Raw genomic sequence first — 133,307 nt, forward strand, 5'->3', positions numbered from 1 at the left:
GCAGCAGAATTGTATTCCACACAATCTGTAACCCCTCCCCCCCCATCACAGATGCCATTCTTCAGCCAATTCAATTCAATCCGCATGATATCAAGAGAGAGCTGCGCACACTGGATCAGCAAAGGCTACGGACCCTTACAACATTCCAGTTGCAGAACTGAAGGCTTGTATTCCACCACCTGGCCAAGCTGTTCCAGTACAGTTACAACACTAGCATCTACCCGGCAATGTGGAAAATTGCCCAGGTATGTCCTATGCACAAAACGTAGGACACATGCTATCAGGCCAATTACTGCCCCATCAGCCTACTCTCAGTCATCAGCATAGTGATGCAAGTGTAACCGACAGTGCTATCAAGCATCGCTTAACTCACAAATAACCTGCTTACAAATGCTCAGTTTAGGTTCTGCCAGGACCACTCAGCTCCAGGCCCCATTACAGCCTTGGTCCAAAATGGACAAAAGAGCTGATTTCCAGAATGAGGTGAGAGTAATTGCCCATGACATCAGGCAGCATCAGGCTGAATGTGGCATCAAGGAGCCTAGGAAAATTGAAGTCAGTGGGAATCAGCGGGAAAACTTTTCACTGGCTGGAGTCATACCAGCATAAAGGAAGATGGTTGTGGTTGTTGGAGGCCAATTATTTCAGCCCCAGAACATCACTGCAGAAGTTCCTTCAGGGTTGCATCCTACACCCAACCATCTTCAGCCATCAATGACCTTCCCCCCATCATAAGGTCAGAAGTAGGGATTTTTGCTGATAATTGCATAGAGTTCAATTCAAGTTCACCACTCCCCAGATACTGAAGCATTCTGTGCTCGCTTGCAGCAAGGCATGGACAACATTGAGGCTTGAGCTGACGGATGGCAAGTAACATTTGCACAACAAGTGCCATGCAATGACCATCTCCAAAAAGTGAGCATCTAACTGCCTTCCCTTGACATTCAATGGCATTCCCATCACTGAATCATCAACATCATCAACATCTTGGGAGTTACCACTGACCAGAAACTTAATTGGACCAGACATGTAAATAATGTGACTACAAGAGCAGGTCAGAGGCTGTGAATTCTGCAGCAAGTAACTCACCTCCTGACTCACCAAAATCTGTCCACTATCTATGCGGCACAAGTCAGGAGTGTGGTGGAATACTCTCCACTTGTCTGGATGAGCGCAGCTCCAGCAACACTTAAGAAGCTCAATAGCACCCAGCAGAAAGCTGCCCGCTTGATTAGCCTTAAACAAGCAATTCCGAGTTGCAGAAAGAATGAAAGGGGTTGTGAGATCCCCTTCCTCCGAGATTGTGCCACACACCAGCACCAAGACCCAGGAAGCACCTGGCCCTGCCCTTGCTCTAGTCTCTCAGTCTCAGGATTATTTTTCTTCTTCTCAAGACATTTAAAAATGACCACATTGCAGGTTGGGCTGTCTGAGCTGCTGGCCCATCTCACTGGCTGCCAACAGCTGTGTGTGGAGCAGGGGGCAGGGGTGCGGGGGCAGGGTTGGAAGAGAGCTGATTACAGCATGTGTAAGTGGTGGAAGAGGGGCTGATTGTAGTGTGTATGGGGTGGGGGAGAGGGGCTGACTACAGTGTGTTGGGCAGTAGAGGGGCTGATTAGTGTATGTTCGCAGTTTAGCGGGCTGATTGCAGTGTGTGTGCGAAGGGGAGAAGGGCAGATTGTGTGTGTATGTGTGTGTCTGTGTGTGTGTATGTATTTGTGTGGTGGGAGTAGAGAGGCTTCACTAAGCCTTCTGTTACCAGGGAATATGGAGAGCTTGGCTGAAACTTCAGTGGCCAGTAACTGTTGTACAACATGTTCTATGCCTGTTCAGAAGCTCTCCACATTCCCCATAAAGCTCAGCCTCAGGTTGGGGGGAGCGTGGCTCCATGTTATTTACCTTGTGAATTAAATCCATTTTATTTTAAAGCTGCATTACGTGTAGTAGAATCCACAGTGAAACTGCAGCCTCTGGGACTGTATCATTTTGTCATTGAAAATCCGTAGTAGAAAATTAAACGTTTATTTGACTCATCTCACATTAAAATCAATTATATCAATATGGCCTTCAGAGAACCTTGGTGGGTTGTTGTTATGGATCAGTAATGCTGAATGCAAATGTGAACATCAATAGTATCCACTGCTTCCTGGCCAAGATCCATGAACTGGAGCGGCTCAGATGAAGTAAAGGGCTGGTGAGCACATAAAATAAAATTTTTACAAAGTACTTAAAAAACACAGATTTTTATATTTATATGATCTCTTCTTATATGTTGATCTATAATACGCAACCTTTAGGATTATATACTGAATTTTACTATGCTGCTTTATTGCTGATTTGTTTTTGTTTGGGATCTGGGGTCACATTCACCAGACCATCAGCAAGCACGCAATTGGGCTTCTTAATATGCGCTTCCACTGATTTGACTTGTCTGGAGGGGCTCTGCAATGCACACCCCTGAGGGTGTTATGAATAGTAATGGTCTGCTGTGCACTATACAACCTGGAGCTGCAACTTGGACAGATATTGCAGGGGAAAGAGTGCAAGGTATATCATCCCTCCTCAGATGATGAGGATTTGTTGGAGCATGAGCAGGAGGCCATAAATCCAAATGAGACTTTCATGGATGCCAGGACCATGGAGAGATTTGCAAGGGACACTAGGGACAACCTCATCTACACAAGCTTTACACAACAATAACGCATCTGCATGACCATCGCTTCATTGCCAGACCTCCATTGCCTTCCTGGGGTGTAGGCCTAGACCTGCCATCCTCCTTTGTCAAGTAAACTATAAACCTGCGTCCTCTACCACCTAGAATAGAATGGGGAGCAGACCTTTGTCACACACACTCACTAGTGAGTGCTGATATGAAGGACAACTTAGGGGTACATGGACCTTCATGTAACAGCCTTGCCCAATTATTCTGATCCAACACCATCCCTCAAGAGTTTTGAATGAAACTGCACCTGTCTCATTTATACCCGCTGAGAGTGAAGTGGCCCAATATCCTCTAGGATGCTTAGATGGGGGGCCAGCTGTACCTGTTTTTAAGCCATGTTCCACAGAATGATCATCACAGAAGTAACAATTCACATGAACACTCAATAAAGAATACACAAAAACACAACCCATCGCACTCAGGAATAACGCCTGTGTCCCTATCTCTTCTCTAGCCATCATATTGTGAGAAACAAGAGGAGGGGGGCATGACTGTTACATATGATACAATGACAGGCCCCAACAAGTCTCAATAATTATGAACGATTACAGAAAACAAATTATATTGTGTGTATTTCAACAAGTGAAACAGACATGGAAAAATTACTGTGTATCTTAGTGTTCATTTTTAAAAAATTTTCTTTTTCTACCACTATTTTTAGGTGCAACCCTGACATCACCAGCTGAGGTGGAGGCAGTCTGCTCAGTGTCATGCCCCATTGCCATGGATGACTGTGGCGGGCATTCTCTGAAGGCATGGGGCCTGAGGGCTCCAGCCTACTCGGGGTCTCCTGCACTGGTGCAGGGGCATCCTTCCTTGGTGCTGCCTGCTGAAGTTTTTGGGGTCAGTGATGGAGGGGATGAGGAGATGCCACTAACCCTGGCGATGGCTTGAGCCCAAGGCCCTGGGGCAGCTGGCACATACTCCTCTTCTCTCTGTTGTGCAAAGGCTCCTGTCTCCCTGAGAGAAGAGGTTCCTGGAGGGAGGTCAAGGGACTTTGTCCCTCTCTTGCCTAGCCACTGCTGCACTGAGCCCAGACTGGAGCGATGGAATGCAGGTCAGAGCGTATATTGATTGAATGCTCGACCTGGTTCTCCATAGTAGTCACCACCCTCCCCATGGATGAAGCCATGCACTCAAATGCCTGAAGCATGGCAGATCTCATGATGCATGGGCGCCTCCATACCTTACGCAAGCTGTGCACGATTCCTGGCATCTTACCATATTTTCACCCATCCTCTCCTGCATGTCCAGCAGGCTTCTTGTTGCTGTGACCAGAGGCCTGTTAACAACATGGGCCCCAGCGGGGTCCTGAGCAGACCTCCGATCATCAGGAGACCCAGCTGTCACATCCCCCCTTAGCCACTGGGACATGTCTGTGGTGTGCTCACCAGATTGTGCTGCCGAATCGATACGTGACCCCTCCACAGACCGTGTGGGTGTAACTGTGCTGGTGGAAGTTGATTGTGAAGCAGATGACAGTGCATACTCTGGGGCACTGGCTTCTTCCCTCCCAGAGGTGGTGTCTTCAGGTTGCTGACTTGCCATCTGTTCCTTGGATGGTGATGATCTATAGTGGAGAACAAAAAGAATCACATTAAGAATCATCACAATTTGAGCACTTCACATCTCATCACATAAATCCTGTGTACCCATATGCCACCACCAAGATGGTTGCCTCTTCCTCCCTATGCCTGGCCTGTCCAGTCTTGCTGTCTGTCCCCGATCATGCTCCCTCCTTGACACTGATCTTGATGGCTGCCTCCTTAGCTGCTGTGAGGAGCCTTAGGTCAGGAATTCCTCCTCCTGTACGTCTCTTCTCCCTGACACTGTGGGTCTGCTGGTCCTGCATCACAAAGTGCAGAGTTAGTAGCATGTCAAATGACACCTAACCCCCTTGTCTGCATGCATCCCCATCACACATGCGTCCTGTCATTCAAATGTTGCATCTAAGCACGCACACAAGTCAAACTTCTACATGCCTTGGCATCAATTGTCATGCAATACTAAGGCTGATCACACATTCACTTTTCTGGCATTGCTGCCCACACACATATACATTATTAATGATCATATGGGAGAGTCCTGTTGAAGATGCGATACTGGCACTTACCCTTGTTTATTGGAGTAGGTCATTGACCCCTGCTCTGAACCCAAGTTTTGCACATGACCCCACGGTTGCTCACCTCGTCTGCCTCCTCTGTCCAGGCTGCCTGGGTCTGTTGGGAAGACTTTCTTTTTTCCTCTTCAGGAAATAGCACCTTCCGCCTTTCTCTGACGGCCAGGAGGAGATTATAAAGGGAGGCATCACTGAACTGTGGGGCTGGCCTGCTTTGGTGGTCAGACATTTCTTCATATAGCATGGTACTCTCAATCAGCGGAGCATCCTGGCAGTGATGCACAGCCTCCCTATTTGAATGGGAGGCTCTTTAATAGGCCAAACATAGATGCAGCACTGTCAGCTGATGGAGGGTTTCACCATTGAAAAGCTTCCCCTGTCACTAAATTGCACTTAGGATTTTAATTATAAGCGTGTGGGGATAGGGCTAACAGAGAGAAAGTGGAAGTGGCACACGGTTCTGGTTACGATGTCAGTAATAACACGTTGTTGACAAAATCCCGGCCATAGTTTGGGTGCACTGCCTTAAACATTCACTCCCTCCACCAATGATGCACTGTGTCTGCAGTGTGTACCATCTCCAAGATGCACTAGAGAAACTCGCTAATGCTCCTACAACAGCACCTTCCAAACCCAGGATCTCTACCACCAAGAAGAACAAGGACAGCAGACACATGGGAACACCGCCACCTGCATGTTCCTCTCCAAGTTCCACACTATCCTAACTTGGAAATATTTATCTATTCCTTCATTATTACTGGGTCAACATCCTAGAAATCCCTCCCTAACAGCACTGTGGGTGTACCTAGACCACACGTTTGCAGTGGTTCAAGAAGGCAGCTCACCAGCAGCTTCTCAATGGAAATTCGGAATGGACAATAAATGTTGGTGTTGCCAACAATGTCCACATCCCATGAACAAATATAAAAAAATGTCTACTATACTTAATGATATTATAATTATTTGCATACACTGTAAGCTATTTTATATTCAAGACCTATTTTTTAAAACCCTGTGCTCTGCATGGAGGGGATAATTTTGTTTGTGATGATTAAAGAATTGCATCAACATGCATTTTTATTCACAATATAATTTCCTGATCTATGAAAAGTACAAAGCTGGCATAAATATTGTAACCTTCATGCATTTTTTAAAAATTTGAATTCATTTCAACATTGTCTCAGAAAGTTTTATAACTTCTATAGTTCAATCTGTCTGTTCCACTATTTTTAAGTTTAACTAGGAAGGTCTTTCTGTGAAACCAGGATAAAACTATTATAATATTTTCTTACTGTTTTTATGAAGTTTTATTGGTTTATTCTTATCGTACATGACAAACTTGTTTCCTGGAACAAACTCTTGATTTGATGTGGTTTTCCAAGTATCCAGGAACTATGCTTCAATTTGCAAATGAATGGTTTCAGCAGAATCTAAATCTCTCAGTGCGTTAACCATTCCTCTCAGATGCCAGAAACAGTTTCCTCTCAGGGATTTTACTTCCTTTCTGGAAATGATTTTAGTCTACAACCATTTTGGAACTTTCTACTTCAGGCGGAGTTTCCATCTGCTGTTTGGACAGCCATCTGACTGGTTCCAGAGCACTTCTTCTCATCGCAGGTAATTCCATCCAAGTTTCATTCTTGCCTTTTGTTTACTTGTTAATTACTCAGTTTAAGTCTGTGGGGGACAGAAAGCTTGTGTCCACTATTATATTAATTAAGGGCCTTAGTGCAGACTGACGTGGCATGAAAGGCTGTGATAAAGTGGAGCTCTATGTGTGCAGCATAAATGGTTGTAGCTAACTTTTAACTCCATGCTGCATGCAGGGTTTGTGCTTCAAGTGCAGAAAAAAAAAACGCAAATGAGTGACATATGGCTTTAAAAGCATATGTAGAGGAACAGTTCTGCTGTTTTTGTGAGTTCAGGGGCCCAGTTTCACTTTTAACTGACTTCAGGATTTATAGAGGCCAGAAGGCAAAACAGAAATTATAACTGCCCTTTGTTGAAATCACAGTCACAAAACTCATGAGTAGCTCTTGAATCTGACTATTTGCAGATTCTGCCATGGGTTGTGGGCTACGAAAGCTGGAAGAGCCTGATGATAGTAGCCCTGGCAAAATATTTTCCACTCTGAAGAGACCACAAGTGGAAACAAAGACTGACATTTCATATGAATACCTTTTGTTGGATTTTACTTTGGACATTGGTGAGTCTCTTTTGCTTCACTGCTGCTTCTGCTTGAAACTTTATTGTTGTTTAACGTACGGAGTTAAAAGGTCTTAATATTCACTTTGATCAAAAAGCAGGCAGTTGTTTAAACAATTGTTTATACACATCACAGCCAATAGTCTTCAAATTAATCAATTGTATAGTTGTTCCATAGCACAAACATCTGACACCTCCAACAGAAATATGAGAAACGCAATTGTGATTGAAGTTTTTTTACTTAAACAAAGAAACTTCAAAAATAGTTCCACATTCAACTATTTGTTTCAATTTCATGAAGTGAACAGACTTCACACATATCATAAATTTAATGTTTGTGCTGTGTGCCATTACTTTTCTTTTTTCAATGCAGCAGCCTTCTCCCCAATGTGCAAGCCTCTCAAAGTTAGCACCCTCATCTTAAACTGGGTTATTTGCTGTTCCCAAGGCAAATAAACACCCCCAGCTGGCAGCATTCTGGAAACAGAGCATCCAGTGTTCATTTGAGGTTCAAATTCTGATAACAAGCTAAAATAGTTAACTCACAATTCTTTGAAAACTTTTCAGCCACTCAATAATAAAGCCAATTCAATCTATTTAATCAGGTTGTTGTTATATTTGTTAAAATTATATGTTGTTGAATTTAATGAATGCTATATGATTGAAGTTAGTAGAATGAAAGTTAATGCTGCGGGGTTTTTTTCCCCGACTTTGATAGATTTTCACTGCCCTCTCCTCCCCTACTGAGTCTTTCTGAAGGTGTTCGCTCCTGTGCTGGTCTATGGTTTCATAGAAACCAGGTGCTACACTGACTATTTTTCACAGGTGAACTTATGCAGTGACTGTCAGCATTCTTTTCAGCTGTGGTGTCCATTACCACTGAATTGATTCCACAAGGCATCCATATGTAAAGGCACTTTGTAGCACGGAGTCACTGTAGTAATTAGGAGTGGAAATCCTGACTGGCTTTCCCTTGACCACCTGAAGAACACTGAAAGCAATTGTTCCAATCCCACTGAACCCCTGGCAATTGACATTGGAACCAGTTAACAAGGACAAACCAGAAATTGGATTTAGAGCCATGATGGCTCAGAAAAGGAGATTTTATTCCTGAGCCCTCAAGGGAGCGAAGTTCCTGTTATTTATCTTCCTCAGTCTTAAATAGTTCTTTTCTTTTAAGGCCTGGATAGAAACTGAATCTATCAATGTGTTTGACCGCCATATAAAAATCCAGAATTACTCTTAGGGAGGAATTTTCCGTGCCCGCTGGCGTTGGGCATCATGGTGGGCGTGAGTGGACAATATGGCGGGAAGGCCAAAAATTAGTTTCACAATGTTGTGAAGCCAGTTTGTAATCACCCGCTCCGCCCATCAATGGCAGGCCGCGTTTCCCGCTGCTGTGCATCGGTAACTTCGTCATAATACATCTGCATATCATTATAGGCCCAGCTCGCTGGGATCATCTCTTCACACTGGATCATCCGGGCACGTCGGTGTGATTGCATGCTGACATGTTTCACAACTGAACATAAGCAACATGCACCTGGCAAGCTGCACTTCACTCGGGACTTTGAGGCTTGTTTGCCTACCTTGCTTCAGGCAGCACTTGCTGCCATCAGTGCCAGGCTTCGTAGGCAGCACCACATCACTTTTAGGGGGGTGCAGGGGCAGGTCTCTACTTATGAGACCAGCCATAAGTCAGGGGTAGCTTTTCAATGGCTGCAGGGCGATATAGCTTTCTTGGGGAAGGGAGAGAAGTGGCGTCAGGCAAGGGAAGAGGCTGCAGGGCTAGGGCATTACTGCGGAAGGGAGGTATCCCAGGGTGTATTTGGGGACACATGTTGGTCTGTGCAAGTGGCCTCAAGAGGGTGAGGGCTGAGGAGGCAGTCTCCAGAGGAGATGAGTCCAGATGCTGGACCTCCTGCAGCCAGAGCGGAGGTAGAGAACATCACAGCGGGATTCCACAGCTTCCAAAAGGCATTCCAGGGACACGTCACTGAATTGGAGGGCTGTAGTCTTCTTGCCTTTCGGTGCCATGTCTTTTGTGCAGCAGTCCAGGGCTGGAAGCACTGAGAGTTGTGTGTTCGGCTGCACTTTAAATATGGCACCCGCATGAGGAAGTGGTGAGATGACGGCATGGCGGGCAAATGAGATCCTGCCTGCTATTGGAACAGCATGTTTCCCAGGAATGCATGATTAATGAGATGGGATTGAGATGATACAGCATGAAAAGCTGCCATTGCAATCGGTGGGTAAAACGTTCTTTCTCCTGCCCGCTACCGCACTTAGTGCAAATTTGGGACAATTCCGTCCAAAGTCTTCAGTTTCAGAGTGTTTTCTTAATGTCCTTTGAACAAGAAAAATTTATTAAAGAAAACAGAAAATGCCAGAAGTAGGCAGCATCTCCAGCAGAATCTGTGAAGAGAAAAACAATGAACGTTTCAGATGTAGACCTTTCAATCAGAACTGCAGACTGGGTGATAATAAAGTTCTTTAATAGGTCTGAACAAAACAAAGGGAAGGTTGAAAAGAACAGTTTGATTTCTATCATATAGAAGAGTTAATGGACTGGAATTTTCTTTGTATGCCACCCAAGATCGCAGGAAAAATGGAAATCAAGTGTCGTGTCCCATTGCTACATCCCCACTTCTACAAGTGTAACAATAAATTTCTCCCACTGCAGGAACATCAGCCTCGCAATGCTTGCCCGCACTGGCCCATTTAACTGATAGCAGAGATGAAGAGTGCCTCATACTGGACTCCCCTCTACTGCTTAGCTATTCTCTTTCCTCTTTTTGTAAGTTGATCAGCTCATGAAAAGCCTCATAAAAGGTTTCAAATTTTTATCTGAAGCTATTTTGTCCTTTGCCTGTAACTCCTACACCTTTTGCTCCTGTCCTGGATATTCCACTGCAGCACCATTGACATTTTGCAAAAGGCTCCTTCTTGGTACCTGCCCTAGTGATCTTGGTACCAGTCTAGTGATCTTCGCACTTCCTCAAAGGCAAGTATATCCTTTCTGAGGTAAGGGGGTCAAAACTTTACAAAATACTCCAGGCATGTTCTTCCCAAAATCCTATACAATTGCAGCAAGACCACTTCATTCTTAGCCTTTGTAACAGACGGATTAGTGTATAACATACCTTCTACTTTCTTAATTGCTTGCTGTACCTGCTTGTTAAATTTCTGTGATTCAGGTACAAGTTCACTCAGATCCCTTTGGATACCAACATTTTCCAGTATCTCATCATTTCAAGAATATCCTGCCTAACAAAGTGGATAATATCACATTTCTTCACATTATATTTCATCTGCCACCTCGTTGCCCAATCACTTAACCCATCCAAATCTCTTTGCAGCCTCTTTGCACCCTTCTCACAACTTACTTTCCCACTTAACTGTATCAAACTTGGATATGTTAGACTCAACATCTAAGTCATTGATATAGATTGCAAATAGCTGGAGCCCAAGCACTGATCCTTGCAGTACCCTATTTATAGCCTGCCAATCCTAAAATGACCCATTTATTCCCACTTACTCCCTGTTTCTGTCATTAATCAATCCATGCTAATATATTACTTCACATCCCATAAGCCATAACTTTGAGCAATAACCTCTTCACAACACCTTGTTGAATGCTTTTGAAAATCCAAATACACTACATGCCCCCATATCTACCCTGCTAGTAAATCCTCAAAAAAAGCTAAAAGACCTGTCAAATACAATTTCCATAATTCCTTGTAGCTCTACCAAATCAAATTATGATTTTCTAAGGGCTCTGTTATCACTTCTCCAATATATAGTCAAGCATTTTCCTTACTACTGATGTCATGCTAACTGGTCCATTGTTCCCAGCTTTCCCATTCTTACCTTTCTTGAAAAGTAGGGTCACTCAAGTTCAATATATTGAATTTTTATATTGATTATAATTAATACAGAAAGGGAGTGGAAAAAGCTAAAGTATGACATTGAAGTTCATTCATGGAATGTGACTTCACTGACAAAGTCAACAATTATTGCCCAACCCTAAATGTCCTCTAGAAGGTGAGCTGACTTTTTAAATCATTGCAGTCCATGTCATCCAGATACACCTACAGTGCTGTTAGGTAGGGAGTTCAGGATTTTGACCCAGCAATGAAGGAACAATGATATAGTTTAAAGTCAGAATGGTGTGTGACTTGGGAGGAATCTTGGAGGTAGTGATTTTTCCATACGTCTGCTGCCCTTGTTCTTGTAGATCAAGCTTGCCCAATCCATGGCCCGCGGGCCACAACCCAGCCCCCAAAGCCTCTGTAGCTGGCCCACAGACTCACTGTTCAAACTACGGGTAAGTTTAATGAAAAATCTGCAAGGATCTGCTCCTCCAATCACAGGCCGTTTCTCTCCCACATTTGCTGCTGATACGCTCGCTGGCAAGCCTATCAGCAGCAAATTCGGTAGAGAATTAGTCCCTGATTGGACGAGCAGTGAATAGTGTAAAGGTGTATGGCTGCTCCTTTGTTTTCAGAGTACGTACTCTTTCTCAGCCTCCTGCACAGGCGCCAGCTTAAGGAGCACAGAGCCAAGATGGCAGAGCAGGTGAGGGGGCCATGAGGAAAGGCAGAGAAATGAAGCAAGGGCTTGGGAAAGGAACAGTAAGCAGGGTGGCAAGCAGAATGCAACAAATGCTCAACAATCGGGAGGAGGTCAGGGAAAGTCCACGGAGCGGATAGAAGTTGGGAAGGCCCGGGAGCGGGTGGAGGTCAGGAAGGTCCAGAGCCGTGGAAGTTAGGACGACCTGGCAGTGAATGGAGGCCAGGAAGGCCCAGGAATAGGTGGAGATCGGGAAAGTCTGGAGCGGTTGGAGGTTGGGAAGGCATCGGAGCGGGTGCAAGTCAGGAAGATCCAGAGTGGGTGAAAGCCCAGAAGGCCTGGAAGTGGGTAGGGGTTGGGAAGGCCTGAGAATGGTTGGAGGTCGGGAAGGTCCACCAAATGGGAAGAAAGCCCAGCTGCCACCTCCTGATTGAGTCCTCCTGAAGTAGTGTCTAAGCTTTATGGGGAGTGATTCTTTGTGTGTGTGAGAGAGAGTGTGTGTGAGAGAGAGAGAGAGATTGTGTGTGAGAAAGAGTGTGTGTATGTGAAAGAAAGAGCATGTGTGTGTGTGTGAGAGTGACAGTGAGAGAGAGAGAGAGAATGTGTGTGTGTGAGAGAGAGTGTGTATGTGAAAGAAAGTGTGTGTGTGTGTGAGTGACAGTGTGAGAGCAAGAAAGTGTGTGTAAGAGAGAGAGAATGTGTGTGTGAGAGAGAGAGTGTGTGTGAGAGAGAGTGTGTGTGAGAGAGAGTGTGTGTGTTTGACAGCGTGTGTGTGTGAGAGATTGTGTGTGTGAGAGAGAGAGATTGTGTGTGAGAGAGAGAGATTGTGTGTGAGAGAGAGTGTGTGTTTGACAGCGTGTGTGTGTGAGAGATTGTGTGTGTGAGAGAGAGAGATTGTGTGTGAGAGAGAGAGATTGTGTGTGAGAGAGAGAGATTGTGTGTGAGAGAGAGATTGTGTGTGAGAGTGTGTGTGAGAGAGAGTGCGTGTGTGAGAGAGTGTACATGTGTGTGTGAAAGAGTGTGTATGTGTAAGAGAGAAAGAGTGTGTGAGAGAGAGAGAGAGAATTTGTGTGTATGAGATTGTGTGTGTGAGAGAGTGTGTGAGAGAGTGTGTGTGTGAGAGAGTGTGTGTCTGTGTGTGTGAGAGAGAGAGTGTGTGTGTGAGAGACAGTGTGTGTGAGAGAGAGAGAAGGTGTGTGTGTTTGTGTGTGTGAGAGAGAGAGAGTGTGTGTAAGAGAGAGTGTGTGTGAGAGAGGCAGAGTGTGTGTGTGTGAGAGAGGCAGAGTGTGTGTGTGAGAGAGAGAGTGTATGTGTGTGAGAGAGAGAAGATGTGTGTGTTTGTGTGTATGTGAGAGAGAGAGAGTGTGTGTGAGAGAGTGTGTGTGAGAGAGGCAGAGTGTGTGTGTGTGAGAGAGAGAGAGAGAGAGTGTGTGTGTGAGAGAGAGAAGGTGTGTGTGTTTGTGTATGTGTGAGAGAGAGAGAGAGAGAGTGTGTGTGTGAAAGAGGAGAGTCAGGAACAATATGGCAAGAAGGTTTCACACCAACGTGAAAGCACAACGAATCATCCGATGGTGTCCGCCATGACGGAACACCAATCCTGCTGGAGGCCAGCGTGAACCCGTGTTACATCCCGTTAATGGGATGCAAAGTAGGCCTGACTAGAATCATCCCCCAGGCCTGATTTACCGTTACATCAGTGGGAAAACACGCTGGCGCAGAATATGCTTAGACAAGCGTGACATGCAGAAGTCGGGTCTTACCATTAGGGCCTTGCTGAGATCACAGACATACGAGGAGCAGAAGATGCTGAAGTCCGACAGCTACTTGACCCTGGAGGAATGATGGGTAAATTCTCCATGACCATGAAGCAGTGAAGGAGCTCATGGAAGGTGGGAGATCTCCGTTGATGTCTCGAATCTGCTTCAGAACATTATGGTCTTGGCCATGGGCTGCTATGGATATTGGGGGAAGAGGAAGGGCCAGCTGTGAGGGGAGAGAAATATGTACCGGGGTCAGGGGCAGTGGTGTGGTGGTGAAGCTGGGAGGGGGGATGAAGATTTCAGGCATGCTGGGCTTGGGAGGGGGGAGGCAGGAGTACAGGGAGGAGGAGCGGCTTTTTTATTTATTTCATGGGATGTGGGCATCGCTGGCTAGCCCAGGGTTTATTGCCCATCCATAATTGCCCTCATCTAGAGGGCATTTTTAAGAGTCAGCCATATTGCTGTGGATCTGGAGTCATATGTTGGCCAGATCAGGTAAGGACAGCAGATTTCCTTCCCTAAAGGGCATTAGTGAACCAAATGGGATTTTACAACAATCGGCAACAGTTTCATGGTCACCATTTGACTTTTAATTTCAGATTTCTATTGAATTCAAATTTCACCATCTGCCATGGTGAGATTTGAACCTAGGCCCCCAGAGAATTACGCTGGGTCTCTGGAATACCAGTGACAATACCACTATGCCATTGCCTCTCCTTGTGTAAGTGTAATGGGGTAGAATGTGACAAGTGGGGAGGTAGGTGTAAGAGGGAGGAAAGTGCAAGGGAAGAAGTTCAGAGGCGGGTAGGAGTTCGGAGAGTGAAAGAGCTCAGAGAGGGGAAGGAGTTCAGAGAGGGGAAGGAATTCGGAAAAGGGAAGGAGTTCGGAGAGGGGAGAGGAGTTCGGAGAAGGGAAGGATTTAGGAGGGGGAAGGAGTCCATGAGGAAGAAGATGTCCAGGGGGAGGATGGAGTAAGGGGGGAGATGTCCGGGCAAATGTGCAAGGGAGGGGTCTGTGGAGTCAATGATTGCCTCCTGGGGAGCAAACTGAGGGTGGGCGGGGTAGAGGGGAATGGTGAGTATGAGAGGGGGCAGAGTGAGCCGGGACGGTGAGGGTGCGACAGTAGCAGTAGAAGGGACGGCGAGGGTGGTTGGTGGGGACTCAGAGGCAGACACAGTCCCTGGGGTGGGAAGGAGGAGGTCAGGGGGGTGAATGTGGAGGTCAATATGGATGGGAATGGGATTCTCAGGAAGATTCACGTTCACCAGGACATCCGGGAAAGAAAAGGGTTTGGGTTGGTAGGTGACAGTGGGAAGGTGGAAGGTGATGCTGCAGGGGTAACAGTGATGGGGGAAAGGACATGGGTGACTGGGGGAGGGGAAAGGACGGGAGACCTAATTAGAAACTTAACAACTACCATGGCTGTCGAAATGGAAAGTGAGTGGAACATTGTGTTGGACGGGCACAGGTGCTGATGGGAGTGTGGTCAGTGGGTGGGCGGAGATGCAGGTCAGCTCAGATGGACAACTGAAAGTGAACCCCAGCAGGACACCATTGACAATGTTCGGGACATCGAAGTGAGTGTGATGGATGAAGGCTCCGTGTGCATGGGAGAGTGCTTGCACAAGGCTCTGAAGGGCACTGCCATGCACACAAAATTCTCCCTCCAGAATCATTCATTGTCCACTGTGTGCAGCTGAACTACTAGTGGGGGGAGGGGGGGAAGGGGGTGGGTGGGGGGGTGGTGGTGGGTGGGTGGGGGGGATGCAGTGGGAGGATTCGCAAAGCCTGTAAATGAAGCTGAAAGACACCATTACACATTATTCAGTGAAAGTGAACATATTTTAAGATTATAAAGTGACAAAATGTGTTCACTTGTGCAACCACTTATGATCGGAATTTATTAACTTTTCTAGGCCTACCGCTTCTTCTGGGTGCTGCCCTGACATCCACAGAAGGGTTGGATACACCCTGTGCAATGGTTGGCCCTATTGCCTCTGATGACTTTGCCATGTGTCCTCTAGAGAGTCGAGGCCTTGAGGGCCCAGGTTTGCTTTGGCTGTCCTCCTGTGGGCTTGCTGCTCCCTCAAGGTTGAGGGGGTCACAGGCAAAGGGGACTTGGAGGGAGCGGACAGCCTCTGTGGTTTCTGAGTGGATGACCCAGGGGCGTCCAACTGCCGCTCCTCCTCCCTTCAGGTGCCAGAGTGCCCTGGCCTGACTCCTTGAGGGGAAGGAGCACATGGAGGGACATCGAGGTGCCTTGTTTCCCTCTTGTGTTGCCACTGCAGGAACTCACCTATGGCTACCGCGATGGAGTGTAGGTCTGCATGCATCTCTGCGTTCTGTTGAACCAGGGTCTCCACGGCGTCCACCATCCTTCCCATGGAGGCCTCCATACACACACATGTGGGCCCCACTTCATCAGAGAGAGGCAGAGTCACTCCTTCGACTCACGTGCCACTCTGTTGAGGGCTTCCAACAGCTCTGTGTGAAGTTCCTCCACCTTCTGCTGACTCTCCACGATGAGTTGAAAGGCAAAATCCAGATGCTTGTCATCTGATTCGGACTTCACCAATGGCTCTTCCCCAGCAGTCCTCCATGTGCCAGGGAGCTCGGCTGAACCTGCCCCCTCCTGCTGCAGACATGTATCTGTGCAGTGACCACCAGATCGTGAACCTGAGCCTGCTCTAGATCTAGGTCCCGCCGAGGTGTGTGTCTCTGTGCTGGCGGAGGGTGTGGGTAAGCGCTGTGACGGGTCTTCCAAGCTGCTTATTTCCAGTTCTTCAATGGAGGAGGTGCCCTCTTGGCTGGAGGTAAGGACCTGGATGGGGCTGAGGGACTGGCTGGCTGAGGGCATCAGTCATTTGGCAGAACTCCCAGTGAACCAAAGTAGAGGTAATTGGTGGCAGCAGAGTCAAAGGCAGGAGAGAGAGCACTCGTAGTTGTGTTGAGAGAGGGATGATGTGGGTGCTCGCCACTGACCTCACCATCGCCACAGGCACAGTCCACATCCTCACCAGTCAGTACGATGGCATGCTCCTCAAAGTGAGTGAGGGGCCTAATGTGGAGTACTGAGACATCCCCCTGCAGTTGTGAGCCAGCTTCTCCCGCATGAAAACAGGTGAAGAGAGTGTGAACAGGATGCATGGCACTGCGTGGAATGTTCGTGTGGTGAGCGAAGTCATGGATGGGATCAGGATGCGAGCTCAAGAGGATATGAGCCTGCTGGAGAAGTGAGGGTGCGTGTGAGAGTTAGTGGTGTTGTCCCTTGGGGTGTGAGATCCCTGTGGATATGTGATGGGCTTGGGAGTGTGAGTTGAGAGTGATGAGGTGGTTGACTTACCCTGGCGGAACAGATGACAGCGTTCATCCTCTCCTGCAATGAATGGCTACGTCTGTGCTTCAGTGGCGTTGACCACTGCTGCCATCGCCTCCAGGGCTGGATTGGGGACTCTGGTGGATCTCCTACGGCCAGAGCAGGGGTAGATGACATTGCGGCAACCTTCCACTGCAGGCACCCCAGAGAGTCATCCCAAAATGGGGGCTGCCATCTTCTTTGCTTTCGGGGCCAGTTGTCACCTGGAGCAGTCCTTGTCTGTGGACATGAAGTAGGCTGCACTCTGGTGTGCTTTAAATATGGCAGCTGGTGCAAGGAAGCACTGAGTTCATAGCATGGCAGGCAAAACCGAGCCCACCCGCCAGCGATCCAGCAAGTTTCCTGTGAATGGAATATTAATAGGGACATAGGAACAGGAGAAAGACATTCAGCCCATCAAGCCTGCACCACCATTCAATACGATCATAGCTGATCGAACACTTCAATGCCTTTTACCTACACTATCCCCATAACCCTTTATGTTATTGTTAATCAGAAATCTATCAATCTCTACCTTAAACATACTCAATGACTGAGCTTCCACAACCCTCTGGGGTACAGAATTCCAAAGATTCACAACCCTCTGAGTAAAGAAATTTCTCCTCATCTTGGTCCTAACTGGCTTCCCCCTTATTTTGAAATTATGTCCCCTGGTTCTAGACTCCCCAACCAAGGGAAACATCTTACCTGCATCTACCTGTCCATTCCTTTAATTATTTTGTAGGTTTCAATGAGATAACCTCTCATTCTTTGAAACTCTATAGAATACAGGCCCAGTTTCACCAATGTCTCTTCATAAGACAACACCGCCATCCCCGGAACAAGTCTGGTGAACCTTCGTTGAACTCCCTCGATGGCAATAATATCCTTTCTGAGGCAAGGGGACCAAAACTGCACCCAGTACTCCAGGTGCTGTCTAACCAAGCTTCTATACAATTGAAGCAAGACTTCACAATTCCTGTACTCAAATCCTCTTGTGATAAAACCTAATATTCCATTAGCTTCCTAATTGCTGCACCTGCATGTTAGCTTTCAGTGACTTATGGACAAGGGCACCTAGATCCTTTTGTACATCTACACTTTCTAATCTCTTATCATTTAGGAAATACTCTGCACATATGTTCCTTCTGTCAAGGTGGATAACCTCACATTTTTCCACATTATATTCCATCTGCCATGTTCTTGCCCACTCACTGAGTCTGTCCAAATCTGCCTGTAGCCGCTTTACGGCTTCCTCACAACACACATTCCCACCTAGCTTTGTATCATCCATGAACTTGATAATATTACATTTGGTCCCCACATCCAAATCATTGATGTATATTGTGAACAGCTGGGGCCCAAGTACTGATCCTTGAGGTGCCCCACTAGTCACAGCCTGCCAAAGCGAGAATGATCCATTTATTCCTGCTCTCTGTTTTCTGCCTGTTAGCCAATCCTTCATCTATGCCTCCTATCCTATGTGCTTTAATTTTGCTAATCAACCTCCTTTGGGGGACTTTATCAAAAGCCTTCTGAAAATCCAAGTGTACTACGTCCATCGACTCTCCTTTATCAATTTTGTTAGTAACATCCTCAAAAGATTCCAACAAGTTCATCAAACATGATTTTCCATTTACAAATCCGTGCTGACTATACCCAATCAGAGCATGATTAATCAAGTATCCATTTATCACATCCTTTATAATAGAATCATTGTCCCTACTACTGGTGTAAGGCTAACAGGTCTGTAGTTCCCTGTTTTCTCTTTCCCTCCCTTCTTAAATAGTGGGGTGACATTTGCTACCTTCCAATCTTCAGGAACCATTCCAGAATATATAGAAATTTGGAAAATGATCACCAATGCATCTACTATCTCTATAACAACATCTTTCAACATTCTGGGATGTAGAATATCAGGTCCCGGGGATTTATCAACCTTCAGTCCCATTAATTTCTCCAATACAACCTACTTCCTAATACTAGTTTCCTTCAACTCCTCATTCTCCCTAGCCCCTTGGGTGTCTAAATCTGGGAGATTTCCTGTACCTTCCTCAGTGACAACAGACAAGTTTTTTGTTTTTAACAAATTAATTCTTTATCTTCTCTGCCATTTCTCTATTCCCCATTATGAATTTTCCTGCCTGTAATGGATCCACATTTGTCTTAGCCAAACATTTCCATTTTCCATACCTATATAGAAACTTTTACAGTCCATTTTTATGTATTTTGCTAGATTGTATTCATATTCTAGTCTCCCCTTCTTTACCAGTTTCTTGGTCTTCCTTTGCTGTAATCTAAAAACCTCCCAATCCTCAGGTTTACTACTACTTCTGGCAACTTTACAAGCCTTTTCTTTTAATCTTATACAATCCTTAACTTCCTTTGTCAGCCACGGTTGACTGACTTTTTGTGGGGTTTTGCACTTGAAGGAATGTATAGGTGCTGTAAGCTATGTAATAGCTCTTTGAAAACTAGCGATTGCCTATGTACAGCCATATCCTTTAATCTATTTTCCCAATCCACCTCAGAATTTCTCCCTAATGCCATCAAAATTTCCTTTATTCAACTTTAACACCCTTGCTTCAGAATGAACTACCTCACTTTCAAACATAATGTAAAATTCTATCATATTGTGGTCACTCATCCCTAAAGGTTATTTTACAAGAAGATTATTAGTTAGCCCTTTTTCATTACATAATAATCTAATATTAGATCTAAATTAGCCTGTCCGCTAGTCGGCTCCTCAACATACTGCTCTAGAAAACCATCCCTAATACACTCCAGAAACTCGTCTTCCAAAGCATTAGTGCTCAATTGGTTTACCCAGTCTATTGAGGCAGGACATGCCAGGAATGGGACAACACGGCACAAAAACCCGCGCAACATCCTTTTTCCTGCTCGCTACCACACTTTGTGTAAATCTGAGATAATTCTGCCCAGTGTGTGTGTGTGTGAGAGTGTGTGTGTGAGAGAGAGTGTGTGTGAGAGTGTCTATGAGAGAGAGTATGTGTGTGTGTGAGAGAGTGTTTGCGTGAGAGTGTTTGTGTGTGAGAGAGAGTGTATGTGTGTGACAGAGAGTGTGTGTGAGAGAGACTGTATGTGTGTGACAGAGAGTGTGTGTGTGTGACAGGGAGTGTGTGTGACAGAGTGTGTATGTGTGTGACAGAGTGTGTATGTGTGTGACAGAGAGTGTGTGTGTGTGACAGAGAGTGTGTGTGACAGAGAGTGTGTGTGACAGAGAGTGTATGTGAGAGAGAGTGTATGTGTGTGAGAGAGACTGTATGTGTGTGACAGAGAGTGTGTGAGAGAGAGTGTATGTGTGTGACAGAGAGTGTGTGTGAGAGAGAGTGTATGTGTGTGACAGAGAGTGTATGTGTGTGACAGGGAGTGTGTGTGACAGAGTGTGTATGTGTGAGAGAGAGTGTATGTGTGTGAGAGAGAGTGTATGTGTGTGACAGAGAGTGTATGTGTGTGACAGAGAGTGTATGTGTGTGATAGAGAGTGTGTGTGAGAGAGAGTGTATGTGTGTGAGAGAGACTGTATGTGTGTGACAGAGAGTGTGTGTGAGAGAGAGTGTATGTGTGTGACAGAGAGTGTGTGTGAGAGAGAGTGTATGTGTGTGACAGAGAGTGTATGTGTGTGACAGAGAGTGTGTGTGAGAGAGAGTGTATGTGTGTGACAAAGAGTGTGTGTGAGAGAGAGTGTATGTGTGTGACAGAGTGTGTGTGAGAGCGGGCAGAATTTTCCCCTCATCGGGCGCGCTCGGTGAGGGCGGGTGGGAGCGGTTGGGAAGTCGACCTCCACCCGCGATCAGGGCCAGACCATGATTTCACGCTGGTGGGCTGATTAAGCCCCACCCAGCACGCAATGGCGCTCAGCGCTACCTGTGGGGGGGGGAGGAGGGCAAGCGTGAACTTTACGCATGCGTGCTGGAAAAGCTCCCTGAGGCACGGAGCTGCCTCAGGGAGGTGAACAATTTTAAAAATTAAAAATAAAGCATTGTAAGATGTTAAACAACGCCCCCTCATGTGACTCTGTTACATGAGCAGGGTCATGTTAGAAATTAGTATGAAAATTTTCTATTTTTTTTTAATCACGGATCGAAGCCTCATCCCGCCCGTGGATGAGGTTTTGCAAAAAATGCAAAGGCTACTTGGCCTTTTCGCTTGCCCACCAACTATGAGGTTGGATGGGCAGTGAAAAATTTAAATCAGTTGGATTATTAATGGCCTTAATGGGTCTTTTAATTGTCGGCGGGTGCACTGCCAATTCAGGACGCTCGCCCGACGTCATCACGTGTCATTTTATGCTCATTTGGGTCAGGCGTGTGCCCGCCCGACAAGTAAAAATTCTGCCATGTGTGTGAGAGAATCTGTGTGTATGTGAGAGAGTGTGTGTGTGTCTGTGTGTGTGTGTGTGTGTGTGTGTGTGAGAGAGAGAAAATTTGTGTGAGAGAGTATGTGTGAGAAAGAGAGAGAGAGAGAGTGTGTGTGTGTGTGTGTGTGTGTGTGTGTGAGAGAGAGAGTGACCCCTTGCTAATGGAGCCAAGATGAGTGGACACTTATTTAAAGCAACATTCTGCATGATGGCCTAAGGACTGTACACATTATCTAGATGACGTGGCATGTTCCCCAGCTGGATGGTGAAATATGCATCCTGGCACAAGCTCCCTGACCCCCAAGGCTGAAAATGTGGGCCAGAATCTTCAGGTCAGTGAGTGAGGGCGGGCCCTACCCGCCGACGTATAAAATGATGCGTGGTGACGTCGGGCGTGCATCCCAACGTCACTGCGCGTCATTCAGATCTTCAGTTCGGTGGGCACGCACTGGAGTCTGCTGCACGCCCGCCACACTGTCAAAGGCCTATTAAGGCCATTTTAGAACTAATTAAAGCAATTAATTGAACTGCTTGTCCAACCTTAAGGTTGGTGGGCAGGCGAAGAACCCAGGCGGCCTTCGCATTTATCATGGAACCTCATCCACGGGCGGGATGAGGTTTCATGAAGGATTTATAATTCAAATAAATTATTTTATTAAAATTCATTGACATGTCCCAGCATTGACACTGTCACGTGAGGGGAAATGTCTGAAAAAATTTTTTTCACTTTATTTAAATTTTTCAAAATGTAATTAAACTCCCTGAGGCAACTCTGTGCCTCAGCGAGATTTCTGCGCTTTTTTGCACACATGCACAGAGCCCTGACTCAGCTTCCTCCCATTGCCCGCACAGGGAGTGCTCAGCCCATGTAAAATGGCGATGCACAGCCGATCGCGGGCACCAATCGGCTGCGCGCCTGCTCACACCCGCCCCGCTCCCACTCAGCCCCCCTCAATGGGGAGAAAATTCTCCCCATTGAGTCAGCAAGATAGCCACCCCTACTTGCCACTACTGGAGACATGTAATCTTGCCTCCCAGAATGGTGTGAGGTTTCCTGCAGGAAGCACACCACATACTCCACAAGAGCATAATACTGCGGAATCTGGAAATCTGGAATAAGAACAAAAAATGCTGCAAATACTCAGCATGTCAGAGTAACAGAGTTAAGTTTCAGGTCGATGATCTTTCATCACAACTGAAGAAAGATATAAATAGAAGTTTTTAAGCCAGTGGAAGGGGGCAGCAGCAGGAAGAATTAAGTAGATATGGGCGGAGGCCAGGGGAGATTAATTAACAAAAGACTTCATGATGCAACAGCCAAAGAGAGTGGTAATGGATATAGTATAGAAACAAAGGGTGTGTCCAAATGGGGCATAAATGGCTACATAAAAACCATCTGAATGCAACATGAAGGGGTTAAAGAAAGAAACAAGACAGGACCAACCCAGCAAAACAAAAAAAGAAGAAAAAGACATACAGAACAAAATGCAGGAGGCAGAGATTATGACCTAAAGTTGTTGAACTCAATGTTGAATCCAGTAGGCTGCAGAGTGCTGAGTCGAAAGATAAGATGCTGTTCCTCAAGCTTGCACTAAGTGGAACACTGTAGCAGGCCGGCAAGGTGGAGAATTAAAATGGCAAGCAACATGAAGCTCTGGATCATGCTTGTGGACTTAATAGAGGTGTTCCACGAAGCGATCACCCAGTCTGCATTTGGCCTTCCCAATGTAAAGGAGACCGCATTGTGAGCATTTAATATAATAGGCTAAATTTAAAGAGGTACAAGTAAATCACTGTTTCACTTGAAAGGAGAATTTGGGGCCTTGGGCCGTCAGAAGGAGGAGGTGAAAAGACTGGTGTTGCATCTCCTACACTTGTATGAAAAGGTGCAGTCGAGATGGGAGGGGGTGACTGAGCAGTGGACTAGAGTTTCACAGAGGGAACGGTCCCTATAGGATACTGAAATGGGAGGGCAGGGAAAGATGTGTTTGGTGGTTGCATCACACCAGAGTGGTGGAAATGGCAGGGGATAGCCTGTTGAATATGGAGGTTGGTGGGATGGAAGGTGAGCACAAGGGGGAATATCATGGTTCTGAGAAGGAGGGGAAGGAGTGAGAGCAGAAGTGTGGGAAATGGATCAGATATATTGGAGGGCCCTGTCAACCACACTGGGTGGGAATCTTCATTTGAGGAAAAAATAAGACATGTCGAAAGCACTGGTGTGGAAGGTGGCATCATTAGAACAGATGCAACAGCGACAGAGAAACTGGGAGAATGGAATGGAGTCTCTCTCTCTTTGTCCTTCAAAGCATATGTTAATTCTTATTGTTGTTTTACATTCCTCTCCCTCCCCCTTCCAATATGGGAGTCAGCAGCAAAGCAAAGCAAAATACTTCCCTTCTCAGCTTCCTTTGTTCTACTCCAGAAAGCCAGTTGGTGAAGGATATAACTGGAACCAATATTTGCTTTTATAAGCATTTGTTTACGCACTTACAGATTACAAGCAAGAAACTCCTAATCCAACAACCACAATTTATGTCAGTGTCTATTTATACCTCTTTTGTAGCACCTGTGATCCAATTTGAATAGGGAGTGTCTATTTATACCCCATAACCAAGTACCCCACTTAAGGGGGGCACTATTACTGCACTGAACAAAAAACAAAAAACTTTCAAGGAAACTCATAAACTTAAATTAAAATGTGATGATGCACACCAGCACCACCTCTGCCCCACCACCCACCTGTTGCAGCAGGCCTCTAGCATACTGGTGGACACGGCGTGCTCCCTTTCCAGGGATACTCAGATGCAGACATAGCTTTAGCCATGAAAGAGAGGCAGACAGTCAGGATGAATGGCCCTCTCGGCTGTCCACTGCCTGGACCTGTTAATTACCACTTGGCCAGGCCCAGGAGCAGTGTAATGAGGAGGTCCTCTGATTTATCCAACCCCTCCACACCGGTTGGCCAACATTCAGGAGCATGTGGCTGAAGTGCAACCAGAAATTGAGGAACAGCCCCTTCAGATAATGGAGGAGGGGCTGCAACCTGTGGCACTGAACATAACTGTGAAACGTGGACTCCAGGTCGCAGAAATTACAGGAAGTCTGTGAAAAAACGTAACCATTTAATGCACAGGACTGCTGCGTGCAACACCCTCCACACCAAATGCCCAATGTAGTGTCCATTTATAAGGGGAAAGTAAATCCCCCCTAAATGCCTACCACTTATCTACTTAAAACACAATTAATATACAATTAACATGCTCACATCCTGCACAGCCACAGGGAGGCTATGCAATTTCTGCCAATGTATATTTTTAGAACCACTTATGTTTTGCTCATTAAGTCATTCATTGCTATGTTACCGCTCCTATGTGGGAGGCTGTAGTATTTAGACTGTGGAATTCAGTGTAACAACTATTAATGCTATTTTGTTGCTGGCTATCTGGAATACAAATAGAATACTACTGACAGAATACATAGGATTACATAGAAATTACAATACAGAAACAGATTGTGTTTCTGTTTATCCTCCACATATGTAGTAGATGTGCTCTACTCCCTTTACTTTTATCCCCCTTTCCTTCAACCATCCATCTAGCTTATTAAATGTGTCATGGGGCTGAATTTTGCAGAAGCGACAGAGGCCCTGCTGCCAAGGCCAAAACGGAGGTTGGTGACGTTGCTTCAGCAAGCAGTGGGATCTGGAGCCAAATTTTGCTGGTGGTAGCTAATTAAGTGGCTGCCATCCGATTACGTATGTGGGTTGCCCCCGAGAGCTGCCAACCCAATCAGAGGGACAGGAGTTCAGCGGCGCCACAACTAGTGGTGCAATGTAGCAAATCTTGAAGCAGGGCGGGCAGCAAATCTATGCCACTCCTGCTACCTCATAGGTTTGAAGGTCTGGGCGCAATATTATCTGGAATACGCAATCTGGGCGTATTCATTGTCTGCAACCAAAAAATGGCTGCTTCATCGAGTACCACCTTTAGAGGCTGACCCCCCTCCCCCTGCCCCCCACAGACATATGTCTGACACCAGACAGCATGTGGCCCCATGGGCCTGGCTGCAGATTCTCAACCAGGCAGTCCGGGAAAGGAGGGATGTTCCCTTTCCCAGAGTTGGCAGCAGGAGGCCATCCCGCCAGATCAAGGTGGGCAGCCTGGATGGAGGTAGCAGCACAGGTCAGCACTCATGGGGTCCACTGGAGAACCTGGCTCCAGTGCTGCAAGAGGGTGAATGATCTGCTGTGCGCCGCCAGAGTAAGTGCCACTGTCTGCTCAATGCAAAGTCACACTCATAGGGGCATGAAGCATTGTATGTTTGTGACTGCGGAGGGCTGTCACACAGGAGGTTGGTTGGCAGGCATCTCCATCAGATGCGTCATGTGGGCTGAATGTGTGTGAGTGAATTAATGCTACAAATGTTGCACAATATTCTTAGTGGCTCTCACACCTGTGCAGGGGTTTAAAATAAAACAGAAAATGCCGGAAAATACTCAGCAGGTTAGGCACCATCTGTGGAGAGAAACAGAGTTAGCGTTTCAGGTCTGTGACCTTTCATCAGGACTGGGAAAAGTTAGCGATGTAATAGTTTTGAGCAAAGTGTAGGTGGGACAAGGACAAAGGCAAAAGAGATGGCTTACTTATGAACAGGACAGAAATATCTCAATTACACAGCTGATATAATGCTTGCCATTTTTCCAATTTAACTCTTTGCCAAAACAAGAATAGCTTTTATTCAACAGCTTTAATTTTTCAAATGTCCCTATCAGATTCTTCCCACCAGTAAAGGAGACACAGAAATTGGCAGCTGCAGGGGCCTCAGGAGAATGTGTCGCCATTGCTCGTGTAACCATGTCCCCATGGCTCTCAGTGCTCCTCTCTGTCTGCAGGAGAAAGACCTGCACAATAAGTGCAAATGTGCACAGACAGGGGGAGGAATGCCTGACATCAGGATTCTAACCCCATTTGAGGATGAGGCTGTGGAGCTGGAAGGAGAAGAAGGTGACCGGGCCTGTGCCAAAGGGGTGATTGGACTTGTCCAACCATCCAGTGAGAATGTCTCCAGTCTGTTCCTCCCAGCTGGACATGAAGAGGCAATGCCTTATACATATCTTTGAAAAAGTTCATGGCTCACACCACGAATACTTCTTCAATGCTGCGTCCGGAGCCCAGTCCCAGGCATTAGAGGAGAAGATGCCTACCCCCAACGCCCGCCCCCACCTCCAGCTCCAGCTCCACCCCAGATCGGGAAGGGTCGGGACCCTCAGGGGATACACCATCAAGGCATTCCTCCACGCCCTCCACCAGTGCAGAGACAGTCACCTCTGAGGATGCACGTTCTAGTTTAGGCTTAGGGTCACAATCTGGTGAGCGCACCACAGATGTGGGTCCACAGCCGGCAGAGATGTGACAGCAAAGGTCTCTCACACTCAGAGGACTGCTGGAGACCAGGGTCCTGCTAAGCCCCATGTGGATAACGAGTCTCTGGACTCGGCCATGGGATACCTGTGGAGACCTCATTACAGCCTTCAAATATGAACAAAAGAGCTGAACTTCAGAGGTGAGATGAGAGTGACTGCCCTTGACATAAAGTGCAGCATCAAAGAGCCCTAGCAAAACTGGAGTCAACCGGAATCAGGGAAAACTCGCCGCTGGTTGGAGTCATAGCTAGCACAAAGATTGTGGTTGTTGGAGGTCAGTCATCTCAACTCCAGGACATCACTGCAGAAATTCCTTACAGTAGTGTCCTCGACCCAAGCACCTTCAGCTGCTTCAACAATGATCTTCCTTCCATCATAAGGTCAGAAGTGGTGGTCGCTGATGATTGCACAATATTCAACATCAACAGAGAATGAAGATGACAGAGGAGAGAGCGACGGAGGCTCCTGGCTGCACAGAGGCAGGAGCAGCAACCTCAGGAAGAAGGGGAGGCTGGGGCTCCTGCACACGCCGCCAAAGAGCCACAGTGAGCTGTCGCTGGTCGGCGCCTAGTGACACCCAGGGTCTATAGATGGCGCTTTTCATTCCTGCAGAATCAGTGTCGCCAAAGACTGCGCATGTCTAGGGAACTGGTCGGTCACCTCTGCCAGCTACTGCAGGATTTGGTGCCATGGAAACTTGGAGGGCATCCACTGCCAGTGGCCTTGAAAGTGACTGTAGCACTCAATTTCTATGTCAGTGGCTCCTTTCGAGGCTCCACAGGTGACCTCTATGGGATCTCACAAGCCTCCACCCACAAATGCATCGATGAGGTCATGGATGTCATCTTTGCGAGGGCACACAACTTTGTGCATTTCACCCAGGACCAGGACAGCCAGGATGGAAGAGCGATTGGATTCGCTCAGATCTCGGGTTTCCCATATGCAGTGTGTTGACCCCATAGATCCTCACACTGCATCCATGAATGATTGACTCCAATCTGGCTTATGGTAGAGCGAATATCCTTTGTGAGAATGCTCCTGTCATGGAGACGAAGTGGAGACTCTAACAATCGCTCGATTGCAGGAGGATGATGACGATATGCAATGAGGACACTCCATAGGTCTTCACATAGCCTCTGTGAATGTCTGACCCCTGTGTAGCTGAGGGCTGCTCACTTGTGCTCTGTGATCACGGTCATATCATAGAGACGCAGCAATGAAACTTTAGAAGCATCTGATCCTTTGACTGCCTTCAGCACCTGAGCCCTTCAGAAGTGTCACTGGTCATAGATGTTGAAGAGATGGGAGCCAGCCCCATTTAAAGATGCTGAGAGCACACAGAGAGAATGACGGAACTCTGTGGCGCCTGCCCACTACATTCTGGCAGCAATGACCAGCACCATCGAGGTGTAGGCATCAGTAATGTTCCAGGGAGTGTGGGGCCGGACCCTCACCTTGGCCTAAAAGCTGCTCAAAGCACAGGGAAGAGACACCTGCCTTTATCTTGTGCAGAAAGGTGCCACATCTGAGAGACAAGAACACTGCTCATCAGAACAAGGAGCCATAGGCAGGGAGACATTCTTAGGAGTTCATTGACAATAGTGAACAACATGTACAAGTGATTAACACCCGTGCCCAGGCTGTGCAACTAATTCTTCTTAACTTTCCTAACCCTGACTCTACGTCTTGGTGCTCCCCCGGCATCTACAGCGGAGGTGGAGGCAGCCTGCTGACTGCTACTCCCTATCTGTGATGACCTTTGTGGGTGTCCTCTGGAGGGCCGAGGCTTGGAGGGCCCTGCCCAGCTTTCAGGGTCCTGCTGTGTGGCAGTGGCACCCTCCTCGGCCTGTGGAGCTGGAGCTGATGAGGTCACAGAGGATTCGAATGGGCTGGACACTCTTGGAGTCACCTGGATGGATGGCCCCAGCCATGATCCTCCTCCCTTTGGGTGCCCGAGGGCCCCAGGCTATCTCCTTGAGGAGAAGGGGTAGCTGGAGTGAGATCGAGCTGCCCTGCATCCCTCTCACATACACACAGTTGGAGGCCGACTATGGGCATCCACAATGGAGTTGAGCCCGGGCAGCAGTGCAGGAGCGATGTCCTGGACAAAAGTCCCCCTGGCGGCCACCATCCTACCAGTGTTGACCTTGGAGTGTTGGCATGCGAGCGCTATCACCTCAGGGTGAAGACGGACAGACTCCTCCATCGTGCCTTGCAATCTGCAGAGTGCAGAGGACATCCCTTCCTGATGTTCCCGAGCTTGCCTTTGCAGCTCCAGCAACTGTGACATGACAGAGTCCAGAGGCTCATCATCTGACTCGGACTCAGCAACATTCTGGCCTCCAGCAGTCCTCCGCGTGCCGGACACCATGGAAGTCCCTGCTGCTACCTGCTGTGGATCAAACATTGCGATGTGCTCACCAGATTGTGATCCCGAGGCTACTCTAAAGCTAGGTCCCACCGAGGCATGTGTCTCTGTGCTGGTGGAGGGTATGGGTGAGCACTGTGACGGGACTTCAAGGAGGGTGCCTCCAGATTCCTCTTCAGAGGTTTCTTCAGGGCTTGATTGGAGGCCCTAGGTTATGGACTCTGTTGGCCGTTTGGCAGATGTGCCTGCGGAAGCAAGGGGAGATAATTAGTGCATGGCAGTGGCCTGTGAAAGAGGACACATCACTCATAGCACAGTTGTCTGATGGACGTTGCACTACTAGACACTGACTTGGTAGAACACCGCTGACATCATCGTCAGCACAGGAATGGTCCAGATCCTCGCCGGCCAGCTGGATGGCTCTGTTTTCAAAGTCCATGAGGACCTTGATTTCAGGTATTCCTCCACCGGTAAGTGACCTCTCCCCCTTGTTGTGTGCCAGCTTGTCCTGCATGAACAGAGATGGAGAAAGTGTAAGCAGGATACCTGCCAGGCCAGATGACATGCCTGGCATGTGTAGGTGGTGAGTGGTGCCATGGACAGAATGAGGACAATGACAGTATGTGTGAGAGAGTGAATGGTGATGTCCCTTGAACTGACAGTGAGTGAGATCCCTGTGGATGTGTGATGGGTTTTTGAGTGTGTGAGTTGAGAGTGATGAGAAGAGTGACTTATCCTGGCGGAACACATTCATCCTCTTGCGGCACTGGGTGGCTGTCCTCTTTTGAAGGACGTTGGCACTGACCACCGCTGCCATCGTCTCCCAAGCCTGGTTGGTCATGCCACTGCCCACCCTGCAGCCAGAACTGGGGTAGAGGACATTCCAGCGGGACTCCACAGCATCCAAAGGCACTCCAGTGACGTGTTGCTAAACCTGGGGGCTGCAGTCTTTTTGCCTTATGTGGACATCTTCCCTGCAGTAGTCCTGGGCTGGAAACACTGAGATGTGTGCATGCGGCTGGACTTTAAATATGGCGCCCGGCATGATGAAGCAACGAGACGATGGCTGGTGGGCGAATGAGAGCCCACCCACCATGGAAACTGTGTGTTTCCCAGGAATGCGTAAATAATGTGGCGGATTTGGGACGATACAGCATGAAATCCTGCCATCGGGGCTGCCATTAAAATGTCAGCTGAGGCGTCCAGAAATGGAGTCACCGTCTCAAGAGTAATAGGTTAGCCATCTAAGACTGAGATGTTAGGAATTTCTGTACTCAGAGGATGGTTAGTGTCTGGAAGTCTCCACCCCATAGGGCAGTGGAGGCTCTGCCATTGAGTATGCTCAACTATTGGATCAATAGATCTCTAACTGATAAAAATGTCAAGGAATATGGGGATATTGAGGGAAATCGGCAATCAGTTATAAGAATAGCCCTGATCAGTTTTCGTGGTGAAGGATTCTCGAGGAGCCAAATTGTCGAACCATGCTGCATCTTCCCAGGTTCCTCTGTCTCTGGGTCTGTCTGAAAGAGTTCTCTGCAAGGCATTGTCCCAACTTGGAGCAGGTGTCAGGGTGACATGAGTGCATCCCTGCCAAGATAAAGCTGCATGGGCTTCCAATGTGGCATGCACATGGGCTTGTTGCAGCCAAGGGACAGTTTCCTTTTTTCTTCCTGGTGCCTGAAGCTGCGGGAGTGTTGGGCGGGTACTGTTGCATACATTTGTTGCAAAGGGGATGTCTGTCCATACAGATTGGCGCATGCAAAGGCTCACACTACCAGCAGAGTTAAGTTGAAACAGTGCTTTTTATTTCAGCCCAGATAAAAGGTCAATGAAAGTAAACCATAATGTCTGCCCCAAATAGGGAGCCACAGCCTCCCAGCCAGCAGAAGATTAAAAACCAAAGTGTAAAAGATAAGTATCAGTAGCTTACTTAGCCTGGAATCTGTTAGCTATAAAATTGTCATGGGTCCATCTGCCTCATCACAACATTCTGCCTATCGATCCGCAACATCCTAGCCCCCATCCTCACCATCACCATCCCCTACTCACCATTGCCTTCCCCTTCCTCATCATCAGAGACATCTCGGCCCTCCATCTCTCCCTGTGCAAAGACACCCCCATCTTCATTGAATGAGGTTCTGCACGGTGCAACAGACCACGATGATCCAGGACACACTCTGTGGGGAATATTAAAGTGCGCCACCTGAGCAGTCCAAACACCTGAACTTCATTTTCAGCAGGCCTATTGTCTGTTCAATGTCGGCCTTGTGGAGACATATTCGGCTTTGTACTTCCTCTTGGCGGCACTTTGCGGATTCCGAACTGGCATCGTCAGCCAGGTCTTCTGGGGGTATCCCTTGTCTCCAATGAGCCAGCTCTGTAATCAGTGCAGTGGGTCAAAGACCTGTGGCACTTGCGAGTGGTAGAGAATATAGGTGTCGTGAGAGATCCCTGGGTAGCACACACAAACCTGAAGGAGTTGTTTGGTGTGATCACATTCCAGCTGAACATTCAAAGGGTGAAAACCTTTCCTGTTAATGAAAGTAACTGGCTGCTCCCAGAGAGCTTTCAACACCACATGTGTGCAGTCAATAGCTTCTTGCACTTGCAGGAAACCTGCGATTGCTGCAAAATCCAATGCTCTGGCTGCCTGGCTCTCAGGATCCAAACAGAATTTCAAAAATTCATGTGCTCTTCTGAAGAGGGTATCTGTCACCTCCTAGATGCACTTGTGCATCGCAGACTAGGATGTCCCACAGATGTCCCCAGTGGAGCCCCGGAAGGAGCTACAGGCAAAAACTTTTAGGGCCTCGGTGACCTTTAATGCCACTGGCATGGAATTGCCTCCCAGTCCTTGCAGATGCAGGTCTTCAGTGAGCAGCTGGGATATGTGACATCCTGAGACACTCTATGGTGCCTCCGATAATGCCTCTCAGTCAGATGGAGATAGCTACACTGCCTGCAATATATCTGATTTCGGGCCAATGCTTGCCATCGCAATGGCCCCTGGTTTCCAGAATCCTGTGCTTGAGATACTGTCACCACTGCCTCATGCTGCTATGGCCATTGCTTCTCCTGGACTTGGGCCAACCTACACTGGTTCCAGGCCAGTAGAAGGGCAGGGTTGTTTTGTACCATTGTTGTGCAGGCCTGAGCTGATCTGTGAAGAAATTGTAGTGATCTATGTAGCCAGCATATTAGTTGAACCTTCCCCGTCATCCCTGACCCTTTAAGCCAATGCTAAGTCCTGTCTGTACCTAGCATCGGCCTACCCTGGTCTCTCCCCACTGCACCATGGTGAAGCCCATCCTGGAGGACCACAGGCGAGTCCTCCTCTTGCTCATATATCCATGTGCATGGAAATGGCGGCATTGACCGGGGTAATGAAAGCACTCCTTCAGACACAATTGGGCTTCCCTCCATCACCCTCAAGACACATTCGAGAGACCTTGCCTTGCCACCATAGACGTAAACCGGCAAATTGTTGTCATTCACCCCCCACCAGACCTCGGGGAGCCAACCCTGCCCCCCTCCCTCTGTTCCAACCCCCTGCCCCTGCATGTTGCCTTGGTCAACTTGAGTTGCCCCTTAGCACAGAGTTTACTGTAGTTCCTGACCTTGCTGGGATCTCAATGTTATGAGGCCCATGAGTCAGGGAGTAAACCTCCTGCTGTGTGAACTTCGTCATAGAGAGGAGAACACAACTGATCCTGGTTCTCATTCAGTTGATTCATGATTATTAGGATGTACCTTTAGTCAGCCAATTATGCTCACCATTAACTCCATCTTCCTGAAAAGACCCTCCTCCCACTTCAAGGAATCGCACTTTTGGAGCTACTGTGTTTTCAGTATCAGCTGCAAGAAATGGTGCGAGTCTCTTTTGAAGCTCGATCCACCACCTTCTACACTCCCCCAGTCACCCACCAACTTCTCTCCATCACACCCTTTACCCACCAGATGTAAACATCCATCTCCCCTCTGTGACCCTTGAATCCCCCCACACCACCCCCATTACCCTCAGCCTATAACTATCACACTCCACAGCCTTCTTTCCTCTCTGAGCCTACACCTGTTACCATTCCCATGCCCACCATTTATCCATGCCACCTATTTTGTCCATTTCTGTAACCCCCTCCCATCATGAGACCATCTGCAGGGACCATTACCCCAGACCTCCCACCCTCCGGTATCCCAATTCCACTTTTCACCGTGATTGTTCCCTCCACTACCCAGTACCCTCAGCTCAGCCCTCAGGACCCCACTGTAGACAATACTGACCCTGCTCTTTAGGAACATCTCTCCACCACCATCATTGCACCAAAACCCATTCCCTCACCCAACCACAGGACCCCCACAATCAATAAGCAAGGCCCTTCCCTCCCTCCCTGCACCCTCACATTCCCTTGCTGCCTCTCTCACTGCCTTGAACACCCTGCCTCCCTCACTGCTTCCCTCTCTGCCCTAGACACCCTTCCTCCCTTGCTGCCTCCCTCACTGCCCCGGACACCCTGCCTCCCTCACTGCCCCAGACACCCTACCTCCCTCTCTGCCCTAGACACCCTGCCTCCCTTGCTGCCCTAGACATCCTTCCTCCCTCGCTGCCTCCCTCACTGCCCAGGACACCCTGCCTCCCTCACTGCCCCCGGACACCTTGCCTCCCTCGCTGTCCTGGACACCCTGCCTTCTTCTCTTCCCCAGACACACTGCCTCCTTCGCTGTCCTGGACACTCTGCCTCCCTCGCTTCCCCAGACACCCTGTCTCCCTTGCTGCCTCCCTCCTTGCCTCAGTCTGGCTTCCTTCCGCGGACACCCTCCCATGCTGACCCTTGCACCTTTGTCCGGCCCCAGTTCCACCCTTCCCTGCTGACCCTGCCTTTCTTGTCCAGCCTCCTTGACCCTTGTCCAGTAGAGTCCTTCCTCCCTCCCTTGGTCACCCTCTGAGCACCTTGGACAACTGACAACCAAACTCAATCATAGCCTAACATAAAAGAATGCTTCTGAAAGTGGGCAAGGCAGCAGCTACTCACTGCAAAATCCAGGAACATGACTACCTCATCTGGTACCCGCCACTTTTATGTATTTGGGTTTCTGAAGGCGCATATTTCTTGCTCATTACTGCCAACATTACAACTGTGAACATACCAGTGAGCTAGGATTTTAATGAGTATGCATGACATGCTAATGAGTGCAAAAGAGCTTCCCAACCATCAACATCAGGAAGGTCAACTCACCTGAAACATTCTTTTATTTTAATACTGAAAGTTTAACCTGTTGTTGATAATCTTAATTTTGGCCTCCAATTAAGTTCCCCCTCCCGCCTTTCTTCCTGCTCCAGGCTGGCCCTGAAATGCAAAAGGAAGGAAGCTATGATAAACCTGCATAAAACTCTGGTTTGGCTTCAACTGGAGTATTGTGCCCAATTCTGGGCAGCACACTTTAGAAAGGGTGTTGAGGCATTAGGGATGCTGCAGAAAAGATTCATGAGACTGATTCCAGTGATGAGGAACTACAGATATATGGATAGGCTGGAAAAGCTGGGGCTATTCTCCTTGGAGAAGAAAAGATTAAGACAAGATTTGATAGAGGTATTCGAAATTATGAGGCGCCTGGACAGAGGAGATAGGGAGAAACTGTTCCCATTAGTGGAAGGATTCAGAACCAGAGGCCACCAGCCTAAGGTGATTGGCAAAAGAAGCAACGGTGACAGGAGGGTAACATTTTTACACAATGAGCACTTAGGATCTGGAATGCACTGCCTGAGAGTGTGATGGAGGAATCCAGTCAAGGCATTCAAAAGAGAACTGGATAATTGCCCGAGGAGAAAAAATTTGCAGTGCTATGGGAAAAGGCAGATGAATGGAATGCAAAGAGCCAGCATGGACACGACAGGCTGAATGGCCTCCTGTTTATGTTTATTGGGCAGTTTACCCTGAAGTAAACAGTCTTATAACTTATAAACGTTCACAACATGAGATTGGCCAAGTTTGAATGTGAGTTTGAGAAGGACCCAATGTTTATTTTCTGATGGAACTGCCAAACTAAAAGCTTTTCAATACAATTTAATCTTTAAAAGAATCAAGTGCCTTAAGTGAATAAATTTTCTTCACTGTGGTGTATCACTGAGACAAATTAAATTTCAAACTACTTCATTCAGTGCATTGCCATTTATTTGTCTACTACTGTCTTCTCTAATCTTCTCCATCTTCTCTCATTCCCTTCCTCTTTTATTTTTGCGCTTCTAGCAATTTGGATTTTTACCTGAGCCTTAGTCAATTCTTTCAAGGCATTTGGAAGGAAGAATGAAGTGAAACAATATGAGTTAAATGGTTCAATTTTAAAGCGGGTTCAGGAACAGAGACCTGGTCTTTCACATACACAAATCTTGAAGGTGGCAGGGCAAGTTGATGAGACAGTTAATAATGCATACAATCTTTATAAATATAGGCAGGACTACAAAACAAGGAAGTTATGCTAAAACTTTATAAAGCACTGGTTAAGCCTAGATGGTATTGGGCCCTATTCTGGGCACCACATTTCAGGAAGGATTTCAAGGCATTGGAGAGAGTTGGAAGATTTGATCAAGGGTCACAAATTACTGAAAAGAGTCGAGGCATTACAGTGGTTTATTAAGAAGTGATAGTCCAAATAAAATACAAAGCATGATCAGAATAAAAAGAGAAAATGCTGAAATTTTTCAGTATGTTCAGTTGCCCTATCCTTAATTATAGACCTTAGTAACTTTCTGACAACAGATGTTTGGTTATTGGTTTCTAATTCCCTGGTTTCCCTCTCTCATCTTTCTGAAATAGCAGAGTAACATACATAATTCTCCACTCTAAAGGATTTTGATATGCCTTGCAAGCTTCTTTTCTGTTCTAAAATGTTCATAGTCCCTTTTTGTAGCTCTTACTATCTGTTTATTCACAGTTTATTCACTTTGTATTTTTCCCATTCACCAGGAACTGTATAATATTTTGCATTTTTGTATTCTTTTCTTTTACTTTTATGTTGCCTCATACTCACTTAGTTTTCCATGGCTGCCATTTTTGACAAATAGAACTCTTGTCCTTTAGGGATATAAACTGGTTCTGTATCACATAAAATTCTTTTTGAATACCTATCCACAGATTTTCCGTCAATGTTTGCCCTGGAGTTTACTGTGGAGAGTCTCTGGCCTGAATTTTCACCTCGGGAGGTGAAAAAAGCAGCCAACACTGTTTCTGGATCCTGAACCCGCCCCCACGTGGAAACTGCCACTGATCTAAAATTTTGGTGATCTTATTGCCCTTATTGGGCATGGAGACAGGTCTACTTAAGGGCAATGAGCAGGTTCTCAAAGCTGGAAGGTCAATCAGAGCCCTTCCAGTTTCAGAGGAACACCCAGCTGCAGTAGAAGATTAGTAACTAAGTGGGCACTTCAACAATAAGGTGCCCTCTCAGCCACTTTTTAAAGTTTGTAGTAAAAATATACAAAAAAAAACAGCCACCGCTGTTGGGGGACTGGAGAAAGGGTAGGGGGACCTCTACAGAGTGGCCTTTGGCTGCACCCACACCCAGGCAGGCAGAGAGGGCCTGTCGGCCTGCTTGAAGTGCTGGCATCCCAGCCTGCAGCTGTGTGCCCACCTCCAGGCAGTAAACCTGCCCCACGTCAAGTTGGGGAACTTGAGGTCAACTGGAAATTTCCAGTCAATCTCCCTAATCCCTGCTAACAAGGCCCTTAAAGAGCTTACTTGTCTGGCTGACATCGGCAATGGGGTTGGGAAACTGGCACACCAGTCGGCCTCGTAAGTTTCTGGTCCCGCCTGCCTCTATTCCTGACATTGGAGGGACCTGAAAATTCCCCTGTCTCAACCCATTGAAGTCAACCTTACCTAAATTTAGAATCTTCATAGTGATTTCATGTTTCTCCTTTTAAAGCACTACATTGAACTAAATCTTGTTAGGGTGTCTATAAGATAAATGTTTATGCACCAATAGCTGTTAACTAAAGCAGGCTCATTACTCATTACTACATCTAATATGACTCCTAGTTGGTGCTAGGACATGTTGCTGCTGAAAACCATTCGTGGTACACAAGAAATTCACTACTTTTTTCACATGCTAGTTTGCTTATCCCAAGTTTAAATCCTTCATTAAAACCACCCTGCCTTTGCTGCATACTTGTCTAATCTCTGTGTTTATATAATTTACCACTTCATAGCTAGTACCAGGAGCCAGTGCATAACTCCCACTACAGCCTGAAATCATTTTCTATTTCTTAATTCTACTCATAAAGTCTCCATTGCCTGCTTATCTCTCTTTATATCCTCTCTTATCATTGAAGTGATTTCATCCTTAAGCATTAAGGCTATTCCTCCCCTTCTATTATTTTCCCTAACTTTCTTGCAGTCGTTATAACCTGGTACATTTGGTTCCCAGACCTCACCGTCTAGTAACCATGTTTCAATCAGGGTGACTAAATCCCAGCAAAAAAATTTAAAAACAGTTTGGCATCGGCGTGAACCTATGAGAGTGAGGGGTGGTAGTAAGAGCGGTGGTGGTGGGGGGCTGGTGGTGTGCTGCCAAAGCTTTTCAGGCCATCAGAGAGAAGATGGTTTCGATAATGGCTACCATGTCATACCCTCCAAGTTGAATTTGCACCTGTAATTCATTCAATTTATTCCTTAAAGAATGCTTATTTAGGCCACACAACCCTCCCTTCCCTTCTGCTCTCATGTTTTTACTCACGTGTTTCTTATTTATCTCATCTGGTTTAATTACTTTATATCTTATAGTTTTCTCTTTAGCTAAAGCACAATTTCTAACTGTTGCTTCTTCACTTTCATTTGGTTTTGAACTATTATCTATTCTACCTTTTCCACCTGAGCCCTCCCCCTGCGAGTTACTAGTTTAAAATGCTTGTGACCGCTCTATTTATCCTTTCTGCTAGGACACTGGTCCCAGCCCAGTTCAAGTAGAGCCTGTCTCAACATACAGTTTCTTCCAGTTCCAATACTGGTGCCAATGTCTTTTATATATTAACTATTCCCTGCTATATAGATATCTAACCTATACCGAGTGTTTCATATGCACGCAGGGCAATTTATGGATCAACAACACTGGGATTCTGTATAGGTGCTGGAATATTAAAGGAAAATGTGCTTCAATTGCAGCAACTCTCATGTTCTCACAACATGAGATCCAGTTGAAGGAGTAATAACTTTTGTGGTGCTCCACCAGACATCATTTATTAGAGGACTGACTACCAATCAGTTCATCAAATTCACTAATCTGAAAGCCTTTAAACTTTACTGAGCTTAGGAGAAACTCATATTTACCATCTGTCTGACATGCAGTTGTCCAATAGCTCTTACTCAGGTTGTCCAATACAATCGAACAATTGTTGGTGCACAAAAGCCGTTTTCTTTTAAAGGGTAGGCTCCTTAAATTAGCACCTCTGACCTCTTCAGCAGAGCCAGGACCCAGCTTGCTCTCAGGTAAGCTGTCCTTTCCACTAGACTCCTGCTCCTGCTCACAAGCTCTGTGAATCACCATAACTTGCTATGTATACTGTTTGAGGTGCTAATTTCCATGCTGGTGTTTAAGACGGATTGCATGAGTGACAGCACTTCTTCTGGAAGATTGTTCCACTTGTTTTGTGGGGTTTGAATCATTGCATGGTTCCATAAAAAAGGGAGAGAAGGATCAGCACAGAATGGTTAGGCAGTAGCAGATGATTGATTGTGCCATGCAGCACCAGAATACCATGCTGCCTGGATGTGTGATTACTTGAGAGAAAAGTAATAGGCTAGTACACTGTGGAGCACAGCCTCCCACCTCACCATCAATTATGCAGCTCGAAATGCCTGCTGCAATTATCTGCATGGCATCCTCCTCCGTCTGGCTGAGGGCCTGGCTCTGGACTTCTCCTACATATTGTGAGCCAGCTTCTCCTGCAAAAAAAGTTGGAGTGAGTTAGTGTGTGGTTATTGTAAAGAATTGTGCAGATGCGTAGGACAATTTCATTTATGTGCATGCTGAGAAAGGTATTGAGTTACAATACAGAAAAGGAAGATGTTCACGTGCAAGAATATGACTCCAGTGTGAATGTGGAAGCAGTTAGGAGAGGAATGGAATGTTTTGGAGTTGTTGCCAGGTACGAGCAGAATGTTGTAGTGAGAATTGCAATACCAGGTGAGTGATTGGTACAAGAAGGAGAGATGGTGCAGTATCCTATTGTGATTAATGATATAGAATAGGGGAGGGATGTGTTTGGAGTTCTGGTGGGGGACAGTAGGAGAATTGCTATGCAAGTGTAATGTAGAGAAATAGAAATATTCTCACTGTTGTTGTTTGTTTCAGGTCACTGAAACCCATGCAGCACTGAACCCATATCCTGGGTGTGACAGTCCAGACACTGCACTGCCATTTCCAGTTACCATCACACCCCACTCCCACTGCTCCCCCCACCCCCACCGCCCCCCATCCTCCCTGCCCCCACCCCCAAGGCAAACCATTTAGTCTAGCTGGGCATCCTCCTGGAATAGAACCTGCCTGAATGTGGAAAATTGCTCAGGTATGTCCTGTTCACAAAAAGCAGGACAAATCCAACCTGGCTAATAACTACCCCATCAGTCTACTCTCAATCATTAGCAAAGCAATGGAAGGCATCATTGATATTGTAAGCAAGCAGCAATTACTCAGCAGTTACCTGCTCACCGATGTTCAGCTTGTATTCTGCTTGTACAACTGAGCACCTGACCTCATTACAGCCTTCATTACATGGATCGAAAGCTGAAATCAAGAGGTGAGGTGAGAGTGACTGCCTTTGATATCAAGGCAGCATTTGACCAAGTGTGACATCAAGGAGCTCCAGCAAAACTGAAGTCAATGGGAATCAGGGAAAACTCTCCACTAGTTGGAGTCATACCTAGCACAAAAGAAGATGATTGTGATTGTTGGAGACCAATCATCTCAGCCCCAGGACATTGCTGCAAGGGTTCCTCAGGGTAGTGTCCTAGGCTCAGCCATATTCAACTGCTTTATTGATGGCCTTTATTCCATCATGAGGGGCAGAATTTTCTGTCTGTCGGGCGGTTGGGCCCGACCCAATCTCCGGCGGGCGGGGAGCCGATCCCCGCTGGGGAAGCAGGCCCCGCCGCCATTTTACGTGGGCAGGCCAATGAAGGCCCACCCAGCGTGATGTCCGGCAGGAAGCGCTATGCGCTTCCTGTGCGGGCAGGGGGGATTCCCCAAAAGCGAGAGTGCGCTCTTTCGCGCATGCGCACGAAAGAGCACACATTTCCCTGAGGCTAAGTGCAGCCTCAGGGAGATCGCTTACACTCTGAAAACTGTTAAAAATAGAGAAAAAAAATTCCCTAACATGCCCCCCTCATGTGACAATGTCACATGAGATAGGACATGTTCATAATATACATACTAACTTTATTAAAATGTTTAAAATCCTGCATGAAACCTCATCCCGCTGGATGAGATTTCATGTTTTTTCTATTGCCCACCCGGGCACCTGGCCTGCCCACCAACCTTAAGGGCAGGTCCTTTAATTGTTTTAATGATCCTGTCAATGGCCTCAATTGGCCATTGACAGGTCAGCAGGCCCGCAGCTGATTTGGCTGTGCCCCCGCCTTCCTGAATATTTAAATGGGGCGGGGTGACGTCGGGGGTTCCGCCCGACGTCATCCCGTGTCATTTTACGCATCGACAAGGGGGCCCCCTGCTCGCTGACGGCAAAATTCTGCCCAAGGTCAGAAATAGAGTCATTCACTGATGATTGCACAATGTACAGTTCCATTTGCAACTAGTTGGATGATGAAGCAGCCCATTTCTGTCTGCCAAAAGACCTGGACACCATTCAGGCTTGGGCTGATAACTTTCAAGTAACATTTGTGCCACTTTTGCGAAGATGTTTAAGTTCATGATTCATATGTTTTAGGCATTGAATTTTTAAAAGTAAGATAAATGGAGAAAAAAAACTGGGTTTGAGAAACTGGTAAACACCCCTAAGATAATTACCATCCAAATGATGGCCATGTTTATGTAAGGAGGTTACAGTTAGAGGTGTGAAAACAATAAACATTAGGTTGTCCTCTCTTAGCTTCAGAATAGAGCCAGTAAATCTGGTAAATTAAACCATTAGAGGTTTAATTTATTCATGTAATTTCCCAGATCAAAGATAGGGTTTGACGGCAATAGATAAACAAGGGAAATCCCTAAAGTATCCATATACTTTTCAGATCAAAGGACAGGCTTCAAATTGAAGTTAATTAGTTGACATTTCTATCTGGGACGTCCCAGGTGTGCCACATTGCCATGGGGATAGATTGCAGGAAGATAATCTTTTGTTTTGGGTTTATCTGTGTGTTTTCTCACAGAAATTAGCTTGGAAGACTGTGAGAAGGCAGAGGTGTATCTGCTGGCAGCCAGAACAAGGAGCACAGAGGCCAGTAGGAACCAGGCATGTTCCTGATCTAGAGTCACTTAGCAGGAATTGTGAGTGGGGCCTATGCTTGGAATGAAAAGTCCAAATTCATGAGGAATTAAAATTGTCAGATCTGCCTAGTAAAACCAGTGGAAGGGATTGGCAGTGGAGCCCGCACAGAGATGGAGAGCTCTGGAAGTCTAAGTGCCAGATTGGGAAAATGAGAGTCAAAGTGAATTCCTAAGAACCGTGGCACATCTTCCTTTAGTACCAGGAGAAGTGAAAGAGTCCTCAAGACCCTGGAAAGTAAAGGGGAACTCTTGGTTGGAATTAAGAACAGAAGAGGAAGTGGTCTGTCAAGATTTTCAGGTTTAAGTAGTAAGGGTGTACAAAATATAGTGTTAATTTAATAGTACTTGCTTTGTTTTTGTAACTGTTTAAAAAGTGGCGTAGTTCTTTCAGGGAATAACTGAGAGTTTGAACGTCTTTTTACAAGTTAATGGTCTCCCTCAAGATCATAGCAAAACACGTGCCAGGAAATGGCCATCTCCAAGAAAAGAGAATCCAACCACTTCCAATTCACATTCAAGAACATTACCATCTCCGAATCCCCCACCATCAGGATCCTGGGGGTCACCATTGACCAGAAACTTAACTGGACCATAAATACCGTGGCAGCAAGAATTCTGCAGTGCTGCCCCTATCACTGGCATACCCCAGCTGCAGTATGGACCATCTACAAGATGAACTGCAGCAGTTTGCTAAGGGCCCTTCAACAGCACCTTCCAAATCCACAGCCTCCACCACCTAGAAGAACAAGAACAGCAGACAGATGGGAACACCACCAGTTGCAAGATTCCCTCCAAGATACACACCATCCTGACTTAGGAATATATCATCATTCCTTCACTGTCACAGGATCAAAGTCCAAGAGCTCCCTCCCTAACAGTACAGTGGATATACCTACACCACACACTGTGTAGCAGTTCAAGAAAGAGTCTCATCATCGCCATCTCAAGGGCAATTAATAATGGCAATGATTCCTATATTCCATGAACAAATAAAAATCATACCACCGCCTGCTCAACAAGGACTTCTATCACTGTGTCACTAAATCTAAGTGCTCCCTGTAGCAGCAAACGTTTTTAGAGAGTGAAAGGACACCCCGCTACAAATGGAGCTGGGCCCAGTGGAAATCTTGCCATCTGAGTGGATAGGCTACACATCATCACTAGAAATGTGTAGGCAGACCACCAATGAAATTCAATGAGACCCAGCCATCAAAATAGTTTGAGCCACTTGCTGATAATATCAGGTGGGTGTCCCAAACGCCCCAACTAATCTTTGCCCACAGTGAGATTTTGCCCCATATTATCAATAGATTAGCATGAATATTGCATCAATCAATTTGTAAAAATACTCTTAAATTCATTGCTATATACAGTATTCTATTCATTACAGTCACCAACCACTTCCTTTTATTTAAGAATTCTTCTATAATTGTCCATCACATGCACTGTGTCCTTTGTTCTGATCCCTGTGGAGATCAACAAACCAAAAGAATTGAATTTACTGAACAACCCTAACGATAAAAACCAATGGACAAGATTTCACTTTTATAACTTCTACTTTAACAATCAAACCAAAATCAACATAAATTAAACATGAATTAACAAGCAAATTGTGCTCAATATTAATTATAAAGTACACATTAAATAGCAGATACAACAAAGATAGATTGCACAAATATACTGGGCAGTCTACTCAACATACGTGGCACCAATTTCAGCCAAAAAGTCCTTCAAGACTCTAATCTCCCTTGGGTAGAATTCCAGCTCCTTTTCTTCAAAGATTTAGCTACTGATTCTCATCTGACAGCAGCTCCCAACCAACCTGAGTTCCATGGGCACAGTCTTCACCAAAATGGTACGCTTCTCCAGAACCTGAGTTTTGCTCACGACAGTCTTGATGGTGTAGATCCACCATATTACCTTTATCCCAACCCTCAACCCTGTGCACTGTATGGCCAAGTCTGGTCAGTAAATATCTTTGAGTAACCAAAACAGCTTCAGGAACATTGTGTTTCCCTGTTACCAGCTCCTGGATCCAGCCTTCATTTTCTTCAGCATACCTGCAGTGCACCACTGGGTGGTGGGTGCTCAGGTGGCTTTCTGTATTTTATCTGATTTCAACCAATTTCAGTTTCCCTTTCCATTAGGGTCTGACTCAAAAAAATACAACCTTGGAAACCAGGCTAGGTGCACCCAACAGGACATTCGACAAGTCATCTTCTTAGGCAACAGTTTGCACACGCTTCCCCATTGGTCCCTCAAACCACCAGATTCCTTCACAAATGTAACAGTAACTTTGTAGTGACATGTGTGTCATATTTTAAGTGAGTGTAGAGACATGCTTCTACCAAATGGAAAGTAATAATCCACGTTTCACATTTTAGGAATCATTTAGGAATGATTCAGGCAAGCTGAATCTAAACTGTGTTCACCTTTAATGAATGCTCACTTTTCTGTCTTTTGTTCCTAATATTATAGGTTCATCAAATCCAGATGTTATCAAGATCTCCTCTCTCCTGGACCTTAATTCTAAATTGGAAGGGTACTACAGGAAGGGATATGTTGTTGCCACCATCCACCCTACAATTCTTTCTGTGGGGCAAAGGAAACGATCTCCATTGAGTTACATCTATAGAGTTATATTGACTAAAATGAGATCAGGGTAAGTTAAATTCATTAGCTGTAAGTTTTTTTGTTAAACCATGAATTCAGAAGCATAATTAAGAGGTCTGTATCGAAAAATGTAAATGTATCTTCATGTTAGATAGTTGCAATAATTGTCATGTTGTTTGAAGCAGCTATTATTATAGTGAAACTAAAAAGTAGAAATCCAATTCTAATTCCAGGACAGCACTGAAGACATTTTAACAATTTGACTGCTGTGATTATTAGAACTTAATTGTGGTTAGCGATTTCTTTTAAAATTTGAGATTGCCAGTTAGGTTTATAATGTATTTTTTTAAAAATTTCTTTTACAGTATACTCTCCTTGATCATTTCAATTTGAAGAAGGTTGTTTTATAATTACTTACTCCACATTGGCCTGAATCTTATTCAAATTCCATGTGCTGTGCACATTGCTGCTGCCCGCAGAGAATTTCCTGGCCCGACACTACTGGCCATTTCTTTCAGGATCTTCCGATCACAGCTGAAGGAGAAATGTGCAGTGCAGCACCTCCCGGATATTTCATCGGATCACAGCAGAGTCGGCGGGGGTTGGGGTGGGTGGGGGGGGTGGTGGTGGTGGTGGGAAGGGAGGTAACGCCCCCTTAATATGTCACTAGTTGCCATATTTTGCTAAGTATTTAAAGGCCCAGTCTTTTAATGAATGAGTTTGGATGAGTGAATGGATGAGGTGGGTAGGCGGATGAGTGGGTAGTTGGGTTGGGGCTTTGTTGGGTGGTTGTGGCATGGATGGGACTGGTTGGTTGGTCAGGGGGTGTAGTCGGGTAGGAAATCTGGTGGTCAGGTGGAAAGTTGGATGGTTGATGGATTGTCAGGTCAGGATGGTTGTGGGTAGTCGGACGGTCAGGGGTAGTCAGGTCAGGTTGGGGGTGTGGTCGGATGGTCAGGGGTGTAGTCAGGCGGGGGGATAGCCGGGTCTGGTTGGCGATGTAGTCAGGTGTTTGGGGAATAGTCAGGTGATCAGGGGGTTGCTTGGGGTGATCAGTTGTGGAGTTACCCAGGTGCTAGACTGTGTTTAACTGCCTAACATTTCCTGGCTAACTATCAAGGTAAGTACCTCGGATCTGTCCCAAGTCTCCAACTCTCGCTCAGAGTCGGAGACATTCACACAAGGTCCTGGGCAGAAGGGGAATTGCTCATCGGAAGTTTAAACTTCCCAGGCAATCCCCACGTATGTCTGCGTGTCAGGATTTCCACAGGATCCTGACATGCATCTTCTGTCATATGTCCGTTTCCGACAATCTGGATACCAGAAGATTTGGGCAATAATTTTTTTTGAAAACTAATTGGTCAGGACATCTTTATACTGTGTTCCCTTGGTAATAGAATAAATATATCTTTACTTTTAATTAAGTTTGAGTTTAATAGGACAGTTTATAGTCACTTGTACTAAAACAACTGGACATAGCAAATCTACCTGTATTCACTAGTTGATGATCAATGGTGTTGCACAGGAAATCAATATCAAGTGTAATCTTCAGATAAAGTGGGTTTCAAGGGCAAGTGATGATTGGACTAGGGTATGCAGTTGTAATTAATTCCAATTTCTGAATCATACATTATATTCTTCTTCCAACATTTCCATTACAAATTCTTCAGTGCAAATTTATGCCATTGTAAATTTGTCGCAGTAATTACTGACTCCTGCCAGTGGTGGCACTGAATGCTCTCACTGCCACCCCTTCCCACACTTCATCCATCTGCTTCTCCTTCATTTCTGACCTTCTGCCTTGTCATTCATCCCTAAATCTCTTTTCCACCATCTACTTTCCTATTGTCATCTCATAATCCCTGTTCTCCTTCTTCCCCTTACCCTGGCTTCTTTCTACCCTCCTTTCTCAAACCAATTCCTGCCTCCCTAAGATCTTAATCACACTTCCAGTCCTACTGTGCCCTCTATGAGCCTTCCACGCTTGATAAACTTGGTAGAAGCTGGCCAAGTAGGCCAAAGCAGGATGCAAAGCTGTAAGTCAGTAGTTCGAGGTAGACAAAGATACAGATAAAGTTTGAAGTCATATCAGCAGGGTGAGGCAAACAGAGGATGTTTGTGTTGGAGGTTGGAGGGTGGGGGTGTGGTGGGGACAGGATCACCCTGCCTGTAAGAATTAGCTCTGTAAATGCTTTCCTAGTGAAGAGAGGGTCCAATTAGGCAGGTCACATCTGAGGTTAGGGTTTGAAGAATGGTGCATCAAACAAGAACACCTGTCAAACAGCACAAAAAAGCTGAAGCAGCACAAGATAAAGCTATTAGGCTGGATTAAAACAAGTCAGGGGCAGATGTAAAAGAATAAAACTGATTTATCTGACAAGAAAAGTCAGTTTCTTTCTCCAAAGACACTGCCTGGCCTGCTAAATGCTTCCATCATATGCTGTATTTTTTCAGATTTCCAGAATCCATGGTATTTTATTTTGTTTTTGTGTAAATAGTAAGGGCTGATGGACATATGGGCCAGAATTTTACGTTGGGCGTGTGGGCGAGTGCCTGACATGCCCGAGCATAATATGACGCGCGATGATGTCGGGCATGCGTCCTGACGTCACCGCACACCCTCGCGATATTTCACTAGGTGGGCACGCGATGAAAACGAAGCTGCACCCGCCATTAATTAACAGGCCAGTTAAGGCCCTTGAGACACCAATTATCTCGGAGTTTACGTAGCCCCTGCAATTTTCAGGCCATCGCACAGGTGCGATCAGCAGGCGGCTAGGCCACATTTTCAAAAACCTCATCCACGGGCAGGATAAGAGGGGCGAGTGGGTTTGCTAATGCGAGTTGTTTGTACTTTAGCTTATAAGTTGCTGCTGCTTGCTTGTGTGAACAGGACAACTTCATTTCACTTCAGAGCTGCTTTGACAGAAATAAGAGGCTTCAGTTCAGGACTCCGGAGGAGTCATACCACTTGGGTCCTTCCAGGTATCAAACAGCCTTCCCTTACCATGGGGATTGTGGTCTCCACTAGAGGCACCTCCTCTGAGGAGAAAGAGAGGGCCAGAAGAGGGAGGAGGCCAGGTGTCCCTATTCAGCCTCCAGGGGAGCCACCTGTGGGAGAACGGTTGCAGGCACAAGGGGCGCAGGGCCAACAGGAAGTCCAAGGTGGAAGGCACTGCAGAAGACACCACTATCCTGCTGCCAGGGTTTACAGGTGGCGAGGCAGCTACCTCAATATGTCTGAGGCACAATACTGAAGGAGGCTTCGCCTTTCAAGGGAGACAGTGACCTCCATCTGTCAGATAATTGGCCCTGAGCTCAGCTCCGACTGTGTGGGTGGACACCCCATGCCAGTGGCCCTCAACTTCTATGCCTCCAGCTCTTTCCAGGGGTCCGTGGGTGATCTTTGTGGAGTCTCCAAATCAGCTGTCCATAGTTGTGTCAAGCTGGTGAGAGATGCTCTGTTCAGGCATGCATTGACTTTCATTCACTACCGCACAGACAAGGCCAGCCAGGCAGAGCGAGCCAGAGGCTTTGCAGCGATTGCTGGCTTCCCCCGTGTCCAGGGTGCTATAGACTGCACACATGTGGCCATCAAGGCACCAGCAGGTGAGCCCGGTGCCTTCATCAACAGGAAGGGCTTCCACTCCATGAACGTACAGATAGTGTGTGATCACAGGATGCAGATTCTGCAAGACTGTGCAAGGTACCCAGGCAGCTCCCATGATGCTTACATCCTGAGACACTCCCAGGTGCTGGGGCTCTTCAGTGCTCCAGCCCGACTGGATGGATGGCTGCTGGGTGACAAGGGCTATCCCCTCAAAAGGTGGCTCATGACGCCTCTCCGACATCCAAGAACAGAGGCCGATCAGCGGTACAATAGGAGCTATGCCTCCACAAGGGCTGTGGTGGAGAGAGCCATAGGTTTTCTCAAGGTACGCTTCTGAAGCCTGGACCATTTGGGGGGGCATGGCAATACCCCCCCAGATCGTGTGTCACTGATAGTGGTTGCATGCTGCGCTCTCCACAATCTGGCACTGGAAAGTGGGGACACAGTGGAGGAAGAAGATGTTGACGCAGCTGTTCTGGCAACAGATGATGAGTCCAGTAGTGAGTCCGAGGACGAGCATGCTCAGGAGAACGCTGAGGGGATAGATGTTGACCTGGGCAGCCTCCAGGGAGGCAGGGACACCTGGGCCACTTTGATCCAACGCTCCTGCAGCTAGCCTACCAAATAATAACCACCACCACATGCCAGGGCTGCAGGCTCCATACTCGATACCTGACAGGAACATTTGCTTGGTGAACAACATGCACTATGTGCCATTTAGTAAAGTTCAATGACAAACAAGTCACTCAGAACATCATGGGTTACCCTGCACCTGGAGAACTAATGAAGCACCCAGCGGCTTGTTGTACAAAATCACATTTAATGATGTGGTGCCTGGCATACATAATACAAATGAAATTGAAAGGTATTATCCATCACACCAAATAACTTTTAAAGTAAAAGTGGGAGAAAAAGATATCACCAGAGATAAGCCTGTGTTGTGCTTAATGTGCTTTACGTTTTTGCTTGAGGGTGCTACGTCTAGGTGTTCCCCCATCGCTGGCACTGGCACTAGAGACAGCCTGCTTACTCTGCTGTCCTGTTGGCCTTGATGACCTTGGCAGGGGTCCTCTAGCTCGTGGAGCCTGTGCTGGCCCCATCTGGAAGGGAGCGGCCAGGTGCCACGGCTGGCATCCCCCGAGTTGCTGCGGCCTCATCGGATGCCACGCTCACTGGCTGTGGGGCGGACGAGCTGCTGCCATCATCCGGAGCGCTCTGAGAGGAGCCCACAGAGACAACAAGCAGCTCATGCGCCAACGTGAGGTTGCTTTGGACCTCCCTGCTCACCATTGATGGATGGGCACTAGCTGGGATACTGAGTACCCAATCCATCTCCCACACTTACAGTGACCACCTGAGGTCATTGCTGGTGTGAGGGCTTGCAGATCCAAGCGCATCCCCAGGAAGCCCTGAATCAGCTCCTGGAGGAGCCTCTCCATGAGAGTCGTCACTTTCTCCATGGAGGAGGCAGTGCACTTGGCCATGAGGGTCATTGCATTGCTCATGCTCTACAAGAACTCCTCCACAATGGAGACCATGGCACGCATTCCCTCATGTATCCCCGCCAGATCCTCCCGCACACCCTGCTGGACTTCCAGCATCTGCTGCCTCAGGGACAACTCCAGAGGCTCATCATCAGCCATCGACTGAGCATGTTTCTGGTCCCCAGCAGTCTTTCGACTCCCAGCGCCCTGGGCACTCTCCGTCTCCACCTGCACCTCAGGCAAGTGTGAAGTGCCCTCACCGATTTGCACCGAGATACTAGCCGCCAATGTAATGCCCACCAAGGTGCTGGTATCTGCGCTGGTGCCTGCCTCGCTGAGCAAGTGTGACACAGGTGCGTTTCCATGGTTGCTGTCCCCTGGGGTGAGCGACGGGCCTTCAGGCTCCTCACCCCGATGGGCTTCTGGTGAGCCTGAAAGGAAAAACAAGGACATGTCATTAGTTGAAGTCATTGCACTGTTACTGTGGCTGGCACCCGCATCAGGGTGCCCTGTCTCACCGTTATGAATGGGGATTCCATGTTCGAGGCTCACATCAATGCAGAGACTACCATGGAATGGTTGCTATTACAGACAATTTGACCTCAGTGCACTGCACTCTTACCTCCCTGTGGCACCCCAACCTCACCGCTGCCAGTTGACCTAAGTGCATGGCGCCTCTCCAGCTCCAGGGCCTCCTGCTCATATCAAGTTAGTGTGAGTAGGTGGGGTGGTCCTCTGCCAGTCCACAACCTCTCAGCATTATTATGGGATGTCTTCTCCTGAAAGGAGAGAGGAGCATTGATTAGTCTACCCTGTACCTGCATTGCCATTGCAGCCTGGCCAACCCCATCTGAGGGAGACCTCGCAGGACTCAGCTGATTCGTGACCCTGGAGCCACAAGGCACTCATTCCAAGCAGCCAGGGCTCAACCTCTAGGCCAGATGCTGCCTCATTGACATTTGCCACTCACACTCTAAGACCTCTGAGGTCCAAGGCAGGAGGGTGGTGGGTGGGCAGCTCCTAACTGCTGTGCTAAGTGACCCATGCCAACACGGTACTCACCTTACCCGATCTCAGGAGATCATTGAAGCTCTTCCGGCACTGCACCCATGTGCGCCTCGCCACACCATGGAAGCTCACCCTGGATGCCACCTCCTCCGGCATTTTTGGTGAGGTGGGGGGCCTCCTCCCTCCGTCCCTAGGGACAAGGATCTGTCTCCATGCTGCCACCTCCTCCAGGAGGGCAGCGAGACACTCATCAGGAAAACGCGGGGCCAATTGCCCCGCCGACCTGCCCTCCCGCCTGCCGTGTTTTGCACTTAGGTGCTCCATACCAAGGTTCCTCTGAGTCACTGGCAGCCTTCGCATGGCTGCCGCGGCCGCTTTTGAATCGGCTGCCGGGTTGCCATTGGACCCAACGGACATTGAGCTCCCACCCCTTCTCGCTGTTGCTACTGTTGCGTCTGACACTGGGCGGGCCTTAATTGGCCTGCCTGTGTAAAATTGAGGTGTGGTGTGGAGCCATTCGCGGGCAGCGGTCGGCTTCCCGACCTCCCCTACCCGCTCCCGCCGAGTCCACACGCCGAACATAAAATTCTGGCCATGGTTTTAATATATTATAGATAGATATTAAAAGAACACTATATGCACATATTTCTGGTTGGTGAACATTTACTTCCTTTGGCTGTTATGTATCCTGTCACAGTCACACTTTTGCGATACTATTCCCATTGTGCTGTCCATCACATTTTCTATTACTTTTCAATTAATTTACTTATCTCAAGTGCTGCAATACTTGGTCTCTAAATTTGGTGGTACTGTTGTTGACTTATCTTTGATACCTCCAATGTCTAACCTTGGTGGCAGTATTTCAGGAAATTCATGACTTCCAGGTTGTTCTTTATTCATTTACAGGATGTGGGCGTCATTGGCTTGGCCAGCAATTATTGTCCATCCCTAACTGCCCTTGAGAAGGTGGTGGTGAGCCATCTTCTTGAACCACTGCAGTCTCTGTGTTGTAGGTACGCCCACAGTGCTGTTAGGGAGGGAGTTCCAGGATTTTCACCCAGCAACAGTGAAGGAACGGCAATACATTTCCAAGTCAGGATGGAGAACTTCCAGGTGGTGGTGTTCCCATGTATCTGTTGCCCTTGTCCTTCTAGATGGTAGCGGTTGTGGGTTTGGAAGGAGCTGTCTAAGGAGCCTTGGTGAGTTTCTGCAGTGCATCTTGTAGATGGTACACACTGCTGCCACTGTTTGTCGGTGGCGGAGGGAGTGAATGTTTGTGGAAGGGATGCCAATCAAGCGGGCTACTTTGTCCTGGATGGTGTCAAGCTTCGAGTGTTGTTGGAGCTGCACTCATCCAGGCAAGTGGAAAGTATTCCATCACACTTTGTAGATATCATATTTATGTGGCTAGTCCAGTTCAGTTTCTGGTCAATGGTAACCCCCAGGATGCTGATAGCGGGGGATTCAGTGATGGTAATCCAACTGAATGTCAAAGAGTGATGCTTAGATTCTCTCTTGCTGGAGATGGTCATTGCCTGGCACTTGTGTGGCACAAATGTTACTTGCCATTTGTCAACCGAAGCCTGGATATTGTCTAGGTATTGCTGCATTTGGACATGGACTGCCTCAGTATCTGAGGAGTCGCAAATGGTGCTGAACATTGTGCAATCATCAGCAAACATCCCCACTTCTGACCTTATGATAGAAGGAAGGTCACTGATGAAGGAGCTGAAAATGCTTAAGCCTAGGATACTACCCTGAGGAACTCCTGCAGTGATGTCCTGGAACTGAGATGATTGAACTCCAATAGCCATAACCATCTTCCCTTGTGCTCGGTATGACTCAAACCAGCGGAGAGTTTTCCCCCTGATTCCCATTGACTCCAGTTTTGCTAGGGCTCCTTGATGCCACACTCAGTCAAATGTGGCCTTGCTGTCAAGGGCAGTCACTCTCACCTCGCCTCTGGGTTTCAGCTCTTTTGTTCATATTGAACCAAGGCTGTAATGAGGTCAGAAGCTGAGTGATCCTGGCGGAACCCAAACTGAGTGTCAGTGAGCAGATTTTTGCTAGGCAAGTGCCTCTTGATTGCATGGTTGAGGACCCCTTCCATCATTTACTGATGATCGAGAGTAGACTGTTGGGTGGTAATTGGCCGGGTTGGATTTGTCCTGCTTGTTGTGTACAGGAGATACCTGGGCAATTTTCCACATAGCCGGGTAGTTGCCAGTGTTATGGCTGTACTGGAACAGCTTGGCTAGGGGCACAGCAAGTTCTGGAGCACAAGTCTTCAGTACTATTGCCAGAATATTGTCAGGGCCCATAGCCTTAGCAGTACCCAGTGCCTTCAGCCATTTCTTGATGTCACGTGGAGTGAATCCAATTGGCTGAAGACTAGCATCTGTGATGCCGGGGTCCTCCGGAGGAAACCAAGATGGATCATCCACTCGACACTTCTGGCTGAAGATTGTTGTGAATGCTTCATCCTTATCTTTTGCACTGATGTGCTGGGCTCCTCCATCATTAAGTATGGGGATAATAGTGGAGGCTCCTCCTCCAGTGAGTTGTTTAATTGTCCACCACTCATCATTCTCATCAGGATGTGACAGGACTGCAGAGCTTAGATCTGATCCATTAGTTATGGAATCGCTTAGCTCTGTCTATCACTTGCTGGTTATGTTGTTTGACTCCTGTGTTGTAGCTTCACCAGGGTGGAGTACATCTTTAAAATCTATATTTTTTTAAAAGACTAGATTTAATTTGAATTTAACTACAATAGCTTTTTTTGTTGCAACTTTCTTCCACCCCACCACCATTCACTTCTACTGTTTGCCTGCTGTTCTTTGTCACTGCCCACCATTATGCCTGCTCCCATCACAAGCTGTTTCCTTATACCTATTTTCAGTTGCTCCTGTCTTTGGCTTTCAGGATTCATAGTTGTGATTCCACCCCGCTTCCCATCCCCATTTTGCTCCCTCTGCCAGTCTCTACCTGCTATATCATTTTCACTGCTCTGCCAGCTTAATGGAATTTATCTTGAAAATGGTTGTAATGCTGCAGCCTATTTATAGCACTAAGGAAACCAGCTAGTGGGAGGAATGAGGAGGTGGGGAAAAAAGGGATGGAGAGGGAAGGGGGCATGAAATGGAGGGTCGGCAACATGAATGCAAGAGAAGGGTGAAAACCTTGTTTTTTTAACATACAGTAAACATTTCAAAAACAGTTTCCTAATTTAGTGCAGTATTGTCCAATAGAAATTGCTGACTAGCCTCAGGTGTGACTACAGTGACCACAATTTAGCTGCTGGCACTAATTTCTGTAGAAAACATGTTATACATATTACAGGCCAATGGACCTTTTGTGAGCATGTATTTGTACAACAGATAATAAAATGTTGGCATTAAATTTAATTTAGTAGGCTTAACAGCACACAGAACAGCCAGAATCCATTTAAAAACATTGATGGTTCAGAATTTGCAGTTGTAATGACAACAGAAATATCAGCACTCACCATCATTGCTGTGTAAAACTGACAGCAGCTTCTGGTATCCACACATGGGGCATAATTTTATGCTGATCGGGCAGGCGCACACCCAACCCGATCCAGCGTGAAATTGTGCGAAATGACGTCAGGCGAGCGTCCCAATGTATCCCACGCTCGCATGATATTTCGGTAGGCAGGCACGTGCAAAAGTTGGTAGCGCGCCCACCAACAATCAAGAGGCCAATTAAGGTCATTAACGACGCAATTGTCTTTAATTTTACATTGCCCGTCCAACCTTACAGTTGGCAGACAGGTGAATTGGCCAGGCAGCCTTTACCTTTTTCATGAAACCTCAGCCAAGGGCGGGATGAGGTTTCCATGATGAAATTAAATAAAAATAAAAATCGGTGGACAGCATTTTCATCATGTATATTTTCAGGTGCTTGATTGGGATCCTTGGACAATATTTTTTCTGCTTTTCAAAATTTTATTTTTGATTTTTCAGGTCTTCAGTTCCCTGAGGCAGCACTCTGTCTTCAGGGAGCTTTCTGTCAGTGCTGGCCCGTGCCCGCATTGACGTCAGCGCCCACCCTCCTCATGCCCCCACCCCAGCAACGCTGAGCTTCTCAGCGCGTGTTTCACACTAGCTGGTCGTTGACTGCCAGCCAGCATGAATTCGCAGTTGGGGGGGGCCAATCGCGGTTGGCGATCTGTTCCCTGGGCGATCCCAAGCCCGCCAATCGTGCCCGCCCGCTGACCTAAAAATTCTGCCAATGCAATTAAATGTGGAGATCCGGAATTTGCTGTCAGTGATACCGATTCTTCCATAGGTTGTGCTATTACAGTCATTGCCGATGTGAAATCAACACAAATCAGTGATTTGACATGAGCTTCAACTTTTCACACATTATCCTTGCTGTAAAAATCATTCAAAATGTTAAACCTTGTTGAATGAAGTGTAACTGAATTTTTAGTGGTGTATTAAGTCATAATTACTCTTGAACAACTTCGCTGTCCTTGAAAAATTAATTTTATAAGTATGGAGTGTAATTCACTCATATCATTTTCAAATTGCATTAACTTTAAAATAATATTTTATTTTTTTAAGGTTCATGTACTATATTTCAGCTTCTGCCTTAACCTCCCTGTATATATCCTAATCTTTATTTTGCTTTCTGGAAAATGAAATGTAATTATAACTTGTGATTTTTACTTCCTGCTTCACTGTCTGAGAATTTTTCAATCTGATTGCTGATCAGTCTCCTTCATTACTTCACTGGTGCTGGATGCCATAAATCTTCAGGTGCCAGGTTCAAAGTCATGTTGGAATAGAGGAAATCAGCGCACTAGAGCCTGCTAAATCCTTGTGGGCAGCTTTCTCTAAGACAATGGCAAGTGCAGTCTCTCAACACCGACTGCAAATTCCGGGCCATATATTTGTGTAATCCTGCAGTACATTTCCACCAATAGGAGCTAAAATGCTGCAGTGGTTGCACCAGCCCACTGCAGGCGTTATGACAAGAGACTGGTGGAATTTCAACTCCCCTAAACTTATTTTGTTCTTAATTCCGCTTAAATATTTTATTATAACAGTGTAACTTTAAGGCTGAAGAGTCTGAGTTTACAATAGGTAACTAGGAAAAAGTAAACTATTTGTTTTGATACTTTGTATAGAGAAAAGCAAATTGATTTGATCCAAAACTAAAAAAAATGCTTAAACTGTTCTTCCATTTCATGGCACAATAACAATTCCTAAACAGAAACTAACTTGGATTGAAATATTTTATGGTTACATCAATTCTAACATGCACATTTAGTTGTTTCCTCCAAATATCTATAGGAAATCTTAATTCTTATGAAATTAAAAGCATTCACTATTCTTATATGGTTTCTGTTTATTTTACTTCAATACAGTATAAAGAAGTCAGAACAAGGAGATCAAAGACACTGCAAGCTAGTTGTTGAAGAATGGTCTGTAAGCAATCAAACACTCTCCAGTGATATTGTGAAAGGACTGTTAGACAAGGTACCCTCTCATAATGCTCACTTAGTGAATCCTGTTGAGTCACTGTCAGAGTTGAGTCCACAAAGTTCATGCGTAGCAAATAACAAACGCTGTTTCGGTGAATCAGTTGTATGTGTGCGTACACAATAGACAAGTAATAGATACATTTTGAGTCTGACCAATGAGATAATGGCCCAAAATTTCCGATCAGAGTCAGAAGCCCTGTGTCCGATGCTGATCAGACAGAAAACTACCCACTTACTTGCCACACACCCTTTTTACGGCACTAGCTGCCAGGCTCTGGTAAATTTTTAAAGGCCCAAGCTTCTCAGTTGTTAATGAATGGGCGGGTGAATGGGTGAGCATGTAGGTCTGGAAGTGGGTAGGTGGGTGAAATAAGTGGGTAAGTGGATAAGGTGGTAGGTGGGTAGGGTAGCAGCTGGGCATGGTGGGTGAGTCAGCTGGTGGGTCGGGTCAGAGGGTTTACCAGGACTGGGGCTAGTCCGGTCAGGTTGGGGGGGGGAGTCCGGGTGTCGTGGGGGAAGCCTGGGGGTTAGGAAGTAGAGTCGGGTGGTGGGGGTTAGTCAGGTCAGGGGTAGTCAAGGGGTTGAAGGGTGAGTCGGGGTGTCAGTTATATATTTACCTGTGATTTAGCCTAGGATTTTTCTGTCTAAAATTTCTTGGGTAACTATCCAAGTAAGTAAGTGGGAACTATCTAAAGTGTCCGATTCTAATACAATTCTACTCCAATTAGATGCTCCCAGGGAGCAGGGGAATTGCCCATCGGAAGTTCAAGCTTCCCGGGCAATTTCTACAGAGTCATTATGTTGGGACTTATGCAGAGTCCCGAAGCACATCTTGAGGGGTGGTCTCCTACGATCAGGAGACCAGAAGATCTGGGCCAATCTTTTCTTTTTGCTTGTTCTGGGTAACTTTAACATTTCAATCTTGGTGTTTACAATTGAGTCAATCTCACATATTATGGCCTATACGAAATGTATCCTCTGCATACATATCAGTAATAACTAACTACTGGCTAGACAGACGTATTTTTCACAGTTGTAACCAGATCAGCCGTGCTTCACTTATATGAACAAAGTGACAACATTTCCTGATTGTTTGGGAGGCAGAAGTATGTTATTCAGATATAGGACATTGTAAGTTTATTACATTTGTCAGGTTTACCAGAACAAACCCTTTCTAAAATGCACACTAAATTCCGATAGAAATGGCCACTGGCAAAAAGATGAGCCCACCCTTCCCCCCAACCCCTTCCTTGCATCCTGCCCACTTCTTTCCCACTCGACCTATCCCTCAGGAAATGAGAGAAACACAGAGAATAAGACTGCAGCAGAGGAAAAGACTAATTAGGAAATACCTTGTACCAGAATCTACAGACCACACAGTTTCTTCAGGGATGGATCAGAAAAGGTGTTCTTAAGCAGGCAGTGATTCAGTAAGGAGCCATGAAGAAACTCAGCCCCCTTCCTGGAGATGCACATCACGCAATTACCTTAGGGCACTGTTCAGTGCTGCACAACAACAGAGCACCGCCCTGAAATTCTTTGACAGTGACCTGTGATTTCTACCCATTGCCCTCCTCACAAAACCACAACCTGCTGCATATGCTCCTTATGCACACTGCTGCCCAACAAGTTTTTAAAAATACGAGAATTTTTTTTTTAATTTACAAAAATGCAATTTTTACTTCTGTGTTATTTAATTTTAGGTGAATGATTTAGCGAAGAAAGGAATGAAGTTTGTCGGATTTTTAAATCAACTCAGTTCCCAGTCAAAGGACTGCAATGGTACAAAATCATCAAGAGAACTAGATACAGATTTGGGACAGGATGTCTGCTTTAAATTGCCTGATCAAAGAAAGCATAATACTGATAATTATATAAAATGCAATGAGGGGACTTTGACCAGAAAGCCTGCTGAATTTGCAGTAGAAAAAGAACACTGGTGCAGTAAAGTCACTAATGTTTTAGAGAATGGGCCAGCCCAGGAGGAAGACCTTTTGCATGGGAGAGAAAAAAGGATTGGAAACGAAAGTTGTCCTCCTGTTCAACCAAAGGAAGGTTTGTCTTATTTATCATTTTTTTTAAAATCACTTTTCTTTCATAAGTATCTATTCTGTAGTTAAAAGTGGAGCTTATTTACAAGTTACATGTTCATGGTAATCGGATACTCAAATGTAGAAAGTCCTAAATTTACCCCAATGGTCCACAATGACTTTGCAACCCCCATGGCAGTCTCCTACCTGCATGCGTCAAGGTCACTGTTTATGCTCCCTGGTCACTCCAGGGATACAGACCTGGGTGACATCTCGCATTTGGCTCACCACATCATCAAGCAAATCACGGGTGCCCTATTCTGGAGTGCAGGGGGCTAAACCCATTTTGAGAGAGATAGGCCTGCACAGGCACAGAGGTCATGGGTCTTTGCTGCCATCAATGGATTCCCACAGGTCGAGGGGGTTACCAATTGTACATATGGAGCTATCGAGGCACCGACAGACTGGCCTGCTAGATTCCTGAGCAGAAAAGACTTCCACTAACAAAATGTTCAGCTGGCCTATGACCACAGGAAGTGCATCTTGCAGGCTGTGCTTGGTTCCTGGGCATCTGTCATGATTCCTCCACCCTCTGAGAGTCCCAGGTGTTGCAACTCTTCAGGCCAACATCCAGACTCCATGGGTGGCTGCTGGGAATTAAAGGTTACCTTCTGAGAAGGTGGTTTCCTGACATCCATCCAGTATCCAGTGTTATAATGACAGGAATTGTGACTGAGTGAGATCAGTCTGTAATTTCAGCACCTAACCAAACATATACTGAACTGTTTAAAAACAACTTTGTAAAGACAAGAAAAGATACTGGCTAAAGATGGCTGCCACCATCACCTGATGACTGGTATTGTAAGTTGACTACTTTTCTGGAAAGTTTCTATATGGATTGCACTATAAATATGCCCTGACATGTTGCTCATGAAATTTCACATCTGAAGGTGTCAAAGTCCACTTCAAAAGGAACTATTGAAAAGAATGGGACATAGCATTTACATCTTTATAAGACTACCTCTCCAGTGGAGACCAAAAGTCTACCAGGACAATAGCTACCTGGAAAAGGGTCATCAAAATGGATAATGACTTTTTCAGACGCTAATGACTCGGACATTATAAGACATAGAACAAGACCCAGGTTCAGACATCATATAAACAAATCCTTTCTGAAATCATTGTGGGGAAGGAAGGTCATGTGACTAGTAACCATGATTGAAATCTCTTTATCCAGCTATTAAACTCTGAAGCAAGGGTAGTCCAGAGTAACTGCCAATGAAGGAGTAAAATAATTCTCTTCTCTCTTTCTGCTCAAATTAAAGCCCTATCTCTTACAGTTTAAAAATCCAGCACAGAGATAGTGAATTTCCATCAAAAGCTACATCAGGAGCAAAACTCATTGAGTTCTGGAAAAAATGAATTATGGATTAAAAAGAAAATTGTCTCTGGCAATTGCAGTTTAACATGGGCTTCGACTCAACCCTTGGAATTTAAAGGAACCTGGAAAAATTGCAGCCAGTGTCCAGCAGAGAACTCATAAACGTGAATTCTCTTTTACCTTTTCAGTATTGATCTTTTAATTTGGCTAAGAAAGTAACTACCTCCAGTATAATTTGTAAAACTTTGCATGCTTGTGTATGTGTGAATGTGTGTTACGAAAGTTCAAGAAGCGTACGTTTACCATTTTAAAATATTTTGCTATCTTTACCTGGGTGGGTCTTTAACTCAATAAAAACTAACCCTTTTTGTTTAAAAGTCTCAAGAAAGCCTTTCAGACCTGTTACTTTGCAATCCGCACATAAATGGTTAACACAGACTTTGAGAAAATTCCTTCATTCTCCTAAATTCACAAACAAACCTGTTATGGCCAGTCCTGGAGTGGTAAATTGGGGGCATCAATTTTTATCCCTCCTTATGTGGCCATAACACTAGACATAGGTCCAGAGAGGTGCTACCACCAAAGCCATCTACTAACCTATTCCTGCATTGAACAGACCATTGACACCTTGATGATGTTGCCTTGACCAGGCAGGTGGTGCCCTCCATTATAAGCCAGCCAGGGTATGTTGTATTATGGCCGTTTGCTGCGCACTGCTGAACCTAACTATACAAAGAGATCCAAAGCTGAATGAAGAGGAGAATCTGGAATGCCACTCTTCCTCGGGGGAGGAGGGGGAGGCAATCAGCAGGCTGGCATGGCTGCAAGGCCACGCTAATTCAGAGCAGCTACTTCAGCACCATTTCACTTACATGCTTCTCAGGCCCATGACAAATCACTGTAACTCTTGCATCAAAGTGAGAAGTTCTCCAGTGAGTTCACACATCTGAATAATCTCATGGCCACACAAAGACATTGAGAATAGGGTCTCCGCCACTACCATTGCCCCATATCACAGAGCATACAAATGCACCAAACCTAGAACCACCCTCTAAAAACCTTCATTTCACTTTCACAACCTTTAAAAGCACACAAGTCTGATTGAGATCATCTAAAATTATTATAGCTAGATAAATTAATGGCAAAGCAAACAGCCACTTCATCCAGGTGACCCATCAAGTGCAACTGATGGCATGACACCTTGCACTCTCATACTCCTACAAGGTGCTCCCCCTGTGGCTGAACATAAGGTGGAGGCATCCTGCTCTGTTGGCTCTGCATTCCACCGAGATGCCCATGGCTTCTGTCCTCATCATGGAGCACCCATGGGCTTCTGCCAGAGTCCTGCAGCAGGATGGTTCCAGAGTCAGAAGGATCAAGGAGGTGAAGGATGAAGCTGGTGCCCCCTGAGGCGGGGGGGGGGGGGGGGGGGGGGTGTGGGGGGGGTGGTTGGGGGGGGGTCCCTCATCAGCCTCTTTGACACCCTCAGCCCTTTCATGGTGCTTTTCCATACTGGAAGAAGCCACTGGCTGGGATGCAGCTGGCATCCACTCCATGCATTTCTGCCCCAAGCAACACTGGGCAGTCCACTCTTTCTGTCCATGTCAGCATGCTGCTCCTGCACCCACTCAGTATGATGCTGCGTATGGCTCTCCAAGAGGGTGACCATTCTCTCAATGGAGTTGCTCCATCCCTGAGCCATGACAGAGCCATCTCCAACATTCAGGAATTTGTATGCCTCTGATGCTTCAGAAACACCCGCCTTGTCTGTGACACCTGAGGCCCAGCATCCACTGAACAGAGCTTGGCTGTGCTTCTCCTCCATCCTCCGAGGGCTGCCCAAAGCTGACACTGTCTCACTCTCCTCCTCCTGTTCACTCATGATGTGTAGTTCACCCTGTACTTCTCCTTCTGAGGTGAGTGTGTCTGTGCTAGGGGATGGTATGGAGGTATAATGTGATGGTACAACCTGCAGTGTGTCCCCCCCATTGAGGAGACTAGTGATGTCAGTGTAAGACCACTCTGCTCTGCCTCCACTGCAGGCCATGTGGGAGACACAGGAAGGTGGTGATGAGATCATGGGCAACTCAGCAGGTGTATCAGCACTGCCAAACCACTAGCTGACAGTGATCGAAAAACCACAGCTTCCATTGGGCAGGAGTCTTCTCCATGCCCTTCACCTGAAGGTAATGCAATCAACTAACCCTGCTCTTCACAGCTTCAGTCTCACCATCATCAATGGTCTGTTGCAGTGGCACCTGCGCATTGTCAAGCACCACCTCCTCCATTAGTGTCAGGTCGTGACAGCTCAGAACACCACCACCGTTCAAGCCAAAACATCCCTGTTGTGTGCTTGCTTTTTCTGTAGGATGAGAGAGAATGATGTATGAGTAGCCTGGCCTCCCTCACCTATTCCAGCTTGATACTGATATGAGCTGTTGCGCTCCTCTGATCCAACTGGTCACTTGCTCTAGCAGCATTAGGGAGAACTAATGACACTGTGTATGCTGCTGCAGAGTTAGAGATCTGTCAACCAGGTGTTGCTTGCCACTCACCTTCCTAGAGCTTAACAGGTGATTGAACTTCTTGTGACACTGGACCTACATCCTCCGTGTGTTGGGTCTACTGCTGACCTCTGTGGTGGCCCTTTTGGTCTCTTAATTAAGGCAGCTTTCTTCTGCTAGATGCCGGGAGGAGAATTTCTCACTTCTCAGAGGCTGCCTCACCAATGCCCCAAGAAGCATCAGAAAGTTTTGGAGCTGCCCATGCAGACCTGCCCCATGCCAGCACTGGCCTGTTCAGCACCCACCTGAGACATACCCTCAGTGAAAAGCAAACCCAGTCATGGCTTCTGCTCGTCTTTTCAAAGGGCCCTCCAGATCCATGTCCAGCCACCGGCGCTGCTGATTGGGCATCAAACTTGCTCCCAGGTTGGTTAGGTATTTTACATTTGAAAATAGCATTACATCATTGATGCTGACGTGGCGCAGTGACGTGGTGCGTCCAAAAGGCACTCGAGGGACGCGTCATTGAACCTGGGGGCTGCAGTCTTCTTGCCTTTTGGGGTTATGTCTTCCATGCAGCAGCCGTGGGCTGGAAGCACTGAGAGGTGTGCACGTGGCTGCATTTTAAATATGGCGCCCGGCGTGATGAAACTGCGAGATGATGGTGTGGCGTTGAATAAGAGCCCGCCCACCATGGAAACGGTGCGTTTCCCGGGAATGCATAATTAATATGGCAGGTTTGTGAAGATACGGCGTGAGAAGCTGCCATTGCAGCTAGTGGGTAAAACGTCTTTTTACCCGCCCGCTACCACACTTAGTGCAAATCTGGGATGATTCTGCCTATTGTTATCTGCAGATCCACCTCCAATTCTGAAAAAATTGTCCTTAACTCATTCAGTGGAAAACTGGCAAGACTGGATCAACTTCCCATTTTATAATCTTTTCCCCCACTGATGGATTGGATCAGTTGCTCTTTCCAATGTAAAGTACAGCCAGGCAGTTGGGTTGTAAAATCAGGTGTTATCCAATGTCATCAGTCTCTCAGTGTGAGTTAAGTCAAAGTTACCTACTATATTGCTAAATTACCTTTTAAACTGTAGTTCTCTAGAGAGAGTATATTTGATCTGTTGCCTTGCTATGTTCATTTTTTTGTGCTTTTTCTAATAATCTGACAGTATGTTAATTGCCATTCTAGATTTGAAACTGTTTGCTGTTTTCAATGCTTCTGATGAAGACTTCAGTGGGCGGTCCTACCATGAAGGCAATATATCTCTCAGAGTAACAAGGAAGGGCCAAACCATCTGTACCCTGGAAGCAGATTGGTTGGAAATCACAACATCTTATTATAAAAGTGGAATGTCATTGGTTGATTCATTCATAGCCTGGGAAACAATGAAGGGTAAATATATATTTTATCAAAATTTACAATGTGAAGCTTTTGCAAATACTGTGAAATCTGTGCTGGATACAATAATTTTATTAGTTTGAAGGTAATTGTCTAAAAGTTACTGCATTAGAAAATTGGTTTTAAAATCATCAATTATTGAAGATGATAACTGTGCATGTGTGTGGGGTGGCAGGTGATTTGATTAACAACGCATCCCCAAGCTCCCACACATTGAAACATTCCTACCTTGTAAGATCCTGTGGGCAGGCCAAGGATCAAGGTTGTGAAGTGATTGAATGTAATCTCTTGCAATAAAAGAACTTGGCAGGATGTTATAAAGTATTTCACTGATACCCTGAAAAAGGCATAGGAACAGGAATGACGAGCAGTGCAGCATACAAAGACCACTGAAGCTGTTTCGATGAGTTTCAAAGGTGTTTTCTAAGCACTGCTTAGAAGGAATTGGAGGTAATGATGCTGACTGGACCATTAGTGATTCTGGTAAGTGCTCTCAGGTATGGCTGGGATTCTGTTGGGCTGAAGGCGATCTTGTCCACCGGTCAGAAAATTGGCAGAGAACCCTTTTCAGTTCTGTGGGGGAGACCCTTCAAGGCACTTAAGTGGCCACCGTTGGGCCTTCCCTGGCATTAAGGTTACCAGCGAGCAGCCAGAGGCCTGAAGCTCCACATCCCACTAGCGCCAGTGGGAGCAGCTGGCGGCAAAACACCCACCAGAGGCCCAGGATCGCCGAGGGACCCAGGCCAAAGATGAGTGAAGGCAAGATGGGGATCACAGGGTGTGGGGTGTGGGAGGGGGGCCAAGGGGGTCGGAGGCAAGGACAGGGCAGTGATTTTCAGTGGCTACACTGCCCACCACCCCCCACTTCCCACTTCACGATGCTGGGCCCCTCGATCAGGGACTTTCCTGGGGGCCACTAGCAAACTTGACAGAGTTTAAATCCACCATTAAAACCAGCCTTGTATCTTTAAATATAACCATTTATAAGTCATGTTTTGCTTCTTCTGTCTCATTTTATTTTCACATATTAATAGGCTATTGTCCAAATTGTGTGAAATTTTAGATTACTGTTCTTTAAGACTTTGGTCCTTTGCATACACATAGGGCTGGATTTAGTGCATCCCAGTGTAGCAGGAACCATAAGATAAAAGCAAAATACTACGGATGCTGGAAATCTGAAACAAAAACAGAAAATGCTGGAAAAGCTCAGCATGTCTAACAGCACCTGTGGAGAGAGAAAAGAAACAGAGTTAACGTTTCAAGTCCATATGACTCTTCTTCAGAGCTAAAGAGAAATTTTTCAGCTCTGAAGAAGAGTCATATGGACTCGAAACGTTAACTCTGTTTCTTTTTTCTCTCCACAGGTGCTGTTAGACCTGCTGAGTTTTTCCAGCATTTTCTGTTTTTGTAGCAGGAACCATGGTGGCCGGGTCTACTTAATCATTGCAGAGGTCCCTCATCAGTCTCCCGGCAGCGGCAAAACCTCCCCGAATTAAGTCGGAGGGCAGAAGGGGCTGACATGGGATTCCCAGACACCGGTAGCAACGCGTCAATTAGGCTCCTTAATGAAGCAATTGACACCCATTTTCCCTGAGCCCACCATTATTTAGTGGTGGCTCAGGGATTTAATGGGGCCACATAGCTTTCCCGTGCCCTCAGAAGGCCATCCAGCAAACATTGTAGGGCTCCACCCCAGTAATTATCACAGCCTTTGTGTGTGACATGGGAAAAAGTGAAATTGTGCACTTGGCAGGAAGAATAGAAAAGCAGCATATTATTTAAATGGAGAGAGATTGTGGAACTCTGATGTACAGAGGGATTTGGGTGCCCTGGTACATGAATCACAAAAAGTTATAATGCAGGTAAAGCAAGTGATTAGGAAGGCAAATGGAATGTTGTTTATTGCAAGGGGAAGGGAATATATAAATAGGGAAATTTTGCTACAGTTGTACAGGGTGTTCGTAAAACCAAATCTGGAGTACTGTGTACAGTTTTGGTCTCTTTATTTAAGAAACAACATAATTGCATTGGAAGCAGTTCAGAGAAGGTTCACTCGACTATTCCTGGAATGAAGGGGTTGTCTTATTAGAAAAGATTGAACAAGTTGGGCCTATATTCATTGGAGTTAAGAAGAATAACAGGTGATCTTATTAAAACACACATCCTGAGGGGATTTGACAGCATGAATGCTGATAGGATGTTTGCCCTTATGGGAGAGACTAGAACTAGGGGACACAGTCTAATAATAAGGCATCACCCATTTAAGATGGCAATGAGAATTTTTTTCCTTTGAGGGTCATTAGCCTAGTCTGTGCAATTCTCTTCCCCTGAGAGCAGTGGAGGCAAGGTCATTGAGTACTTTTAAAGCTGAGTTAGATCATTCTTGACTGACAAGGGAGTCAAAGGGTATTGGGGTTGGACAGGAAAGTAAAGGCCATAATCAGAACAGCCTTGATCTTAACAAATGGCAGAAAAGACACAAGGGGCCAAATGGCCTACTCCTGCTCCTAATTCATCTGCTTGTATGTATGTTCGTATGACATTCACTGATTCTCTTTTACTTTTGATCCCTATTCTCTCAGGAGCTAACTACTAGTTTGATTAAATGGTTCATAAGGCAGACATTGCAACATAACAGTTGCTTCTACTGTAATGGGAAATGCAGCTGGAACACCAGAATTAGATTTGTTTAGCTTTATGAATCTTAAGTAGATCCATTTAACTACAGTTTACAAATCTTATGATTATGATTAGGTCATAGTCTAATGATTTCATTTTTAGTTCTGTATCAAATGACATTTGACACAATTCAATTAGCTATTCTCTCAGTCCTATGACCTTTAAATTAGTTTGGGGCTGTTTTCGGGTCCAGGTTGGGCACTGTGTTCAGCACGCATCAGAACTAGAGGCCCAAGGATTGATGGAAATTGGCCCTTGGCATGCTTGGGGCGTTACTGTCCCTGGCGAAATTGCTTGAGTGAAGAGCTTAGTGTCAGGCTAGTTGCCTCTCCGGCAGCTTCCCAAGGGGGAAGATTGGAGCAGTGGGTTGGGGTGGCAGCCAGGAACTGTGTGGGAGAAGCATTCCTGCTCCACCTGGGTCCACTGGGTGAGTTTTATCATAAGAATTTTTAAAATCAGCAACATGGAGCTGGGGCCTGGCTGGCACAGTTATCAGTGGGGTCCTTCAAAAGACATTAGGCCCAAATTTACATTCTTAAAGGGTGTAATACACTTAAAAATGTGCTCTAATCAATGCAGTAGCCAGACCAGTGGCTGCTCATTTTGTACCTGAGAAACAGGCACAACACTTACAATTTCTACCCTATAATTCTTCTGCCCTGTGACTTCAGTTGCCAGCTTGAGAATCAATTGGCAAACAAAGAGTAGAATACCACAGCAAAGCAACATTCTTTTGCAATTACGAACAGCTTTCCCCAGTTGGCTGGTTTCCCAGTGGATGTAATGCTGTTTAAAATCTTTCATTGACTGATTTCCTCATCATCTGAAAGCAATTAACAAGGCACCAGTTTGAACTATTTGAGTCAAATTTGTTAGAGCCTTGAAAGGAATGCTGCAAGAAGGGTTTTACATTTTGACTAGATTAATTGGGATGGCTTCAAGCAGGAACTCACAATCTATTCATTTTTACTGGAAGTTGATCTTTGTATAATCAATAAGAAATCCAACCCAAATTTAAGTAACAATATTAAACACGAGATGGGCCTGGGGTATAAACACCACCATATTGCTAAAGGCAGCTACTAGGTATTCATGGTCCCTTACTGAAACCAGTATTAGGGCTCTTCCAGATGCAAATCAAGGGGCTAATTCCTGTTTTAGGCTCCCCCCCTAGAAACTGGACAAAACTAGATTGACCATGTATCATGCGTGCTCCGATTTCTTTCCCCCCACCCCCAAGTCTTTCAAAGGGACCACTAGAGGCCATCAAAGACATTAGTTTATGCAGATAAAGAAAGGCAAGCATTGTTGCACCTCTATCAGCAAAGATCCTGCTCAACATATATAGACAGTATAATCTCTGCTTCAAAATGCCAGTGTTGTGTTCCACCAGAATTCAGATGGAGGTATAAGCCTCATTGTACTTTGATGTCAGCTTCTTTTCACGAATTCCTCCCTATTGTTAACTGCCAAAGCTCCAGGCCTGTTTCCTAAAAGCCATCTATCCAGTTTGCCTGCTTCTTGAAATAGTGCTTGCATTGTGGGCTTACATAAAACAAAGTCATTTTGTTCAGGTATGTAATCAGAGGCTGCTGAGCATTTTTAGCATTTTTTGTTTCTACTTCAGATTTGCAGCATCCACAGTCCATTTGCTTTTGTTGCACCTCAGATGTTTGGCATCTACAAGGAATCAACCAAGTAACAAAATTCTTACATCCAGTCACACCTTCTTAGCATTGTTTGAGGAGACTTGCCTTCATTGGTGCTGCTTGAGTTTTGTGTGGCAGGACTCCAACATGCATGTAGTGTAAGGATCAGGCACATATAGGGTTAATGTGGGACTGAGTCCAGTTCCGCCCATGCAGTGATGCTAGAGAGCACATGACCTGTACCCAGGCCAGCATGGAGACAGCTCCTAGTCCTTTAATGTATATTTGTAAATAGTTCTAAGAGTCAAAGAGTCAATAAAGACTTAGGCTGGAATTTTCCGTGCCCGCTGGCATTGGGCATGTTCAGTGACATGAGGAGACAATTTGGTGAGAAGGCCAAAAATTAGTTTCACGACGTCGTGAGACCAGTTTGTGATTGTCCGCTCAGCCTGTCAATGGCGGGCCGCATTCCCTGCCATCAGATGTCAGGAACCTCATTGTGATACATCAGCTTATCATTATAAGGCCAACCCACCGGACTCATCCGCCTCCACTGGATCGTCTGCCCACATCAGCGGGAAAACACACTAGTGCAAAACACGTCTTGACAAGTGTGACGTGCAAAATTTGGGACTTACTGTCAGGGCCTTGTTCACATCGCAGATATCCAAGGAGCTGGAGCCCAACAGCAACAGGATCCTGGAGGAACGTCCATAGCATGCTGTGTAGATTCTTATGGACATGGCTCTGCTGTGAAGCAGCTCACAGAAGTTGATGCCGATGCTCACAATGAATGATGGTCGAGGGTGTGGGAGAGGAATGTCTAGGATCGACTGAGAGAGGAAGAGGTGTGAGGTTAGGAGGGGGGGAATGAAAGTATCGGGGGATGAGGTTGGGGGGGGTAGGGAGTGCAAGGGGTGGAAGGGTAAGGGGGGAAGAAGGCAACTGGGGAGGTAGGCGTAAGGAGGGTGGAAGGCATAAGAGGAGTTTGGTGGGGGGGGCAAGGAGTAAAGCTGGAGGAAGAAGTGAGGAAGTCAGGAAGGGGGAAGAGGTGAGGCCGGAGGAAGAGGTGAGGAAGGAGTCGGGAAGGGCGAAGGACTAAGGGTGGCAGAAAAAGTAAGGGCGTCTGAGGGTGTCAGGAAGGGGGAGGGACCAAGCAGGGGGTTGGGGAGTACGGGGGTGTGGGACGACTAAGGGAGGGAGAAGAGGTTCCAGGAAGGAAGGGGTATGGAGGGAGGGAAGGAGTTCCAGGAGGGGAAGGAGTCCAGAGGGAGGAAGGTGTCCTGGGGGGGGGAAGGGGTCCGGAGTGGTGGAAGTCCAGTGAACATGCAGGGGGTCTGATGGGTCCATGACTGCCTCCTAGGGACCAAACTGATGGTGGGCGTGATATGAGGGAATGGTGAAAATTACCGAGGGCAGAGTGAGGTGATAGGGTGGGAGGGTGAGGGTTCAATGGTAGCAGTAGAAGGGACAGTGAGGGTGATTGGTGGGGACTCAGAGGCAGACACCGACCCTGGGTGTGGGAAGGAGGAGATCGGGGAGGTTAATGTGGATGGGGGTGGGATTTTCAGGAAGGAAGGGAATGTGCATATTCACCAGGACATCCCCGAAAGAAAAGGGTTGTGGCTGATAGGTCACGGAGGGGAGGTGGGAGGTGATGCAGGGGGTGTCAACTGTAATGGGAAAAGGAAATGGGTGACTGGGGGAGGGGAAAAGATGGAGGGAGCTGAGAAAAAGTGAATCCAGACCATGCTGTCTAAATAGAAAGTGAAACGAGAGTCATGCTGGGCAAGATCAGGTGCTGATGGGAGTGTAATCATTGGGTGGGCTGAGATGCAGGTCAGCTCAGACAGACAACTGAAAGTGAACCCCAGCAGGTAACATTGAAAATGCTCAGGATATTGAGGTGAGTATGAAATGTGAAGGATCCACGTGCTTGGGAGAGTGCTTGCACGAGGATCCAAAAGGCCCTGCCACATACTTCTTCCTCCAGAATCACTCATTGACCAGTTGCCCCCTCTGCGGTGACAGAGGACAATGTTAAGGGGGGTCACAGGCAAAACAGACACAGAGTGGGAGGAGAGCCTGTGAGATTCCTGAGTGGATGACCCTGGGGTGTCCAGCTGCCACTCCTCCTCCCTTTAAGGGCCCCGGCCTGACACCTTAAGGGGAAAGAGCACCTGTGGGGACATCGAGGTGCTCCGTTTCCCTCTTGCGTTGCCATTGCAGGAACTCACCATGGTTCCCGCAATGGAGTACAGGTCTACACACATCTCCGTGTTCTGCTGGACCAGGGTCTCCATGGCATCCGCCATCCTCCCCATGGAGACCTCCATACATGCACATGTGGGCACCGCTTCATCAGAGAGCAGGTGGACGCACTCCTCCGACTCATGTGCCACTCTGTTGAGGGCTTCCAACAGCTCTGCGTGATGTTCCCCCGCCTTCTGCTGACTCCCCAGGATGAGTTGGAAGGCCAAATCCAGAGGCTTGTCATCTGATCAGACATCACAGATGCCTCTTCCCCTGCAGTCCTCTGAGTGCTGCGGAGTTTGCACGAACCTGCTGCTGCGGACACATGCCCATGCAGTGACCACCAGATTGTGAATCCAAGCCTGCTTTAGATCTAGGCTCCACCAAGGTGTGTGTCTCTGCCCTGGTGGAGGGTGTGGGTAAGCGCTGTGACAGGTCTTCCAGGCTGCTTATTTCCAGCTCTTCAATGGAGGAGCTGTCCTCTTGGCTGTGGGCGTGGACCTGGATGGATCTGAGGGACTGGCTGCCAAGTGACCGACACCCTCAGCCAGAGCTCCCTGTGAACCAAAGTGAAGATAATTAGTGCATGGCAGCAGAGTCAAAAGCAGGAGAGAGAGCACTCACAGTTGTGTTGAGAGAGGGATGATGTGGTGCAGGATCCTCAACGTGGGTGTTTGCAGCCGACCTCACCGTCACCGCAGGCACAGTCCATGTCCTCACCAGTCAGTGTGATGGCCACTCCTCAAAGTGAGTGAGGGGCCTAATCTGGGCCACTCCATCCCTGGTCTTGGACCTCTTCCTGCTGATGTGAGCCAGCTTCTCCTGCATGAAAACAGATGGAGAGAGTGTGAGTAGCATGGCACTGCGTGGAATGTTTGTGTGGTGAGCAGAGTCATTGACAGGGTGAGGACGCAAGCTCGAGAGGGTATGAGCCTGATGGAGATGTGAGAGTGTGTGTGAGAGTTAGTGGTGTTGTCTCCTGAGATGTGAGATCCCTGGGGACGTGTGATGGATTTCAGTTTGTGTGAGTTGAGAGTGACGAAAGAGTGAATTACCTTGGTGGAACAGATGAGACCATCCATCCTGTAACGGCACTGGATGGTTGTCTTCATTTTTGCAGGACGCTGGCGCTGACCACCCCTGCCACTGCCTCCCCTGCCGGATTAGGGAGGTTGCTGCCCATCCTGCAGCCAGAGAGGGGGTTGAGGACTCATGGTGAGCCTCCACTGCACCCAAAAGGCACTGAAGGGACGTGTCATTGAACCTGGGAGCTGCAGTCTCCGTGCCTTTCACGGCCACATCTTCTTTGCAGCAGTCATGGGTTAGAAGCACTGAGAGGTGTGAACATGGCTGGACTTTAAATATGGCACCCAGTGTCATAAAGCGGTGAGGTGATGGTGTGGCGGGCGAATGAGAGCCCGCCCACCATGGAAACGCAGTGCTTCCCAGGAATGCATAATTAATACAGCGAGTGGGTTAGGGACGATACGGCGTGAAAAGCTGCCATTGCAGCCGGCGGGTAAAACGTCGTTACCCCACTTAGTGTAAATCTGCGATGATTCTGCCCTTAAAGTTAACCTACTATGACTATAAAGACTTCTTTAGACACCGAACTATAACCAACACCCTACAGCTAGGCTGACAATATCTAGTACAGGGATTGCCCCATTCTGTAGTTCTGTAGTCGCTATAGTATTGAACTTTTATGTCACTGGGTCCTTTCAAGCCATCAAAGCTGATAATCACCACATTTGTCAGACTTTGTTACATCGATTCAGCAAATATATGATAAACATGGCAATAATTTTGTTTATTTCCCCACAGAAGGTGCAGTATTTATGCCTTTTGGCAGTCTTGCTTAAAGTGGAGGATCTTAATTAAGATATACACACAGCCACTCAACAACCACCTAGAAACCCATATAAATAGGAAAAGCTGCCACCCCATCAATGTACAGATCTCAAAAGAATAATGCAGGTGATTACATACCTGAGTAGCTGACCAAATGACTTTGTTTTATGCAAGCGCACAATGCCAGCACTATTTCAAGGAGCAGCAAACTGGATGAATGGCTTTTAGGAAGCAAGGCCTGGAACTTTGGCAGTTAACAACAGGGAGGAATTCCCAAACAGATGTTCACATAAATGTATAATGAGGATTATATCTCCATCTGAATTCTGATTAAATACAAGTTCGGCATGTTGAAACAGAGACTCTGCTGTCTGAACAAATCCTATTGCATTTTTCTCTACAGCTTAGGTATCAAAATTTATTGAAAAATTATTTTGCTGTTTACTGCACAAATTTTGTAATCTACCTGCAACATTGGTAGAGGAGGAGAAACATTAGATTCCTCTCAAGTCCTTGAACAGGCTGTCACCTCCCAAACCCATGCCCATTTTCCCGGAAATCCATGTTTGAATCCCTCTAATCGGGTTTTTGCCCCTGCCACAGCACCAGAATTCCTCTTTCAAAGTCACAAATGACATCCTATGTGACTCTGACAAAGGTCAACTATCCCTCCTTGTCTTTCTTGATCTGTCTGCAGCCTTGACGTGATTGACTACACTATCCTCCTCTAACATTTCTCCACCTTCATCCAACTGGGTAGGACTGTATTCAGCTGTTTCCATTCTTATCTAACTAGGAATAGCCATACCATTGCCCCTGGTGACCCCTAAGCATCTATCCATGGTCCCCTCCTATTTTGCATCTACATAGCGCCCCTCGGCGGCATCATCCAAAAACACATCAAATTCCGCATGTATGCTTACAACACCCAGCTCCATCTCACCACTTGACCCCTCCACTATCACTTAATTATCAAATAACCTATCCAACATCCAATACTCATAAGAAGAAATTTCATCTAACTAAATATTGGAAAAACCAAAGCCATTGTCTTCAGTCCCCACCACAGTCCTCAACCACCAAATCCATCCCACTCCCTGGCAACAGCTTGAGGCTGAACCATACTGCTCACAGCCTTGGTATCATATTTGACCCCAAGACAAACTTCTGACCATATATTCAGACTCCTCCTGCTCCTGAAGCAGTCCATGTTCAAATGCAGCAAGACCTGGACAATATCCAGGCTTGGGCTGACAAGTGGCAAGTAACATTCACACCACACAAATGTCAGGCAATGACCATCTGCAACAAGAGAGAATCCAACCATCACCCCTTGACTTTCAATGGCATTACCATCACTGAATTCCCCCACTATCAACATCCTGAGAGTTACCATTCACCAGAAACTGAACAGGACTAGCCATATAAATACTGTGGCTACAACAGCAGGTCAGAGGCTAGGAATCATGTGACGAGTAACTCACCTCCTGACTCCCCAAAGCCTGTCCACCATCTACAAGGCACAAGTCAAGAGTGTAATGGAATACACCCCACTTGCCTGGATGAGTGCAGCTTCCACAACACTGAAGAAGCTGGACAGCGTCCAGGACAATGCAGCCCGCTTGATTGGCGCCACATCCACAAACATTCACCCCCTCCCCTGCCGACGCACAGTAGCAGCATCGTGTACCATCTACAAGATGCCCTGCAGGAATTCACCAAGGCTCCTTAGGCAGCACCCTCCAAACCCACGACCACTACCACCCAGAAAGACAAAGGCAGCAGATAGATGGGAACACCACCACCTGGAAGTTCCCCTCCAAGTCACTCACCATCCTGACTTGGAAATATATCGCCGTTCATTTACTGTCGCTGGGTCAAAATCCTGGAACTCCCTAACAGCACTGTGGGTGACCCTACACCACATGGATCACAGCGGTTCAAGAAGGCAGCTCACCACTACTTTCTCAAGAGCAAGTAGGGATGAGAAGTAAATGCTGACCCAGCCAGTGAAGCCCACATCCTGTGAATGAACAAAAATAAAAATCCCTGCCATCATTTGAGCACCTATTCCCATCTCTGTGACATCGCCCAATTCCATCCCCTGCCTCACTTCGCCTGTGCTGAAACACTCATCCATACCTTTTTTACCTCTAGACTTGACTATTTGAATGCACTCCTAGCCAGTCGCCCAATTTCTACCCTCCATAAATTTAAGGTCATCCAAAACTTTGCTTCCTGCTTCCTAACTTGCAGCAATTTCTGTTCACCCATTGCCTCTATGCTTGTACACTTACATTGGCTTCCAGTTAGGCCTTTATTTTAAAATTCTCATCCTTGCTTTCAAATCCCTCCATGGTCTCACCCCTCCCTATTTCTGTAATTTCCTCCAGCCCACAACCTTTTGAGATATATACCTTCTTCCAATTCAGGCCACTTGAGCATCCCCAGTTTTAATTACTGCACTAAGATAAAAGCAAAAAACTGCGGATGCTGGAAATCCAAAACAAAAACAAAAATACCTGGAAAAACTCAGCAGGTCTGGCAGCATCTGCGGAGAGGAGCACAGTTAACGTTTCGAGTCCGAATGACCCTTCAACAGAACTAAGTTAAGATTTTGTGAATGTATAAGCCTGTTGTCCCTTGGCCATCTAGGAGTGTATCCGTTGAGCACAAGCTTAACCTGGAAAAAAATATGGTTATGCTTGTCCATTTTATAAACAGGGAAGAAAACAATGCGACATGAATATCAATACATGAACAAGTAGAATCCTATGGCACAGAAGAGGTACATTCAGCTCACTGTACCACCGTCGCTCCTTGAAAGAATTATCCAATTAGACCCATTTCCTGCTCTTCCCCCGCAGCCGTGAATAATTTTACTTTTCAAGAATCTATCCAGTTCCCTTTGAAAATTACCATTGAATCTACTCCCACAAGCCTTTCAGGTAGTGAGTTCCAAATCATAACATTTTGCAGCTTTGGGATCACAGACACTGCAGAATTTGTCATTATTTTCAGTCTTCAGTAAAACATTTAGACATCATGGTACATCTAGCAAATGGAAGAAATCCCCAGGTCTTGTCTAAGGAGGCCAATGAAGCTGACAGAAATAAAGGGAGGTCAATGCCATTGGCAACGCAAAAGGCCAACCAAAATTCGAGGTCGTAATACAACCAATGGAATATAAAATAAAACAAAAAATGATGGAAATATTCAACAGGTCAGGCAGCATCTTTGGACAGAGAAAGAACTAACGTCGATGTCAGTGCACATTATTTCATCAGAAATAAAATACCAGAATTGGAAGACACCTCACATGCAAATTCAAACCAAGGTTCGCATCAAAAAAAGGTGACGTTTAGCACTACAAATGGAAAACAGGCATTGGCAGATGGAGATTAATCCATCACTCCTACCTCCAAATCTAGAGATAGCCAAGTACCACAAAAGCTCAGAGTACCAAAAATGCTTTTGAAACAGAGTTTGCCAGCTGCAGAATTGTACTACATCTTAGAATCGTTATAAGAAAGGTTGGCCAAAATTTAACTGAGCAAGTTGGTACTTTTGTTAGCTGATTAAATTCATGTGCCAGCTGCCACTCTGCTTTATACATCACAGAAATGTTGATAATAAGACCCCCTTGGAGTGCTTTGATACTCAGCCTGGAGGGATTGTTAAGTCAGCCTCAAGTGCACTCTGGTTGATCTGACCACATCTCTGACGCTGATCCTAGGGATGATTCTGATCGTGTTCCCTTTACCTAGAGATCACCTTCAAGTAGATATACTGAGCCTTTCTACATAAATAACTTAATAATGATATGCCATATTATCAATTTACCCCTTTAACTGAGAGGTTGTCAATTAAGAAAAATCACATTTGCAATTCAAAGTTGTTATTTCTTCCAGTGCAAAGTGAGTGATGACCAATCTGGAATAAATTTGAGAATAATTTGGAATTAGAATGCTAAAATTCTATATATTTTCACATATATATTCTATATTTTCACATTCTGGAGTGTTCTGGTAAATGGACCACAATATATCCTCTGGATCTGCAGTCCTTATGAGGAAGGTGACTTGCCTGATGCTTGATAATTCACCAAAATAGATAAAGTATAACTTCAAATGTCATGACTCTCACTGTTGTTTTTGCATAAACTGTAAATGTTACAGGTTATTTAAGGATTGAAATTTTTCTATGATTTCATCTTGGTCAATGATAGCGAATTTCAACATTTCCATTTGTCATAATTTAATCATATCGCATTCTGGGAGATTTGTAATTGACTGACTAACAGAGGAGTTTTATAAACCCTATTTCAAAGGTCCCAAAAGGGTGCTGCCAGTATTGTAAAGAGTTATTCCACTCTCTGCTCTGCCCATTCTGAGGATTAAGATAGCACAATATAATTAAGAAACTTAGAGCATGAATTTGGATCTTGTAGCACCACTGAAAATGGCGCTATGGAGATCTAGTGCCCTTTTGTTGAGGGTGCGCATTTCACTGCTAGCTGTTTCTGGCTCAAAGCACTTTTAAGATGGGAACTTGGGCGTGCATCAGAAGCAACTGAATTGGTGCTATCCTGACATCATATGACCCTACCAGTTGATGTGACTCTGGACTTCTTAATTTGGAACACACAGGTCCATTGAACAAATTTGTGCATCACTCAACAAAGATTAAGCACAGAGCTGCAGTATAAGCCCCGTATCATGATATTTAAAGGGCCAGGCACCCAACTTGCAGATAAGTTGATTTTGAAATTCCTTTGCTCTGGCAAAGTGCCCATAAGTACTCAGGCATTGTTTTGCAGATGCTGTGGTGAGTTCCTATATTTGACAGGCAGTGTTGCTGCATCCTTACAAGGAGGGCAGAGGGGTTGGTGACCTATTCACACAAAGGCATGAAGGCAACTGTGACAGTGCATCTGGGCCTGTAGCATGACAGGGAGTTGGAGCAGGGGCTGCAAAGAGAGGAAAAGCTGTGTTTGATGCCCTCTGCCATGTTGGAACTCGACTTCTCCATGCTCCTTGACAGTTGTCTAGCAGGCTAGTCAATGCATGCAAGAAATTGGTGTGCATCCATCAGCATTTTCCTATATGCTGCCTCATCAAGATCTGAATCCTCTGCAACAGAACTCACCTGCAACCTTGCCTTCTGGTAAGTTGGCAAATGAACCATCCTTTACCCCTGTTATGGACAGAGAGAGATGTGAAGTAATTTTTCCCCTTTTCTCGCCTCTCAGCTGACCACAACAAGATGTATTTTTGAGAAGTGTTTTTCCCCCTTTTTTAATGCTGTGCCCCTAAAGAACATGCACAAAACAGGTTTTCTTGTAAACTTAAATCAAAAGAAAGGATAAACATTTATTTTTCACAACACCTGACCTATAAATAAATACAACACATGCCCCTCAAATACACAGATACAGAAACATTAGGAAATTATGATTTCTAAAGATGCAACATGCACTTAAATTACATGAAGACTAAATAAAAAGGAAACAGGTCTCTTCTTTACACAGTCCTTTAATGATGGTTGAAACATTGCAGGCCTAAAGAATTTTCTCTTGGTTCACTGAAAACAAAGGAAGTTGGAAGTTTCTTGTTTTTCAGTCAAAGTTGTGATCAAGCATCTGTAGTGAAGGAATATAATCTTTCAGGTAAAACAAATAAGTCCCAATTCTCTGTCTAATGTGACTTTTGAGGCAGGGTCCTCCCTTGTGTCAGGACCCTTGATGACCTGCTGGGCTGTCCTTGTGGATTAATAAGGTATTGCCTATCTCTGGCCAGTTTCAGTCATGTGACGACAGTATCAATGTATTCTATTGTCCGTACAATGGATTGATAGCGGATGTAATTGACTCACACTGGGGAGTGAATGACACCCTATTAACATTCCAGCTATGCTTAGCCACCTGAAATGTCTTTATTTGAAATTCCAGCCAGTCTGGCAGCCATTGTCATTTTAAGTATTTTCCATTGTAATGGTGGGGGGTAGTTAATCAGCACCTAGGAATGCCATTTGCATTTTAAATAACTTACCAGAGATAGATTCAGGCACGCCTGTCTCTGCACAGAAACCACAAAAGAAGTCACCTGAATCTCTAGAGTCAGTTTTGTGAAGGTACAGTATCCATATCCCATGCTGCTTTTTAAAAGTGAAGCGTCTATCTCCCAATAAGCTCTACAGGCATATGACATGACTGTAACACCCCTGGCATGTTTGCAACCCATTTGTGCCCACCTGACTCACCATGTGCTGATCCTTGTTCTATACTACCCACCTGAGTACATGCAGTGCCAGTATCTTAGATTGTGGCTATGAGTGTAAGATCAAGTGATGGGGCCTCTTCACCAGTGCTGTGCTATTGCTGTCTGTCTTCACCCTTGAGCTGCTGTGGCTAGACAGGTGGCAATTCAGACATGATCTTATCAAATGGCGAAGCAGGCTCAAGAGGCCGAATGGCAGTTCTTGGGTGTCTGAAAGCATAAAATCAGGAGAAGGTTAGGGAGGGTGGTGTTGGGAAGAAGGGGTCCATGGCCTCTCCATCAGCAGCATGATCATCATGCCAGATAGCAAGACAAGAGTGTTCTGGAAGTTGAGAAGGAGCATGGACAGGAACATCATCCTCCATGTTCTCAGCAACACCAGATGTCATGGGGTTGATCACTGCTGGCCTCGAGATCTCCTTCCGTAGGGCTCAAGAAATGCTGGTGTTCTTATTCCCCACCAGTTCTGCTCTGCTCCTTGCTATTGTGTGTCACCTTGTCCTGCAAGAGATGGAGCAGTATGTCAGTTATTGCATTGCACTGTGTTTGGGTGATATGCCTGCTATAGCTGAATAACTGGAGTCATATGGGGCCAGTGAGAGGTGGGTCCGAGGCTGAAAGCAATAGTAGGTGTGTTAGGATGAAATGGAGGAATAACTGGATATTATGTGTGAGGCCTGAGTGCCAAGGAATGCAGCTGCGTGAGTGATAGGGTTGTGGTGCACTGAGCAGTGGGAGTGGATGGTAGTGTGGTGGGTTGGAGATGTCACTTGAAGATGCATTCACAGACCTTGACCACACACATGAGGTCATTAGACTTCTTGTGGCAATGCTGCCAAGTCTTAAGAGCCAAGTGCTGGGAATTTACCTCCCCGACCACCTGCCCTCTTTCCTTTCGTGGGTGGTCCATGAAGGCCTTCTGACTTTCTGCAGAAGGTTGGTGTCTCCCCTCCAACCTACCTCCACCACTAAGGCCTCCTGCATCACACCTGTGAACCTGGGAGCCCTCTCCCTGCTCTGGCATTTCGCTTTCCATGTTTTAAATACAGCAATATTATTCAATGCAGTTTTCCTTTGAGAGGCAGACTTCCTTTAAGAGCAGAAGGCAGGCTGCACCACATGCTATTAGCACAATACCAACTGGCCCCCTGCAGAGTACAGAGGCAGCCAGCAGCACAACAGACACTTGACCCTAAGATATAATTATGGTAAAGAGCTGGCAGCCAAATTTACATACTACCCACCTTCAATGAAAATCACAACCCTGTGTACAAAAATGGAGCAGACCAATTTTTAGCTTCTGATGTTGAAATTATGTAAGGTGCTGTTGCCTTTATTTCCACCATTATCTGATGTATTTGTTATGATCCCAGCTGATGTTACCACTGGACAAGCCAGATCCCAGAGTGGATCCCTGCTTGATAGATCCTAACTTTTATTTTTTGTTTAAAAACATGGAGAATGGCTACTAAACAGAGTTACCAGAGTCAGCTGATGAACTTTTAACAAAAGAATAAAATATTTAATAAACGAGAAGAGATTAACTCTATTACAATACTCCTTCACCCACAACTATACCTTTACATATATATACAATTTGTAAGGATAACGCGTGTTACAAAAACTATTTTATCCTCTGATGTTCACAGTCCATGTAAACCAATAGGCAACCTGTGGTTAGATACACCACACTCTGAAACAAAGTGACAGAGGCCACCCCAAACAGATGCCATTGGTCTCTCCTCAACTCCCCCCACACACTTGTCATACTGTGAGCCAATCGGTATCACTGAACTCCGTCTTTCTCAAGGGGTTTCCAATTTCCACTTTTGAAGAACTTGCTTTGGAATCATCTACTAAATGACACTTTCTCTCAGATGCCTTCCACAGGGGTCCACCTCCAGGGCTGTCTCCTTGGATCTCCTGGCTTCTCACAAGCCTAAACAAAAACAGAACTACCTGGAAAAACTCAGCAGGTCCGGCAGCATCGGCGGAGAAGAAAAGAGTCGACGCTTCGGGTCCACACGACCCTTCAACAGAACAGGGTTCTGTTGAAGGGTCGTGTGGACCCGAAGCGTCGACTCTTTTCTTCTCCGCCGATGCTGCCGGACCTGCTGAGTTTTTCCAGGTAGTTCTGTTTTTGTTTTGGATTTCCAGCATCCGCAGTAGTTTTTTGTTTTTATTCTCACAAGCCTATATTGCTTTAAATCTGCATCCTGCAGCTTTTCCCTCTTAAGCTTAGAGCCTTCCTCTGCTCCTCACTTTTAACTTCACTTTTCCAGGTCCCTGTCCTGTCCTTTGACTGAACTGTCCTCTTGGGATCTTTCCTGTTCCACTCCCTGGTTTTAGGGATTTTCTTCATTGGTTTTTGGAACCAGTTCCTTGCAGTTCCCTTTCCGGTCCAACCTTTTTGGAATCCTGGCTTCAACTGAACTAAAATTGCTAGTCTAGTTTTCTCTGTCTCTGTGGATCCCTCTCTCTGGAGCCCTGTTGGTAGGCAACAACATAGTTTTTTTTTCTATCTTGTGTTTGTTTTAACTTCCCTTCAAGAGTTGTAAAATCTCATTAAAATGCAGGCACACAAACAAAGCCTTAGACCTGCTGTCTCCACTCTTAAAATGAAACTAGATCCCAGGTTTCACCTTTTTAACCCACCAATAGTAAAATATACATTAAACTTAAAGCTTAAACTTAAACTTAAAGATATAGCTTATTCCTAACACTCAAAAATACAAATACAACATACTTAATCTATCTCTATTTCCTAACATATTCCGCTAGTACCATTAATTAGAGTAAGTAGCCAAGTGATTGATGGCCATCTAGGTTTTTTTTTGCATTATTCAGATATTCCGGAGTTTGATAGCAAACTCTATTAGTGGTCTTACCCTACAGATTGAAGAAGCAAGGATTTACATCCACAACTTCTCATGTTCTTGATTAACTTAGCTCAAGGCATTGATCAAGGTTGATATGTGGTTTTGCACAAGAAAGCTAGGAAAACCATTACACTCTTGTGCACCAACAGTGAGATTGGACTAAAATGGGAGTAAACTACCAGCTTAAGATCTTTACTGATGATGAAGCTTAAGATTGGGAGAAGCATTAAAAGAACAAAAAGTATCAAAGTGGCATATTACTGTACCATGTGCCATCTGTCTTCTGTCTATGTCTAATGCTAAGCTTTTATTTTATGAAGCAGATTTGTGTTGTCTTTAAAGAAAATATTCCACAACACTGAATAATAACATTCTTGAATTCCCCTTGTTTAAAGTTAGAAGTTAGCTTTCTCTTTATCTTACTCCTGTTAATGGCTGACATGTAAATGCCAACTTCTTACAATAATGCATAATCAATCTGCATATATATATTAGGTTTGGAAATTATCAGGAGCACAGAAACCTAAAATTCTCAGTAAAATGATGAGGAAGAAATATAGAGATCTAGCCTGGCATGTTGAAAAACATACATTAATTAATAACCAGTGTTAGTTACAATGACCAAAGACATTGGTGTCTCACAGCCAATGATTAATTATCACTGTGTCTAGAAACAAAAAATGACCATGAACATAGATCTTTAAAAGCATTTCTATATGAACGATTACTATATTAGGATTATTCACCATGCGTGTGTTTCTAGAATTGAATTTAATGATCTTGGAAAAGTGGTATGTAATGGCCTAAAGGTGCATGCAATATAGTTAAGAATCACTAGGCAGTGAAGCTTAAGTGTTTACCTTCAGACAGCAAGAACAAGAATGGTTGCATTGTTATGTCCTGTTCCTGTATGCCTTGCATAATATTTTGGTACAGTTAGCACAATCTGGCAATTTTGGAGAGCATCTAAAATTGATTTTATGAAACCATTTATGCATAACTATTTTTATGTATAAGAAATTAGATATTTATTAACACAACTTATTGCTAGGCAGGTTTTGCAGGATGTCAGATGTCAACTTTTAGCCAAAAAGCAGAAAATGTGCAGCTCAGTATACTTTTGATTTTTTGGTGTTTTCTATGTTCTTGAAACACTCACTAGTATTTCTCAGCCGAGCCATCAGGTATGTCACCTCATGGTGGTAGAGTATTTCACTAGGGGTAACAAATTGTGTGTCAAAAGCATAGCTGCACAGTAGCGCACCAAGAGACTCGACACTGATGCTCATGTGTGGAGACTCATTACTTCAGCTTCTAATTATTGGAGATTTTAAAGAAGTAAATATCTTTTAAATAAATGTTTTCTTTTTAGTCCTGTTTGGCTCCTTTAATCACATTTTTCTAACCCTCTTTGCTTTCTGCATACAATTTGACATTGGATTTAATCCAATGTGTCATGTAACTAACACTTCCTGGCTCAGATTCTGCTCAGCTCAGTATTGACTCTTTAATCTGATTGGTTAAGGAATACACAGTTGGCTGCCTTGCTCAAAGGTTCCAGATCCTCTCTAGAGGGTGTTGCTCTAAAATTGCTTTCTAGTCACAACAAGTTCCAGTGTAAAAACTCATAGGAAGCCTGTAAGCAAATATAACTATTTATGATAAAAACAAAAAACGTAACTATTTATGGTTTGCACGTGATGTTCACTGCTGACCACAAAATCTAGCCCAATTGTTTTTATCTATATTGCTTTGTACATTCATTTTCAATCTAGGAGAACATTTATCGAAGTCTGTGGATGGAATGTTTATTTATGAAGAAAATCATTTGGGGGCAGTTGAGTCAAGCAAGATACCAAATGATGCAATTGTTGTAGAACAGTGGACTGTCATTGAGGTAAACTGGTCTCCTAATTTGTTCAGAGTTTAACATTTCAATCAAATATGTTTCCAAAATATTTAAGATGTAGAAAGTTATGTTTAGGCATTATTTGTTAATTTTCTTTTTTAAGTATATCACATTTGGTTACTTTCCTAATATACAGCAGTGTTATTCCTTATAAATCATATTGTCTGTTACCTAAAGTGAGAATTCTGCCCATTATGAACTCTGCATTTACTAATTTGGCCACACACAAACAGATGCATTGAACAGAAAATAGTCGATTATTCATTGTTTGCTATGGTTATTGTTCAATGTAATGTGTAATTAATTGTACATACTATGGGTAAGCCTCTATGTGCAGCTGAGGAAATCAAAGGGTAACTATCTTTGGACCAGAAATCGCACAACTCTGGTTTACTACACATTGCAGAACACTATTATTTGGAAAAGCAATGAGACCATGTAATCTATGGGAGGTAGGAAGCTACCTTCTAGTTCCACTAGTGAAAATAAAATGTACTACAGTTGGATGAAAACAGAACACTGGTGTGTTAACTTTGTGTCATGCAGTGGCCGAACAGTGACACCTAACCATAGTTGCTCACACAGTAGCTGGCATCTTGCACTGTTACTGGCAGTGGGAAATGAGGCATGCGGGTGCACATAATTGTGCAGGAGGCAGAATGTCAGTTCCCCGGTACCAGGATGAAAGTAGTAAAATTATGGTGTCGGCAGATTGATGGTAGATCGAGCTTTCTGACAGCAAACTGCAGGAGCCTATCACATATACTCATTAAAGCACAAATTCGCCAGATTAAAGGACACCTTTTCAATTAGCTCTTCAGACAATAAGAAACACAAGCCTTCAGATTCATGATTGGTTAAAAGTGGTGAGCAGCAGGCCAGGCAGTCTTCCAAGTGGATTAGGACTGAATAGGAACTGCTTTTCTTTTCTGAGAAGCTTTGTTGAACTGGAGGAAAGGAGGCATTGATGCATCAAGATCAGTTGGCAGCTGTGCAGGGGAATCAAGGCCTGGCTCAGTGAGGGAGGGTGGGTCATGGCCTCCCTACGTAGGCTCATGAGGGTTAGATGGGAGGAAGCTGGACCACATAGGGAAGGTCAATATCTACAGACTGGAAGTCACGTTTGTGGGGGAGATCAAGACTTATAGAGGATAGGAAAATGGGGAGATCCTGAGAGTCGAGGGTAACAGGGCAGGCCAAAGGTGATGGAGGAAAGCTCGATGACGAGGAGGGCAGATCAATAGCGACGGGGACCAGCTTTAGGGTGAATGAAAGTTGAGCAAGTGTGACTGAGAGAGGGTACTAGCTTGCAGCTCCAGGGTCAATGTGGGAGTATCCAGGGACACATCTGTGACTATACGAAGAGGAGTACAGATTGAGGATGGAGTTGTCTCCATTGAGGTGGGTAGAGATCTTGGTGTGACCAATGCAAATTATGGGGCTTCCTATTGGCCAAAAGTGACTTGATCAGGTGGGATGCTGCTGCCATCATTGGGACCTCCTGCCATTCCAAAACGGCCTGGAGGAGAACCTGCAGGGATGCATCACTAAATCATGGAGCTATTTGTCTGCTCTGAGATATTTATTGTAGATATTTGTAAAGGAGTGGGAGCAGGAAATCGGGATCAACAGGTGGGAAGGGTAGGGAACAGTTCAGTTGAGTGGGGAGGGGGTCAGTAGCTGCAGTTATGGGGGCATAGTTGAGAAGGATGGGGGTAGCAGCAGCTCTATGGAGACAAAAATTCAAAATTGACAGCCAGAAAGATGCTGTTAGTTTGCAGGGGATGAATACCTGTCCAAGTGCTGTTTAAATATGGCACCTGGTCCTTGGATCCCATGCGGTATCAGCGGGGTTGCTGACTTCCTACCTGTCCCTGCCGCACAATTGTCCGGGCCCTGCAACTATGAATAGCTAATTGGCTGGCCGCCACATGATTGTGCACGGCCAATTGTTCCACCTCCAAGTGGAAATCCCGTGCACTTCCAGAACACTCACTGGCAAAACAAGATTCCAGCCCGTGCCTACACACCTATACCATGAATTAAAACTAAGCACCGGACCTTCAGGGAGGAAAAAGTAACTTGTGTGATTCTTGCATAGCATTTAGCAACCAATTACTGAAAGAAAATATTTGTGGACTGTAAGTCGTAACAAATTATTCTAAACTTTTATCGATCTTGGTTGGGCAAGGTTGAGCAACCTACCTTAAAAAAAAATTAAATACCTTGGTCAAGGTGCAGAGAAGAGCAACAGGAATGACTGCTGGAACTAGTAATTTGTGTTAAGATTCACAGAACTATTTTCATTGGAGAAAAGATTGAGAAGAGACATAATCCGATCTTAAAATGTTGACGTTTGTTGAGTGGGTGCAGAGGAGATTTACCAAATGGCTCTGGGGATGGCGACTTTAGTTACAAGGGTTAGGTTCACGATGCTGGGGTTGTTTTCCTTGGAGCAAAGGAGATTGAGGGGAAATTTGATAGAGGTGTACAAGATTATGAACGCTTTGGATAATGTGGACAAGGAAAGACTGTTCCCATTAGCTGATGGTGCAAAGTCTAAGGGACACAGATTTAAGGTTGTGGGCAAGAGAAGCAGGGGATATGCAAGGAAGAATTTCTTTACGCAGTGAGTGGTAATGGCTTGGAATTCGCTGCTCATGAAGGTGGTGGAAGTGGAAAAAATGAACAATTTCAAAAGGAAATTAGATGGGCACTTGAAGGAAATAAACTTGCAGGGTTAATGGAATAGAGCAAGGGAATAGGACTAACTGGATTGCTCCAGGGAGAGTTGGCGTAGAATTGATGGACTGAATGGCCTCCTGTGCCATCCATGACATGATAGTTTAATGCAAATACATTATCTAGCTTGCACATTGAGAATTGAACTAGAGGGCATGGAGACTCATTGAAGAGCTTGATTTAACTGGAGCACTGTTTAGAGTTGGGACTTAATTTGGAGAACCTTTTCTCAAATGATTGAATAGATGTGGTACATTCCATGGTATAATAGGTCAGATTTTCTGAATCTTTTTCACATTCCTTACTTATCAAATTTTGGCCCACATCAGAGTGATGGGTTTAGAAGAGGGATGTTAGTTTTTCCAGACACTTCATGAAGTGGAAGAACTTGGATGTTTAGCCTGGGATGCCCATTATTGGGTATGTGGAAACCCAGAAGGGCCAGTAAAGCAGAAGACAGATTTAAAGTTAATTGGCAAAAGAACCAGAGAGGTGATTGGAAGAATTTTTGTTTATAAATGAAACAAGTTGTCATGACCTTTACTGCCTTAAAGGGTGATGGGAGCAGATTCAGTAGTAACTTTCAGATGGAAATTAGACATATGTGAAAACTTTATGGGGCAGTGGGGAAGGAGCAAGGAAACGGGACTAATTAGAAATCTCTTTCAAAGAGCAGGCACAGGCTTGGTGGGCCAATTGACTTCCTTCTGTGCTGTAAGGTTCTGGTTTTTTTTCAACTTAGCTTTGAATTATTCTGATAATTGATTGTTAGTCATAACTTCATTTGTTCTTACAGGGCTGTGAAGTAAAGACTGATTATGGTCCTTTGCTGCATACACTGGCAGAGTTTGGGTGGCTGGTTACTTGTGTGCTAGCCACACCTATCATTCGCCATGACAGGTAATAAAGTTCGATGGACAAATGTTTTAATGTCTTCAAGTACTTTTTACAATACATAACTGAAAATATTTATGCTCATTAAGGTAAAGTATGTCAATACTGTAAAATGGAACACTGTACCACTTACAACACCTGTTACATGAGGAGGGGTGAAATTACTCCCCTATTCACTCACACCAGGTTTAAGCATAGCAGGGTTTTTTTTTTAGATTTTAGAGAGTATGTGCTTTACCAATTCTGTAAGAGTCCCACTATTTACGCTTTTAGGTTGCAAAGAATTAGTCAGACAGGTTTTCTTGGGTTAAACAAAGAACAAGATAAGTTTATTGAAACTGTTTCCCAAACTAAAAAACTAGTTAAAAAGCAACCACCATTCATCTGGGCCCACACACACACACACACACACACACACACCAGTACAGATGGCAGAGTAAGGGGATAAGATTATAGGATGTTTTATAGTTCATAAAGAAAAAACAGAGGAATATACGATTAGCTGTTCCTTGGCTGGTCTCAATGTGGTGCTTCAATGTTGTGGCAGTTTTGTTCAGCTGTCTTCCTGGGTGTAATTATGTGGAGCAGGTTTCCACATGTTTTTCTGAAAAGGTCTTGGTTTGCAGCAGATTTCTCTTCTCGGGATGGTTACTTTGCAAACCTGACACAACACTTCTGAGAGAGAGAGAGATAGTGACAGAGAGTGCACACAGATTCAAACAGCCTGTGTTCAGTACAGCGTTGTCTGTTGTTCTCTCTCCTACTTGGTAAGGGATCCTTGAAGTACTTTGCTGGGTGTATATTCCAGAGGCATTCTATTAGTTCATGCCTGCTGCAGTTATTGTTTCAGAACAGGTAATTGTATTTTGTCTCATCTCAGAAACATTTGTCAAGTCTCAGGATGGTGTGAATCAACAGGGGATGGGGTCTTTCATGCTCCCCAGAGGGTTGAATGTCCATTTTCATCCTACTTGGTAGAATGCAAAATTGTGTATTGCAACAGTCTGGGCAGTTTGCTTATTGTCTGTAGAGGGTCCCAGTTTTTTTTTTAATCCAGCCAGAAAAAGAAAAACTAGAAATTGTATCTTTAAAAAGCACACCCTTGTAACATACCCAATGACTTCAAACCCTTCCAGGTGGAAGCTATGTTACCCACCTCCATATTAGCCCACAAAATCTATCTTGTTCTTCAAGTAAAGGGGTGAGGCAACAAACAGGTTCCCTTTGAACAACAATATTTTTCAATCCAAGAATGAAATACATCAGTCAGGGTGCATTTCAAAAGACCAGAAAGAGTTCATCTTCCCCAGATTCCTCCTACACCATCCAATAGTGACTGTCGCCTTTATCAGTAACTTTGAAATTTCATTGCAGTTTTGAAGCGAATGGGATCTTATCCTATCACATGCATAGGTCAGGAATATTATCAAGGAGGCTGTGTTCTTGAGTTAGAGGCCCATAGTCCCTTCCATGAAAAACCTACCATTGAATCGCTAATTAAGAATGTAATTTAAGATTTAGAGATATGGACCCCAATACTTATGGGAAGATGAGGAGGCAGCATAGTCAAATGAGGAAAACCTTGCAAGACCGGGGACATGGAGGTCCTGCCAAATGTACCAGCAGGATCTCATTATAACTTCTTTATTCTGTTTACCATCTGGCGGCTGGACAAATTGACAGGCTGGTCAGCTGTTAGGCTGGAAAACCAGTAACAGGAAGCTGCAGCTGGTGCTTCTTGGGTCAAAAATCAAGTGGCAAGTTTCAGCTAAATGGGTCAACTATTGTGAGGCAGGCATCAGCAATCATGGCAGGGACTAGAGTGAGACCCAATTGGCAGAAAGGAGGTCAAAGGTTTATTTGAGGAAGTTGGTGAGGGTGGAGCCCATGTGGTCCTAATGCAATAAAAAGCCCTTAGCTGCTGGAAGTGTGACCAACAGGTCAATGTGATGTGTCTAGCATGTGGGTGAAGATAATTAGCATGCTTTCTGTTTTTGTGTGTCAGTTTGCTTCTCATTTTCAGCCTACACCACAGGTTAGCAGCAATACTAAAAAAAGAGCCAAATGTGCAAGCCTCTCCCTGTCAGTACATGGCTTCTCCATTGGCTAGTCCTCAGCTGAGCCTCCTGTGGTCCTTCACAGCCCGAGGTTGAAGCTTCAGAGGAACTTGGAGGAAGTTTGGCCCCTGACATGCAGTGTGCAGGCCCACTGACATGTAAGCACGTCCTGGCACTCATGAACTAAACTCCCAGCTATGGGCGAATAGCTACACTACCTTGTGGATACCTCAGGAGAGTTGAAGCCTAAGGGAGTAAATCCTGACAAAAAAATCTGCAGTGGAACCCAAAGGTGGACTGATGTCTAAATATGCCATCTTTCTGGCATCTCCTGCAACCAAGCTTGTGCCAAACGTTGCACTTTGCATTCCTTGACTCAAAAGGAGAGGCCAAGAGGGGAACCCTGACTTTTGGGCAGCCCAGGGCCTTCATAAAGTTTGCCCCTCACCCTGGAGAGGACACTCCAGTTTTACTGCAGGGCATTAACACCACACGAGTGACAGCAGTTACGTGTGATAAGCCCAACTCGATTGGCGTAGAGAACAGGTGCTAGAATGGCCTCCAATGGTGGAGGGGCAATCATCGGGCCTCACTGGTCAGCCACTGCCAACCTCAAGTCAGGCAGCACCTGACTAGTAAGGTGCTGACCTGCCATGGCCCATCTGCTTCAATGGGTCTTACAGCTTAGAATCTTTGTTCAACAAATGGACAGAATCCATCACACCTGGCAAACAAATGAAACAAATTAAAAGAAAGAAGATGCCAATTCTTTGATTGGCAAGTTTGAACATCAGGGCCATGTGCCCAGCATTGACAGACGACTTGCAGCTGGTCGATAACACATGCAAGACAGCTGTGATCGACATGGAACCTGATAGGCTGAACATTAACATAGCTTCCCTACAAGAGACCTGGCTCACCGAGAGTGGATCAAAGAGAAACCTTACATGTTCACCTGGCAGGGAAGAGTTCAGAGGAAACACGTGAGCATGGTGTAGGCTTTGCTGTAAGAAATTTGTAACTCTTGATGATAAAACACCCTACAAATGGTTAGAATGTGTTCTCTCCATACACCTCAACACAAGCAAAAGGACCAGTTAATCCCACGAGTATCTATGCTACAGTGCTGTGCTGCACTACAGAGGTGAAAGACCAGTTCTGTGAAGAGTTTGACACTGTTATCAGCAGAATCTCTAAGTCAGAACATCTTTACCAACTGGAGTTGTCAATGCAAGAGTGGGCACAGACCATAAGGCATGACACAAAAACAGAAAATGTTGGAAAAACTCAGTAGGTCTAACAGCACCAGTGGAGAGAGAAAAGAAACAGAGTTAACGTTTCAAGTCTGTATGATTCTTCTTCAGAGTAATACGGACTCAATGTTAACCGTTTTCTCTCTCCACAGATGCTGTTAGACCTGCTGAGTTTTCCCAGCATTTTCTGATTTTGTTTCAGATTTCCAACATCCACAGTATTTTGCTTTTATATGAGGCATGACACTCCTACCTTGGGCATCATGACCTGAGAAAGAGAAATGAGAATTTACAGAGACTACTTGAGCTTTGCTACTACCATGAGCTTTGTGTAACTAAAACCTTCATGCAGAAGAAGCCATGCCACAAAGTGCCCTGGAGACATCCAAGATCAGGGCATTAGTAACTGGATCTATCATCATCAAGACATGACTCTCTGAACATCATTCTTAACACACACAGCTACCACAACACTGACTGTGATACAGATTGCTCCCTGGTGTGCATTAGGGTGAGGATGCAACACAGCCATTGAAGTTTTTGCATTCAAAGCAGAAATGTCATCCTCATACCAACATCAGCCATACTGCCTACCCAGATAAAAACAAACAGATCCTCTATTCAATTGAACAGGCACTTGCCATCATTCCCACATACAGTGTAGAAGCAAAATGGAACATACTTCGAGACAGCATCTACAAAACCACACTCTCAACATATGAGAAGCAAGAGCAGAAAAATGTTGACAGGTTTGAGCCTAATATCACTTTCATTGAAGCCAAGTGGTCCACTCTCATTAATTACAAGAGAGATCTGAGCAAGAAAACTCTGAATGCACTAAGAGCCACTCAAAGTAAAGTACAACAGACTGCTAAACAGTGCACTAATGATTACTGGTTGCAACTTTGCCAGACTACAGATCCTGGCTGAACGCATCTACCCCGAATCCCAGTGTAGTTTCAGAACTGGAGGATCCTCAATTGACATTATCTTCTCAGTCTGGTAGCTGTAAGAGAAATGCCATGAGCAAAGGAGACCACGACATATTGCCTTCAGCAACCTTACCAAGGCATTCGATCATTTGAACAGAGGCGGTCTATTTAAGCTCCTGGAGAAAATTGGCTGCCTACCAAAGCTGCTCAATGTGATCTCTTTCCATGAGGACATGATAGGTAAGGTCAGCTATGATGAGGCTAACACCAAAATCTTTTGGGATCTGCAGTGGGGTCAAACAGTGTTGTATCCTGGCACTGACACTCTTTAGCATTCTTTCTCTTTGCTGTTGTCATATGTCTTCAGGTCATCTACAGAGGGTGTTTACCTACATACCAGAACTAACAAAGCTTTTCAGACTTGCCTGCCTAAAGCCCAAGATAAAGGTGTGCCAAGACTTCAAGAGAGTTGCTCTACACTGATAATGCCACACTAGCATATCGAAAAACACCTTTAGCGGCAAATGGACAGACTGTGTCACACCCATAAAGAGCTTGGTTTGACCATCAGCATCAGGAAGACAAAGGTCATGGTCCAGCATGTTGCTGTGCTGCCATCTATCGGCATTGATAATGTGACGCTGGAGGTTGTTGAGAGCTTCACATATCTAGGCCCCACAATCACCAGCAATAAGACCATAAGACGTAGGAGCAGAAGTAGGCCATTTAGCCCATCGAGTCTGCTCTACCATTCAATGAGATCATGGCTGATCTGATAATCTTCAACTCTACTTTCCTGCCTTTTCCCCATAAACCTTGATTCCCTTACTGATTAAAAACCTGTCTATCTCAGCCTTGAATATACTTAACCCAGCCTCTACAGCCCTCTGCAATAAAGAATAGCACAGATTGATTACCCTTGAGAAGAAATTCCTCCTCATCTCTGTTTTAAATGGGTGCCCCCTTACTCTGGGATTATGCCCTCTGGTCCTAGATTCTCCCACAAGGGGAAACAACCTCGCAGCATCTGCCCTGACAAGCCCCCTAAGAATCTTATGGGCAGGATTTTCCGTTTGGGGGGGGTGGTGCGGGCTGCCATTGGCCCGCCCAGCATATTTGCCGACTCCCATGAATAGCGGGAGTGTGCGGGCTGCAGTGGGTGTGCACAGACCGCCTGCTCCAATGGCAACCCGGCAGTCTGTTTAAAAGAAGACCTGGCAGCCTCCTGTAGGCTGGTGACAATGGCCAATTTGAGGGCACATCATAGGGGTTTGGCTGAGCAGGCCAGGCTGAAGGGAAGAGCAGAGGAACAGGCCAGGCTGCAGGGTCTGCCACAGGAGCAGGGTAGGCTGCAGGGTAGGACAGCCAATGCACCCCTCGCTTTTCAGATGAATGCCTTGCTGGAGGTGACAGCATGGCAGAAGGTGCTGGTCCCCTGAGATGGGAGGAGGAGGCCTCCCCACATGACCAAACGTGCCTGGGAGGAGGTGGTGGATGTGGTGAGCTCCCGCGACGTGGTTCAGTGCACCTGGATCCAGTGCCAAAAGCACTTCAATGACTTGTTGCACTCTGGCAGGGTGAGTACTATGTTGGCATTGGGCATTTAACCCAACAGGTAGCCTTAGCCTTTGAGGCCCCCCCAAAGAGAAGGACTTAGCGGTCGATTTGCCTAGGGAAGAGTGTGTAGATAGCCTGGATCATGTTGAGATCAAAAAAGAGGAGGTGTCAGGCGTCTTGAAGAATATTAAGGTGGATAAGTCCCCAGGGCCAGATGGGATCTACCCCAGAGTACTGAGGGAGACAAGGGAGGAGATTGCTGGGGCCTTGACAAAAATCTTTGTATCCTCACTGGCTACGGGTGAGGTCCCAGAGGACTAGAGAATGGCCAATGTTATTCCATTGTTTAAGAAGGGTAGCAGGGATAATCCAGGAAATTACAGGCCGGTGAGCCTTATGTCAGTGATAGGGAAATTATTGGAGAAGATTCTTCGTGACGGGATTTACTACCATTTGGAAGCAAATGGGTGTATTGGTGAGAGGCAGCATGGTTTTGTGAAGGGGAGGTCGTGTCTCACTAACTTGATCGAGTTTTTCGAGGAAGTGACAAAGATGATCGACAATGGAAGGGCAGTGGATGTTATCTACATGGATTTCAGTAAGGCCTTTGACAAGGTCCCTCATGGTAGACTGGTACAGAAGGTAAAGTCGCACGGGATCAGAGGTGAGCTGGCAAGATGGATACAGAATTGGCTTGGTCATAGAAGACAGAGGGTAGCAGTGGAAGGGTGCTTTTCTGAATGGAGAGCTGTGACTAGTGGTGTTCCACAGGGATCAGTGCTGGGACCTTTGCTGTTTGTAGTATACATAAATGATTTGGAGGAAAATGTAACTGGGCTAATTAGTAAGTTTGCAGACGACACTAAGGTTGGAGGAGTTGCAGATAGTGAAGAGGATTGTCAAAGGATACAACGGGATATAGATCGGTTGGAGACTTGGGCGGAGAAATGGCAGATGGAGTTTAATCCGGACAAATGCGTGGTAATACATTTTGGAAGGTCTAATACAGGTAGGAATTATACAGTAAATGGCAGAACCCTTAAGTTAATCGACAGGCAGAGGGATCTAGGTTTACAGATCCACAGGTCACTGAAAGTGGCAACGCAGGCGGATAAGGTTGTCAGGAAGGCATATGGCATGCTTGCCTTCATCGGCAGGGGTATTGAGTATAAAAGCTGGGAAGTCATGCTGCAGCTGTATAGAACCTTGATTAGGCCACACTTGGAATATTGCGTGCAATTCTGGTCGCCACATTACCAGAAGGATATGGAGGCGTTGGAGAGGGTGCAGAGGAGGTTTACCAGGATGCTGCCTGGTCTGGAGGTTATTAGCCATGAGGAGAGGTTGGAGAAACTCGGATTGTTCTCACTAGAGCGATGGAGATTGAGGGGCGACTTGATAGAAGTTTACAAAATTATGAGTGGCATGGACAGAGTAGATAGTCAGAAGCTTTTTCCCAGGGCGGAAGAGTCAATTACTAGGGGACATAGATTTAAGGTGAGAGGAGAAAACTTTAGAGGAGATGTGCGGGGCAAGTTTTTTACGCAGAGGGTAGTGAGTGTCTGGAATTCGCTGCCAGAGGAGGTGGTGGAAGCAGGTACGATAGTGGTGTTTAAGAGGCAGCTTGACAAATACATGAATAGGATGGGAATAGAGGTATACGGACCCTGGAAGTGCAAAATGTTTTAGTTTGACAGGCAATATGATCGGCGTAGGCTTGGAGGGCTGAAGGTCCTGTTCCTGTGCTGTACTTTGTTCTTTGTTCTTACTGTCGTAACTGCATTGATTCATGTAGGGCATTTTTCCTACGCTGGGTGGGCAAGCAGATAGTGCCCATGCTTAGATCAGCCTGAGTGGTTCATGAGATGAGTTCTCCCCAGCACCATGTGTTGCTCTTAGTCGCACATGACTAATCTGGGGGCAACCTGCAGGAGATGCAGTAGGGGCCTACTCAGAACTCCAACACATGTCCTATTCAGGGTGATGAGATGGTGGAAGGGGAGCCTCAAGGTGTTGTGGCCAAGAACCATCTGCTGCCCTCGACGTTGCATGTAGTTGCACTTCCTTGCTATGGGATCAAAGACCGTGTGGTTCCTGAAGTGATGTACGCAGCATGTGTCCGAGGTGGCCGTTGTGGGGTTGGGAGCAGGCATACTATCTTTGTATGAATGATCAGCAGTAGCGGGGAGAGGAGGCACTGGAGGCCTGATATGGGCCACTGTGGTTGGCGTGCGGCGTGCGCTTGCAGAGCCCATGTGCAATTTGCCGTAATGAATGGTGTTCTCTCTTTCTCAGGACAAGAATGCTCATAATGCCTCGGAGCGTGGAGGACTGCAGACACATCTCCTCATGTTCAGCTGCTTTGAGCAGGAGGCCCTTGAGCTTGAGAGGCGTCACGCACCCAGGTCAACTGGTGTTGGTGAGGCTGGGGTGGAACGGCCAGGTATTTGAGGCCAACAGTGAGATCCGCAATGTCCTCCCAACATCCATAGCACTGATGATTGTTACGTTTCTTAGTGTTGCAACATTGCTCGGTCATAGAGTGATAAAGTCAGAGGTCTGGAGCACAGAAAAAGGCCCTTCGGCCCTTCGAGGATGCGCGGGTCAAACACGTATCTAAGTCTTCTAATCCCATTTCCCAGCACTATGCCCATAGCCTTGTGTGCCATGGCATCGCAAGTGCACATCCAAATACTTATTACATGTTAGGAGGGCTTCTGCGTCCACCACCCTTTCAGACAGTGCGTTCCACATTCCCACCACACTCTGTGTGCAAATGTTGTCCATCACATCCCCAGTAAACCTCATGCCCCTTACTTTAAATCTATGCCACCTGGTTACTGATCCCTCCACCAAGGGGAAAAGTTCCTTTCTGTCAACCCTATCTATGCCCCTCATAAGTTTATACACCTCAGTCATGTCACCCTCAATCTCCTGTGCTCCAGGGGAAATAATCCCAGTCTATGCAATCTCTCCTCCTAAGTGCCAGGCCAGCCAACATCCTGGTAAACGTCCTCTGTACTATCTCCACTGCAATCACATCCCTCCCATAAAGCGCATTTCAGAACTGCATGCAGAATTATAGCTGTGACCTAAGCAGCGTTTTCTGCAGTTGGAACATTACCTCTCTGCTCCTATATTCCATGCCTCAGCTAATAAAGGCAAGCATGGCATATGCCTTCTTAAACACCTTATGTACCTGTCCCGTTACCTTAAGGGACCAGTCGACATGCACACCAAGGGCCCTCTGATCCTTGTTACTTCCCACGGCCCTACCATTCATCGTGTATTCCCGTGCCTTGTTTGTCCTGCCCAAGTGCATCACCTCACACTTATCCGGATTAAATTCCATTTGGCATTCGTCAGCCCATCTGACCAGCCCGTCTGTAACCTCCTGTAACGTAAGGCTATTCTCCTCACTATTTACCACCCCACCAATGTTCATGTCCATTGTTTCTGGAAAGTTGAGTGAATAATGAGCCGGGGGAAAGGGATGAAGTGTGTCACTGTGTGCACGCTAACTGATCCACTGTCCTTGTTCATTTCAGTATCATCAGAGCATGGCCGGCAGGAGGAGCTGCAGATGCCCCACTCATCTCAAGGACCCTCAAGTGTCACCTGTGTCACACCATTTATGCGAGGCAGGCACCAACGCAGATCCTAGCACCTCGGTGGGCATTAGAACACTGGCTAATGTCCCGGGGCACAGTGGAGAGGGCACTTCACATTCACTGGAGGAGCTGGCAGAGACAGAGAGTGCTGATGGCACCAGCAGTCGGAAGACTGCAGGGGACCAGGCACATGCTGAATCAGGGCGTGATGATGTACCTCTGGAGTTGTCCGCGACGCAGCAGCTGCAGGAAATGTGGCCAGGTGGGAGCACTGGGTGTAATACATGAGGCTATACTTCGCTTGGTGTCCGTGGTGGAGGAATCCACGTGGAGCATCACTGATGCAATGAGCCTCATGGCAGAGCGTCATGCTTCCTCCATGGAGAGAGTGGTGACTCATGTAGAGAGGCGCCTCCAGGAGAACAAGCAGGTCCTCCTGGGTTATGCTCGGACCTGCAAGCCCTCACAATGGCATTGGCCACAGCTGGTCAGTGCCAATGTGGGAGATGGTTTGGGCTTCAAGCTTCCCAGCTCATTGCCCATTAATCCACGATGAGCAGGGAGGCCCAAGGCGACCTCACATCAGCGCAGCAGCTGCCTGTCGTCTCTGCGAGCTCCTCTCAGGACGCTCCGGATGAGGGCACCAGGTACTCCGCCCCTCTCCCAGTGACCGTTTCATCAGGTGAGGCTGCGATGACTGGGGAGATGCCAGCTGTGCAACTGGCAGCTCCCTCCCAGGCGGGCCCAGCACAGGATCCACGGGCCAGAGGGCAACTGCCAAGGTCATCGAGGCCAACAGGACAGCAGAGTCAGCAGGCTGTCTCAGATGTCACTTTGAGCGATGGGGCAGCACCAAGACGTAGCACCCGCAAACGGAAACGTAAGGCACATTAGGTACACCACGGGTTTCTCAGTGGTGCTTTTGTGTTGGCCCGAGATTAGGTCCTTATAATTTATTTTTGCTTGCTTACAGTATTGTTTTGCAATTGGGAGGACATCTGATGTTAAAATTAAAATTCAAATGACCATGGCTGAGGGTGGCTCATTTCCTCTGCATGTGTGTGTTTCAGAAAAATATCATGAGTGTTTGTTTGGATTCAAATTTATGTCCAAGGTCCTTGGTTCCTGCTGATGACCTGGCAGATTTTGCACTTAGGTGCCGAGTATGGATGCGCCAGGCAAGACTGATCCTGCTGATCCATTTGTGCTCTGCTAGTTGAAGGTTCATTGGATTAAAGCTTCCCGGGTGCCCCTGTTTCCTTGGTGTAGTCCCGGGTCAGCGTCTACCCACTCAGCATTCCCCTGTGCATGGTCATCCTCGGAATCAGTGTTGGACTCCTCGTGTGCAGCCACAGACAATGCGTCGACGTCTTCATCATCCACTACTTCCCCCCTCTTTCCAGCGCAAGATTGTGTAGAGCGCAGCATGCAACCACTATCACCGACACACGATCTATAGGGTAGTGGAGTGCGCCCCCTGAGCGGTCCAGGCATCGGAAACGCATCTTGAGAGGACCGATGGCTCTCTCCACCACAGCCCTTGTGGAGGCGTGGCTCCTATTGTACCACTGCTCAGCTTCTGATATTGGATGAAGGGGAGGCAACATGGGCCACCTTCTGAGAGGATAGCCCTTGTCACCCAGCAGCCAGCCATCAAGCGGGGCCAGAGCACTGAAGAGCCCCAGCACCTGGGAATGTCTGAAAATGTAGGCGTCGTGGGAATTGCCAGGGTACCTTGCACAGACTTGTAGAATCAGCATCCTGTGATCACACACTATCTGCACGTTCAGAGTGGAAGCCCTTCCTGTTGACGAAGGCACCGGGCTCACCTGCTGGCGCCTTGATGGCCACATGTGTGCAGTCTATTGTACCCTGGAAGCTAGCAATGGCTGCGAAGCCTCTGGCTCGCTGTGCCTGGCTTGCCTGGTCCCAACAGTAGTGGATGAAGGTCAATGCACGCCTGAACAGAGCGTCTGTGACCTGCTTGACACAAGTGTGGACAGCTGATTGGAGACACCGCAAAGATCACCCACCGAGCCCTAGAAGGAGTCAGAGAAGTTGGAGGCAGCTATGACCTTCAGAGCCCCTGTCATGGGATGTCTGCCCACACAGAGGAGATCTCAGGGCCAATCATCTGACAGATATAGTTGACTGTTTCCCTTAACAGTCGGAGACTCCTTCGGCACTGCACCTCAGACATATTGAGGTAGCTGCTTCGCCGCCTGTATACCCTGGCAGCTGGATTGTGGCGTCTTCTGTGGCCCCTTCCATCTTGGACTACCTCTTGGCCCTGCACCCCTTGTACCTGCACCTGTACTCCCAAAGGTGGCTCCCCTGGAGGCTGAATGTGCACTCCTGGCCTCTTCCCCATTCTAGCCCTCCCTTCCTCCTCAGAGGAGCTGCCTCCAGTGGACATGTCAGATCCCATACCCAGGCTAAGGGGAGGCTTCTGGAAAGCTGCAGGCCCGCTAAAGATTCCTGACTGCAGAGTGCTGACCTGAAGGTTCAAAGTACACAAAGTTGCTGGAATGCATTCTGAACTACTGCAGATCACATGGGCAAGTTTAAAATACTTTCTCCAATAAATACTCCACAAAGCAGATTGACAACCCCACGAAGCCCTCTTACCCAACCCATGGATGAGTTTCATAGAAAAGTCTCTTACCCGCCTGCTTGTTGCGCCCAGGCGCCGATCCAAAGATCGCACGGGCGCCTAAAAATCGCCATCGATTGAAGATGAAAGGGCCTTAACTGGCCTGTTAATTAATGGCGGGCACGGATCGGACATCATCGCGTGCCCGCCCAGTGAAATATCGCAATGGCATGCGGTGACATCGGGATGCTCGCCTGACGTCACCGCGCATCATTTTACACACAAATGTGCGGGGCCTGCCCCCCACACATCAAACTGAAAATTCTGCCCTATGTTTCAGTAACATCACCTCTCATTCTTCTAAATTTCAATGAGTACAGGCCCAACCTATTCAACCTCTCCTTATAAGAAAATCCCTCCACACCCAGGATCAACCTAGTGAACTTTCTTTGAACTGCCTCCAATGCTAGTATACCTTTCCTTAGATAAGGGGACCAAAATTGTTTCACACTATTCTTCGTGTGGTCTAACCAGTGCCTTGTATAGCTTTAGCAAGACTCCCCTATTTTTTCACTCCATTCCCTTTGAAATAAAGGCCAACATTCCATTTGCCTTCCCTATTACCCGTTGAACTTGTATGTTAGCTTTTTGGGATTCATGCACAAGACTCCCAAATTCCTCTGTGCTGCTCTGCAAGGCTGCCATATCCTTTTGCTTTGTAAGCCTACGTATCCCCTTTCCAGAACACTTTCCCCTTCCTATTTAGTTTAAAGCCGTCTCTATAGTCCTAGTTATTCGGTTCACCAGGACACTGGTCCCAGCATGGTTCAAGTGAAGCCCATCCTACCGGAATCTGTCACTTGATGCTGAAAGCAACACATACATCATAAAAGCTGCAGTTGTTATATCCAAACTGAGTAAGAAAGTTTGGAACAACAGCAACCTGATTGAGAGCACCAAACTGCAGGTCTATCAAGCCTGTGTCCTCAGCGCATTCCTCTACAGTGGCGAGACCTGGACAACATGTGCCAGGCAGGAGGAAAGGCTGAACAGTTTCCAACTTCTCTTGGCAGGACAAGATAACCAATTCAGAGGTCCTGAAGTGTGATAATTCCATCAGCATATATTTATTGCTAAGTCAACAAGGTCTGCGCTGGCTTGGCCACATTCATCGAATGGATGACGGCCATATACCCCAAGACCTTCTGTATGATGAACCAGCCACTGGGTCACGACCTCCTGGGTGTCCGTACCTCTGCTGCAAAGACACGTGCAAGCAAGATGCAAGGTGGTGAACATTAACACTGACAACTGGGAGACAGTTGCTGATGACGGTGACTTTTGGAGGCCATCTGTTTGGAAGGGCATTGGAAGAAGCAAGCAGAAACAAAAAGCTCAGCTGGCTGAGAAGAGGGTCCAGAGAAAACAGAGATCAGCAAAATTATACACCTTCTCAGTCCACTGTCTTCCTCTGGAGTAAATGTGCATAAATTACAACTCAAGGACCATAGGAGTACCAACCCTGCTGTTACTACTACACTGTTCCAGAAAGACATGAGACATTTGACCTTTTTTGACTTCAGTATTCTGAATTCATTTATGCTAAAATAACATTTCAGAATATAATGCTTTCAGATTAGCTGAATCTGTGCAACCAAAGAGCTGGTACATACACAGATGTACATTTTCATGGAAGAATCAGAGAACCTCTGTTCAGCCTGGAAAGAGGGTCACTGGGCTTCCATATTATGTTTGACCATGCTCGCAGCAATTCTGCAAAATCAGATGATTTTTCTTTTTCACAAACTGCTCCCAGATCTCTGCTGAAGTAGTGGTTCAGGAAATCCTAGGTGAACTGAACTGGAATTAACCTGTTAGAACTAATACAATCTATCACAGGAGCTTTCTTTTAACTCTGATGGGGTATGGGCAAATTGCCATGTTTTTAATCCATTAACTTCTTTGAGCTTCCCATCTCTCCACCTCAAAACAACAAAATATTTGTATGAAAATATTTTAATCCAATATGCATATTGGTAGATTAATTGCTTTTGTTACAGTAATTTAGAACTTAACCAAATTTCACATACGTTTCATGTTTATAGTGAAGGAAATTTAGCAACAAAACAAGTGATATTCTTACAGAGACCTGCCACACCCAGCCCTGATCTGCATCTGGAAACATCAGAGGTAAGTTAAATTAATGTTAACTTCAGGATCACAGCATTTTAGATGTGAAATGTTATTTCTTGTAATTATCATTTTCTTAAATGTTTCAAAATATTTGATCAGCACACATGTACCAATGGCGATAAATACAAAGTAGGAAACCTCCACATCAATTCTGCACAGCTGCAATCTCAAAGGAACAATCTGAGTTTGTATGTGCTATTTGGGTAATTAAGTATACAGGGGGTGCAGAAATTGAGAGTGGGATTTTGTAATGTAGTCACCACAATGTTACCATGGCTCCAAGGTTTAAATTATGAGGAGCATTTACATAAACTAGGCTTATTTCCCTGGAATATAGAAGGCTAACAGTGAGGTTGTTTAAGGTTTTGAAAGGAATTGATAGGGCAGATAGAGAGAAACCTTTTCTGCTAGTGGGGAATCTAAGACAAAGAGGACATAACCTTAAAATTAGAGCCAGGCCATTCAAGAAAGGGCAATACTTCACACAAAGGGTGGTAGAGGTGCGGAGCACACTTGAGGGGCTGAGTGGCCTATTCTTGTTCCTATGTTCCAGTTGTTCTGGTTTCAAGCTGCACTCCAGGGGCTTGAGGATGCAATCCAGGTTGACACTTGAGTAGGAAATGCTGCAATGTCAGATGAGACGTTAAACTATTGCCCCCTCTGTCCTCTCCTTTAGCTTAAATTATCTCATGCACTATTATGGAGGAGGTGGGGAGCTCTCTCTGGTACCATGGCTAATATTTAACCCTCAACTAAGATCACAAAAGCAGATGATTCAATTATCTATTTCATTGTTATTTGTGGAATCTTGCTGTGCGCAGGTTGTCAGCTGCATTTTCCTACATTACTACAGTGACTACACTTCAATGGTATTTCATTGGGAGTAGATCACTTTGGGATGGTCTGAGCTTATGTAAGGTACTATATAAATGTAAGTTCTTTGTTTAAATAGTGTGAGAAATTTTGTACTGATGTGAGACTAGATTATGATATGAAACTTGGAAGCATTGTGAACTGTGAAGATGATAGTATAGAACTCAAAAAGACGTAGACAAGTTGGTGGAATGGGAAGACAGGTGGCAGATGAAGTTCCATGTAGAGAAATGTGAAGAATTTTGGTAGGAAGAACATGGAGAGACAATATAAAATAAAAGGTACAATTCTAAAGGAGGTGCAGAAGCAGAGGGCCTGAGTGTATATGTGCATAAGTCATTGAAGGTGGCAGGACAGGTTGAGAGAGCATTTAATAAAGCATACAGAGTCCAGGGCTTTGTTAATGGGAGATGAGCAAAAAAATTGTATAAAACACTAGCTCAGCTGGAGTATTGCACCCAGTTCTGGGTGCCACACTTTAGGAAGGATGTGAAGGTCTTGGAGAGTGCACAGAAAAGATTCACAAGAATGGTTCCAGGGATGAGGAATTTCAGTTATGAAGATACATTGGAGAAGTTAGGACTGTTTTCCTTGGAAAAAAGAATGCTGAGAGGAGATTTGATAGATATTCAAAATCATGAGGGGTCTGGACAGCGTAGATAGGGAGAAACTGTTCCCACTCGTGAAAGGATTGAGAATGAGAGGGCACAGATTTAAAGTATTGGCAAAAGAAGCAAAAGCGATATGAGAAAATATTTTCATGCAAATGTGTTTAAGGTCTGGAATGCACTGTCTGAGAGTTTGGTGGAGACAGGGTCAATTGAAGCATTGTCACAACTCACTGGGGATAGTGCACTGTAATATCAAGCCCCGCTGTTTCCCGAGCCGCATCAAATGTGAGAAATTTGACCAAACCACCAGATTGCCCAAATTCCCAATTCTACCTAGCTGTTTAATTTAGGTTAGCAGAATACAAGCACTAGGTTTGTAAACTTAATAAGTAAATGAAAACAGAAAATGCTAGAAAAACTCAGCAGGTCTAACAGCATCTGTGGAGAGAAAGACAGTTAACGTTTCAAGTCCATATGACTCTTCTTCAGAGCTAAAGAGAAGTAAAAATGTGATGAAATGTATACTGTTTAAGGGGTGTCGAGCAGGCGATGCTGGATAGAAGACCAGTGATAGGTGGAGGCAAAGGAGAGGTTGACAAAGATGTCATGAACAAAAAGACAAAGGGGTGTTAATGGTAGTAGTTAGGGCTAAAGAAGGTGCTGATGATGGCATTAAGGTCAGAAAGCAGAATGTGGTAATAGCAGGACAAGGGTAAGCACTCTGGAAAGAACAATATGAACAAGTGGCAGATGGTCCTAGTGGGAGTGGGGTGGGGGGAGGGGATGGTGGTCGGGAAAAAAGATAAAAAATAGGATAAAAGGTGGGGATGAAACAATGAATAAAAATGAAAATAAATAAAAAATAAAAACAAGTGGATAAAAAATAAAAATAAAAAAATAAAAATGAATATTGATAAAAGGGGTGAGGATGGGGGAGAGAGTTCATGGATTGAAGCTGTTGAACTCAATGTCAAGTCCGGAAGGCTGTAAAGTGCCTAATCAGAAGATGAGGTGCTGTCCCTCCAGTTTGCATTGGGCTTCACTGGAACATTGCAACAGGCCAAGGATGGACATGTGGGCAAGAGAGCAGGATGGTGTTGAAATGGCAAGCAACAGGAAGGTCTGGGTCATGTATGAACTGCTAATTTCTAACTCTATAACCTAAACTCTATCCTTCTTAAATCCCTATACCCGCACATACAAGACACTTAAGACACACAAAAACATGGATTTTAAGGGTGGATAAAACAGTTCAGTCGCACCAATTCCAGAGTATAGGAGTCGATGAGTTGATTTTGATTGATGTCTTTCCAAATTTCTTTCATTTCTTGTTGATGAGATAAGATGTTCTTCCAGCACTTTCAGTATTTAGTTCACTGGTTGAGCACTTGCTTTTCAATGTCTCTACTAGTGATTTTTCCCTTTGCCTCTTCACAGGGGTTTTCAGAGAAAGAGCCGGTTATAGAGATATGAGGAGAAAAAGCCAGCTGGCTATTATTGTGGGACTACTGGAATCTTCCACACATAGAAAAAGAGGTTTTAAGCCTTGTTCCTTTCAGGCTAGGAGCTATTCTGCTGCATTGCTCTCACACAAAACCTGGTCACCTGGTCAGGAGCCAATTAAAATTTTGTTGCCAGGCAGTTCCCCCATTAAACCAGACTCTTCCTCAGCACCATCCTGTCTTTCATGGCACACTCTGTTCCAGGATAGCAACATTGTACCTATCCCTCACACTGTTCCAGTAAACATATCCTTCAAACTGTGGCCATTGTAATTTTAATCCACAGTCCAACAGAAATAAAAAGATATATTCTTTACAGCATTCAAAAGGGAATTAGACTGCTATCCAAAAAGGAAGAATATGCAGGGTTATGGGGAGAAGGTAGGAGAATGGCACTAAGGGAATTGCTTATTCAGAGCTGGTGCAGACACGATGGGCCAAATGTCCTCCTGCGCTGTAACAGTTTGTGTTCTGTGATGTAGTATTTAGTCTACTCCCTTTCAGCAAAAGCAAATTGGAAGTTTATTCTTGGTAATTGCAGAACACTTTCAAACCTTTCAACCTTTCAAAGAATCTAGTTTATTATTGAAACTGAATTTTGTGTGATTCAGCACAAATGCATCATTCTAATAGTCAAATAATTTATATCCCTTAGAGATCATATTCTATATTTTATTGGCTGGTTTTCTTTCCTGTTAGTTGAAGACAAGTATAAAGGGTGCAATGGATTTGAGTTCAAATTCTGTACATTTGTATTTTTTTTAGAACCATAATATCTCCTATTTCATGTAAAACAACACTAGATTGAAAAGAAACATGTACGGTATTGAAGAGCGAGTGGGTTCAAAATTCCAAACCTGTAGGTGGTGCCATCAGCAAACCACTGAGACAATCAAAAGTGACAACCCAAATGGGACCAGCAGTGAATCATCAAAACAAGCAGTGAAAGTAGCAAAAAATATCAGTAGAAACCTATCAGCAAATATTGACAGCACAGATAGAAGAAAAGATGTCCTTTCCCCACTGAGCAAGTTTCTCATCCTATGGCAGGTAATTACTGCAAGACGCTGAATCCAAGTAGACAGCAATTAAGTTAGAGGCTGAAACCCCTGAAGCAACAGTGGAATTTCCAGAATTTGACTGATGCAAAGAGCAAAGAAAATTCTCCAACCCATTATTTGCACCTCCAACTGAGTGTAGAACTGTGGATCCCACACCATCAGCTCTAAGTCATGGATTGCACTAAATCTCCTGGCCTTTCTACTTAAATTGTCACTCATTTACAGCTGGCTGTAGCTTCCCCCCTCCTCAAAGCCACCGACTTGTTGCTAATATCTTCCCTGCAACCCCACACTGTAGTTCCCCTCAGAAGCTACTAGGATGGCCACTGGCAGATGCCAGGAGTACTGGACACAGATCCCACCCACGCCCCATGCATGCACATATGCAAAAACCCTCTGTTCCAGTTGTGTAGGAGTTGAATTTTGCTGGGCTACTGGTAGTGGGGGCTATCCTAGCAATAGGAGAGACCATTTTAAGACAGATGAGGAAAAAGATTTTCTCTCAGAGGATCATTACGTCTGTGGGATTCTCTTCCCCGGAAAGCAATAGAGGCTGGATCATTGAGTTTATTCAAGGCTGAGTTTTAGATTTTTGATAGGCAAGGGAGTCCAGGGTTATGGTGGTTGGGGGGGTCGGGGGGGGGGGGGCGGGGGGGCAGATAAGAAAGTGGAGCTGAGACCACAATCGGATCAGCCATAATTTTATCGAATGGCAGAGCAGGCTCAAAGGGCCAAATGGCCTACTCTTGCTCCTAAGTCCTAAGTTCCTATTGCTCTGTTTGCACTATGAAAACTTATCAGCCATGATTGAATGGCGGAGCAGACTCAATGGGCCAAATGGCCTAATTTCTGCTCCTATGTCTTATGGTCTTATGGTCTATACCAATCAAATAATCCCCCCCAGGGACTAGGTTCATGTTTCCCAGGCAACCACCCACAGGTACCCCATTCTTAGGATATAAGCGAGCAATATGCCCTAAGCTATGACAGAGATAACTCCTCAGTAGTTTATTAGATTTAACATTTTTAACTTTATTGTCAAAAAAAATACAATGTTCCTTCCCAGCCTCTTGCTACACTACAGCATCACTCATCCCTCATGGAGTTTTACCAGGATGTCCACAGTTCTTCAGGTTGGAAGGGTATCCTAGGCTACTGAAGGACTCAATTATGAGCCAGTTCCTCCACTGCTAGATGCTGCTGTACGACAGCCACCAGCTCTCTTTGCCTGACCCACATCCTGATTTTTGGGGCAGAACTCAGATGAATCAGTCCACAACAAGCAGCTCCACAATCTTCACTGGGTTAATTATCTCAGACTGCAACCATTGCCAGACCAGGTGTATAAGGTCATAAATCTGTACTCTTGGAGGTTTCCCCACCTCATAAGTCCAAGCTGTTGAGCTCTCACTATGGGAGCTACTTCAGTGGATGCCAGGATATCCTCCATCAGTGTCTGATAATCGGCTGCATGGTGTTGATAAAAGCAAAATACTGCAGATGCTGGAAATAGGAAACAAAAACAGAAAATGCTAGAAAAACTCAGCAGGTCTAGCAGCATCTGTGGAGAGAGAAACAGGGGTAACATTTCGAGTCCATATGACCCTTCTTCAGAGTTGGAGACCCTTCTTCAAAGGAGCCCTGAAGAAGGGTCATATGGACTCAAAATGCTAACTCTGTTTCTCTCTCCACAGATGCTGCTGGACCTGCTGAGTTTTTCCAGCATTTTCTGTTTTTGAATCAGCTGCATGCATTGGTTCCAATCAAAGCTTACCTTTTGAGCATCTCCAACAAAACAAGGAGCCACAATCCCTGATCACTCTTCTCTTGGGCACTTCTCTTCCTCTGCTCGTCATTGAAAGGCCAGAAGTTACACCTCCGCATCATCACCTGGAATTTTGCAATACCAAGCTTGGCTAGTTAGGCAGTGGATCTATCACCTTGGATCCTAGGGTCCAGTGGTCAAGTAGACACATAGACTAAAGCTGAATGTTTTAAACAAGTAAGATTTATTCACCCAAGTTATGTCTTTTTAAGTGCAAAGATGAACAAAACAGAAGCAGGGATTACTTCCCAGCATACGCACTCTCTCTCCCAAACAGAACTATATTCCTGAATTTTATGCTAGGCAGGCTGGGAGTCATTCCTGATTGGTCTTAGTTGCCTTTAAATATGTCTTAAAACTATAATGCCAAGCTTTGGTCATTCTGACATTTTATACCATTTCTCAAAGCAGATACAAAATTCTCAAAAGCCTACAGTTAACATATTGATCTTCTCTCGCAATGTAATTATATTCTAATATCCTTTACTTGAATCCTATTATATTCATCCCTTTCAATTCCCTATTAAATAGTAACATAAACTCCCATATGCACTTACTAGCAACCAGATCAAGCTAAATATTGTCAGAAGCTTGGGAACAGGTCACCTGTCCACCCTTCCAACTGGGAAACTGCATGCTGAGAGGTGTGGGGGAGAAATACCATTAACAGTGAATGAAGAGAGAAACTGTTTAGGTCAAAAATTTATCTCTAAAGGTCATTTCCTTTTCCCCAACATTTATGAGAATTCAGTATTCTTTGATTTAATTGCCCTCAATAGAATATTTTTAGTATTCTTTTCATTTCAACAAGCCTTTCTATTGATCCTCACTTTACAGAAAAAATCTACTCGGCAAGCAAAAAGCAATGAAAAAACCAAAAACTGGAATAGAAATGTGGGTGTGACCACCAGTAAAAATAAGCCTTCAGAATCAGAGCCTCCTGACGATTCTTATACTACTTCAGAAAGAAACTTCTGGATCAAAGAGCCATCACATCAATATGGAGGCCTTTCTGGCATGCCTCGCACTGATAATGTTTTCAGAGACTTGGATGATGGGCAGCTCGATCAAGAGGAAGAAATACCTCAAGTTACCTGCATATGACACTGCACAGTTCCATTACATACAAAAGACAACAACATAAAGAAAGGCAACCGGACTTCCTATCATGTACTTTGACAGTAGCAAATAGCTTTGTGAGATGTGAATTTTTTTGTCTTCAAACAGAAAGCTATGTTTAAAAATATGCCCTTTTTTACTTTTCCATTATCTTACAGCAGACGTATTAAACAATATTTCGACTCTCAGGATTTATGCACACAGATCCAGGCTTCTTTAACAAATCATAACTGTCAATTACGATTTGAAGGTCTTCCCACAGTACTGTTGGATAAGGAGTTCCAGCATTTTGACCCAGTGATGATGAAGGAACAGCAACATGTTTCAAAGCCATGACGGTGTATGACTTGAGGCGAAATTGCAGGTGGTGCTGTTCACATGCGCCTGATGCCCTTGTCCTTCTAAGTGGTAGAGGCCACAGATTTGGGAATTGTCAAAGTAGCCTTGCTGCAGTGAAATCTGCAGACAAGGTACATGAGTGGTGAAGGAAGTGAATGTTTAAGGTTGTGGACGGGGTGCCAATCAAGTGGGCTGCTTTATCCTGGATGGTGCTGAGCTTGAATATTGTTGGAACTGCACTCATCTAAGCATGTAGAGAATATTCCATAACATTCCTGACTTATGCTTGAAGGAAAGGCTTTGGGAAGTCGGGAGGAGAGTCACCTAGTCTTGCAACCGCAGTATTTCTGTGACTGGCCCAGTTACGTTTCTGATCAATGATGAGTCCCAGATGTTGATGGTGGGGGATTTGACAAAGGTGATGATTCTATTGAATTTCAAGGGGAGGTGGTTAAGACTTTCTCTTGTTGGAGATGGTCATTGCCTGGCACTTGTTTGCCATGAATGTTACTTTCCACTTATCAGCCCAAATGTGGACATTGCCCAAGTCTCCCTGCATTCGGGCACGACCTGCCTCATTATCTGAGGAGTAGCAAATGGAACTGAACACTGAAGCTAAACATACTGTTGGGATTAGCAGCTTTTAATAATGCACTGAGAACTATTTAATAAGAATCAGTCTGGTACTGGTGTCAATGCAAAATTCTCTCAATTAACGTATTGATTTCTTCAGCTCATCAAGAGAATAACTTAAACTCCTATGGTTGAAAGGTATGAAGAACCATTGTATCGACTTGCGCACCGAGTACAATTTCAGTTGAGGTACTCAGCTGAATCAGGTACTAATTTTAAATCACAATGGAAATTTTCATTCATGGTTCTGCACAATGGTCAATCATCATATTCTAACATAGAAAAAGTAATACGATTCATTGTAGCAGCCAGGACAATAATTCTAATGTCATGGGCCAAATAGCCTCCTTCTGTGCTGTTAATGACTCTATGACTTCTGGTATAACCACATTATCTAGCACCACGCTAATCTAATTATACGATACAGAAATAGGAGCCATCCTTTTGTTGCACAACCACCAGTAAATGAATCTTTTTAATAAATGTAAGTGTTCTTTTGAAGAGTCTCTTAGATCAGGGGTTCACAAACTTCTGTGTTATTAAAGAAAATCCATGGATCCCCTTTAGCACAACTATTTTTTCTGTATAAAAATTAGTTACAAATCCTGCATATAAATGTATTATTTTTGTTTTCTAATCAGTCTGTGGCCTTGCCCTCCACCCACCCAACTCCCCCTTGCCCCCCACCCACCCCATGTATCTACAGCCTCCTGCAGCCCCTAACAATCCTTCGAGATCTCTGCACTCCTTCACTTCTGGCCTCTTGCACATTCTGGATTTTCAGCACTCCATCAATGGCTTCTGTGTCTTTGGTTAGCTGGTCTCTAAGCCCTGGAATTGCCTTCCTAAACCTCTCCAATTCCCTATCCCTCTCTCTTCCTTTCATCCTCTCCTTAAAATCTACATTTTTGATTAATCTTTTTTCTTTCCTGTACTAATATCTCCTTATGTGGCTCAGTGTCAAAGTTTGTTTGATAACACTCATGCGAAGTGCCTTGGACAGTTTACTATATTGAAGGTGCTGTATAAGCAATTGTTGCTGAGGCTATGGGCTTTCCTGGGATTCTGCAGACAGTGTGCAAGAAAATTAATTTGACTATAATAACAGAACTGTCTCTAAATAGACAAAACAGTTGGCCTAACTTGGTTAGGAGTCATTAGGTAGGTATTATAGATTATTTCGTGACTGTGTGAAGCTTCATTGAATTGAACGTTTTACAAACCCTCACCTTAAGAAATGCCAGCCCATCTTGTTGCTCCATCTGTTTCTGCAACTTTGAAACTTGCTTCTCAATAGAATTTAAATTCTCTTGAATTTCTCCAAGATTTCCCTCTATTGTTTTTAAAATCTTCTCCTCTTGTTCCCTGCGATCTCTGATTAAACACTGCTTTCTCTCAGTGAGAATCTGGTGAGTCTAAGGACAGAGTTTTACCAATCCCCAGCTGGTGGGCTGGGAGGGAATCGTGGTGGAGGACTGCAGAAAGCTGCATCAGGACAGCTCCTCAACACAGACCTGCTGCTAGGAGCAGCTGCATTTTGTCAACGGTGCAACCACCAGTTTAACAGAGGTGGATCCCCTGCAGCAGCCCAGGGGCAGGGGGAGGCATCGGAGCCAGAGGCTCCAATGTCCAAAGAGGGGGCTGGAAGCAGAAAAGGCATACCCTACAGCCCCAACAATCTCCCTGGAGGGTTTTGCCTTCTGATTCTCGGACGCCTGAATTTTAAATTTTTTTATTCAATTACCTTCTGGAGGCTCGAGGTCTCCTGCTTTCTTTAGCAATGATCACTTCTCCTGGTAATGCTGCTGCTGAGGCTTCAGAGTTGCCAGCCCTCTGATTAGGCCGGCAGTACCATGAGCCTTTCTGCCATCCTTGATTGGATGGTAGACCCACAGGCAGCCAATTAGGAGGAAACCTGGGGTAAAATTGCCCGAGCTGGTCCCACTGCTGGCAAATGCGTGCTCAGAACCCACTATTCACACTGACGTTGGGGTCCCAAAGCATGTGGTAAAATTCAGCCCTAAGTGACATGTGATCTGACCAATCTGAGTTCTCAGGAGCAGCTTAACAAAAACTTGCTTCCGTCACTCGGAGTAACAAGGAGCTCTGGAAAATCCTCTTCCCCAGCAGATCCCCAAGGGAACCTATCTCTATCATTCTGAGTGACAGACGCTCTGGTCAGCTCACTTCCCCTGGAGCTCCTCAATGGGCTAGAAAGTGGCCAATCAACGCAGCCAGAAGGCAGGGTTTGCGGAGATTATTTCAGTTGAAAGGGGCTCGTGTTCAGAATTAGCTCAATTGGTTTAATTGTTTTTTTTAATTGACAGTGATCTTTGTCCTTCAGACAAGGTCATATATTTTGACATTTCCCTTTAAAACTTCTTGTGGACCCCTAGGGGCCTCCAGATTCCCAATTGAGAACCTTTTTCTTCAATAGTCAGAACGAAAAATTAGGGGTATAGTCACACCTGGCAAACACTTAGCATTTCCTGCTGGTTGACCACAGGCTGCCCTGGCAGTAGGTATGTGGCAACTTTCCATTGGGCCAGGCAGATGCAAGAAAAGACACTAAAATGGAGAAATTTACCAAAATGCTCTGACATAAGTAATTTTTATAAAAATCTTTAATGTTCAAAACACTCCCTACAATCATTACAGAAAAATCATTTTGAATAGTATTAAGTATATACTTATATGCAGAAAAATGTTAATTAGCACTGTTGAATTCTTGACAGTTTTTAACTGTTATTCTTTAGAAACGAGGTTAAATGGGTCTTATGAATATTGGTGCTTACCGGTTTGTTGTATGAAAGACTGTAGTGGAAGTGAGTAGATGAATCTGAAACGTCTTAGAGTTTGTATTGTTTGTTTGGTGTTACAGAAGGAAACAAAATACTAATGTCAAGTATAATATAAATTACGGGTAGTTGGGAGCAAGTGATAAAGCTGGAGTTTGGTCTCGGAGTTCAGATGATACGATCAAAGCCCTGCAATTAAATTACAGCCTGACATTATTTTAAAATATATTATGGTTTCTATGGAATTACAATAATACACCACAGTGCATAGAAGGCTCAGTAGTGATTTTGATATCTTCACTGCAGAGTGACAACCTCAAGCAATTGATTGACAGAGTTTTCAATGAAAGATTCACTTTGCAGTTATAATGTTATTGAGACCATAGTTATTAGGGCTGTGTATTCTAAGCATTATCTTAAGATATTTTTCTAATAATTATATGCCATAGTTCCTGTTTTTAAGGATGCATTAATTGCTCTAGCTGTAGTATTTCTTAACATAACTCATTGTTTTCCCATGTTGTTATTTTTACACTCGTGTTCTATTTACATACTCAAAGCTGCAAAAGATTGTATGTAACGAATCCAAATAAATATTCTGACATTTTTAAAATGATATATTTACGTATTTAAGCAGAAATAATAAAGTACAAAAAGTAGAACTCGAAAGTTATGCAAAACATTACAATGAGTAGGCAGTATTCAATATACCTTTTACAATTTCTGCATCAGAAAATAGAAATACATAAAATAACGCTGAATGTGCATGTGTTTACTTTGCTGAATAATTTTAAAATATACAATTTATATTTCCATTTACACTGCAAACATAAAAAAACTGCAGATTCTGGAAATCTGAAATAAAAACAAATGCTGGAAATACTCAGGCGAGAAATAGGGTTAAAGGGTGGAATCATCCCAGATTTTCACTGTGTGATAGCGGGCGGGAAAAACTATGTTTTGCCCGCCAGCCACCGTGGCAGTTTTTCACGCTGTATCGTCCCAATTCCCCCTCATTAATCGTGCGTTCCTGGGAAACACGCCATTTTGATGGTGGGCAGGCTCTGATTTGCCCGCCATGCCATCACCTCGCTGTTTCCTCACCCCAAGTGCCATATTTTAAGTGCAGCCACGCGCATGCCTCTCAGTGCCTCCAGCCCAGGACTGCTGCAAAGACATGGCCCCAAAAGGCAAAAAGACTGCAGACCCCAGTTTAGTAACATGTCCCTGGAACACCTTTTGGATGCCAAGGAGGCCCGCCATGATGTCCTCTACCCCCACTGTGGCTGCAGGAGGGGCAGCAACATTACCACTCCGGCTTGGGAGGCGATAGCAGTGGTGATCAGTGCCAATGCTGCACAGAAGAGGTTGGCCATCCAATGCAGATAGGGGATGAATGATTTCATCTGTGCCGCCAGGGTAAGGCAGCTATCTCATCACTCTAAACTCACACACTCAAGCCCATCACACATTCACTGACATCTCACTCACTGCCAGCTCAAGGCACATCACCGCTCACTCTCTCACATGCACACGCCCTCACATCTCCATCCAGCCTGATCTCCTCTAGAGACTGCCTCCTCAGCCCTGAGGCCACTTGCACAGATCAACATGTGTCCCCATACAAACCCTGGGATACCCCTTTCCCCAGTACAGCTCCAGCCCTGCAGCCTCTTCCCTTGCCTGAGGCCACTTCTCTCCCTTCCCCTAGCCCTGCAGCCATTGAGAAGCCACCCTTACCTTATGGCTGGTCTGGTAGTAGACACCGGTCCCAGTGCCCCCCCCAAAAAGTAATGTGGTGCTGTCTGCGAAGCCTAGCGTTTATGACCGTTAGTGCTGCCTGAAGCAAGGTAGGCAGACAAACCTTGAAGTCCCAACTGAAGTGCAGTTCACCAGGTGCACATCGCTTATGTACAGTTGTGAAATATGTCGGCGTGCAATCATGCCGACGTGCTCAGATGATCCAGCGTGAGGGGATGATTCCAGCAAGCTGGGCTTATAATTACATGCAAATGTTTTACAGTGAGGTTCCTGACATCCAATGGCAGGAAATGTGGCCCGCCATTGATGGGTCGAGAAGAGAATTTCAAACTGGTTTCACGACGTCGTGAAACTGATTTTTGGCCTTCTCGTCATATTGTCCGCTCACGCCACTGAACATGCCCGACACCAATGGGCACAGAAAATTCCGCCTAATGATTCAGCTCGATGATCTTTCGTCAAAACTGGAAAAAGTTGGAGATGTGTTACATGTTTTAACCAAGCACAGAGATAGGTAAAGGGGATGGAGAGAGGAACGAACAAAACAGGAAGTCTGTGGTAAGTTGGGAATGATTAAATGACAAAAGGGATGATGGTGCAAGTGAAAAGATGATGGTAATGGGACAAGTAAAGAAACAAAAGATGGGTCAACAGGACCTGTAAATGGCAATAGCAGGATCAACACCAACTGTTGCTTGCCTGAAAAAAATGGAAGCAGTGGTTCTGGGCCCAAATTGTTGAACTGAGTGTTGAGGCCATGAGGCTGTAAAGTGGCTAAGTGAAAGATGAGGTGCTGTTCCTCAAGTTTATACTGAGCTTCATTGGAATAGTATAGGACATACAGCTCAGAGTGGTAATGTAGCAGAGAATTAAAATGGGAGGCGACTGGAAGCTCTGGTCATGCTTACAGATTCAATGGAGGTATTCTGCAAAACAATCACCCAATCTGAATTTGATCTCCCCAATGTAGAGCAGACCGCATTGTGAGTAGCAAATATATTATAGTAAATTGAAAGAAGTAAATCACTGTTTTAGCTAGAATGTCTGTTTGGTGCCCTGAATGGTGTGAAGGGAGGAGATAAAAGGACAGGTGTTGCATATAATAGTACATTAGTTTTTGAGTTCTGGACATGATGGGCTGAATGTTAGTTCCAGGATCCTGATCCCGCACCAGACTGAACTCCGTGACCCTGGCAGGACTCTAGGGGAGATTTGCAAGGTGAGGCCAATTAAGAGGCCGTTGGCAGAAGCCCCATCCAATTATGGATGGGTAGGCGGGGTCCACAGCTGGAAGAGCCAATGTGAGCGCCTGAGGCTCAGGGCAGCCAGAAGCCCCACTGGGTGAGGTAAGTATTGCCACTATATGTGAGTGACAGTGAGAGAACCTTAAGCTGGAGGGCCACCCCTCTGAAGATTTGTATGTGAAACAAAATATAATGTGACCACAGCTGCCAAGCCATTGTGAAAGGGGAGCCCTTCAACAAAATGGCCTGATGCTGTGGCTGTGACCCTCACAGGATTGCTTTGCAGGATACTCCTCTGAGCATCCCACCCCCACTCCCTGGCCTGCTGCCAGGAGGCCGCCGCCATGCCACCTACGAGCTCCAGCCACATCGAGGGGCCCAAGCCCTGTCTGGAAAATCCAGATGATGTGTGGAGTGCCCTCAGTTGGTACCTTAACTGGCCTAATTACCTACCTACAGCGGGTAGCCTTCACCCCCAGAAACTGCATTCCTCAAAATAGTCTGCAGGTGGGAACATCTGGGCAGACTGGCACACCAGTCTGTGATGAGAAATTTTCTGCCCACCTCCAAACCCACCCCCACTTCAGGATGAAAACTCTGCCCAATGTGTGAAAATAAAATCATTCACTTTCACATTATTTGAAAGTTTCAGTTTATCCATTTCAAATAACAAAATTTCTTTACAGGTTATTGAATCCCTGAACAAAAACAAAAATACCTGGAAAAACTCAGCAGGTCCGACAGCATCTGCGGAGAAGGACACAGCCAACGCTTTGAGTCTGTATGACTCTTCATCAGAACTTGCACTTATGTAGATCTTTAAATTCCACACAAGTGAGGCTTAAAGTGTAAATGACCTGCTCCAGGCTTCAAGAGTGTTCTGCTTAAATTGGCCACTGAACAATGCAAGAGAGTGGCCCATTGATAAATTATACCCTCATTTTCCTCCCATCATATACCCATAAGGAGGTGCCTGGCTTCTACTTGGTGTCTCCCCAGAGCAATGCAAACGTGATTAACAAGTCAACAATGACAAACTGCTACCACAACCTTCATCTCACCAATCACATTTGTCAAGCATTGAAGTTCCATTAATTACACTGGCCATCCAAAGTCTTAATATATAAGACTTTAAGTAATTTGCCTTAGCCCAAAAAACCAACAGAAGTAAATTGACAAGTTCTATTCCCAGACAATCAACAAAATACATTTTTAAAAACAAATTACTAGTATTTAAAAGCGCCATACTGTCATCAGTGGACTCCCTTTGTATCAATGCACCATGACAGAACAAGATATTCTTTTACAGAAAACTTCTATTTTTATTCCCTATGGTGGATCAGACCCTGACTCACATACAACTTTTCTGCAGTGGCTAAATCCCGAAATGTCAACACCAGAAAATGTGCCGTGTTTTATGTTTCTGGCCATTTATTTTAATAGAATTTGTTTTCTCCGTTGTACTTTCCCTATTAAGAGCAAAGACTGAAACCTGCCCAAATGCCTCTGTCAAATGCCAATCTATAACTATGAAGAAGTGCTCAACAGCAGACTAGACTAAATGACATTTTGTTTTCCCTGCCGATCCTTGTAGGGAAATATGTGGCTTTCACAATGTTTTCCCATGGTGGGACAGCTGAATTCATGGCCTCACCACATTGGGAATGGGGCAGGATATTGAGGTCGGCGAGCGGGGGGGCGGGGCCTGCTCGCCGACTAGTAAAATGAGGCAGGATGATATCGGGCGGAACTCCGGACGTCACCCCGCGTCATTTCAATTGTCAGGTTGGCGGGGGCGCGGCCGAATCAACTATATGCCCGCTGACCTGTCAGCGACCTATTGAGGCCATTTAAAAAGTAATTAGACTAGTTAATGGATCTGCCCATCCAACCTTAAAGTTGGTGGGCAGATCCTGGCGGGCTTCAGAAAAAGCATGAAACCTCTTCCACGGGTGGGATGAGGTTTCATGTAGGTTTTTAAAAATTTAATAAAAGTTTACTTAAAAGTGATGGACATGTCCCAACTCATGTGACAGTTTCACATGAGGGGACATGTCAGGGAAATTTCATTTCTCTACATGTACCATTTTTAAGTTTGGTGCCGATCTCCCTGAGGCAGCACTCAGCGCACGCCCGGCTTAGGGATTCCCCCTCCGCCTGCACAGGGAGAGCATAGCGCTTCCTGGCAGACGTCATGGTGGGCGGGCCTTAATTGGCCTGCCCATGTAAAATGACAGCGCGCCCCCAGTTGGGGGCGCCGATCGGAGGTGTGCCTGCTCCTGAACTTCCCCTCCGATGGGGGGAAAATTCTTCCCCAAGGGTATATCTATCAATCTCAGCTTATTCTCCCATCCTTATCCCATTGTTATCCAATGGTTAAATATGTTTGAAGTAACATTATTAATACTTATTGTTTTAATTTTGGATTATTAAGTTTGCATCAGTTGCATATAAAAACAAGTTTTTACTTGAATAGTTGAGTGCCCAATTATGAATAGCATAGGGTATATTTGCATGTGACGATGGAAATAAAAATTTATTATTATATGCATAACATACAAAATTTCAGACAAGAGGCTGATTTCAGTACATGCATGAACTTGCCTGCACACATGAATGTGAACAATGAAATTGAACCATGCCTCAGTTTCAGCTGCAGATGAATTTTGCAATTCTTGTTTCGATGGGTACAATTAGATTATCTTTAGACATCAAAGTGTATTTTATGCATACTTAATAAAAAAGTGACACAATAAAGTTTCATGCTGTAAAAGCAAAGTTAACATAAAATATAATGAAAAAAATAAAAAAAAATAACCAAAAATTTCAATGCAAGTACATGGTTATCTCCTATTCAGCGCATATCTTCCGTTGATGAAAGCGTGTGTATAAAAATATTCTGTAGCTCCTTTGGCAAACTGATCCTAATTTAGCTACAGAAGGCTCAATAATGCCAGCCCTGAGAAGAAAACAATATCGAAGAAAATAGTAAAATAAGTTGAAAATAAGTGTGTAGTGCATTGAACAATAGAAGTAAAATTATGCAGCACTAACCAATGGTGGAAGCCGACGAGGTAAAAATACAATGGCTCAGGGATGCAGCATATTCATTTGTCACCACGTTACACCACAGTAGTAAAGTACAAATTCATGCCCAGGATTCCACACATGAGGACTCGAATTTTATCTCCTACCACCACCTCTGATGCTGTCCTCCCTCTGGGCGGCGGGAGTGGGGAGTTGCACACTGTGCTGGCAGCCATTTTTGGCACTGCTCACTCAGCACACTATCTTGAGAGGGGCCTCGCCTGCATAGACTTGAAGCAACTAGACTAGTGCTATTTGATGCCACTACTGCCCTACTGCCTCATGTGACACCCAATGCCCAAACTTGTACCACCCAGCATGCAAGAAAGATCAAGCATTCAGTTGCAAGAGGGAGCCAACATTAATATTATTTTAAGGGCCAACCACTTGCAGATAAGGTGATTTTTATGAGCTTCTGCTATTGCAAAGTGGAGTGTTGTTGGAGGCCTTGTGGTGGGTTCCTGGATTTGGCAGGGAGTGTTGCAGCATCCTCACAGGGAGGGCAGAGGTTTAGGTGACCTGCACACACAAAAGGCTGAATTTAGTAGCCGCAGCGTTGGCCCTGTCCACCGGCCAGAAAGCAGGTGGCAATCCCACCACAGCCATTTTCGAGAGCCCCAGTTGGATTAAACGTTAATCAAGCAGTTAGCCTGCCACTGGGGTTTCCGTGCCTTTAAAGGCAGAACCTGTCTTTGAGAGCTGCAGGCCAGTCGGAGGACTGACAGCTCTTAAATCCCAGCAGGCTCACTAGCAGCAAAGGCCACAGCCTGTACTGCAGCAGGCAGGCCTGAACCAACAAAGATGGAACAGATCCAGGAATGCAAGAGAGTGGCTCAGTCAGGCAGGCCCCAGTGAGCAGCTGGAGTCAGTGGAGGGCAGGGGGAGCTCTTTCAGCGGTGGGGGTGGGGGGGCCAATTGCTGGGCCACAGGGTACCCAATCAGGAGGCCCCTCCTAAAAAGTCTGCCACCATTCACTAGATAGCCTCCTCATGTGGCATATGGCCACCTCACTGCCACTGGTCAAGGGTGCAGAGTGGACCGACAACAGGATGCCATGCTGAGATGGGCTCAACTGCAGCCTAGAGTCTTCTGGACTTGCCTGAATTACCTCCAGTTGTCAGGCCGCCTGTGTCAATGAAGACTGGGGCTGTCAGGGGAGGTTGTCACTAATTTCTGCGCCATGCGGAATGAGCTGCAATCCAAAGAACTCGGTGGGCTCCCAATGTCCATGGCCCTGAAGATGACCATTCCTTTGAATTTTTACACATCTGGCTTCTTCACGTGATCCACTGAGGACATGTGTGGAGTGTCCTAGGCGGCAGCTCATCCCTGCATTAAGGAAGTGACCAATGCTTTGTTCAGGAGGGCCGGAGAGTTTTTGCACCACTGGGTTGGCCTGGCAGTCAGGCAGGGTGGCCCATCAGATTCGGGGCCATTGCAGGATTTCCACAGGTACAGAGTGTGACCGCCTGCATGCATGTGGCCATCAATGCTCTCACCGAGCAGCATGTGACCTTCACCAACAGGAAGGGATTACATACAAAGATATGAACATACTAATTAGGAGCACAAGTAAGCCATTTGGCACTCCGGCTCTGCTCCGCCATCTAATGAGATCATGGCCGATCTAATTGTGGCCTCTATTTTTCTGTCTACCCCATATACTCTTTGACTCCCTTGTCAGTCAAGAATCTATCCAACTCAGCCTTAAGAATATTCAATGACCCTTCACTACTCTCTGAGGAAAAGATTTCCTCAGACTCACAACCCTCTGAGAGGAAACACTTCTCCTCATCTCTGTCTGAAATGGGAGACCCTTATTATCAAATTGTGTCCCCTAGTTCTAGTCTCCACTCAATCAATATTCAACTGCTCTGCAAACATGAAAAGCGGATTCTGCAAGTGCATGCCCACTTCCCAGGGAGCGCACATGATGCCAATGTACTTCGTCACTGTCAGATGCCATAGCTGCTCCAGGCCAACGCGTACCTTCAAGGTTGGATCCTCATGGACAATGGGTACCGTCACAAGTGGGCCAGGATTTTATCTCACCTGGCGGGGAGGGGAAAGCAGGACTGGAAGCAAGTGGTGATGGCCCTCCCGCTCCGACTCCCATTTCCAGAGCAATCTCATGCCGGCTGACCAATTAATGGCCGGCAGGGAGGGTGGGTGACCATTCAGCGGTGGGAGGTAGGGACTGTGGCAGCAGCCACGTCGTCATCTGATGTGGAAGGAACTGCTGGCACCAACTTTAAAGAGCTGTCAGCACTGGCACACTGTCCCAGGCCACCTTTGCTGCACCCTTCAGCCCATCAACCTGTGATGCTTCAGCCCAGCAAGAGACCATAAGACCATAAGACATAGGAGCAGAAATTAGGCCAATCGGCCCATCGAGTCTGCTCCGCCACTCGATCATGGCTGATAAGTTTCTCAACCCCATTCTCCCACCTTCTCCCCGTAACCTTTGATCCCCTTACCAATCAAGAACCTATTTATCTCGGTCTTAAATACACTTAATGACCTGGCCTCCACAGCATTCTGTGGCAATGAATTCCATAGGTTCACCACTCTCTGGCTAAAGAAGTTTCTCCTCATCTCTGTTCTAAAAGGTCTTCCCTTTACTCTGAGGCTGTGCCCTCGGGTCCTAGTCTCTCCTACTAATGGAAACAACTTCCCCACGTCCACTCTATCCAGGCCTTTCAGTATTCTGTAAGTTTCAATCAGATCCCCCCTCATCCTTCTAAACTCCTTCGAGTATAGATCCAGAGTCCTCAAACGTTCCTCATATGTTAAGCCTTTCATTCCTGGGATCATTCTCGTGAACCTCCTCTGGACCCTCTCCAGGGCTAGAACATCCTTCCTGAGATATGGGGCCCAAAATTGCTCACAATATTCTAAATGTGTTCTGACCAGAGCCTTATAAAGCCTCAGCAGCACATCCCTGCTTTTATATTCTAATCCTCTCAAAATAAATGCCAACATTGCATTTGCTTTCCTAACTACCGACTCAACCTGCAAGTTAACCTTAAGAAAGCTGTGGCCCATCAGTCTGTGAGCAGTCCACAATCAGCCTCAGATGAAATCCTGAGGGAAGACATACTTGTCCACATGGCAGAAGGAAGATCTCGGGTGGCTCCGCAGTTCAGTGATGACTCCCTGCATGTTCTCCTGCAGGCTACTTGGGCGAGGCTGGAAGTTCTCTTCCCCAGGGGCAGAAGGGGGAGATCTCCCTGCCAAGTAAGAAGGCACTGCTAGACTTGGTTCTTGGGAATGAGGTGGGCCAAGTAGATCAAGTGACAGTGGGGGAACATTTAGGAGGCAGTGATCATTGTATCATAAGGTTTAGGATGACAGTGGAAAAGGATATTGGTCAATGCAGAGCTCCCTGGATGACAAAGGAGATAGAAATTAAGTTAAAGAAGAAAAAGCATGCTTATGACAGGTGTAAGGTAGCAAATACAACTGAGAACCAAGCTGAATACAGAAGGTTCAGAAGGGATGTGAAAAAGCAAATACGAGAAGCAAAGAGGGATTATGAAAAAAGACTGGCAGCTAACATAAAAGGGAATCCCAAAGTATTCTTTAAGCACATCAATAGTAAAAGGATGATAAAAGGAGGAGTAGGGACAATTAGTGACCAAAAAGGGGATTTACACATAGAGGCAAGAGGCATAGCTGAGGTGTTAAATGAATACTTTGCTTCTGTCTTTACTTACGAGATAGATGCTGCCCAGGCCAAGTGACTGTTGGGGGAAATTAAAAATGCTAAAAGAGAATACAGTAAGAATTTACTGAAAAACCCCTAAAATCTCCAGGCAGACATGGCTGCTAAACGTATTAAGAGTTGAAGATTACCAGATGAGCATTGCACAGCCTTGAGAGTCAGACTGGAGACAAAAGTATGACATAAATTAGATTAAGTGTACTCCTCTCTCAGATAGGGAAGGGGCAGATGGTTTTAGCTTAGATATGGGAAGATGAACAATGGATAAAGAAGGGGCTTTAGTGGAACACAAACAGTCTTGAGTTGTAAGAACCAAGGTCTTTGTGTACGTGCTTTAATTTTGATTGGATAATATAATTATGTATACATCCTTTAGAATAATTGGTTAGCAAAATCACATGTTTATGTACTCAATAGGATAGAGTTAGTATGGAATTGATGTGTCGGTTACCGATTGGGTGTATTCAAATGTACTCAAATGTGTTATAATAAGAAAAAGTACAAAAGTGGTGAAATGTAATCAATCAGGGAGCGGTGTCTTCATTCTTCGGAATGATTGTGGGCTCCCTTGCATATGCTTGAATAAAACCGGTTAAAACGAAGCCTGAGTCTCATGTGGTCGTTGCAGGATCGAAGAGTGTAACACCTCCTCTTCAGTGACAGAGGAGGAAACTCAGTCACTAGAAGGATTTAAAATTGATAAGGAGGAGGTATTGGATAAGCTGTCGGTACTTAAAGTTGATAAGGCACCTAGACCAGATGAGATGCATCCAAAAATATTGAAGGAAGTGAGATTGGAAATTGCAGAGACACTGGCAATGACCTTTCAATGTTCCCTGGATTCGGGGTAGGTGCCAGAGAACTGGAGAATTGCAAACATTATGCCCTTGTTCAAAAAAGGTTGTGCAGATCTGCCATGCAATTACAAACTAGTCAGTTTAACTTCGGCAGTGGAGAAACTTCTAGAAACAATTATTTGAAATAGAATTAATAGTCACATGGAAAGCATGAATTTGTTAATGGAATATTGTGTCTAACTAACTTGCTGGAGTTTTTTGAAGGGGTAACAGAGATGGCTGATGAGGGCAAGGCTGTTGATGTGGTGTATATGGACTTCCAAAAGGCATTCGATGCAGTGCCACACAATAGACTTGTGAGGAAAGTTATGGGTCATGGAATAAAAGGGACAGTAGCAACATGGATACAAAATTGGCTGAGGGATAGAAAAGAGAGTAATGGTTAATGGGTATTTTTCGGGCTGGAAGAAGGTTTGTAGTGAAGTTCTCCGGGGTCTGTATTGGGACCTTTGCTTTTCCTGATATATATATATGAATGATCTAGCTCATGGTGTGCAGGGGACAATCTCAAAGTTTGCAGATGGCACAAAACTTGGGAGAATTGTAAACTGTGAGGTGGACCATGTAGAACTTCAAAAGGACATTGACACATTAGTGGAGTGGGCAGATAGGTGGCAGATGAAGTTCAATGCGGAGAAGTGTGAGGTGATACACTTTGGTACAAAGAACATGGAGAGACAGTACAAAATAAAGGATACTATTCTAAAGGGTGTGCAGGTGCAGAGAGACCTGGGTGTATATGTACATAAGTTATTAAAGGTGGCAGAAGAGGTAGAGAGAGCTGTTTCTAAAGCATACAGTATTCTAAGCTTCATTAATAGGGGCATAGAGTACAAGAACAGGGGGGTTTTGATGAACTTATATAAGACACTAGTTAGATGTCAGCTGGAGTATTGTATACAGTTCTGGGAGCCACATTATAGGAAGGATGTGAACGTGTTGGAGAGAATGCAGAAGAAGTTTATGAGAATGATTCCAGGGATGAGAAAATATTATGTTATGAGGAAATGTTGGAGAAGTTGGGAATGTTTTCCTTGGAGAGGAGAAGGTTAAGAGGAGATTTGATGGAAGTTTTCAAAATGATGAGGGGTCTGGACAGAGTAGATAGGGAGAAACTGTTCCTGCTCATAAACGGATCGAGAACCAGAGGACACAGTTTTGAAGTGTTTTGCAAAAGAAGCAAATGCGAGGTGAGAAAAAACTTTTTCACACAGCAAGTAGTTAGGGTTTGGAATGCACTGCCTGGAAGTGTGGTGGAGGCAGGTTCGATTGAGGCATTCAAGATGACATTGGGTGATTATTTAAATAGAAACAATGTGCAAGGTTACGGGGAAAAGGCAGGAGATGAGCACTGAGTTAAAATGCTCAGAGAGTGGGTGCAGACTCAATGGGCCAAATTGTGTCCTGTAACAATCCTGTGATTCTGGGATTCTGTGCCCAAGCAAGCCTGGACAGAGGTTACAGAGGAAATCAGCAGCCATGGGGTTGTCCAGAGAATTTGGCTACAGTGCCGCAAATGCATCAACAACCCTCTCTGTTACTCAAGAGCAAATAAGACTTCTCGGGTCCCTTGGGAGTTACAAATGGATACATGTGAGTGTGGGGATACTGGGAGGGAGAGGCCAATGGGTGGAAGCTGCAGCATTTCCTTGGAAAGTAATGACTACAGCTCTGTCAAGGGGTGCAAGCCTGGCACTACCAACCCTTGCAAGGTAACTCCAGGATGGACCAATGCCACCTGCCATTGGCCACAGAGTCAGCAGCAAGTGCACAAGCCAAACAAGCATTGTGTCTGCTCTTGTGGGGTGACAAAAATTGCTCTTCCACAGGAGATGTGGGTTCAGAACATCAGGGAGAGGGCCTGGACTGGTGCCACCGAGTCCCGATCATCACCACCTCGTCTTCCATGGAGGAGGAAGCTCTGCAGCTGGCAAGGCATCATGGCAGCCACTCCGTCACTCCATCACTGACAGTCAGGCAGTAGTGCAGTCATAAGAGAGTGAGTAGCTTCATGACCAGGCATGAGGGACCCTCAGGTGAACATGAGGAATGGTGTTTCTGTGTAATTCACTGCACACGCATAATACTGTACAGCAGCCAATTCTGTAGACTCATGTCTGGAGGGGTGAGAAGCATTAAGTATTCTGTTCTCTCCCACAGTTCAACCACAGGCACAGGGAGCTGCATCTCTGAGAGACACTCAGGAGGAGGAGAGGACCTTGGAGAGTGCTCCACACCCTCCACCAACACAGAAACTCTCACCTCAACGAGTATGCGCTTACGATTAGATTCAAGGTCACAACTTGGCCACACACGCCCCTGACCAGCTATCAGAGGCAGTGACAGCCAAGGCCTCTGACACTCTGAGGAGTGTGGCAAGCCAGGCCCATGCTGATGACACATCTCTGGAGTAGCCCATGAGGCAGCAGGTGCTGGAAATCCAGCATAAGGTGCATGGAGATCTGGCAGAGATTCCAGAGGTTATGCACCTCCTGGTTCAGACAGTGGAGGAATCGTTCCAGGCCATGAAATGCTGCCATTTCCCACTTGTCTGCACACATGGTCTCCTCCTTTGAGAGATTGGAGACCTTCATGGAGAGCCAGAACCAACAAGATAGTCAGTGGATGCTGGAGAAGTTTTTATTTGTTCATGGGATGTGGGCATTGCTGGACAGGTCAGCATTTATTGCCCATCCCTATTTGCCCTTGACTCCATCTTGTTATGAAGCAGATTGTTCATTCTTCATGTTGTTTTTGAAAAGTAAAGAATTCAGTTTCCATAACTTCATGGGCATAACTACATGGGTGCGACAAATTACAGAAAAGATCCTCCATTTAATCTTTAAAATGACCAAAAATTTCACTTTACGGTTATACTTTACTCTGTCCCTTAAATAGACACTTCATTCTCCAGGAACCAATGCAAAAAAATCCTTTTTCTGTTTCCAGCCAGATAACATATACTCCCCAAACTGACTTTCATGGTGAGTGACAAATTGGAGATCCCTCCCTCCAACCAAAGCTAGCTAAATCTTCCAGCTTCACTTAAATTGCCACAAGGTGGTCTCTACAATCAGAGTGTGAGCTCCCACCCATATCCTGCATTATCTGTAACAATAGAAACTCACTGCTTCTATGTCTCTTGGATTCTTGCAGACTGACCCTGTCTGTGAGGCTGAATTATATTTTTAGGAAAGCATGTAACCCTATACAACAATGGCTTCCTAGGGACTCTTCTTTTCTCAAAGCCCATGTCCATGGCAATGTGAATCAGATGGGCCTTGTATCCAAATAGAAATGTGAATTAGCTATCCTCTAAACCCTCAATTTCATTCTACCTTGGAATTAAATAGACAGGTTAAAGTATAACTGTTTACAAAACCTGGCATTCCTAACACTTCCTGGGACTTGGACCCTAACAGTCAGCAGAGCCACTTTGGTCATAGTTTATAGGTGTGAATATCTTGCACCTTCTTCCCAATAAAACAACTCTTTAACCTTTAATAACCAACTACGCAAGTTTCTTGTCAGCAGAATTCAGAGTAGGTCACATGACCTCCTTCATTCCTTCATCTTACCCTAAATTAAAGACATAGTCCCAAAACATAATTTTATAAAATCTTGCACTTATAGCAAAATACACTCCAGTTAAATGCAGAAACGGGCATGATCATGGCAGGTTCCTGACCTGCTGGTACTTTTCAGGGAATAAAGAGATCAAGTCAGTACTTTACCCTACTCAGTAGGGGCCGTAGCAAACGATGGTATTGCAAGACATGACGTTAATGAGGTTTCAATCTCATATGAAGAAGTCCTCCAGGCATTCAATTTGTAGCTCAGTGTTCAAAAAAAATTGATAATTGAGCGAGCAAAATTTAATAAAAGGAGGCAAAAACCGGGTGAGTCCATGGACTCATTTATAAATGACCTGTGTACAGACACAGGGAGAATTGTGACTATAGGATACCCAGAGATGAATTAAGGTGCGATTGTATAGTGATTGGGGTGTTAGATGAAACCCTATCAGATTTTTTGCAAATGAGGAAAGATTTAACTCTCACAAAGGCAATGCAAAAAGTGCAACAGACTGAGCTTAGGAAGCAAAACAAAGTGATGTTTATGTGGAAAGTGATGTCTCTTGGAAAAAAATGAGTGAGGCCATTCAATATGTCAGACAGAAAAGAAAAAAATGCAGTGAAGAAAAAGCCTGCGGAATTAGGAAAAAGCACACCAGCTGTCAACTTGAGATTCCCTCAGTGTGGTGGGGAAACCCTACACAAGCAGGGAGAATGCCCAACAGGGGGAGCAGAGTGCTACAACTGTGGAAAGTTAGGACACTTCTAAAATGCCTGCCGATCTAAAATGCAAGGAACTCAGGAAAAAAGAGAATATAACAACACCAAATCAAATTCAAGAAGTGGAAGAGCCACAGAAGAAACAAATTACCTTCCTCGGATAATTTAACAAAACAGAAAATTCTTGGAATTATTAAATTTGAAGTTGATGGTCATCCCACAGAATTCAAGGTCAATACTGGCATGGGTGTTTCAGTCTTATCTGAAGTAAATTAGCTTGTAAATATCGCACTACAGTCATCCTTCATCCAGTTGCAAGGTCCAGGAGGAACTATACTGCAAGTAATAGGCCAACACTTGGCGAGATTAAGATACAGGGATAAAAAAAATTATTGAGCCCTGTATATTATACAGAACCAGGAGTCATCATTATTAAGCAGTATTAAGCATTAAGTATGCTTGCAGTTGAGGCTGATTTACAAAGTTGATGAAATTGTTGATGAGTAGTCCAGTAATGTGCTCAGAAATGAATTTCCACCCTATTTTCAGGCTTAGGAAAGCTGAAGACAGAATATCATGTAATCCTAAGGGCTGATGCTAACCCTATATGTCTCTTCACAGTGAGGAAGTTCCCCCTCACCCACTCTCAGGCAAAGTCAAGAGCAGGATTGAATGCATGATACAACAAGAGGTCATCTCTCCAGTAATCGTACCCACAAAGTGGTGTTCTGGAATGGTCCAAAATGATGCCAAAACCTAATGGTTCAATTAGAATCTTTGTGAATTGACTCAATTAAACAAGACAGTAGAGAGCGATACCCAATGGCATCAGTGGATGAAAGTCTCGCCAAATTAGCAAAAAGCATCCTCTTCACAAAATTAGATGCTAATTGGACAATTAGAGTTGCCTCTCGACAAAGAATCCAGATTGCTAACTACTTTTATCGCCTTATTTGTTTTTCTTTCATTCATTCAAGGTGGGTGGGCATCGCTGGCTGGGCCAGCAGTTATTGCCCACCCCTGATTGCCCTTGAGAAGGTGGTGGTGAGCTGCCTTCTTGAACTGCTGCAGTCCATGTGGTGAAGGTACACCCACAGTTCTGTTAGGGGGCTAGTTCCAGGATTTTGACCAAGCAAGAGTGAAGGAGTAGCGATATATTTCAAAGTCAGGATGGAGAGTGGCTTGGAGGAGAACTTCCAGGTGGTGGTGTTCCCATGTGTCTACTGCCCTTGTCCTAGATGGCAGTGGTCGTGGGTTTGGAAGGTGCTAAGGATCCTTGGTGAGTTCCTGCAGTACATCTTGTAGATGGTACACACTGTTGCCACTGTGCGTCGGTGGTGGAGGGATTGAATGTTTGTGGGTGGGGTGGCAATCAAGCGGGCTGCTTTGTCCTGGATGGTGTCAAGATTCTTGAGTGTTGTTGGAGCGACACTCATTCAGGCAAGTGGACAGTATTCCATCACATTCCTGACTTGTGCCTTGTAGATGGTGTACAGGCTTTGGGGAGTCAGGAGGTGACTGCAGCATTCCTAGCCTCTGACCTGCTCTTTTAGCCACATCATTTATATGGCTAGTGCAGTTCAATTTCTGGTCAATGGTAACCCCCAGGATGTTGATAGTGGGGGATTCAGCAATGGTAATGTCATTGAATGTCAAGGAGTGATGGTTAGATTCTCTCTTGTTGGAGATGGTCATTGCCTGGCACTTGTGTGGCACGAATGTTACTTGCCACTTGTCAGCCCAAGTCTGGATATTGTCCAGGTCTTGCTGCATTTGGACATGGGCTGCTTCAGTATCTGAGGAGTCACAAATTATGTTGAACTTTGAGCAATCATCAGCAAACATCCCCACCTCTGATCTTATGATGGGAGGAAGGTCATTGATGAAGCAGCTGAAGATAGTTGGACCGAGGACACTACTCTGAGGAACTCCTGCAGTGATGTCCTGGAGCTGAGATGAATGACCTCCAAAAACCACAACCATCTTCCCTTGCGCTAGGTATACCTGCAAAGCGTTTCCCCCCTGATTCCCAATGACTCCAATTTTGCTCGGGCTCCTTGATGCCACACTTGCTGATTTGATGTCAAGGGCAGTCACTCTCATCTCACCTCAGGAGTTCAGCTCTTTTGTCCATGTTTGAACCAAGGCTATAATGAGGTCAGGAGCTGAGTGACCCTGGCAGAACCCAAACTGAGCGTCAGTGTGCAGGTCATTGCTAAGCAAGTATCACTTGATAACAACAAAAACAGAAAATGCTGGAAAAGCTCAGCAGGTCTAACAGCATCTGAGGAGAGAAAAAAAACAGAGTTAACGTTTCGAGTCCGTATGACCCTTCTTCAGAGCTCTTGCATTTTCATCAGTTCCCCCATCATTTTCCCTCCCCCATTCACTCATTTCCTTTCCCCCATCACTGTTGATCTCCTGGCATCACCTTTCACCTCCCCTCCATGAACTACCAGCCACAGCCCTTTTCCTTCGGGTATGTCCTGGTGAACATGCATGTTCCTTCCCGAAAATCCCACTCCCACCCATATTGACCTCCTCCTTCCCAACGCCAGGGTTTGTGTCTGTCTCCAAGTCCCCTCCAACCATCCTCGCCATCCTTTCTACCACTACCGTCGAACCCTCCCCCTCCCACCCTACTGCCTCACTCTGCCTTCAGTCATTCTCACCATTCCCTCATTCCATGCCCACCCTCATTTCACTTCCCAGGATGCAGTCATCGACTCATCAGAGCCCTCCCTTGCACGTTCACCTGGACATACCCCCCTCCAGACCCCTTCCCCCCTTGGAACACCTCCCCCCACACCCCCACCCCAGACTCTCCCCAACCTTGGTCCTCCCCCCACCAGCTCCACCCTCGCTTAGTCCTTCCTCCTTCCTAATTCCTTTAGACACCCTTACTTCTTCCACCACCCTTAGTCCTTCCCCCTCCCAACTCTTTCCTCCAGCCTTACTTCTTCTTCCAGTCTTACTTCCTCCGCTCTCCACACTCCTTCTCCTCTCCAAACTCCTTCCCTTACACCTTCCAGCCCCCGTACACCTACCTCCCCAGTTGACATCTTCCTCTCTGTGACCGCCTCCTCCCCCGCACTCCCTCCCCCCTCCCAACCTCCTCCCCGACACCATCATTCCCCTCCTCCCAAGCTCACCCCATCCTGACACCTTCATTCCCTCCCTCCCAACCTCACCCCATCCTGACAACTCTTCGTCTTACAGTCGATCCTAGACCTTCCACTCCCACCCTCCCGGTAATGCTCTGGGTTTGAATCCCGTAGTGGCAGATGGTGAAATTTGAATTCAATAAAAATCTGGAATTAAAAGTCTGCTGATGACCACGAAACCATTGCCGATTGTCAGAAAAACCCATCTGGTTTACTAATGTCCTTTAGGGAAGGAAATCTGCCATCCTTACCTGGTCTGGACTAAATGTGACGGCAATGTGGTTGATTCTTAAATGCCCTTTGAGGGCATTTAGGGATGGGTAATAAATGCTGGCTTAGCCAGCGGCGCCCACATCCCATAAATGAATTTTTTTTAAATCTGCTCCTCGGTTGTCCACAATGTGAGTAAGGCCCAGGCAGTAAGTCCCAACTTCTGCACGTCACACTTGTCAAGACGTGTTCTGCACTGGCATGCAATCAAGCTGACGTGGGTGTCCAATCCAGCGGTGGTGGGGAGGGGGAGGGGTGGGATGAGTCCAGTGGGCTGGCCTTATAATGATATGCAGGTGTATTACAATGAGGTTCTCAATGTCCGACAGCGGGGAATGCGGCCCACCATCAACGGGCTGAGCAGACATTCGCAAACTGGTTTCACGATGTCGTAAAACCAAATGTTGGTCTTCTCGCCATATTGTCCCTTCACGCCACTGAACACACCCAACACCAGCAGGCACAGACAATTCTGCCCATTGCTGGGTAGATGCCAGTGTTGTAGCTGCACTGGAACAGCTTCGCTGGGGCGCAGCAAGTCCTGGAGAACAAGTTTTCAGTACTATTGCCAGCATAGTGTCAGGGCCAGTAGCCTTTGCAGTGTCCAGTGTCTTCAGCCATTTCTTGATATCACGTGGAGTGAATCGAATTAGCTGAAGACTGGCATCTGTGATGCTGGGGACCTCCGGAGGAGGCCAAGATAGATTACCCACTGTTACAAATGCTTCAACATTGTCCTTTGCACTGATGTGCTGGGCTCCCCCGTCATTGAGGATGGGGATATTTGTGGAGCCACCTCCTCCAGTGAGTTGTTTAATTGTCCACCACCACTCACAACTGGATGTGGTAGGACTGCAGAGCTTGGTTCTGATCCATTTTTTGTGTAATCACTTAGCTCTGTCCATTGCTTGCTGCTTATGCTTATGCACGCAAGTAGTCCTATGTTTTAGCTTCACCAGATTGACACTCATTTTTAGGTATGCCTGGTGCTGCTCCTGGCATGCCTTCCTGCACTTTTCATTGAACCAGGGTTGATCCCTTGGCTTGGTGGTAATGGTAGAGTGGGGGATATGCCAGGCCATGAGGTTACAGATTGTGGTTGAGTACAATTCTGCTTCTGCTGCTGAAAGCTCACGGTACCTCATGGATGCCCAGTCTTGAGTTTCTAGATCTGTTCGAAATCTATCCCATTTAGCACAGTGGTAATGTCACACAAGATGATGGAGGGTATCCTTAATGAGGAGATGGAACTTCGTCTCCACAAGGACTGTGTGATGGTCACTTCTATACTGTCATGGACAGATGCATCTGTGGCAGGTAAGGATGAGGCGAAGTATGTTTTACCCACTTGTTTGTTCCCTCACCACCTGCCACAGACCCAGTCTAGCAGCTACGTCCTTTAGGACTCGGCCAGCTCAGCCTGTGGTGGTGCAACTAAGTCACTCTTGGTGATGAACATCGAAGTCCCCCACCCAGGGTACATTCTGCACCCTTGCCACCCTCAGTGCTTCCTCCAAGTGGTATTCAGCATGGAGCAGAACTGCTTCATCAACTGCCGGGAGAGGGGCGGGGAGTGGGGGCGGTCCGTGGTAATCAGCAGGAGGTTTCCTTGCCCATGTTTGACCTGATGCCATGAGACTTCATGGGTTCCAGAGTTGTGTTGAGGACTTCCAGGGCAACTCCAATTTGCAAAGTCTGTGATAAAATTCTTAGGCCACATTGTGCAACTTCAGGAATTACGGCCGACCCACAGAAAACCAAGGTCATTAGAGAGCTCCCACAGCCTAGAACCATCACAGAATTACAAATATTCCTCAGGATGGTCAACCAAGTAGGCAAGTTCCTACCAAACTTGTTGGGAATCAACAAGCCATGAAAACAGCTGTTGAGACAAGGTTAACAGTGGTGCTGGAATGTAGACCAGGCAAAATGCTTCTGACAAGATCAAAACTCTCCTAATTTCAACAGGAATTCCAGCGCACTATGATCCAGAGATGCCAAAAATTGTAGCAGCGGATGCCAGGTCATTGGGGATAGCCAAATACCAAGTAAGAGCCCAGCAGTCAGTCTGGTGGCCAGGGATCAGTCACTTCATTGAATAGCTAATCACAAATAAGTGCAGTGAATCACCAACAGCAGAGCTAACTGCTGGCACACTCCACTTTCCCTTTGAGGCCATGGCAGCATCTGGGGAAGGATTTATTTGAGTTCAAAGGCAGTTTTCATCATTGTCATTGATTATGACTCCAGATGATTTGAAGTGAGTGGACTGCACAGCATCACGGTCGAGGCAATCATTACATCAGTAAAAAGAATCTTCACGAAACACGCCAAACCAGACATTGTGATGTCAGACAACGGGCCTCAGTTGGTTAATGAGGTGGGCCAGAATTTTACGTTGATCGGGCGTGTGCCCGATCCGAACGCATGTGAAACTGTGCGAAATGACAATGGGCGTGCGTCCTGATGTCATTGCGCAGGCGAGCAATATTGAGGTCAGCGGGCGTGCATGGGAGTTGGAGCCACACCTGCTGACAATTAAAGCACCAATAAAGGCCAATAAAAAGCCTATTGTCCACAATTTTATGTTGCCCGTGCGACTTTACGCTCGCCACACGGACACGCAGGTAGCCCGTTTTTAATTAATTGCCATGCAAGGATGGGATAAAAATGGTCTGGAGGATTGCCATTGTGAGTAGTGAGGAGTTTAGGAGATGGTTTGCTGCTGGTTGCTTAGTGAAACTTGACAGCTTTATCTCTGTTTTGAGTTTCAGTCTTTGCATTGCTAGCCTTCATTTCAGGACCCACTGGTCTCTCCAAGGCCCCTGGAGGTACACCTTGTGGACCCTTCCAGTAACCAGACAGACTTCTCTCTCTCTGGTAATGGGGATTGTGTACTCCACTGGTGGCGACTCCTCTGAGGAGGAAGAGAGGGGCAGAAGGGAGAGGAGGCCAGGTGTCTATGGGCAGTGTCCAAGGGAATGGCCTGTAGGAGGAGAGGTGCAGGCACAGGGGGCGTGGGGCCAGCAGGTAGTCCAAGGCATAAGGGGCCACAAAAGACGCCGCTATCCTGCTGCCACAGTGTACAGGCAGCGATGCAGCTGCCTGAACATGTCAGAGGTGCAGTGCCAAAGGAGGCTCACCTCTCCGGGGAGACTGTGACCTCCATTTGTCAGATGATTGGGCCAGAGATCAGCTCCAACTGTGTGGGTGGACACCCCATGCTAGTGGCTCTGAAGGTCACAATGGCCCTCAACTTCTTTGTCTCTGGTTCTTTCCAGGGGTCAGTGGGGGATGTGTGTGGAGTGTCCCAATCAGCTGTCCACAGTTGCATCAAGCCAGTGACTGACGCTCTGTTCAAGTGGGTATTGATATTTATTCATTTCCGGACAGACGAAACCAGAAGACTGAGCAAAACAGAGGCATTGCTGCAATTGCTGTGTTCCCCCACGTCTAAGGTGCCATCGACTGCACACATGTGGCCGTCAAGGCGCCAGCACGTGATCCAAGTGCCTTTGTCAATAGGAAGGGATTCCACTCCATGAATGTCCAGACAGTTTGTGACCAGAAGATGCAGATTCTGCAAATCTGCAAGGTACCCTGGCGGCTCCCATGACGTTTACATCCTCCAACACTCACAGGTGCCAAGGCTGTTCATGGCTCCAACTCGACTGGATGGATGGCTGCTGGGTGACAAGGGCTATCCATTGAAAAGGTGGCTTATGATGCCTCTCCGCCATCCAAGAACAGAGGCAGAGCAGAGGTATGATAGGAGTCATGCCTCCACAAGGGCGGTGATAGAGGACCATAGGTCTGCTGAGGATGAGATTCAGATGCCTGGACCGTTCAGGGGTAGTGCTACAATACCC

At 45.7% G+C, this 133,307-nt stretch overlaps 1 protein-coding gene across 2 annotated transcripts; it reads left to right on the forward strand.

Moving 5' to 3' along the window:
* The first annotated feature begins 6,354 nt into the window (after nt 1-6,354).
* On the forward strand, nt 6,355-111,645 carry rftn2 (raftlin family member 2). Of its 2 annotated transcripts, XM_078551818.1 has the most exons (10): nt 6,355-6,458; nt 6,898-7,047; nt 43,877-44,060; nt 55,509-55,620; nt 57,329-57,680; nt 62,736-62,939; nt 82,310-82,431; nt 85,982-86,085; nt 100,188-100,272; nt 106,985-111,645. In XM_078551818.1, exons 2-10 carry the CDS (start codon nt 6,906-6,908, stop codon nt 107,249-107,251), a joined length of 1,572 nt encoding a protein of 523 aa, XP_078407944.1. In that variant the 5' UTR covers nt 6,355-6,458; nt 6,898-6,905; the 3' UTR covers nt 107,252-111,645. The 2 variants fall into 2 exon arrangements, with proteins under 2 accessions (XP_078407944.1, XP_078407945.1); XM_078551819.1 differs by lacking the exon at nt 100,188-100,272 and having other exon boundaries at nt 106,985-107,191.
* The last annotated feature ends 21,662 nt before the right edge of the window (nt 111,646-133,307 follow it).

The sequence above is a fragment of the Cetorhinus maximus genome, chromosome 11 (genome assembly GCF_964194155.1).
Source record: "Cetorhinus maximus chromosome 11, sCetMax3.hap1.1, whole genome shotgun sequence".
Taxonomy (NCBI): domain Eukaryota; kingdom Metazoa; phylum Chordata; class Chondrichthyes; order Lamniformes; family Cetorhinidae; genus Cetorhinus; species Cetorhinus maximus.

What these genes read in the sequence shown, in the direction of transcription:
- rftn2 (XM_078551818.1), top strand. Translation starts at nt 6,906, where the DNA reads ATGGGTTGTGGGCTACGAAAGCTGGAAGAGCCTGATGATAGTAGCCCT. An exon ending in TTGACTAAAATGAGATCAGG is followed by an intron (nt 44,061 to 55,508) that starts GTAAGTTAAATT and finishes ACTTCAATACAG; the next exon opens with TATAAAGAAGTCAGAACAAG. An exon ending in AACAGTGGACTGTCATTGAG is followed by an intron (nt 82,432 to 85,981) that starts GTAAACTGGTCT and finishes TTGTTCTTACAG; the next exon opens with GGCTGTGAAGTAAAGACTGA.